This window comes from Pseudophryne corroboree (assembly GCF_028390025.1).
Source record: "Pseudophryne corroboree isolate aPseCor3 chromosome 3 unlocalized genomic scaffold, aPseCor3.hap2 SUPER_3_unloc_74, whole genome shotgun sequence".
Classification (NCBI taxonomy): Eukaryota; Metazoa; Chordata; class Amphibia; order Anura; family Myobatrachidae; genus Pseudophryne; species Pseudophryne corroboree.
Genome location: NW_026967568.1, coordinates 342,928 through 487,106, shown reverse-complemented (window position 1 = coordinate 487,106; position 144,179 = coordinate 342,928). Strand labels below are relative to the sequence as shown.

Sequence of the window (144,179 nt, the reverse complement as noted above, 5' to 3'; positions counted from 1 at the left end):
TTTTTTCATCTACCACATCACAGTCCTTTTGGCCTGCGAGGCCTAGAAAGAATAAGCCTTCGAAGAACCTTCTTCAGAGGTGGCCGTGCCAAAGGAAAGAAACCTGCTCCCGCAGGTTCCCAGACCCAGAAGCCCGCTTCTGATATCCCTAAGTCCTCCGCATGACGGTGGACAGCTAGGCCTGGAGGAAGGTCAGGTGGGGGCAAGACTCCGGCAGTTCAGCCACGTCTGGGTGTCGTCTGGCCTGGACCCCAGGGTCCTGGATATAGTGTCCAGGGGGTACAGACTGGAGTTTCAAGATCCCCCGCCTCACCTTTTCTTCAGGTTGGGCTTGCCAGCCCTGCTGGCAGACAGGACAGTTCTTCTGGAGGCCATCAGAAAATTGGTGGTGTCAGAGGTCATTGTTCCGGTCCCACTTCAGCAGTGGAACAATGTCAGGTCCGGGTTTTTTGTGAATCCGTTAACCCGGGACCAACCACAGGTGTAGGTGCTGGGCTATGAAGAAAGCAGGGAGGACGAAGAAAGTTCCGCTTCATATATTTATTCAAAATAACAATTCAATAAAGAGTTAACTGACAAGTTGTTAATCATCATATTATACTGAAGTATTGCAGGAATAATATGCAAGAGAAAACTCAAAAATAAATAAAAGAAATGTTCATGGAAACATATGCAAAACAAGCTGATGAATAAATGTTGGATTGTCCAAATATAAACAAGCTTTGATGCTGAACTGCAGAATGCGATTAACTGGATAATGCAGACATGAAGAGATAACTGTAAGGATTTGCAATGGAGTTTTGAGAGTTAACTGAGAGACTGTGAAGAATTATCCTTGTTATGACAACATAGCAAATATAAACAAGCTTTGATGCTGAACTGCAGAATGTGATTAACTGGATAATGCAGACATGAAGAGATAACTGTAAGGATTTGCAATGGAGTTTTGAGAGTTAACTGAGAGACTGTGAAGAATTATCCTTGTAATGGCAACATAGCAAAAAGTACTGAATTGGGTTACTTGCGGGTTCCAGAGATCACTGTGAAACTGTACTAGAAGACAAGGTGATGAATGGGTTAAATGCAGAGTTGAACAAACGAACAGCTGAGGGAAATGAGATCCTCCAGACTTTGTAGGATAGGCAGACAGACTAGGTAACCTCATGCAAGACTCTGGGAATTCAACTGTTTCCAGTAGGTGAGCAATTAACTGACAGCACAGCGGAGAGCCGGTGGATCTTTCAGCAGTGAAGGCTGCAGACGGACCTCTGGGAACGGAGGCGATATCTGGACCACGGGAATCACACAGGAATGCTCGGAGAGAGCTCAGAGCTAGAGCACAGCGTTGATACAACAAAGCACTGGCCCAGAGTAACATAATCCCAGCCTACTTAAAGGCAGCACAAGCACGGGATTGGTTTACACCTGCCCACAGGTGTTTTCACAAGTGCTCTGTATTAGCTATTTGGTCTCCAACATGGCCACCTCCTATACAGCAGACACACCGCAGTGCCTTAGGCCATTTGGTCCCTGCACTCACAGTTCCCAGACTCTGCATTACCTGTGCCATTGATCACGCCGCGTCCCCACACGGGCACACAGCACCGCGAGCAACCGTACTGGCAACGGATGAACCCCAGAACCCGCAAAGGTGAGAGACCGGTTCGTGACAGTACCCCCTCTTCTACGGGTGGTCTCCGAACACCTTCGAACCTTGTCAGGATTTTTGGAGAAGTATTTCTGTACCAGTCTTGGAGCATGAACATCTTCAGAGAAAACCCAGGATCTCTCCTCCGGACCGTAACCCTTCCAGTCGACCAGAAACTGTAAACGTCCATATCGGGAACGTGAGTCCACAATCTCTTTAACTTCAAATTCCTCATTCTGCAAAGAGTGAACTTTAGGAGATTTGGACTGGGTAGTACGGGACTTATTGAGAATCAAAGGCTTCAGTAAAGATGTATGAAAGGCGTTAGGAATTCTCAAAGACAGTGACAACTTGACTTTGAATGACACAGGGTTGAGTACCTTTACAATGGGAAATGGACCAATGAACTTGGGAGCAAATTTCTTAGAAGGAACTTTGAACTTGAGATTGCGCATAGAAATCCAAACTTGGTCTCCCACTTTGTAATTCGGTACAGCTTTACGTTTTCTATCTGCAAAAGATTTATAACGAGCGGAAGTTTTGACCAAGGACTTACGTACACAACTCCAGATGCTAGATAGACGTTGAAGCTCTTGATCTGCTGCTGGAACCTCTAGGGCTGGCAATGGATGAAACTCTGGTGGAGAACTTCTTGGACTCTTATGTTGGGCACATTTAGGACATGCTGCTATAAACTCTTGGACATCGGCTTTGAGACGTGGCCACCAATAAGACTGTTGAATAAATTTGAGAGTCTTTAGAACCCCGGGATGACCCATGAAGGAAGAGGAGTGAGCCCAGGTAAGCAGCCGTTTTCGGAGACTTGTGGCGACAAAGGTCTTGCCAGGCGGAGGAACTGGAGAGGTTCGAGTCATTAAAAAGGACGTAGGATTCACAATGGCTTGATTCGTGGTAGCATCATTTAATTCAGAAGAAGGAAAGGGCATCTGCCTTTTTGTTCTGAGACCCTGGACGATAGGTGAGTTTGAAATCAAATCGTGAGAAAAAAAGCGCCCATCGAGCTTGTCGTGGATTCAAACACGGAGCTGACTGCAGATACAGAAGATTCTTATGATCAGTATAGACTGTAATGCGATGTTGAGCTCCTTCTAGAAGGTATCTCCACTCCTCAAATGCCAACTTGATGGCAAGTAACTCTTGCTCACCGATTGCATAATTACGTTCTGCCGGGAGGAACTTACGGGAGAACTATCCGCAGGGATGGACCTTTTTATCTTCAAAGACTTGTGACAACACAGCTCCTACTGCTTCTGTAGATGCATGCACCTCTAGTAGAAAGGGACGATTCAAATCAGGCTGTCGAAGAATGGGGGCTGACACAAAGGCTTGCTTTAAATCAGAGAAGGCTTTGATTGCTTCAGAAGACCAGTTCGTAGGATTTGCTCCCTTGCGAGTTAGGGCTGTGATAGGAGCAGCTAATGTAGAATAATTCTTAATGAATCTCCTATAGAAATTAGCAAAGCCAAGAAATCGCTGAATCCCCTTGAGAGTTGTAGGAGTGGACCAATCCCGGAAAGCTCGCGTCTCTGGGATGGATAGCGGATGAATTTGTCCCCTAGGAGGGGTCTTGCCCGGAACCAGGACGACTGGGCAGTCCCATTCACGATGAGGAGGTAGAGAGTCTGCTGCTTGCTTACTGGAAACATCCGCAAGGGATTGATACACCGGAGGTAGATCGGAAAGGCTAATTGACCGAAGAGGTACAATTGTAGCTACACAGTCCTTGGTACAAGATTTACCCCATGAAAGGACTTCCATGGTTTGCCAATTAAGTTGAGGATTATGTTTCTGCAGCCAAGGTAAACCAAGTATCATATCTTGAGAGGCTTTGGGAATCACGTAGAAGGAGAGGTATTCGGAATGGAGCTCACCAATTTTCATCTTGAGACATACGGTTCGATGAGTAATTATACCATCTGGAATTCGACTTCCATCCACTGCTGTAACAGCAACTGCTGCTTCCAGGGGCATGGTTTGAACTTTAGACCGTATGGCAAAGGCTGAGGAGATGAAGTTCTTGGCTGCCCCGGAATCTAGGAGGGCTGAAACTTTCAATGTAGAACTTGGAACTTCTAATTGAATAGACAAGGTTGGCTCTTTCCCAGAACGTGATTCTAAAGTAACTCCTAGCTTAACCTCTCTTGAATAAGCTAGGAGGCGTGAGTTTCCCGGTCGGAGTTTGCAGAATTTAACTAAATGTTCGGAGGACCCACAGTACATGCAGAGGTTACCCTGTCGACGACGAAGTCGTTCCTCCTCTGTGAGGCGAGAGCGCCCAATCTGCATAGGTTCTTCAGTCATTACTAGAGACTGTGATGAAGAATCTTGTCGAGGTCTAGGATGATCACGTGGACTGGATCGCTCTGCCCTGGATTTCTCTAAACATCGCTCCCTGTAGCGTAGGTCAAGTTTGTTACAGAGAGAAATCAATTTATCCAGTTTAATTGGCAAATCCCGGATAGTTAAATCATCCTTGATTCTTTCTGAAAGTCCATTCCAAAACGCGGCGATCAGTGCCTCCTCATTCCAGTTTAACTCTGAAGACAACGTGCGAAACTGAATAATATATTGACTGACAGGACGTAAACCTTGACGTAGACGGAGAATCTCCAAGGATGCTGAGGTGGTCCTGCCTGGTTCGTCAAAGATTCTCCGGAAGGAAGATACGAACTCTTTGTAATTAGAGAGGATAGGATCACCTCTCTCCCATAATGGTGATGCCCACTCCAGAGCCTGACCGGAGAGGAGAGCAATAATATATGCGACCTTAGAACGAGCTGATGGGAAACTGGCGGACATCAGTTCGAACTGGATCTCGCATTGATTCAGGAATCCTCTGCAAAGTTTTGGAGTTCCGTCAAACTTACTCGGAGAGGGTAACTGCAAGCGGGACGTAGGCAGCGTCACAGGAGAAGCTGTAGTGGTAACTGGGACATCCGGGTTGGAATCTGAACTTGGGACGTTTTAATAGCCGTATGGAGAGTCTCTAAACGGTCTGCCATAGTTTGCATAAACTGCACTATTTGTGTCTGTATAGACTCCTGGTTTTCCAGACGGGAAAGGATATCTGACGTAGCACCTCCTCCTGCGAATTGGTCACTTGACGGATCCATGTGGCCAGTGCTTACTGTCAGGTCCGGGTTTTTTGTGAATCCGTTAACCCGGGACCAACCACAGGTGTAGGTGCTGGGCTATGAAGAAAGCAGGGAGGACGAAGAAAGTTCCGCTTCATATATTTATTCAAAATAACAATTCAATAAAGAGTTAACTGACAAGTTGTTAATCATCATATTATACTGAAGTATTGCAGGAATAATATGCAAGAGAAAACTCAAAAATAAATAAAAGAAATGTTCATGGAAACATATGCAAAACAAGCTGATGAATAAATGTTGGATTGTCCAAATATAAACAAGCTTTGATGCTGAACTGCAGAATGTGATTAACTGGATAATGCAGACATGAAGAGATAACTGTAAGGATTTGCAATGGAGTTTTGAGAGTTAACTGAGAGACTGTGAAGAATTATCCTTGTTATGACAACATAGCAAATATAAACAAGCTTTGATGCTGAACTGCAGAATGTGATTAACTGGATAATGCAGACATGAAGAGATAACTGTAAGGATTTGCAATGGAGTTTTGAGAGTTAACTGAGAGACTGTGAAGAATTATCCTTGTAATGGCAACATAGCAAAAAGTACTGAATTGGGTTACTTGCGGGTTCCGGAGATCACTGTGAAACTGTAGTAGAAGACAAGGTGATGAATGGGTTAAATGCAGAGTTGAACAAGCGAACAGCTGAGGGAAATGAGATCCTCCAGACTTTGTAGGATAGGCAGACAGACTAGGTAACCTCATGCAAGACTCTGGGAATTCAACTGTTTCCAGTAGGTGAGCAATTAACTGACAGCACAGCGGAGAGCCGGTGGATCTTTCAGCAGTGAAGGCTGCAGACGGACCTCTGGGAACGGAGGCGATATCTGGACCACGGGAATCACACAGGAATGCACGGAGAGAGCTCAGAGCTAGAGCACAGCGTTGATACAACAAAGCACTGGCCCAGAGTAACATAATCCCAGCCTACTTAAAGGCAGCACAAGCACGGGATTGGCTTACACCTGCCCACAGGTGTTTTCACAAGTGCTCTGTATTAGCTATTTGGTCTCCAACATGGCCACCTCCTATACAGCAGACACACCGCAGTGCCTTAGGCCATTTGGTCCCTGCACTCACAGTTCCCAGACTCTGCATTACCTGTGCCATTGATCACGCCGCGTCCCCACACGGGCACACAGCACCGCGAGCAACCGCACTGGCAACGGATGAACCCCAGAACCCGCAAAGGTGAGAGACCGGTTCGTGACAAACAAGGGTTATTATTTGAACCTTTTTGTGGTACCAAAACCGGATGGTTCAGTATGGCCTATTCTAAACTTTGAACCCTTATCCCAGGGAGTTCAAATTCAAAATAGAGTCTCTGAGAGCTGTCATTTCAGGACTGTCGGAGGGGTAGTTCCTGGTGTCCCTGGACATCAAGGATGCTTACCTCCACATTCCCATTTGGACGTCGCATCAAGCCTATCTCAGGTTTGCGCTGATGGATGATCATTATCGGTTCCAGGCGCTGCCGTTTGGCCTCTCCACAGCACCAAGGATCTGATGGCGGAGATGATGGTTCTCCTCCGCAAACAGGGGGTGAACATAATTCCATATCTGGACGATCTCCTGATCAAAGCGTTGTCCAGGGTGAGGTTGTTGCGTTCCATCGCGCTCACGACACAGCTGCTCAGGAGGCACGGTTGGATCCTCAACCTTCCAAAGTCTCATCTGGAGCTGACAAAGAGGCTGTCTTTCCTGGGAATGATCCTCGACACGGAAGTGCAGAGGGTATTTCTGCCGGTGGAGAAAGCGTTGGTGATTCAAGCAATGGTCCGGGAGGTCCTAAAGCCTACCCGGGTATCTGTTCATCAATGCATACGCCTTCTGGGGAAGATGGTTGCTGCCTACGAGGCTCTGCAGTACGGCAGGTTTCATGCTCGACCCTTTCAGCTGGACCTATTGGACCAGTGGTCGGGCTCTCACCTACACATGCACAAGAGGATGCGCCTGTCTCCGAAAGCCAGGATTTCACTCCTCTGGTGGCTGCAACTTCCGCACCTTCTGGAAGGGAGAAGGTTCGGAATTCAAGACTGGATCCTTTTAACCACAGATGCAAGTCTAAGAGGTTGGGGAGCAGTCACTCTGGGGGAAACCTGAGGTTGGGGAGCAGTCGCTCTGGGGGAAACCTTTCAGGGACGATGGTCGGATCAAGAGTCACTTCTCCCAATAAACATCCTGGAACTCAGGGCCGTTTACAACACCCTTCTGCAAGCAGCACACCTTTTACAGGATCGGGCTGTTCAGGTGCAGTCGGACAATGTGACCACAGTGGCCTACATAAACCGACAAGGCGGAATGAAGAGCAGGGCTGCCATGTCAGAGGTGTCAAATCCCCACATAGACATGATGGCCTCACGCCTCAAAAAGAAGCTTCGGAGGTACTGTTCCAGGTCAAGAGACCGACAGGCAGTGGTGGTGGACGCACTGGTAATACCGTGGGTGTTTAAGTCAGTGTATGTTTTCCCTCCACTTCCTCTGACACCAAAGGTTCTTCAGTTCGTGAGAAGAACAAAGGTTCAGGCTATCCTCATTGCTCTGGACTGGCCAAGGAGGGCTTGGTACGCGGATCTGCTGGATCTTCTGCTGGAAGATCCACGGCCTTTACTTCTTCGGGTGGATCTGCTTCCGCAGGGGCCGTTCGCTTATCCAGACTTACCGCGGCTACGTTTGACTGCATGGCAGTTGAACGCCAGATCTTAGCTCGGAAAGGTATCCCGAGTGAGGTCATTCCTACCCTGATACAGGCCAGGAAGGGGGTAACGTCTAAACATTACCATCGCATTTGGAAGAAATATATTTCTTGGTGTGAGGCCAAGAAGTTTCCGGTGGTGGAGTTTTAGCTTGGACGTTTTCTCCTTTTTCCTGCAAGCAGGGCTGGATATGGGACTGAGCCTGGGCTCCATCAAGGTCCAGATCTCTGCTTTGTCCATCTTCTTCCAAAAACAATTGGCTGCTCTTCCTGAGGTTCAGACCTTTTTTAAAGGGGTTCTGCACATCCATCATCTCTTTGTGGCCCCTACGGCTCCATGGGATCTTGATGTGGTGTTGCAGTTCCTGCAATCTGCTTGGTTTGAGCCTCTACAGGATGTGGACCTCAAGTTTCTCACATGGAAGGCGGTCACCTTGTTGGCCTTGGCTTCTGCACAACTTGTGTCGGAATTGGGGGCTTTATCTTGTAAAAGCCCCTATCTGATCTTCCATGAAGACAGGGCGGAACTTAGGACTCATCCACAGTTCCACCAAAGGTTCTGTCGGCTTTCCACATCAACCAACTTATTGTGGTGCCAGTGGCTACTGACTCAATTACTTCAAAGGCCTTGGATGTAGTGAGGACTTTGAAGATTTACGTGAAGAGGATGGCTCGTCATAGGAAAAGGGACTTTCTGTTTGTCTTCTATGATCCCAAAAAAATTTGATGTCCTGCTTCTAAGCAGTCGATTTCCTGCTGGATCAGGTTCACTATCCAGTATGCTTATTCCACGGCAGGATTGCCGTGTCCGAGATCTGTAAAGGCCCACTCTACTCATAAAGTGGGCTCTTCCTGGGCGGCTGCCCGGGGTGTCTCGGCGGTACAACTCTGCCGAGCAGCTACTTGGTCTGGGTCGAACACGTTTTGCCAAGTTTTACAAGTTCGATACTTTTGCCTCTGATGACCTCAAGTTTGGTCAAGCAGTGTTGCAGGAGCCTCCGCTCTCCCTCCCGTACTGGGAGCTTTGGTACATCCCCATGCTACTATTATGGACCCCAGCATCCTCTAGGACGTAAGAGAAAATAGGATTTTGGTTACCTACCGGTAAATCCTTTTCTCGTAGTCCGTAGAAGATGCTGGGCATTGGTTTTATGGTTCAGTGTTACCTGGTTCCTAGGTAAATTCTGCGTTGTTTATTATTTCAGCTGTTGCTGAAGTTGTTCCGTCATGTTGTCCGGATTATCCTGTTTGTGTGAGCTGGTATAAATCTCGCCGCTATCTGTGTAATGCCTTCTCTCGAAGTATGTTGTCTCCTTGGTCACAGTTTCTAGACTGAGTCTGGTAGGAGGGGCATAGAGGGAGGAGCCAGCCCACACTCTTAAACTCGTAAAGTGCCAATGGCTCCTGGTGGACCCGTCTATACCCCTTAGTACTAATATGGATCCCAGCACCAGCATCCTCTACGGACTACGAAAAAAGGATTTACCGGTAGGTAACCAAAATCCTATTTTTTAGGTAGAACATCTGTCTGATATTAAAACAGAAGATATAGAGGGAGAAGAAGAGACATATGTGACTGATATGAAGGAAGAAGATACAGAGGGAGAAGAAGAGACGTATGTGACTGATATAAAGGCAGAAGATATAGAGGGAGAAGAAGACACGTATGTGAGGGGTGATCAGCAGTGTAAGGAGGAGGAGATCCCTACAGATATCAGCACAGGTGAGTATTAAACACTTATTACAGAAGTCAAATATACTCATTGCTGTCATATATACCATTGTCATTATATACCATTATATTGTCATTATATACCACTGTCAAATATACCATTGCTGTCAGCCCTGTTCTCAGTTGGGTGTTTCTAACACAAGGCTATCCATGGCAACTATCACATGTAGAGAGTTATTACACACAACACTATAATGTTATTAAAAGTAACAAGCAGAAGTTTATTAGTGATTATATATAAATGTGTATATACGTATGTATATAATATAATTAGTATTGTTTTTTGTGGAGTGCCTAATTTATATGCATTTTGTTAGATGATGCAGGTATGAAATATTTCCTGCTATACAGTAGACCTGAGCTCACAAAATACAATTCGTATAAGATTCAGAAATAAAATGACATTTGAATCTAGAACTTCAAGTAAAACAGATTAAAAGCTTATCAAAGCTTGTTGTCACCCTTGCATGGGCGGGCTTGTTCTTATCCACTCCAATTCACTCTAAATCCAAATTGTGTGTCAACCAACGCGTTTCGTCAATAGTGACTTCTTCGGGGGTGTTTTCGGTTAAAGGTTTTATCCTCAAATATCAATTGTGTAGACTTGAAATAATTGTGTAACCTTCAGACGGTAGTTGTGGACTTGTTCATGATGATCACATTCCTAATTACTTGTGAATAATAATTCCTGGTCTGTGCAGTTATGACTTTAGGGAATGTAATGGTCAGATCAAATATTGCTCAATCTAAGGTCTCCCAGTAGCCTTACTACATACATAAATGTGTATTGCATTACTATTTTAACTAACAATAATAAGCAGTGGAGTTTTAGTTCATGTATTGCTCAGTGCATTTAAGCCTGCAGCCCCCGACAAGGGACCCCACTATACTGCAGGTCCTACTCGATTGCTCAAAATAATTACCATAAAAACATTACATGACACATCACATTAGTGTAAAACTTTAGGTTTGCTCTCCGCAGCGAATCATTTGCCGAAAGGCTCAGATTGGTTTTCAGATCATCAGCTGACTTGCCACCGCATCTCACGTGGCCCTCCAATTCACCAGATCTGGGACTGTGGGACTGTTTGGCTGGGTCCGGCATTGTACTGTTGGTGCAGTTCCTGATGCGTTTGTAACGATTGGTGGTTGCTAGATGCTCTAAATGCCTGTGGTCCCGATTTGTTATGATCTACTTTCGCCCACTGTTCCGCAGCTGAGATTCTTGGTGTCCATGCTTCTTCCACTGTAGATGGATACTACTCACTGTCTACAAGGGATCACCAACAAACAAATGCCGGTCTCGGCCAAAACCAATGGCTCCCTTATGCCAGTTGTATCACGTGCATGACCTATGGTGCCATCTGAAAAAGAAACAATATCTCAACAAATTTGCGTTGTATCAATACCTCAGACATTCACAATGATCATCCAGTTGTTTTAGTGTCACCATCTACACGCATGTGCACGTACCGTGTCGTTGTACTTATATATATTTTGGTAAAGCGGCACTCCTCAAGAAGACCTGAAGTTGATATTAAAGAATCACTAGCCGGTGCCCTCCAAACCAGGCTGCATCAGCTGGTGTAACGTAATGTAGAATCCATACAAGGAGGCACTCAGAATAAATAGACCAGGCAGGTTTAGTGTACCAACGTTTCTATTCGCGGCATTTTTGTTAGGGTGCAGAACACAAGATACATACAACCACTCACCTAATATACCCGGTGGAACCGTCTATGTCGCCATCCCTCGCGCGCTCCAGCACATCACAGTGACGTCATCTGACACACGCTACGTCTGGGGACACGGAGAGAACCTTGTCCACGTGACCAATAGTAACCAATGAGGACAAAAGTATCAAGTAACCTGCCAACAAAACAGTGTAACAACACCAATCAAATTCTATCCTCTTAGATATATATATCTTTCTCCGGCAGGGACCACAGGTTATCCACAGGATAACATTGGGATATGATGACGTGACAGCGGATTTGCAACAAACTGTCAAAGCGTTCAGCCTCCCAGCATGCAACGGGCCTGTCCATATATCCCCGCCTCCTGGCTTAGGCAAATCAGCTTTTTGTTTGGTGCAGCATGAGCCGGACCATGGTCAGAGGGCTGCTGTTTTTTAGCAGCCATAAGTTTTCTTATTTTATTTTTATATGAGTGATCTTTCTAAAAAGCATCTTATACGCACCTCAGAGTCGCTCCAACAACTCCCCGCCGGGTCGCGACAACGCTTATCCATGTGTACAGTGAGGCAGGCACAGGTTCTGGTGAACCTTCATGGGCTACTTTGCACAGACATTATCCAATGTAGCTGAACAGTTTATACCAGCTCCTATACCAGTGATAGGTTTCCTTATTAACCCTTACATGCAACATTCATTCTGAGGTTTATACACCTAGGGAGTTGTCAGCCTCTCAAAAAAGCAGCCTGAAAGGCTGGTGGTAAGTAAATCACATAGACATGATACAACATCTTCACAGTCTACACATGTTTTAGATGAGGATTCATTGGAGGATGAGGACTCATTGCACTTCAGAAGGTCTCAGCTCAGTGGACATACCTGAGCTAATTAGTGCTATATAAGCCATTCTATCCTTAGAAGAGGCAGCAGAGTCTGTGTTAAAAACTAAGGCAACTGTGTTTAAACATCCCAAAACAGCTGATGGAAATTTTGGGTTACGCCCAGTAGGAAGTTAGAATTCCAAGAAATGGAATTCCAATTATGCCCGTCCAGCTGGGGATTGTTTAAAAAAAGAAAGAAAAGGGAGGTGGCTCCCAAAGTAGATTTGCAGGTCTTAGATTGGTGCGAAAATCTACATTACTTTTGTTTTCAACATCAATAAATGATGTCACGGGGGGTGAGGCCTGACTGGAAAGGCAGCAGGAAGCAGGATAAAGGAGCTCCTGTTTATATAGGTCCTTTCTACCTTTTACAGCTGTCCTATGGGCTCTTTCGGGCCCTTTCTTGCCCCTCTGTGTGGTAGGTTGCGGAGTTGGGGGGCCATTCATTTGGCTTTTGCAGGTTGTGGCCTACACCCGGATCCGAAGCTGCAGACTGAAGTTGTGCAGTGATCCCACCACAGCCTGGACCTCAGCGAGGCAGCGCTGCTACTCATCGAGGGCTGTGCGCCCTGTCCACTCTTGTGCCTAGCCGTGCTGTTGGAGTCGTCTTGAGAGGCTGACTGGGGATCAGCGGTGACTGCAGCGGGAGACACTGAGCGGAGCTGCTCTCCTGGCATCTGATGTGGCGCATACTATGGGGATTGGTGGCCTCAGCAGGGACGCGTCAGGTATGTCAGCTCACCCGCCCGCAGCTTGCCTTCTCCTACTGTCTGGCCGTTGAAGCCCTGAGTCGTAGCAGCAGGGAATACACGGAACGCTTGCCTGTCATCACTCCAACAATGTCCCAGCATCTGCCCCTCTCCTCCTAACCCATGGTGCTACAGGGGAATCTGGTGGAGCTGAGAATTATAGAGGACATAGAATGTATAGAGCGTTGAGTAACAGGACCATCTACAGTGTCTTAAGACATCTTCAGCCATTACAGCTGGGCTGTGCGTCTGACAAGAAGAAGCATATGATGTTGTAGTGGTCTTAGAAGGACCACCTGAATTCGAGGTACCAAAGAGATGGAAAGGTGGTGCCGATTCGGTAACTTTTTAACCTTTTTTGGAGGCATGATAAGCCGGCAACAAAGAGACTTCTCAGAGATAGGAAAAAACAAATGATCTATAAATAAAAGGATCAGTAGTGCGCTGTCAGGATGCTACTTCAAGATGAATCCGTTCAAAGGTAAACCTGATGTAATGCAACTCAAATAACACAGTAATGACCGAGAAATTCCACTAGAGGTCAGCGTGATCACAGACGTGAAGTACTCAGCACAGAGACACACAAATGGCAAAATATATTCAGTGGATAAATCCACAAAATAATATACTGGGAGGTTGTAATCAGAGTGTAAAGAGCTGTACTCAGACGATACTTGATACTGGGCTCTGCATGTAGACTGAGAGGAAGTAGATTATAGTGGTACCATATAAATAGAAAGTAGTTTCAATTCAGGACACATTTATTTTAAACCTTATTTAAGGCAGAAGACAAAGCATGCGATGGCCGGGCACCAGGATACAAAATGGCAGCCACCTCACTTTCCAATATCACCACCGGGCTCCAGTGACTGAGGGCAGCCCGTTCTGTCCCCAGCAGTAGCGGAATCTGCGCACCCGTGTGAGCGGGAGAGCAAGTGATCCCGACTGAGCGAAAAGCGCCTCCAAGTCAGGTGTCAGGAGCGTACAGGAAAACTTGGGCACACTTGGCCCCAGAATACAGCCCGTGGCTTCAGTGGCGTCACTAGGCTGCGGCAGTGAACGGTGGCCGGAGGGAGCGGCTTTAGGGCAGTAGGAGTGGTGGACTTAATAGATTGGGTCTTGGTCCCAGCGGCGGCTGAGAGCTATCAGGTATGTTAGATAAGAAGCCACTTAGTGAGGAGATCTCCAGAAAGCACGTCTGGATGACCTCTCCCCTCTTCTTTATTATTTTATATACTAACGGGTGACAAGTGTGGTACATCCCTCCAAAGGCAGATCCAATCTCTTTCTCATCAGACTCTGCTGTCTTCCCTGCACTCTCACTCAGATCTTCACTGCTGCCAGTAGCACACGTATGAGAAGCAGAAGTATGGTGGCAGCTGTATAGATTGTGATATGTAATTCTCTGTATCATACTTACCGTGCACACATCATCCTTATTACTACTGAGAATATAGAGGTAATACACTGATTATGGGGGTGTAACAGTGTATTGTAACCTAGCAGATGATGATGATGATTGCAGTGTATTATATGGTGTATTGCATGTAAAGTACCTTGTTCCACACCTTCTCTGCTGTAGCAATATACCTTATATAAGGGTGAGTAACACATGTACAGACTTACCAGCGTATGAGCACACACATAAAGGAATGCTACCTTACCAATGCTTCCAGGAGTAACGTTAGCAGACATTTCACTGATCCATCAGCTCATATGACTGATGTTATTGTTCATCTAGAATCTCCAATTCATACGATATGTTCCCCATCCATTGTTTTACATTGGTGCTGACATAGGACTTGGTGAGTGACTACATCTCCACTTATACTTCATGGTTAGTTACCAGTACAAGAGAGAGAGATATCTAAGTCTTATTATAATGTTAAATTTGTTATTGTGAGTGTTCTCAGGAGGGTGGACACAATGATAGTCTGAGACACAATATTATAAAGCCTTCATTAAAAGTTATGTTTTATTATACACACACATTTACAATTAAGTGTCCCAGAGAGTCGTCTTCTCCTATTGTTTACAAGATTAATATTGTTACAGAAAATGTCACATTTCCATAATGTATTTTATTTCCAGCAGATGGACACACAAGCAGGAATATCTCAGAAGGACATCTAATGTTATCCCTGGATTGTGACATAAAAGATAATGACAGTAGACAGGATTCTCCAGGAGATAACCCCATTACCCCAATTATACATCCAGCTCTATCAGCTGATCCCTGTGATTCTGGGAAATGTTCTCCTGATCACTCTGATATTGGTGCATCTGTTACAGCTCTGACAGTAGATACAGTGTTTCCCTGTTCTGTAGATGCCAAATGTTTTACACAGAACACAAAGCATATTAATCCACAGACATGTAAGGCAGGTGAGAGGCCACTGATATGTTCTGAGTGTGGGAAATGTTTTAAATACAAATCAGATCTTGTTGTACATCAGAGGAGTCATACAGGTGAGAAGCCATTTCCATGTTCTGAGTGTGGGAAATGTTTTGCACGGAAATCAGATCTTGTTATACATAAGAGAAGTCACACAGATGTGAAGCCATTTTCTTGCTCTGAGTGTGGGAAATGTTTTGCATGGAAATCACATCTTGTTACACATCAGCAAATTCACACAGGTGAGAATCTGTTTTCTTGCTCTGAGTGTACGAAATGTTTTACACGGAAATCAGTTCTTATTACACATCAGCGAAGTCACACTGGTGAGAAGCCATTTCCATGTTCTGAGTGTGGGAAATGTTTTGCATACAAATCAAATCTTACTAAACATGAAAGAAGTCACACAGGTGAGAAGCCATTTCCATGTTCTGAGTGTGGGAAATGTTATACACAGAAATCAGATCTTGTTAAACATCAGAGAAGTCACACAGGTGAGAAGCCATTTCCATGTTCTGAGTGTGGGAAATGTTTTACACAGAAATCAGATCTTGTTAGACATCAGAGAAATCACACAGGTGAGAAGCAATTTTCTTGCTCTGAGTGTGGGAAATGTTGTGTAAGTAAATCACAACTTGTTACACATCAGAGAAGTCACACAGGTGTGAAGCCATTTTCTTGCTCTGAGTGCGGGAAATGTTTTACACAGAAATCACAACTTGTTACGCATCAGAGAAGTCACACAGGTGAGAAACCATTTCCATGTTTTGAGTGTGGGAAATGTTTTGCACGGAAATCAGTTCTTGTTAGACATCAGAGAAGTCACACAGGTGAGAAACCATTTCCATGTTTTGAGTGTGGGAAATATTTTGCACGGAAATCAGTTCTTTTTATACATCATAGAAGTCACACAGGTGAGAAACCATTTCCATGTTTTGAGTGTGGGAAATGTTTTGCACGGAAATCAGTTCTTGTTACACATCAGAGAAGTCACACAGGTGAGAGGCCATTTCCATACTCTGAGAAATAAGCTTTTGTTCCTCACAATAGACTTAATTCAGGTGAGAAACCATTTTAATCTTCTGGAGTATACTTATCATTGCCATGTAATGTTCCTCAAGATTCTGTCCTATCTCTTAGGCTTTTTGCAGTATACATGCAACAGGTCCTTCTGATAGAAGCTCACCAACAAAGGGCAGGGCTACAGCTCAGCTTTGCAAACCAACCAGACTTAAGCTTGGGGGTTCAGAGTAACAAAATGCTGATCATGTGCGGAATCTTGGGGATAAATTTACTAAGATGGGAGTTCTATTTTAGATGGGATGTTGCCAATAGCAACCAATCAGATTTCAGGTATTATCTTCTAGAAGGTGCTAGATAAATGAGAAGTAAAATCTGATTGGTTGCCATGGGCAACATCCCATCTTAAATAGAACTCCCATCTTAGTAAATTTACCTCTTGGTGTCCTGGATGGTGGAGTGACACTTGGGGGGTATTCAACTGTTTGAAAAGTCAGGTGTTTGTTTTTTCCTATCTACTAGACTGGAAAAAACACCCCCAACCGACTTTTCAAACAATTGACTTCCACGCTTACACATCAGGTATCAGCCACAATCAGATCCTCATCTGAAGAACATAGCCAGACTCCAGCACTTATTTCCCTCAGAAGATCTACCTACAGTCATACATGCACTTGTATCATCACGCATAGACTACTGCAATGTCCTCTACCTGGGTCTCCCAGCAATAGAATTGCACTGCTTGTAGCTTGTACAGAATGCAGCAGCCAGGCTGTTACCTAACCAGCCTGTTCCTGCCACATAACACCCATTCTCTGCTCCCTTCACCAGCTGCCTGTAAGATGGTGACTCTATTACATAATCTTACTGACTCTCCCAGTTCTACATGATCAGGGTCCATGTACCAGAAGCAGCGCCCTGTTTGGTTCCATCTGCAGATGAAGGACTGTAACTAGCAGTATCAATTCCCCAAGCAGCACTGAGGTGTCAGGGGAGACAGGGTAGGCGGCACCTTTGCAGTAGTGGGGGCTGCTGGAGCAGTGTGTATATAGGTAATATTGTCTCCAAGCAGCGCTGAGGTGTCAGGGGAGACAGGGCGGATGGCTGCAGTGCTGTACCAGGGGCTGCTGGAAGAAGTGTCTATGTGGGTAATCATGTCCCCAAGAAGCGGTAAGGTGTGAGAGCGGGTGGCAGTAGCGGGGGGGCGACGGGACAGGAGGGGGAGGCGGGGCGTGTGCCAGTTGTAGGGGGAGATAGGGCAGGTGGCAGTAGTGGGGGGAGATGGGGCGGGTGGCAGTACGGGGGATGGGGTGTGTGGCAGTAGTGGTGGGAAACGAGGCAGGTGGCAGTAGTGGGGGAGACGTGGCAGTGCTGGTAGGAGATGGCATTTGGCTGCAGTGCGGTCCAGGGGCTGCTGGAGACAGTGTCTATGTGGGTAATCATGTCCCAAAAACGCCCTAAGGTGTCAGGGAGACAGCGGGTGGCAGTAGAGGGGGAGACGGCAAGTGACAGTAGTGGGGGGATACAGGGAGGATGGCAGTAGTGGGGCGAGACGGGGTAGTGGCAGTAGTGTGGGAAGATGGGGCAGTGGAAGTAGTAGGAAGAGACAGGGAAGGTGGCAGTAGTGGGGGCAGGCGGCAGTGGGAGGAGACAGGGCGAGTGGCAGTAGTAGAGGGAGACAGGGCGGATGGCAGTAGTGGGGGGAGATAGGGCAGATGGCCGCAGTACAGTACCAGAGGCTGCTGGAGGCAGTAAAGAGGTGTATGGGTCCCGCTCAGAACCAGTTGATAATTAGACCTAATGATGATTATGCTTCCTTATGTCTAATTAATCCCTTGTATGTGTTACTGTTATTTGCTGTGTCAGCCTTTATGTGTGTTCTGTGTAATAATCCTGAAAGTAGTGCTGCTACCGATCTCATATCATTTGTAGTAACTTGGAAAAGATGAGATATGAGGTGCACTCTGGAAGCTTATAGGGGGTTAATCAGAGATGATTGCAGATGTGACATCACGCAGCCCCCACGAAATGGTCCTGGCCCGCCCGTGTTCACCCCTCAGGGATGTGATCGCAATGTGTGTGTCCGCACGGCCGCTGCGCATGTATATATTGCCACCACCAGCAAACTGCTGCGGGCCGCTATTGCGGTTGGGTCTGAATGACCCCCATAGGCTGTTGTGCAGAGTAAAGTATTTTTTAAGTTTAAAATATAGAGAAAAATCTGCGTATTAAAGATATGAAATGAAGTTGTTTAAAAACAAAAGATTTCCGTTGAGTCTTTTTATGTGTCTGTGTATTATCTTATTATCAGATAATTGTCACTATGGTGACAGAAACAATTTCCTGTAAATGTGTCATTGTATTGTTACTTTTGTGTCCACATAATATCAGTGTTGCTGTGTATAAATACCCCGTCTGGTGTGTAAAGGTGGGTACACACGCTGCCATTGTGACTGTGCGATTTCCCTTGAACTGGCCGGAGCCCAGAACCACCAATAGTGACTGTATGTACTTGTGATTGTGGCTATGTGTGATTGTGACAGCTCATGTGAATAGTGGGGTGTATATAGATATCTTATTGTTTTAAATAAATGATGTCTGTTCAAAGGTTCAGTTTTATTTTATTTTTACTTGTGTAGGTGAATTAGGGTTGTATTGTCGAAGTCAAAAATATTACACACCACATGCAAACACCAAACCGAGTGGCCTCTGCGTGTGCGTAGTCACCATGCGTACACATCCACGCACGCTACGTACACTGGTTCACGTATTGACACGTGGTATGAGTATATGCGGTAGCATACGCAATCGCACAGAAAAGCCACAAAGACATATTCAATATTCTATTTATATAGTGCATAATTTACACATAGTCTCCACACACATTTCCAGCAAGTTACATATACTCAAAGGATAGAATAACAGAGTCATTCAGGATGTGAGGGGATGGAGTAAGGTTAGTGCTTGGTATCCAGATGTGCAGTATCTTGAGATCTACATTCCGGTTGCTATATGCAGTTTATAGCATGTTTCTGTGCATAGATATGTGCACAATTGTAATATTCACAAATACTGTAAATACTGTACTCTTGATATTCGGCGGGAACCAGGGGTGAACACCTGCAAGCACACCTGGACCGGACCAAGCATCGCCCATTCATTTAAACCAGCCTATGACCCCTCATGTACTGTAAATGACCTGCCCTTTGACCTATGAAAGAAGCGCTTACACTTCCCATTGTACTGTATTTGGACACATTGTATAAAGAGAGTCCTCCTGACTAGGCTCAGTCTATTCTCTGAAGGTCATCTTGCTAAGACTGACTGAGGACCGGATCCGGGAGCGCTCGTGAACAAACGTATGTACTATTGGTTGTAGCTCTTCTCTGTAATATTGTTGTATCTTTTATCTGTATATTTTGAGTAAATACTGTTGATGCGTTCGACCACAACATTACATGTAACTACTGGTGTCGCATTCCATTGTTTGGGGATAAGGTGTAGTCAGCCACACGGGTCACTGCATTGTGCGCATAGCGTGTTGGCGTGTATATGCAACGTGCATACATATCTTAGAGGTTATTTGCTTACGTTATGTGGCTGCAGCGGCCCGAACCACAGTGTGATACAGTATTGCCTTTCCTTGTAAATTAATCAAACTTTACAGTATTTAAATAAACTTACCTGCCCCTTGCCTGGAAACGTCCATGTATGAAGGTATGGGAGATACCTGCTGCAGTTCCTTCTACTTACATTTGGGAGGTCCGGTTGTTTTGGGGGAATTAGCAGCAAATAGTAAATGATACATTGGCTCCATAACGTCTCGCTGACCCTCTGATTATTACAAAAATATGTTACACAAAATGACATTTGCATTACCAACCATTAATTAAACAAGAAAAACAACACAATAAAAAAAAATGATACACAAAAAATAGAAGAAAATCACCAATTCTGGTCTGGATTCATTGACTCTATCAGGAGAACAAGAGACTTCTTAAAAAGGACTATGCCAACAGCAACCAGTAGAGGAATCGGGCGTATCCCACAGAATATCAGTGCTGCCACCAGTGTTCGCAAAAACGCGCTATAGCGCGTTTTTTACCCGGTATTGATGTTCAGGGACTCACTTTTCCAACATGCGCGAGTCCTCTGGGACGCGCTCCGCTGCAGCCAATCCCTAGCCTGGCAGATTGATTGGCGTGACGGCACGGCGCCGGCGGCAGGCTTTAAAAACAGGAGGTGGAGCCTTGCCGCCAGTCAGGACATGATAGAGCAGCTCCGTGGCAGCGATCCTCTGTGACGGTGGGTAACAGTCGGCTGGGGAGGGGGTTTGGCTTCTGAGTGCTACCAGTGGTCCGTGGCCGGGGAGAGAGGGGTCGGGTGCTCCGCGATCTCATGGTAGAGATTAGCTTTAAGCGGTTACAAGTGGCGTGGGGAGAGGGGGGCTGTCTGTTCCCGCGGTGGGGGCTGGTTCAGGGACGGCATTACAATGAGTCTCACTGACTCATTAAATGCTGCGACCAGCGCTGCGCCTGTTCGCCCGCCCACCACCAGTGCCCCAGAGCCGTGTGTTAAAACGGCCACTGCACAGCCAGTCACTCGTGTCCTGTCTCCCGGCCAGTAAAAGATCCGCTCTCCTCCTCCCACTCAAATGCTGCCTGTGTCTTACTGTACTTATTTTACTAATCTAAAATCCCCCTCTATTGTGCTGACACGGACACCGGGCTGGAAGGGGAGGACAGGGGCCGCTCTCTCAGCCCTTGCCTACTTCTATTACACCCCTGCATACCTCCCAACTTTCAAGGATTGCCAAGAGGGACTTCGGCACCCAGCGCCGAAAAGGGGGCGTGTCTACATAAAATAGGCGTGTCTTTGCATAAAGGGGCGTGGCCTCGCGGCAATTCCACGATCACGAGCCACGACCCCCGTTCTGGTTACTATGGCCCATGGGGGCATGGCCAGCGCTCAGTGAGCTGCTGGCATGCCCCCAGTACCTCTGTCTCCATGAATAGACGCTGTGTGCACATGCGCACAGCGTCTATTCACTCTGCTCTGCTGTGAGTGCAAGAGCCTCCCAACTGTCCCTCCCCCGCCCCCACCGTGGGACACTGCTGCCCACAGATGGGACAGCGGGACCATCTCGCGAAAATCGGGACAGTTGGGAGGTATGCTCCTGTCCTGACCGTCCCCAGCGCCAAAAGTCCGTCGGAGGAATGTGCAGAGGCACTGGCAGCCATGTCCATGTACATTAACAGCCCCAGATTATATACACCACTGACTTCAAGCAATGCTACAGTAGTAGAAGCCCCTCTCTCAATCACTCCCTTTCCTCTGCCTCCATCTATCCCCTCCCTCCTTTCTCTCTGTCCGTCTCGTTCTCTCTCTGTCCGTCTCGTTCTCTCTCTGTCCGTCTCGTTCTCTCTCTGCTCGTCTCCTCGTTCCCTCTCTCTCTCTGTCCGTCTCCTCGTTCCCTCTCTCTCTCTCTCTCTGTCCGTCTCCTCGTTCCCTCTCTCTCTCTCTCTCTCTCTGTCCGTCTCCTTGTTCCCTCTCTCTCTCTCTCTCTGTCCGTCTCCTCGTTCTCTCTCTCTCTCTGTCCATCTCCTCGTTCCCTCTCTCTGTCCGTCTCCTCGTTCCCTCTCTCTCTCTCTGTCCGTCTACTCGTTCCCTCTCTCTCTCTCTCTCTGTCCGTCTCCTCGTTCCCTCTCTCTCTCTCTCTCTCTCTGTCCGTCTCCTCGTTCCCCCTCTCTCTCTCTCTGTCCGTCTCCTCGTTGTTAGGCGCCGAGGGTCCGCTCGTCAGTGCGGCCGGCGCCTAGCAACGGGGACGCCACTGTCGGATCGTGTTCCCCGTTGCTGGGTCTAAGTTTATATCATCACTGGTTTCTTGGCTGTGTAGCATGCAGCTGCACGGCATGTTGTAATTATCACTCATCTGTTTCCCTGGCCATGCAGCTTGTCAGCTGCATGGCATTTAATCCAATCAGCCTCCAAACAGCTGATTGGAAGACTCTCTGTTAAAAGCACTCCCAGGACTCCTCACAGACGCCGGTGATAGCTTCCTGTTTGCCTGATTCTGCTGCAGAGAGAGTTCCCAGTCCCGGTCTGTTCGTTTGTTCCTGTTCTCAGTGATCCTGTACTCGGAAGTTACCATCTGTTCCTGGAGTCTGATCGAGCACCTTTAACATCTGGTGGCGTTCGTGAGTCGCGGCGCAGCCGTGTGTTGCGGCTTGTCCGCTACTATTTATTATTGTGTTTATTTTGAGTTCTGGAGCTTTGCAGAGGATTCCGCTTCCACAAGATCCACTCTGGTGTCCAGCGGTGCCGGATAGGAGTGTCGGATCCGTGGATCTTTGGTTGTCCTTTTCCCTGGCGGCTAGTCCGCACATACCTTTTGATTTAGTTTAGTTAGCTTGTAACCCCTGGCTTGGTTGCTTAGTCAGAGGGCCCCTTGTTATCACCCTGTCTCGGACTTCCCCTTGTCTCCCATTAAGACCTGCGGGGGCATCGGGGTTGGGCAGACATAATCCGCCCTTCGAACGCGGCTGCCATGGGCTCAAGCAACCATAGTCTCGCAGGGGATTTCTGATAACACGGGCGAGACAACGGAGTTAGGGCGCCAGGGGTTACTAGGCTCTCCAGCTCCCACAACCTGTATTTCATTCCTGTACTCAGATCTCTGCCATAAGATCTTCTCCAGTCTGGAGTACAGGAATCGTAACATTATCACCGGCCAGACAAAAGAAAAAATTTTCAACAGGAGTTAATTTTTTCACTTATCCAGTTGGGAGAATTTTGTCGGCCTCATGAATCCCACCGGTGTTGGGCCAAATCCTGGCCAGTTTTTGGTTAGTCAGATTCAGGAACTTACCCAGATGGTTCAGGATCTGTCCCTCCGGGTAAGCTCACAGGAAGATCTGTTACGGACTTCCCCGAGGGTCATCCCTGAACCAAAAATGCATCTGCCTGACCGTTTTTCTGGGGATAGAAAACAGTTTTTTAATTTTAAAGAGTCTTGTAAACTGTATTTTCGTTTAAGACCAGTTTCCTCAGGTACGGAGGCTCAGCGGGTTGGAATTATAATTTCTCTGCTTCAGGGGGATCCTCAGACCTGGGCTTTTGGTTTAAAGACAGACGATCCGGCCTTATCGTCTGTAGACGCCTTTTTGAAATCTTTAGGGCTATTGTATGACGACCCTGATAGAGAGGCATCCGCAGAAAGTCAGTTGCGTGCTCTAAGACAGGGTAGGAATCCTGCAGAGAATTATTGTACAGAGTTTCGCCGTTGGTCGAACGACTGTGGCTGGAATGATCCTGCCCTGCGCAGTCAGTTTCGCCTCGGCTTATCTGAATCTATAAAAGACAGCCTCCTTCAGTATCCCGCTCCTGAGAACCTTGATAAACTCATGGAGCTCTCTATTAAAATAGATCGTAGGCTCAGAGAGCGGAGGACTGAGAAAGGGGCATCTGTAGTTTCTTTTCCCTGTGTTTCTTCCGTTCCGGTAGACATGGAGGAGCCTATGCAGATTGGTCTCTCCAAATTGTCTCCGGAAGAACCAGGAGGCAAAATTCTGGTCTGTGTTTGTACTGCGGAGGTAAGGGACATTTTGCCCGTAGTTGCCCAAACAAGTCGGGAAACTTCCTGACCAAGTGAATAGTGAGGGGGTTCACTTTGGTCTACAGCTCATCTCCTCAAATAATTCACTATTGGTTCCTGCTAAAGTTTCTTATGACAGCCTCTGTTCCTCGGTCTCTGCTTTTGTGGACAGTGGAGCTGCAGGAAACTTTATGGACTTAACATGGGCCAAGGCCTTAGGTATTCCTCAGTTAACCTTAAGTAGGTGTATCACCATGCATGGTTTAGATGGGAGTCCCTTATCCAATGGGGTTATTTCTCTATGTACACCTCCTGTTTTGCTCTCGGTGGGAGCTCTACATTCTGAAAAGATTGAGTTTTTTCTTACCCATTGTCCAGCAGTTCCTGTGGTTCTGGGTCACCCTTGGCTGGCCTTTCATAATCCCATCATAGATTGGCAGTCTGGGGAGATCCTACAATGGAGTACCATCTGTGATAAAGAATGTATTACACTTCCTATCCGAGTAGCTGCTGCCAGGTCCGCACATATTCCTGGAGAATACCAAGATTTTTTGGATGTGTTTTCCAAGGGCAATGCGGATATTTTGCCTCCCCATAGGCCTTATGATTGTACCATTGAGTTAATTCCTGGTGCCACGTTGCCTAAAGGAAGGTTATATGCATTGTCTGGTCCTGAAACTGTGGCCATGAATGAGTATGTGAAAGAAAGTCTTGAGAAAGGGTTTATCAGGCCATCTAAATCCCCTTTAAGTGCAGGTTTTTTCTTCGTAGAGAAGAAGGATGGTTCCCTCAGACCCTGCATTGACTTTCGAGCCCTGAATAAAATCTCAGTAAAGAATACTTACCCTCTGCCTCTGATCTCTGTCCTCTTTGATCAGCTACGTTCGGCTGTTATTTTTTCTAAGATTGACCTGAGAGGAGCATATAATCTCATTAGAATCAGATCAGGGGATGAGTGGAAAACGGCATTCAGTACTCAATCAGGTCACTATGAGTATCTGGTCATGCCATTCGGCCTATCTAACGCTCCGGCAGTCTTTCAGGATCTCATTAATGATGTGCTCCGTGAGTTTCTGGGAAGATTCGTTGTGGTCTATTTAGACGACATTTTGATTTATTCTGACTCTATAGAACAACATGTTACCCAGGTGCGTCAGGTACTTAAGAAATTACGTGAAAATCACTTGTATGCCAAACCGGAGAAGTGTGAATTTCACGTCACGGAGGTATCCTTTTTAGGGTACATTATTTCCCCTCGGGGATTCCGAATGGAACCTAAGAAGCTCCAAGCCATCCTGAGTTGGGCGCAACCCACCAACTTAAAAGCAATTCAGCGCTTTTTAGGGTTTGCAAACTACTATAGAAGGTTTATTCACTCTTTCTCTGACATAGTTGCTCCCATTGTGGCACTCACTAAGAAGGGAGCAGATCCTACCAATTGGTCATGTGAAGCTAAAGTATCTTTTCAGGCCTTGAAACAAGCCTTTGTCTCAGCCCCTGTCCTTAGACATCCCAACCCAGAATTGCCTTTCATCGTTGAGGTAGATGCCTCGGAGGTTGGTGTAGGGGCTATCCTTTCTCAGAAGGATCCAGATTCCCTTGAGTTACATCCTTGTGCCTTTATGTCCAGGAAATTCTCATCTGCTGAATCCAACTACGATGTTGGTAATCGGGAGTTGCTGGCTATTAAATGGGCTTTTGAGGAGTGGAGACATTGGCTTGAAGGAGCGACCCATACCATTTCTGTTTTGACGGATCACAAAAATCTTCAATACATTGAATCAGCTAAGCGACTGAATGCCCGACAGGCTCGTTGGGCTTTATTTTTCACTCGTTTCAAATTCATTATCACCTTCAGACCTGGTTCCAAGAATACCAAGGCAGATGCCCTCTCACGCAGTTTTCTTCCCGTTCAAGACAACAGTCCGGTTACTCTCATACTTCCGCCTTCAGTCATTCAGGCAGGTCTCACACAGGATGTTTTTTCTCAATTGAAGCTGCTTCAACATCAAGCTCCGGGAAATACTCCTGCTGGCCGTCTTTTTGTTCCTGAGTTTTTGAGAGCAACTGTTTTGGAGGAATTTCATGATAGCAAAGTTGCAGGGCATCTGGGAGTCGCTAAAACTTTTGAATTGGTATCCCGCTCAGTGTGGTGGCCTGGTCTTTCTAAAGACATTAAAGAGTTTGTTGTTTCGTGTCAGGTCTGTGCACAGCATAAAGTTCCCCGTTCTTTGCCTATTGGTCAACTTATGCCATTGAATGTTCCCCTTAGACCATGGTCGCATATCTCCATGGATTTTGTGGTGGATCTCCCTCTGTCAGCTGGATGCACAGTCATATGGGTGGTAGTGGACCGTTTTAGTAAGATGGCTCATTTTATTGGTCTTCCCCGATTGCCATCTGCCCAGGGATTGGCAGTCTTGTTCCTCCGTCATGTTTTCAGACTCCATGGGTTACCCACTGATATTGTTTCTGACAGGGGTCCACAATTCATTGCACAGTTTTGGAAGTCTTTTTGTGCTTCGTTAAAAATGAAATTATCATTAACCTCCGGTTATCATCCACAATCAAATGGACAGACTGAGCGAGTGAACCAATCCTTAAAACAATATTTGCGTTTGTACTCGGCCAAACTCCAAAATGACTGGTCTGAGTTTCTTCCATTGGCAGAGTTTGCTTATAATAATGCCTGTCATTCCTCCACCAATGTGTCTCCATTTTTTGCAGTTTTTGGTTTCCACCCCAGAGCTAATTCATTTTTCCAACATTCCTCTGTCTCCTCTCTGGCCCTGACCTCTCATCTTAAACTTATTTGGAAAAAAGTGCACATAGCTCTCAGAAAAGCAGCTTTCAGGGAAAAAGATTTTTCGGACAGGTTCCGGCGGCCGTGCACTTTTAGAGTAGGAGACAGGGTGTGGCTGTCGACTCGCAATATCAAACTTCGACAAACCTCAGCCAGATTGGGTCCTAGATTTATTGGACCATTTCTCATTATCAAAAAAGTCAATCCAGTTGCTTTCCGGTTACAGCTACCAAAAACGTTACGGATCGGAAATACCTTCCATTGCTCTTTGCTCAAACCATATGTTTCATCTAGCAGATTTCCTCGTAAAAAACCTCAGGGGAGATCACCAGTTAATGTACAGGGTCAGCAGGAGTTCGTGGTTGAGAAGGTTCTCGATTCCAAGTTGTCCCGGGGTCGGCTTTATTTTTTGGTGCATTGGAGAGGTTATGGTCCTGAGGAAAGGTCGTGGGTCCTAGATGAGGACCTTCATGCCCCAAGGCTCAAAAGGGCATTTTTTCAAGAATTTCCTCAGAAACCCGGATTTAGGGGTTCCTTGACCCCTCCTCAAGGGGGGGGGTACTGTTAGGCGCCAAGGGTCCGCTCGTCAGTGCGGCCGGCGCCTAGCAACGGGGACGCCACTGTCGGATCGTGTTCCCCGTTGCTGGGTCTAAGTTTATATCATCACTGGTTTCCTGGCTGTGTAGCATGCAGCTGCACGGCATGTTGTAATTATCACTCATCTGTTTCCCTGGCCATGCAGCTTGTCAGCTGCATGGCATTTAATCCAATCAGCCTCCAAACAGCTGATTGGAAGACTCTCTGTTAAAAGCACTCCCAGGACTCCTCACAGACGCCGGTGATAGCTTCCTGTTTGCCTGATTCTGCTGCAGAGAGAGTTCCCAGTCCCGGTCTGTTCGTTTGTTCCTGTTCTCAGTGATCCTGTACTCGGAAGTTACCATCTGTTCCTGGAGTCTGATCGAGCACCTTTAACATCTGGTGGCGTTCGTGAGTCGCGGCGCAGCCGTGTGTTGCGGCTTGTCCGCTACTATTTATTATTGTGTTTATTTTGAGTTCTGGAGCTTTGCGGAGGATTCCGCTTCCACAAGATCCACTCTGGTGTCCAGCGGTGCCGGATAGGAGTGTCGGATCCGTGGATCTTTGGTTGTCCTTTTCCCTGGCGGCTAGTCCGCACATACCTTTTGATTTAGTTTAGTTAGCTTGTAACCCCTGGCTTGGTTGCTTAGTCAGAGGGCCCCTTGTTATCACCCTGTCTCGGACTTCCCCTTGTCTCCCATTAAGACCTGCGGGGGCATCGGGGTTGGGCAGACATAATCCGCCCTTCGAACGCGGCTGCCATGGGCTCAAGCAACCATAGTCTCGCAGGGGATTTCTGATAACACGGGCGAGACAACGGAGTTAGGGCGCCAGGGGTTACTAGGCTCTCCAGCTCCCACAACCTGTATTTCATTCCTGTACTCAGATCTCTGCCATAAGATCTTCTCCAGTCTGGAGTACAGGAATCGTAACAACGGACAGTGACCGCCATACAAGCTCTTACACGTATGCTTATACGAAACAGAATGATGGAAACTCATATAGGTCACATAATCTTCTGGGGTCCACTCCGGGATTAGACATATAAGGGCGGATTTACTCAGACGGGAATATAAAACAGACAAAAAAGCTATAATGCAATAATTAGCTGCAAACAAAAGATTTTATTATGAAATCATACAGAGGAGTATCTGCACCATATAGATGTAACATACAACAAACCACCACAGATGGAACCCGGGTGACTCTAATGCACATGGTAATGTATATATATGTACATATATATATATAGGATCTTGTATCCCACAACACTCCTGATTAAGATGATCAGATGACATAAGAATGGGAAACTAGAAGTGGAAACACGTTCCTATGGCCGCCATATTGTCGTGCAGCAATATAGATACTGCAAACTGCAATTAAACATTTACACAAAGCACAAGATACAAAATAAACAACAGAACAAAGAACTAAGCATGTGGGATATATGTAAGAACTAGAGGAGCATTAATGAAATGAGTAACAGGTCAGTCATCAGCCTGCTTGTGAAGGGCTCTAGAATGGAGGCCTCTTGGACTGTGCGAGGCAGCAAGTTCCATGGCCAGGGCTACAAAGCTAAAAGTTTGACCCCCAAATGCATTATGGGAGTTTCCTGGTACTACTGGTAACAGTCCTTTCTCTGCAGAAATAAACAAGTGAGGCAGTAGGGAGGCAGAAGCTGCTTCTGATACCTTGGACCATGTAATGTTGGGCTGGGAAGGTCAGTAAGCCGATTATGAAATAGATTTCCCATCTTACAGGCAGACGGTGGAGGGAGTAGAGAATGGGTGTTATGTGGCAGGAAGGGGCTGGTTAGGTAACAGACTGGCTGCTGCATTCTGTACCATCTGCAAGTGGTGCAATTCATTTACTGGGTGACCCAGGTAGAGGACATTGCAGTAGTCTATGTGAGAGTATACAAATACATGTATGACTGTAGGCAGATCTTCTGAGGGAATCAAGTGCTGGAGTCTGGCTATGGTCCACAGATGGAAGAACAAGGATTTGAATGTGGCGGATACCTGATGTCTGTGTCGGCCACAATCCGGGACAACACAAAGATTCCGCAGTCAGCATTTTGTAACTCTGAACCCCAAAGCATAAGTCATGAGGCTTGGTAAAGCTGTAGTCTTGTCCTTTGTTGGTGAGCTTCTATTACGTATCACTAAGACTGAGTCACAGCCAACTGGCATCATCCACCCCTGGAGCTCTGCTAGACAACCATTTAGGATGGGATGTAGTTAATATCCCGGTGTTCAGGATCCCGACGCTGAAATCCCGACAGCCGGGAATGCCGACAGCACTCGCCACAGCTATTCTCACTTGTGGGTGTCTATGACACCCATAGAGTGGGAATAATACCTGTGGTCAGTGCAACGAACCACCGCACCTGCAGCATAGCGAGCGCAGGAAGCCCGCAAGGGAACTCTATGCACTCACCCTACTGCCGGTATTCTGGTGGCCGGGATGCCGCTGGTGGTATATTGACAGCCAGCATTCTGTCCAACGGGATATCATCACCATCCCATTTAGGATTGGTGTTGGGTGCTCAGTACATGGAGCAGAAGATAAGTCATCTGCATAGCAGTGGTAGGCCAGGTCATGACGTCTGATTATTTCACCCAGTGGTAGATTGCAAGAAGTATCGGAGATAGGACAGAACCTTGAGGAACAATGCATGGCAATGATGATTATACTCCAGAAGATTAAAATGGTTCCTCACTTGGATAATGTCTGTGTTCAACAAGAGCTGATTTATTTCCCACACTCAGGGAATGGGACGGCTTCCCAACTGTGTGAGTTCTCTGATGTCTAACAAGATGTGCTTTAATTAAAAAACCTTTCCCACACTCAGAACATGGAAATGGTTTCTCACCTGTGTGACTTCTCTGATGTGTAATAAGATTTGATTTACTTATAAAACATTTCCCACACTCAGAACAGGAAAATGGCTTCTCACCTGTGTGTGTTCTCTGATGTGAAACTAGATGTGCTTTTCTTAAAAAACATTTCCCACACTCAGAACATGGAAATGGCTTCTCACCTGTGTGACTTCTCTGATGTGTAATAAGATTTGATTTACTTATAAAACATTTCCCACACTCAGAACAGGAAAATGGCTTCTCACCTGTGTGACTTCTCTGATGTGAAACTAGATGTGCTTTACATAAAAAAGATTTCCCACACTCAGAACATGGAAATGGATTCTCACCTGTGTGACTTCTCTGATGTGCAATAAGATTTGATTTACTTAAAAAACATTTCCCACATTCAGAACAGGAAAATGGCTTCTCACCTGTGTGACTTCTCTGATGTGTAATAAGATCCGATTTTCTTAAAAAACATTTTCCACACTCAGAACAGGAAAATGGCTTCTCACCTGTGTGACTTCTCAGATGTGTAATAAGATTTGATTTTCTTAAAAAACATTTCCCACACTCAGAACAGGAAAATGGCTTCTCACCTGTGTGAGTTCTCTGATGTGAAACTAGATGTGCTTTACTTAAAAAACATTTCCCACACTCAGAACATGGAAATGGATTCTCACCTGTGTGAGTACCCTGATGTGTAATAAGATTCGATTTACTTAAAAAACATTTCCCACACTCAGAACAGGAAAATGGCTTCTCGCCTGTATGAGTTCTCTGATGTTTAATCATATTTGAGCTCTGTGTAAAACATTTACCACATTCAGAACAGGAAAATGGCTTCTCACCTGTGTGAGTTCTCTGATGTGTAACAAGATTTGATTTCAGTGTAAAACATTTCCCACACTCAGAACATGGAAATGGCTTCTCACCTGTCTTAGCAGGCTGATGGGTAATAAACTTTGTGTGCTGTGTAAAACATTTGGCATCTATAGAACAGGGAAACTCTATATCTACTGTCAGAGCTGTAACAGATGCAAAAATATCAGAGTGATCAGGAGAACATTTCCCAGGATCAGAGGGATCAGCTGATAGAGCTGGATGTGGGTTAATGGGGTTATCTCCTGGAGAATCCTGTCTACTATCATTATCTTTTATGTCACAATCCGGGGATAACATTAGATGTCCTTCTGAGATATTCCTGCTTGTGTGTCCATCTGCTGGAAATAAAATACATTATGGAAATAAAAATTGGCAAATAATTATAAAATGAGTAGACAAGACCCAGGATGTCATAGGGTACAATTTATAATACTCTAACTCGTACTATAGTGCTGGCTTTGCTTTTATGTTTAAAACAAAACAAACTAAAATGCTTGGACTGGAGCTTGATCAACGCTGAAAGTGCATGTGGGATTACTAGAGGTGACATGGACACTCATGTGGGATTACTAGAGGTGACACGGACACTCATGTGGGATTACTAGAGGTGACACGAACGCTCACGGACGCTCATGTGGGATTACTAGAGGTGACACGGACGCTCATGTGGGATTACTAGAGGTGACACGGACGCTCATGTGGGATTACTAGAGGTGACACGGACGCTCATGTGGGATTACTAGAGGTGACACGGACGCTCATGTGGGGTTACTAGAGGTGACATGGACGCTCATGTGGGATTAGTAGAGGACATAGACGCTCATGTGGGATTAGTAGAGGTGACATGGACGTTCATGTGGGATTACTAGAGGTGACATGGACGCTCATGTGGGATTACTAGAGGTGACATGGACGCTCATGTGGGATTAGTAGAGGTGACATGGACGCTCATATGGGATTAGTAGAGGTGACATGGACGCTCATGTGGGATTACTAGAGGTGACATGGACGCTCATGTGGGATTACTAGAGGAGACATGGACATTGCTATAATAAAACACCAAAGAGAAAGTGCTGTCCTGTTTGCGCACTTAGAAATAATATATAACCTTTATTTAGTACAGTAAAGTATACAAAGAGGAAAAGTAGCAGGTGCACAATCTCACACTAGCTCTACCTGTAGTAACCAGAGGCATTTAGCATATTCCTGGCCAGGGCTATGAGCTTACCCACCGCATCAAGGTAGCCTCTCATTGGGTAAGTCCCTAACACTAACTATGGGGGTTCAGGTCCGGGGGGCAGGACACCCCAGAGCCACCCAGCCAGATAACCCCAGGGCATCGCAGGAGTGATAAAATTATAGGGTTAAAGTGATAGGAGCAGCTGTTGCTGCATGTGTGAATAATGTGAGCAGTAAAAGAAAATTATGTGAAGGTGTTACATATATATAAAACAAACTAAGTGCCATGGAGTAATGAAATAATGTTAAATTGCGATGCCCCAGGGACACCCAGCTACGGCAGGCACAGGGAGCCCCGCACCCCAGAGAATCCCCCCCATTATGGACTGCCATATTAAACAAAATGTAGGAGTCTTACCACAGTGTGCTCATTCCAAATGTAAAGGCTGGAGTGTTTGACTATTTAAAATCAGAGGGGTGGGTGGGGCAGGGTGCTAAATTAGGATGAAGGCGTCTCCTACCTTCAAAAATGTATGAATACATCGGTAACAGAGGGAAAAGGGCCCTAATTTGCACACCTTAATTAGGTAGTGAGGTGCTACTCTGCTTGAGACTTAGTAAAGTGTACAAAGAGGAAAAGTAGCAGGTGCACAATCTCACACTAGCTCTACCTGTAGTAACCAGAGGCATTTAGCATATTCCTGGCCAGGGCTATGAGCTTACCCACCGCATCAAGGTAGCCTCTCATTGGGTAAGTCCCTAACACTAACTATGGGGGTTCAGGTCCGGGGGGCAGGACACCCCAGAGCCACCCAGCCAGATAACCCCAGGGCATCGCAGGAGTGATAAAATTATAGGGTTAAAGTGATAGGAGCAGCTGTTGCTGCATGTGTGAATAATGTGAGCAGTAAAAGAAAATTATGTGAAGGTGTTACATATATATAAAACAAACTAAGTGCCATGGAGTAATGAAATAATGTTAAATTGCGATGCCCCAGGGACACCCAGCTACGGCAGGCACAGGGAGCCCCGCACCCCAGAGAATCCCCCCCATTATGGACTGCCATATTAAACAAAATGTAGGAGTCTTACCACAGTGTGCTCATTCCAAATGTAAAGGCTGGAGTGTTTGACTATTTAAAATCAGAGGGGTGGGTGGGGCAGGGTGCTAAATTAGGATGAAGGCGTCTCCTACCTTCAAAAATGTATGAATACATCGGTAACAGAGGGAAAAGGGCCCTAATTTGCACACCTTAATTAGGTAGTGAGGTGCTACTCTGCTTGAGACTTAGTAAAGTGTACAAAGAGGAAAAGTAGCAGGTGCACAATCTCACACTAGCTCTACCTGTAGTAACCAGAGGCATTTAGCATATTCCTGGCCAGGGCTATGAGCTTACCCACCGCATCAAGGTAGCCTCTCATTGGGTAAGTCCCTAACACTAACTATGGGGGTTCAGGTCCGGGGGGCAGGACACCCCAGAGCCACCCAGCCAGATAACCCCAGGGCATCGCAGGAGTGATAAAATTATAGGGTTAAAGTGATAGGAGCAGCTGTTGCTGCATGTGTGAATAATGTGAGCAGTAAAAGAAAATTATGTGAAGGTGTTACATATATATAAAACAAACTAAGTGCCATGGAGTAATGAAATAATGTTAAATTGCGATGCCCCAGGGACACCCAGCTACGGCAGGCACAGGGAGCCCCGCACCCCAGAGAATCCCCCCCATTATGGACTGCCATATTAAACAAAATGTAGGAGTCTTACCACAGTGTGCTCATTCCAAATGTAAAGGCTGGAGTGTTTGACTATTTAAAATCAGAGGGGTGGGTGGGGCAGGGTGCTAAATTAGGATGAAGGCGTCTCCTACCTTCAAAAATGTATGAATACATCGGTAACAGAGGGAAAAGGGCCCTAATTTGCACACCTTAATTAGGTAGTGAGGTGCTACTCTGCTTGAGACTTAGTAAAGTGTACAAAGAGGAAAAGTAGCAGGTGCACAATCTCACACTAGCTCTACCTGTAGTAACCAGAGGCATTTAGCATATTCCTGGCCAGGGCTATGAGCTTACCCACCGCATCAAGGTAGCCTCTCATTGGGTAAGTCCCTAACACTAACTATGGGGGTTCAGGTCCGGGGGGCAGGACACCCCAGAGCCACCCAGCCAGATAACCCCAGGGCATCGCAGGAGTGATAAAATTATAGGGTTAAAGTGATAGGAGCAGCTGTTGCTGCATGTGTGAATAATGTGAGCAGTAAAAGAAAATTATGTGAAGGTGTTACATATATATAAAACAAACTAAGTGCCATGGAGTAATGAAATAATGTTAAATTGCGATGCCCCAGGGACACCCAGCTACGGCAGGCACAGGGAGCCCCGCACCCCAGAGAATCCCCCCCATTATGGACTGCCATATTAAACAAAATGTAGGAGTCTTACCACAGTGTGCTCATTCCAAATGTAAAGGCTGGAGTGTTTGACTATTTAAAATCAGAGGGGTGGGTGGGGCAGGGTGCTAAATTAGGATGAAGGCGTCTCCTACCTTCAAAAATGTATGAATACATCGGTAACAGAGGGAAAAGGGCCCTAATTTGCACACCTTAATTAGGTAGTGAGGTGCTACTCTGCTTGAGACTTAGTAAAGTGTACAAAGAGGAAAAGTAGCAGGTGCACAATCTCACACTAGCTCTACCTGTAGTAACCAGAGGCATTTAGCATATTCCTGGCCAGGGCTATGAGCTTACCCACCGCATCAAGGTAGCCTCTCATTGGGTAAGTCCCTAACACTAACTATGGGGGTTCAGGTCCGGGGGGCAGGACACCCCAGAGCCACCCAGCCAGATAACCCCAGGGCATCGCAGGAGTGATAAAATTATAGGGTTAAAGTGATAGGAGCAGCTGTTGCTGCATGTGTGAATAATGTGAGCAGTAAAAGAAAATTATGTGAAGGTGTTACATATATATAAAACAAACTAAGTGCCATGGAGTAATGAAATAATGTTAAATTGCGATGCCCCAGGGACACCCAGCTACGGCAGGCACAGGGAGCCCCGCACCCCAGAGAATCCCCCCCATTATGGACTGCCATATTAAACAAAATGTAGGAGTCTTACCACAGTGTGCTCATTCCAAATGTAAAGGCTGGAGTGTTTGACTATTTAAAATCAGAGGGGTGGGTGGGGCAGGGTGCTAAATTAGGATGAAGGCGTCTCCTACCTTCAAAAATGTATGAATACATCGGTAACAGAGGGAAAAGGGCCCTAATTTGCACACCTTAATTAGGTAGTGAGGTGCTACTCTGCTTGAGACTTAGTAAAGTGTACAAAGAGGAAAAGTAGCAGGTGCACAATCTCACACTAGCTCTACCTGTAGTAACCAGAGGCATTTAGCATATTCCTGGCCAGGGCTATGAGCTTACCCACCGCATCAAGGTAGCCTCTCATTGGGTAAGTCCCTAACACTAACTATGGGGGTTCAGGTCCGGGGGGCAGGACACCCCAGAGCCACCCAGCCAGATAACCCCAGGGCATCGCAGGAGTGATAAAATTATAGGGTTAAAGTGATAGGAGCAGCTGTTGCTGCATGTGTGAATAATGTGAGCAGTAAAAGAAAATTATGTGAAGGTGTTACATATATATAAAACAAACTAAGTGCCATGGAGTAATGAAATAATGTTAAATTGCGATGCCCCAGGGACACCCAGCTACGGCAGGCACAGGGAGCCCCGCACCCCAGAGAATCCCCCCCATTATGGACTGCCATATTAAACAAAATGTAGGAGTCTTACCACAGTGTGCTCATTCCAAATGTAAAGGCTGGAGTGTTTGACTATTTAAAATCAGAGGGGTGGGTGGGGCAGGGTGCTAAATTAGGATGAAGGCGTCTCCTACCTTCAAAAATGTATGAATACATCGGTAACAGAGGGAAAAGGGCCCTAATTTGCACACCTTAATTAGGTAGTGAGGTGCTACTCTGCTTGAGACTTAGTAAAGTGTACAAAGAGGAAAAGTAGCAGGTGCACAATCTCACACTAGCTCTACCTGTAGTAACCAGAGGCATTTAGCATATTCCTGGCCAGGGCTATGAGCTTACCCACCGCATCAAGGTAGCCTCTCATTGGGTAAGTCCCTAACACTAACTATGGGGGTTCAGGTCCGGGGGGAAGGACACCCCAGAGCCACCCAGCCAGATAACCCCAGGGCATCGCAGGAGTGATAAAATTATAGGGTTAAAGTGATAGGAGCAGCTGTTGCTGCATGTGTGAATAATGTGAGCAGTAAAAGAAAATTATGTGAAGGTGTTACATATATATAAAACAAACTAAGTGCCATGGAGTAATGAAATAATGTTAAATTACGATGCCCCAGGGACACCCAGCTACGGCAGGCACAGGGAGCCCCGCACCCCAGAGAATCCCCCCCATTATGGACTGCCATATTAAACAAAATGTAGGAGTCTTACCACAGTGTGCTCATTCCAAATGTAAAGGCTGGAGTGTTTGACTATTTAAAATCAGAGGGGTGGGTGGGGCAGGGTGCTAAATTAGGATGAAGGCGTCTCCTACCTTCAAAAATGTATGAATACATCGGTAACAGAGGGAAAAGGGCCCTAATTTGCACACCTTAATTAGGTAGTGAGGTGCTACTCTGCTTGAGACTTAGTAAAGTGTACAAAGAGGAAAAGTAGCAGGTGCACAATCTCACACTAGCTCTACCTGTAGTAACCAGAGGCATTTAGCATATTCCTGGCCAGGGCTATGAGCTTACCCACCGCATCAAGGTAGCCTCTCATTGGGTAAGTCCCTAACACTAACTATGGGGGTTCAGGTCCGGGGGGCAGGACACCCCAGAGCCACCCAGCCAGATAACCCCAGGGCATCGCAGGAGTGATAAAATTATAGGGTTAAAGTGATAGGAGCAGCTGTTGCTGCATGTGTGAATAATGTGAGCAGTAAAGTATGCAAGATAAATCAGTGATATATTAAACAGAAAGGTAAATGTATAAAGAGGTAAATAAAGTAATAAGAAACAAGTGCGTTTGTTGTTAATAATCAGCATGTATATTATATTGGGGGGTAATTGATTCAGTGCTGATAATCCAGTTCAGTAATAAATTACACCCAATAAATCTTATTCATACCAGGACGGGCTATATTACACGTTAAATTCTATTGTGGCAGAGTTTCCTCCAGCGGTAATCGCAATGTAACATCATATGTATAAACACTTTATGGGGTGGATTCAGTTGCTCACAAAAACTCCCTATCCAATTATCCGCAATAAGTTATTGGTGATAATTCTCCAAAGGTTTTACTGCAAATGTTTAATTTTCTCGTGCAAATGTCGCCGTACTGTGCAGTTGTGCGGTGTTAGGAGCTCATGTAAAAGGGCTTATTAGATTGTTTCCTACTGTATTGTTTTACTGACCTATAGTTTCCTACTGTATTGTCTTACTGACCTATAGTTTCCTACTGCATCATCTTACTGACCTATAGTTTCCTACTGCATCGTCTTACTGACCTATACTTTCCTACTGCATTGTCTTACTGACCTATAGTTTCTTACTGTATTGTCTTACTGACCTATAGTTTCCGACTGCATCGTCTTACTGACCTATAGTTTCTTACTGCATCGTCTTACTGACCTATAGTTTCTTACTGCATTGTCTTACTGACCTATAGTTTCTTACTGTATTGTCTTACTGACCTATAGTTTTCTACTGTATCGTCTTACTGACCTATATTTTCTTACTGTATTGTCTTACTGGCCTGTAGTTTCCTTCTGTATTGTCTTACTGACCTATAGTTTCTTACTGTATTGTCTTACTGACGTATAGTTTCTTACTGTATTGTCTTACTGACCTATATTTTCTTACTGTATTGTCTTACTGGCCTATAGTTTCCTTCTGTATTGTCTTACTGACCTATAGTTTCTTACTGTATTGTTTTACTGGCCTATAGTTTCCTTCTGTATTGTCTTACTGACCTATAGTTTCTTACTGTATTGTTTTACTGACCCCTATTGTTTCTTACTGTATTGTCTTACTGACCTATAGTTTCTTAAGTCTAAAATGCTGACGTGATGGAGAATGAGAATAATTATACCGTCACTTTTGCCAGAGACGTTTAGTATCACCTAATTTGTCTCCAGAAGACAGGGCCCCTATATATGGGATATTAGCTAGGTATTTTATTTGACCAAGCATCTGCTGCCCAGGGGCCTATAGCCAGGCCCTTCCCCTAGCCCAGGGGCTTATAGCCAGGCCCTTCCCCTAGCCCAGACGCCTATAGCCAGGCCCTTCCCCTAGCCCATGAGCCTATAGCCAGGCCCTTCCCCTAGCCCAGGGGCCTATAGCCAGGTCCTTCCAGTAGCTACTTTAGCTGATGCTGTAGACCTGAAAATACAAGGTGTTCAAAGAAACCACCAACAGGAATTCTCTCCCTCTTTACATGATCCCCACTCTGTACACAGGGATGGTCTGGATACCTTCTCCAGGACATCCGTACAGAATGCCCATAATCATTGGTTTCCTCATGAATTGTGAAGCAAATCTCTATCTATGAGGTCTCTATATTAGCAAGTGGTATGGATTGGTATGGGTTTGATATACGAATCCTGAATGGTATATGCAGGAAGAATGAGGAACATTTGTTTGGGAAATCAAATACAAACCGTATTTTGAAGCTATATGATAAATGTATTATAGGCAAATTGTAAACTCCCTGGTAGTAAGGAATGGACTTTAAAGGACACCAAACTTTGTGTGTGACAGGAAGGAGGAAATTGCTTCAAGTACTTATATCCTTTTAAATGTAACTTATTTATATTTTTGTAAGATATACTGATTGGATGAAAAGGACTCAGGGAAGGGGGAACTACCCGCTGAGATGCAGTGTGGTTTTACTGTATAAAAAGAGGAGGCTTGTGAGCTTCAGAGTTGTATTATACCAACTACTTTCTGCTGTAACATCTTGCTGTATGCTGTTGCCTCTAGCAATAGGGAAGAGTCTTTTTGAAGGCTATTTGAACAAATAAACATCTGCCTCAAGACAACCGCTTCATCTTGTGACCTGGAGAGCTAGGCCAAACCTAGCTCCATTTTGTGGCTGTCCTGGGAGCACCCAGTGTCTTCAAGCTCTGCCTCCAGCCAGCTACCGGGTAGAGGCCTAGTCAAGCAACTAGTGGGGATTCGTCAACACCACACAGGTGTGGTAAGAGTGTGTTGATGCATACAGAGCAGAACCGTGGTTCCAGACACCATGGCTACGAGGAGTCTGGTGGTGGAAGTGTATTATCTGCCCACTGGGCAGTGGGTGGAGTAAGTAACAGGCAGTTACTGATGGTAAGAGGGAATCCCCTATGTGGCCAGGTCCTGTGACACCTAAAACTCCATTCTGTGACTGGGGACGGGACACGAAGCGGTGAGGGCTGTCGTACGGGACCGTCCGGTCACAGAAAGTTTGACCATAACTCTCATTTTCTTCTTTGGGTTTCATAGGGCTCCACAGGGATTACCATGGGGATATCCCAAAGCAGTTATTTCAGGGAAGGGATGCTCCTGAGTGGATAAAAGAATCCGGCATCAAAATGAAGCATCTTGGGAAGTGAATCTATCAAAGGCATACAACCTAAGAAAGGATAGAAGACCATGTACCCACCTTGCACAGTTGTCCTGCAGACACGCCACGGTGTGCGGCCCACAAAGGACCCACACAGAGAATAGAATGAGCTCAAACTGTAGTCGGTACAGTAAGGTCAGCCTGACTGTACACTTCTGATATAGTCATACAAACCATCTGGCCAGAGTCAGTTTGTCTGCTGGTCACCCCCTCTTTTTGAAGCCACAAAGGACAAAGAGTGAGTCTGATTTCCAAAAGGGAACTGGAACGATCCACATAACTCTTTAGAGCAATGACCACATCAAAGGAGGGCTGCCCAGTCGAAAGTTTGGAGAGAGGAAGGCTACTACCACAATTACCTCATTAATATGTGACTGGGACATTACCTTAGGAAGGTAATTGGGCCTAGTACGTAGAACAACCCTGTCCCTATGAAAAATAAGAAAGGGGGAGCAAGAGGACAGCACTCCCAAATCTGATACCCTGTGGAAGCAATAGCTAGCAGGAATATGGCTTTTGTTTTCGTTAACCACTGTAGATCCACCGATTCCAGAGGTTCAAACGGAGGCTTCTGAAAAGCTTTGAGGACCACTGATAAATCCCATGGCACTACCAGAGTTACATATGGAGGTTGAACATGGAGAACACCTTGGAGAAAGGTACGAACATCTGGTAGTGGAGTAATTTATTATTGGAACCAGATGGAAAGCACCAAGATGTGCATTTTCAACGTTGCGAAGTCCAGCTTGGAGGAAGGTGAGAATCCTAGATACTCTAAAAAACTGTTGGTTATAGCACATTGCAGTGCACCTCTGAAGGTATGTATGCCACACCCGATAATAGATACGGGTAGATTCCAGCTTCCTCACTTTACGCATGGTCTGGACAACCGACTGAGAATCCTTTTGCTCTTAGGATGGATAACTCAAGAGCCACACCAACAAATTTAGATGAGCTAGATCTGGATGTAGACAGGGACCCTCAGACAAGTCTGGTAGCTGGCAGTGGCAAACGCAGGATTTGCATGGGGGGGTTTCCAGAACTGGGCGGAGCCAATCACGGGGGTGGGGACTGAGGTGACCCAGTATATGCTGGGTCCGTAAAACTAGTGTGTCTGTGTGTGTGTATATATATATATATATATATATATATATATCTACACACATATATATACATATATATATATATATATATAACTACACACACATATATATATATATATACATACACACACACGGGTGGTCTTCAGTATGCCGGCGGTCGGCCTCCCGGCGACCAGCATACCGGCGCCGGGAGCCTGACCGCCGGCATACCGACACTTATTCTCCCTCGTGGGGGTCCACGACCCCCCTGGAGGGAGAATAGAATAGTGTGGCGCGCGTAGCGTGTCGAGCGCAGCGAGCCCGCAAGGGGCTCATTTGCGCTCGCCACACTGTTGGTAAGCCGGCGGCTGGCCTCCAGGGCCGCCGGGAGATCGTAGTGAACCCATATACACATATACATAGCATATTAAACATGCATACATATATATATATATATATATATACACACACATACAGTACACATATATATACACATGTGTATATATATATATATATATATATATCATATGTGTGTGTGTGTGTTTATATGTATGTATGTATATATGTATGTATGTATGCATATACATGTGTATATATGTAGGCACATGGATATATATGTACTATAATTAAAATAAAGTAAACTTTTATTGCACTTGCAAGTGCCACCAGGAAGACAGCAGGCTGCAGAGGACGCTAGACAGTCATTAATAATACTTATGCAGCTAAAAAAAAAAAAAAAAAAATTTTTTTTTTTTAGTGGAGGGGGGTTTCTGGGTACTCGGAAACCCCCCTGGGTGCGCCACTGGCTGGGGAAGTGGGAAGGGAGCGTCTATGGATAGGTTCTGTAGATTGGAGAACCAGTGACATATAGGCCATATCGGGACTACCACTTTGATGGTACCTCCTTCTTGTTTGAACTTCGGAGAAAGTGAAACCAGAGGGAAAACATATGGCAGATGGAAGGTCCACTGCATGGCCAGGGCATCCATGAAGGCTGCCTCAGGAACTCTTGTCATGGATTCATATACTGGAACCTTGTTGTTGTGTCTGGAGGCCATGAGGTTCACATCCGGCTGGCCCCACTTGTGTAGCAGGAGCTGGAAAACCACTGGGTGTAGGAACCACTCTCCGTTGTGTACATCGTGACGGCTGATGAAGTCCAGTTACTAGTTTAAAACTCCTGGGCCGAAGACCGTAGAGATGGCTAGGAGGTGGCGTTCAGCCCACTGCAGAATACAAACTACTTCCTTCATTGTCCACCGACTGAAGGTGCCTCCATGATTGTTTAGGTTGACTACTGCTGTGGCATTGTTGGACTGGATCTGAAAAGGTTTGCCCTGAAGAACTTCCAGCGCCAGAATGAGTGCTCTGTAGACAACTCATAACTCAAGGTCGTTTATCGGTAAGCAGATTTCTGCCGGAGTCCAAAGGGGATGAAAGGTAATATGTCTAGTTACTGTGCCCCATCTGGAGACTGGCATCCGTGGTAAGCAGTACCCAATCCAGGATCCATAAGGGTCGCTCCTTGTTCAGATGTGCCGTCTGGAGCCATCAGACTAGAGACAGTCTGACCTTCTGAGAGAGGATTATCGTCTGGGACCTGAACTGATGTGGTTGTCCATTCATCCAGGTCAGGATCAGGTGTTGTAGAGGCCTGGAGTGGAACTGGGCGTACTTCACCATGTGGAAGCTGGAGACCATGGATCCAAATGCTTGCATGGCCGAATGTAAAGACACATGATGACTGCTGAGCAAGTGGTGTATCCACTGCTGTAACTTTTTCCGGGGCCAGGAAGAGCCTCTGGACTTGAGATTACAGAAGTGCTCACAGATATATCATACGCTGTGAAGGCGTGAGGGATGACTTCTTCCAGTTGATGAGCCATATTTGTTGTTGTAGGAAGGAAATAGTCAGCTGGAGATAGTCGTTTAGTACCTCCAGGTCATCCAGATAAGGAAGAATTCTGACTCCCTGACAACGTATATGTGCTGCCATAACCGCCATAATTTCCGTGAAGACCCTGGGCGCAGTGGAGAGTCAATAAAGGCAATGCCTGAAATTGGTAATTTTGGTGAATAATAGCAAACCGTAGGAATTTTTGGTGGGAAGGTTCTATAGGAACATGCAAGTAAACATCCTAAATGTCTAGTCACCATGAAATCCCCCCGCTCCATTGCTAGAACAATGGAGCGTAGTGTTTCCATAAGGATCTTGGGTACTCTAACATACTTGAGAAATCTGAGATTTACCATAGGTCGATGAGATCCATTGGGTTTCTGCATCAGGAATAGTGTTGAATAGAACCCGGTCCCATATTGAGAGCAAGGGACTGGTATCTTCACTCCTGATTGCAGGAGGGATTGAATAACCTTTTGTAGGTCCAAAACCTTGCTGGGGTCTGAAGGAAGGCCTGTACAAAAGAACTGTTGAGAGGGTTGTCTCATGAAGGAGCCAGCGTACCCGTGAGAGACCACTTCTTGCACTCAGGCGTCTGTTGTAGTTAGGCACCAGGCGTGCAAAATCTAAAGAAGTTGGCCTACCACCCTGTGACAGGAAGGAGGAAACTGATTCATGCAGTTATCTCCTTTTACAGTGTAATTTATTTATTATCCTGATTGGATGGAAAAGATATGGAGGGCTTACCCCTGGAGATAGTATTATTACTGTATAAAGAGTGCTGTGAGCCCTGTGTAGGTATTATACCATCTTCTTTCTGTGTAAACATCTGGCTGTATGATATCCCCTGGGAAAAGGGAGGGGCCTTTTCAGGACTTGATTTGAGCGAATAAACATCTTTATCCTCAAGACGACCGCTTCATCTTGTGACCAGCAGGGGTATGCCAAACGTAGTCCCGTTCTACTGTCCAGGGTAACCCTGGCATCTCCAAGCTCCGCCTTCAGCCAACTACCATGAAGAGCCCTGGTCAGGTGACCAGTGGGGATCAGTCATCACCACACAGGTGCGGTAAGACAGCGTGTCGACGCATACGGAGCAGAACCGAGCCAAGGGAACAAGGAGTCTGGTGGTGGCGGCATTGTACCCGCCCACCGTCCAGTGGGTTGAGTCAGTAACAGGCGATTGTAAGCGTGAATTCTCTAATTGGCCAGGTCCCGTGTGACCTAAACCCATTCCGTGACCATGGGACGCGCGGCCTTAGGAAGCGTCTGGTCACAGCGCTCTGTTCCTCTCCACTAACTATATTGTCTCATGTGATCACTGACTAAGAAGCTGCGATTCACATACGAAATGAATGTCAAATAGCCATTATTACAAGAGATTGTCTTCTTATATATCTTTCTCTACACGTGTGTTACACCGTTACCTGTGCACCTCTGCATCCACTACTATATATCACTACTAAATATATATAATCCTTAATAATAATAATAAACTTCTGCTTGTTATTTTGAATAACATTATAGTAAAGTGCGTAATAACTCTCCATGTGATTTTTGGCATGGATAACCTTCTGTTATAAACACCCAACTGAGAACAGGGCTGATGGCGGAGGAGGGTGTATGATAAGAGATTACTGTAGTGACTGAGCAATGAGAATATGTGACTTCTGTTATAAGTGTTTATTACTCACCTGTGCTGATATCTGTAGGGATCTCCTCCTCCTTACACTGCTGATCACCCCTCACATACGTCTCTTCTTCTCCCTCTATATCTTCCGCCTTTATATCAGTCACATACGTCTCTTCTTCTCCCTCTATATCTTCTGCCTTTATATCAGTCACATACGTCTCTTCTTCTCCCTCTATATCTTCTGCCTTTATATCAGTCACATACGTCTCTTCTTCTCCCTCTGTATCTTCTGCCTTTATATCAGTCACATACGTCTCTTCTTCTCCCTCTATATCTTCTGCCTTTATATCAGTCACATACATCTCTTCTTCTCCCTCTATATCTTCTGCCTTTATATCAGTCACATACGTCTCTACTTCTCCCTCTGTATCTTCTGCCTTTATATCAGTCACATATGTCTCTTCTTCTCCCTCTATATCTTCTGCCTTTATATCAGTCACATACGTCTCTTCTTCTCCCTCTATATCTTCTGCCTTTATATCAGTCACATACGTCTCTTCTTCTCCCTCTATATCTTCTGCCTTTATATCATTCACATACGTCTCTTCTTCTCCCTCTATATCTTCTGCCTTCATATCAGTCACATACGTCTCTTCTTCTCCTTCTATATCTTCTGCCTTTATATCAGTCACATACGTCTCTTCTTCTCCCTCTATATCTTCTGCCTTTCTATCAGTCACATACGTCTCTTCTTCTCCCTCTATATCTTCTGCCTTCATATCAGTCACATACGTCTCTTCTTCTCCCTCTATATCTTCTGCCTTTATATCAGTCACATACGTCTCTTCTTCTCCCTCTGTATCTTCTGCCTTTATATCAGTCACATACGTCTCTTCACCCTCTGTATCTTCTGTTTTAATATCAGACAGACGTTCTACCTAAAAAGAAAAAAAAAAATAAGATTTTACTCACCGGTAAATCTATTTCTCGTAGTCCGTAGTGGATGCTGGGAACTCCGTAAGGACCATGGGGAATAGACTGGCTCCGCAGGAGACTGGGCACTCTAAAGAAAGATTTAGGACTATCTGGTGTGCACTGGCTCCTCCCCCTATGACCCTCCTCCAAGCCTCAGTTAGGACACTGTGCCCGGACGAGCGTACACAATAAGGAAGGATTTTTGAATCCCGGGTAAGACTCATACCAGCCACACCAATCACACCATATAACACGTGATAGGAACCCCGGTTAACAGTATGATAACAAATGGAGCCTCTGAAAAGATGGCTCACAACAAAACCCGATTTTTGTAACAATAACTATGTACAAGTATTGCAGACAATCCGCACATGGGATGGGCGCCCAGCATCCACTACGGACTACGAGAAATAGATTTACCGGTGAGTAAAATCTTATTTTCTCTGACGTCCTAGTGGATGCTGATAACTCCGTAAGGACCATGGGGATTATACCAAAGCTCCCAAACGGGCAGGAGAGTGCGGATGACTCTGCAGCACCGAATGAGAGAACTCCAGGTCCTCCTCAGCCAGGGTATCAAATTTGTAGAATTTTGCAAACGTGTTTGCCCCTGACCAAGTAGCTGATCGACAAAGTTGTAAAGCCGAGACCCCTCGGGCAGCCGCCCAAGACAAGCCCACTTTCCATGTGGAATGGGCTTTTACAGATTTAGGCTGCGGTAAGCCTACCGCAGAATGCGCCAGCTGAATAGTGCTACAAATCCAGCGCGCAATAGACTGCTTAGAAGCAGGAGCACCCAGCTTGTTGGGTGCATACAGGATAAACAGCGAGTCAGTTTTTCTGACTCCAGCCGTCCTGGAAACATACATTTTCAGGGCCCTGACTACGTCCAGCAACTTGGAATCCTCCAAGTCCCTAGTAGCCGCTGGCACCACAATAGGTTGGTTCAAGTGAAAAGCTGAGACCACCTTTGGGAGAAACTGAGGACGAGTCCTCAATTCTGCCCTATCCATATGGAAAATCAGATAAGGGCTTTTACAAGACAAAGCCGCCAATTCTGAAACCCGCCTGGCTGACGCCAGGCCCAACAGCATGACCACTTTCCACGTGAGATATTTTAAATCCACAGTCTTAAGTGGTTCGAACCAATGTGATTTCAGGAATGCCAAAACCACATTGAGATCCCAAGGTGCCACTGGGGGCACAAAAGGAGGCGGAATATGCAGTACTCCTTTGACAAAAGTCTGAACTTCAGGCAGTGAAGCCAGTTCTTTCTGGAAGAAAATCGACAGAGCCGAAATCTGGACCTTTATGGACCCCAATTTGAGGCCCAACATCACCCCTGCTTGCAGGAAGTGCAGGAATCGACCCAGTTGAAATACCTCCGTCGGGGCCTTCATGGCCTCACACCAAGCAACATATTTCCGCCAAATGCGGTGATAATGTCTTGCGGTGACATCCTTCCTGGCTTTGATCAGGGTAGGGATGACTTCCTCCGGAATACCCTTTTCCTTCAGGATCCGGTGTTCAACCGCCATGCCGTCAAACGCAGCCGCGGTAAGTCTTGGAACAGACAGGGTCCCTGCTGCAGCAGGTCTTGTCTGAGCAGCAGAAGCCAAGGGTCCTCTGCAAGCATCTCTTGAAGTTCCAGGTACCAAGCTCTTCTTGGCCAATCCGGAACCACGAGTATGGTTTTCACTCCTCGCCTTCTTATTATTCTCAGTACCTTGGGTATGAGAGGTAGAGGAGGAAACACATAAACCAACTGGTACACCCATGGTGTCACTAGAGCGTCCACCGCTATCGCCTGAGGGTCTCTTGACCGGGCGCAATATCTTTTCAACTTCTTGTTGAGGCGGGACGCCATCATGTCTACCTGTGGTTTTTCCCACCGGTTGACCAGCATTTGGAAGACTTCTGGATGAAGTCCCCATTCTCCCGGGTGGAGGTCGTGCCTGCTGAGGAAGTCTGCTTCCCAGTTGTCCACTCCCGGAATGAACACTGCTGTCAGTGCTAACACATGATTCTCTGCCCATCTGAGAATCCTTGTGGCTTCTGCCATCGCCATCCTGCTTCTCGTGCCGCCCTGTCTGTTTACATGGGCGACCGCCGTGATGTTGTCTGACTGGATCAGTACCGGCTGGTTTTGAAGCAGGGGTCTTGCCTGGCTTAGGGCATTGTAAATGGCCCTTAGCTCCAGGATATTTATGTGAAGAGAAATCTCCTGATTTGACCACAGTCCTTGGAAATTTCTTCCCTTTGTGACTGCCCCCCAGCTCCGAAGGCTGGCATCCGTGGTCACCAGGACCCAGTCCTGTATTCCGAATCTGCGGCCCTCTAGTAGATGAGCCCTCTGCAGCCACCACAGCAGCGACACCCTGGTTCTGGACGATAGGGTTATCCGCCGTTGCATCTGTAGATGGGACCCCGACCATTTGTCCCACAGGTCCCACTGGAATGTCCTTGCGTGGAACCTTCCGAATGGAATTATGCTTCGTACGAAACTACCATTTTTCCCAGGACTCATGTGCATTGATGCACCGACACCTGTCCTGGTTTTAGGATGTCTCTGACTAGAGATGACAACTCCTCTGCTTTTTCCACTGGAAGAAACACTCTTTTCTGGTCTGTGTCCAGAATCATTCCCAGGAACAGAAGACGTGTCGTCGGGACCAGCTGTGACCTTGGAATATTGAGAATCCAGTCGTGCTATTGTAGCACTTCCTGAGAAAGTGCTACCCCCACTACCAACTGTTCTTTGGACCTCGCCTTTATCAGGAGATCGTCCAAGTACGGGATAATGAAAACTTCCTTCTTGCGAAGGAGTATCATCATTTCAGCCATTACCTTGGTAAAGACCTTCAGTGCCGTGGACAACTCCAACGGCAGCGTCTGGAACTGATAGTGACAGTCCTGTACCACATATCTGAGGTACTCCTGGTGAGGAGGGTAAATGGGGACATGCAGGTACGCATCCTTGATGTCCAGGGAGACCCTGTAATCCCCCTCGTCCAGGCTCGTAATAACCGCCCTGAGCGATTCCATCTTGAACTTGAATCTTCTGATATAAAAGTTGAAGTATTTTAATTTTAAGATGGGTCTCACCGAACCGTTCTGTTTCGGTACCACAACCATTGTGGAATAGTAACCCCTTCCTTGCTGAAGGAGGGGCACCTTGACAATCACTTGTTGTGATTATAGTGTTGTATAGCCACCAACACCGCCTCCCTGGCAGAGGGAGGTGCCGGTAAGGCAGATTTTAGGAAACGGCGGGGGGAAGAACGTCTCGAACTCCAGCCTGTACCCCTGAGATACTACTTGAAGGACCCAGGGATCCATGTGAGAGAGCCCACTGGGCGCCGAAATTTCTGAGACGGGCCCCCACCGTACCCGGGTCCGCCTGAGCAGCCCCAGCGCCATGCTGTGGACCTACCGGACGCAGGGAGGACTTCTGCTCTTGGGAACTAGCTGTGTGCTGCAGCTTTTTCCGTTACCTTTGCCTCTCGGCAGAAAGGATGAGCCTCTAGCCCTCTTGCTTTTCTGGGGCCGAAAGGACTGTACTTGATGATACGGTGCTTTCTTTTGTTGTGGGGTAGCCTGTGGCAAAAAAGTCGATTTCCCAGCAGTAGCTGTGGAAACGAGGTCTGAAAGACCATCCCCAAACAATTTTACCCCCTTATAGGGCAAACTTCCATGTGCCGATTCGAGTCGGCATCGCCTGACCATTGCCAAGTCCATAACCCCCGTCTGGCGGCAATGGACCTAGCGCTTATTTTTGATGCCAGCCGGCAAATATCCCTCTGTGCGTCACGCATGTATAAGACCACGTCTTTTATATGCTCTATTTTCAGCAAAATATTGTCCCTATCCAGTTATTTTCCGACAGGGAATCTGACCACGCAGCGGGAGCACTGTACACCCATGCCTAAGCAATGGCTGGTTGCAATATAATGCCCTAGTGTGTGACTATATCTTATAGGGTAACCTCCTGCTTTCTATCAGCAGGTTTCTTCAGGGTGGCCGTATCCAGAGACGGTAGTGCCACCTTTTCTGATAAGCGTGTAAGCGCTGTATCTACCCTATGGGGTGTTTCCCAACGTGACCTATCCTCTGGCGGGAAAGGGTACGCTGCCAATAACCGTTTAGAAATTATCAATTTCTTACCGGGGGAAGACCACGCTTCCTCACACACCTCATTTCATTTCTCAGATGCAGGAAAAACTACTGGTAGTTTTCTCTCACCAACATAATACCCTTTTATGTGGTACCTGGGGTATTATCATAAATGTGTAATACATTTTTCATTGCCTCAATCATGTAACGGGTGGACCTATTTGGAGGGTACACTAGTCTCATCATCGTCGACACTGGAGACGGTATCCGTGTCAACATCTGTGTCTGCCATCTGAGGTAGCGGACGTTTTTAGAGCCCCCCATGACATTTGAGACGCTGGAACTGGCACAAGCTGAGTAGCCGGCTGTTCTGTGTCGTTGACCTTTTGTGTAAGGAGTTGACACTTTCACGTAATCCTTCCATAAGTCCAACCACTCCGGTGTCGACCCCGCAGGGGGATGACATCACATTTACAGGCATTCGCTCCGCCTCCACATCATTATCCTCCTCATACATGTCGACACAGCCGTACCGACACACAGCACACACACAGGGAATGCTCTGACAGAGGACAGGACCCCACAAAGCCCTTTGGGGAGACAGAGGGAGAGTTTGCCAGAACACACCAGGGCGCTATATATCACAGGGATATCACCTATAAAGAGTGTTTTCCCTTATAGCTGCCTATATATATATTGTATACTGCGCCTAAATTGTGCCCCCCCTCTCTTTTTTTAACCTTTGCTGTAGTGTATTGACTGCAGGGGAGAGCCAGGGAGCTTCCCTCCAGCGGAGCTGTGAGGGAAAATGGCGCCAGTGTGCTGAGGGAGATAGCTCCGCCCCTTTTTTGCAGACTTTTCTCCCGCATTTTTATGGATTCTGGCAGGGGTTAAAAAGCACCTATATAGCCTCTGGGGCTATATATGGTGCCAGTTTGCCAGCCAAGGTGTCAGTATTGCTGCTCAGGGCGCCCCCCCCCCCCCCCCAGCGCCCTGCACCCATCAGTGACCAAAGTGTGTGGTGTGCATGAGGAGCAATGGCGCACAGCTGCAGTGCTGTGCGCTACCTTGGAGAAGACAGAAGTCTTCAGCCGCCGATTTTCTGGACCTCTTCTTGCTTTTGGCTCTGTAAGGGGGACGGCGGCGCGCTCCGGGAACGGACGACGAGATCGGTGCCTGAGTTCGAACCCTCTGGAGCTAATGGTGTCCAGTAGCCTAAGAAGCCCAAGCTACCACCACTTAGGTAGGTTCGCTTCTTCTCCCCTTAGTCCCTCGATGCAGTGAGCCTGTTGCCAGCAGGTCTCACTGAAAATAAAAAACCTAACATATACTTTCTTCCTAGAAACTCAGGAGAGCCCCTAGTGTGCATCCAGCTCGGCCGGGCACAAAAATCTAACTGAGGCTTGGAGGAGGGTCATAGGGGGAGGAGCCAGTGCACACCAGATAGTACTAAATATTTCTTGAGAGTGCCCAGTCTCCTGCGGAGCCCGTCTATTCCCCATGGTCCTTATGGAGTTCCCAGCATCCACTAGGACGTCAGAGAAACCCACTATAATGACATTTGCTTACAGTCACATTAAACTGAGGTGAAACAGTATAATATCAGTGTATAAGACACACAGCTCCTCTACAGATCATATAGTGACAGTCACTTTGGTATATTGGGCAGACCCTAAATCCCACCTACCTGATCCTCCTGTGGGATCCTGTGATTCTCCTCTGTACAATCCTGGGAATACAGAGGACGGGGACATCTCTCTGGGGTATCTCTGTTACTGGGCCCATCTGTAGGAGACACACAGTGACTGAGTACAGTGTATATATGTGATTATCAGATGATGTGTGTATATAGGGGGCCCCATACCTGCTCTCCCCTGTACAATACATGACAGTCTCCTCTTACCCAGTGATGTGAGGGGCCGGTGATTCTCCATCATCACGTCCTTTTACAGACCCCTGTGTTCGTCTATATACTCCTCCTCCTGCATGGAGACATAGACAGTGACATCCTGATACCTTATAGGAACCTGACACACACAGTGATACAGTCATCACCCAGACACATCCCCTGGTGTTACTGTATAATGTCCCATTCCCAGCAGTCACCTCTCCAGTCATCACCCAGACACGTCCCCTGGTGTTACTGTATAATGCCCCATTCCCAGCAGTCACTTCTCCAGTCATCACCCAGACACATCCCCTGGTGTTACCGTATAATGCCCCATTCCCAGCAGTCACCTCTCCAGTCATCACCCAGACACATCCCCTGGTGTTACTGTATAATGTCCCATTCCCAGCAGTCACCTCTCCAGTCATCACCCAGACATATCCCCTGGTGTTACTGTATAATGTCCCATTCCCGGCAGTCACCTCTCCAGTCATCACCCAGACACATCCCCTGGTGTTATTGTATAATGTCCCATTCCCAGCAGTCACCTCTCCAGTCATCACCCAGACACATCCCCTGGTGTTACTGTATAATGTCCCATTCCCAGAAGTTACCTCTCCAGTCATCACCCATACACATTCCCTGGTGTTACTGTATAATGTCCCATTCCCAGCAGTCACCTCTCCAGTCATCACCCAGACACATCCCCTGGTGTTACTGTATAATGTCCCATTCCCAGCAGTCACCTCTCCAGTCATCACCCAGACACGTCCCCTGGTGTTACTGTATAATGTCCCATTCCCAGCAGTCACCTCTCCAGTCATCACCCAGACACATCCCCTGGTGTTACTGTATAATGTCCCATTCCCAGCAGTCACCTCTCCAGTCATCACCCAGACACATCCCCTGGTGTTACTGTATAATGTCCCATTCCCAGCAATCACCTCTCCAGTCATCACCCAGACACGTCCCCTGGTGTTACTGTATAATGCCCCATTCCCTGCAGTCACCTCTCCAGTCATCACCCGGACACATCCCCTGGTGTTACTGTATAATGCCCCATTCCCAGCAGTCACCTCTCCAGTCATCACCCAGACACATCCCCTGGCGTTACTGTATAATGCCCCATTCCCAGCAGTCCCCTCTCCAGTCATCACCCAGACACATCCCCTGGTGTTACTGTATAATGCCCCATTCCCTGCAGTCACCTCTCCAGTCATCACCCAGACACATCCCCTGGTGTTACTGTATAATGTCCCATTCCCAACAGTCACCTCTCCAGTCATCACTCAGACACGTCCCCTGGTGTTATTTTATAATGTCCCATTCCCAGCAGTCACCTCTCCAGTCATCACCCAGACACATCCCCTGGTGTTACTGTATAATGCCCCATTCCCTGCAGTCACCTCTCCAGTCATCACTCAGACACGTCCCCTGGTGTTATTTTATAATGTCCCATTCCCAGCAGTCAGCTCTCCAGCCATCACCCAGACACGTCCCCTGGTGTTACTATATAATGCCCCATTCCCAGCAGTTACCTCTCCAGTCATCACCCAGACACGTCCCCTGGTGTTACTGTATAATGTCCTATTCCCAGCAGTCAGCTCTCCAGTCATCACCCAGACACGTCCCCTGGTGTTACTGTATAATGTCCCATTCCCAGCAGTCACCTCTCCAGTCATCACCCAGACACATCCCCTGGTGTTACTGTATAATGTGTCATTCCCAGCAGCCGCCTCTCCAGTCATCACCCAGTCACATCCCCTGGTGTTACTGTATAATGCCCCATTCCTAGCAGTTACCTCTCCAGTCATCACCCAGACACGTCCCATGGTGTTACTGTATAATGTCCCATTCCCAGCAGTCACCTCTGCAGTCATCACCCAGACACATCCCCTGGTGTTACTGTATAATGTCCCATTCCCAGCAGTCACCTCTCCAGTCATCACCCAGACACATCCCCTGGTGCTACTGTATAATGCCCCATTCCCAGCAGTCACCTCTCCAGTCATCACCCGGACACATCCCCTAGTGTTACTGTATTATGCCCCATTCCCAGCAGTCACCTCTCCAGTCATCACCCAGGCACATCCCCTGGTGTTACTGTATAATGCCCCATTCCCAGCAGTCACCTCTCCAGTCAGCAGCTGAATGATCTTGTTGGTGAGTTCCAAGCTCTTTTGGTCATTGTGTCTCTCATGTATCAGTGAGTGAGGTGGAGGCACCGTGATGGGGCTCTTGGTCCTGCTCAGTCCTCCTGACACACAGGGACGGCTGCTGGATGTCTTCTTCACTACTGTGTAATCCTGCAAAATGAGGGAAACATCAATATCATTGTAAGTACTCCCAGATCACCTTCCCAGTCATGTCCCTGTATTATTACCTTAGATAAAAGTGACGTCACTGTGATGCTCCCAGATCCCCTCACCTCCCCAATCATGTCTCTATATTATTACTTTAGATATATGTGATGTCACTGTGACGCTCCCAGATCACTTCACCTCCCCAGTCATGATCCTGTATTATTACTATAGATATAAGTGATGTCACTGTGATGCTACCAGTTCCTGTATTATTACTATATATAAGCGATGTCACTGTGTCGCTCCCAGACTCCCTCACCTCCTTAGTCATGTCTATGTATTATTATTATTATAGATATAAGTGATGTCACTGTGAAGCTCCCAGATCCCCTCACCTCCCCAGTCATATCCCTGTATTATTACTATAGATATAAGTGATGTCACTGTGAAGCTCCTAGATCCCCTCATCTACCCAGTCATGTTCCTGTATTATTACTATAGCTATTAGTGATGTCACTGTGACACTCCCAGATCCCCTCACCTCCCCAGTCATGTCCCTGTATTATTACTATAGATTTAAGTGATGTCACTGTGACACTCCCAGATCCCCCTCACCTCCCGAGTTATGTCCCTGTATTATTACTATAGATATAAGTGATGTCACTGTGATGCTTCCAGATCCCCTCACCTCCCCAGTCATGTCCCTGTATTATTACTATAGATATTAGTGATGTCACTATGATGCTCCCAGATCCCCTCACCTCCCTAGTCATGTCCCTGTAGTATTACTATAGATATAAGTGATGTCACTGTGATGCTCCCAGATCCCCTCACCTCCCCAGTCACGTCCCTGAATTACTACTAGAGATATAAGTGACGTCACTGTGACACTCCCAGATCCCTTTATCTCCCCAGTCATGTCCCTGTATTACTATAGATATAAGTGACGTCACTGTGACACTTCTAGATCCCCTCACCTCCCCAGTCATGTGCCTGTATTATTATGATAGATAGAAGTGATGTCACTGTGACACTCCCAGATCCCCTCACCCCCCCAGTCATGTCCCTGTATTATTACAATAGATATAAGTGACGTCACTGTGACACTTCCAGATCCCCTCACCTCCCCAGTCATGTAAATTTATTATTACTATAGATATATGTGATGTCACTGTGACACCAAAAAGGAAAAAGAAAAAAGAAAGACTCTGTGTTGGGGCACTCTTATGATTGTAGTCAGACAATAAAACATAACTTTTAATTAGATATTAAAATAAGATTAAGTAGCACACAACGAGGCTCGTTAAAGCTGCCCGTACAGCGAAACATGCATGTCGGCCTTTTAGTGGGCCACCACACTCCTTGAAAGTTCTAGCAATGTTGTATTTTGTGTAATATACATTTATGCTTTTACCCGCACCAGAACTGATCTCAATATAGCTATAGCATTTAGGATCCGCTTAGCAGGCTGTGTGCAGGAGTTTAGGAAATTGTGCAAAAACCACTCAAGATAGTAGCAAAGGGGATTACTCAAGGTTACTTACGTATTAGAGCAGCGGTGGCCAACCAGTGGCTCTTGAGCCGCATGAGGCTCTTTCTTTATTTAAATGTGGCTCCCAACACTCTAAATCATGTGACCACAACAGATACAGAAACTGCTACACTCCAGCCAGACATGCAGCAGCACTGCAGGGACTGAAAATCGAAGGAGCCAGATACTAGAGGTGAGACACCCACTGGCAAACAGAGAACACATTAGGGGCTGCAGCAATGGCACGACTTGGTGGGGGAACTTTAGTGACACATGAGGGTGGGCTAGAGTGACACAAGGTGGAGCTGGCTGGAGTGACACAGAAGGGTCCTGGCAGGAGTGAAACATGGAGGAGCTGACTGGAGTGATGAAGGAGGGTGCTGGAAGTAGTGACATATGGGAAAGCTGGCTGGAGTGACATAGGAGGGTGGTAGCAGGAATGACACATGGGAAAGCTGGCTGGAGTGACATAGGAGGGTGGTAGGACTCCAGCCAGTACGTCACTCCTGCCAGGGTGGTAGCAGGAATGACACATGGGGAGCTGGCTGGAGTGACACAGGAGGGTGGTAGCAGGAGTGACACATGGGAGAGCTAGCTGGAGTGACATGGGGGGTGCTGGTAGGAGTGACATAGGTATGTCACTCCTGCCAGGGTGGTAGCAGGAGAGACACGTGGGAAAGCTGGCTGGAGTGACATAGGAGGGTGGTAGCAGGAGTGACACATGGGAAAGCTGGCTGGAGTGACATAGGAGGGTGGTAGCAGGAGTGACACATGGGAGAGCTAGCTGGAGTGACATGGGGGGTGCTGGTAGAAGTGACATAGGTATGTCACTCCTGCCAGGGTGGTAGCAGGAGAGACACGTGGGAGAGCTGGCTGGAGTGACATAGGAAGGTGGTAGGAGTGACACATGGGAGAGCTAGCTGGAGTGACATGGGGGGTGCTGGTAGGAGTGACATAGGTATGTCACTCCTGCCAGGGTGGTAGCAGGAGAGACACATGGGAAAGCTGGCTGGAGTGACATAGGAGGGTGGTAGCACTCCAGCCAGTACGTCACTCCTGCCAGGGTGGTAGCAGGAATGACACATGGGGGAGCTGGCTGGAGTGACATAGGAAGGTGGTAGGAGTGACACATGGGAGAGCTAGCTGGAGTGACATGGGGGGTGCTGGTAGGAGTGACATAGGTATGTCACTCCTGCCAGGGTGGGAGCAGGAGAGACACGTGGGAAAGCTGGCTGGAGTGACATAGGAGGGTGGTAGCACTCCAGCCAGTACGTCACTCCTGCCAGGGTGGGAGCAGGAGTGACACATGGGAGAGCTGGCTGGAGTGACGTAGGAGGGTGTTAGCAGGAGTGACACATTGGGGAGCTGGCTGGAGTGACAGGAGGGTGTTGGCTGGAGTGACACATGGGGTAGCTGGCTGGAGTGACATAGGAGGGTGGTAGCAGGAGTGACACATGGGAGAGCTGGCTGGAGTGACATGGGTGGTGCTGGCAGGAGTGACATAGGAGGGTGCTAGCAGGAGTGTCACATGGGGAGCTGGCTGAAATGACACATGGGGGAACTTATGTTTATTATGTCAATCTGGCTTTTTTAATAATTTTATGTGAAAGTGGCTTTTTCAATGGATCTCACTTTAAATTTTTTTATTTTATGTCGTTCTGGCCTTTTCAATGTATTTTATACCAGGGGCGTGGTCTAGCAGGCACAAGTCCACATTCCATTTTTGCATGCGTGCCTTCGGCTCGATGTCGGCTCTTTGACGTACCTAACAAGGTTTTTTGGCTCTTTGTCACTGACTGGTTGGCCGCCCCTGTATTAGAGGAATCAATCACCTGACTGAATAGCACACTTTCTGTGGATAACTCGATTACCTAATCAGATGCTGAAGCATGATAGCACTGACAATGGCAATTTAGCACAATAAAGCACTTTATGCAGATACATTTAATCAGCACTATCCAGAATAAAAGTGCAGGGATCAGGAATCACACAGCAGTTATTGGATTAAAGCTACACTATATCCCAGGGATCATCACAGTCAGCAGCAGCGGAATCAACCATCATTACAATCCTTATAGAGAGGACCTATTACTTTACAATGGGGACAACTGACCTCTAAGGTTGATAGGAATATTGCTTTAATACCGCTATGTACCAGCATTCACGATCCCTTTAGTGGACATTGCCACACAGTGCACACACTATATACCTCCATAATACAAGCGATTAGAGGTACACACGTGTATGATCTGCAAAGATAATAGTGTGTTATATACATATAATGTAAGCGATTAGCTTTTCAATAGAGACATATGTGTATGATCCACAAAGATAATGGTGTGTTATATATTTATACAGCAAGAGATTAGTCACTAATGGTAGCCATACATCAGACCAACTTTTCTCCAACTCTCCAAACCTCCAACCGTCCAACTTGTCTGTCCAACTAAAACAGTGCCCCACACATCTCACCAACTTTTTACCAGTGCTCCACACATCTAACCAACTTTTCAACAGACCAGCAGACCAGCCAACTTCTCTCCAACTTGTGATGTCACAGAAGTAGGCGGACAGTGCCTGCCCACTTCTGCTTGTTTTGAATAGTATATTTAAAAATAGAAAATTGCAGGTCTATTTAGTTATTTCAATTTAAAAATAAAAAGGTTTTTACTACTTTTGTACAGATACCTACATGGCCCAGTTTGGTCCAACTGCCAAGGCAATCTAGTACTTGCAGAACCTCAAGTGCAAGCTTGCTCTTGTACCTAAAGTTTAGTATCTCTTGCATTGATTTATTTAAATGTACCCTTTGGACTACTTCTGGATAGCTGGACCAGGTATGAAATAATTGAAAGATAAAAGTAATCATTTGGGAAGATGAGTTCCAATACCGTTGCCAGCATTAACATGCCGTTGCAATGGCAACTCGGCCCCTCATGTGCAGTGGTGAGTTAACTGGATTGAGCCCAGTGACCTATAATGACTGTAATAGCCAGAGGTTAAAGTGAGCCGGAATGGGGCGGAACTGGGTTCCGTCAGTTCCATTTGGAGACGGAACCATTTCCACCTCCTTCGGCTCACCTAACCCACGATGTCTGCTGGCGGCCCAGGGAGCTGCTGGGCGTCCACTGAGATTTTATTACCAGCAGTCACCCGGCTCCCTCTTCACAGCAGCAGCTGGAGGCAGGAGCTCACTCCCGAGCTCTGGCTTCCGGCTTTTACAGTGTACGGCGTGCGCTATAGGAGAGACGTCATGACATCTCTCCCATAGTTTTGAGGAAAGGAAGGACGCCAGTGGTCGGACGCAGGAGCGGGGCTTCAGGTGAGTATATTGTTGTTTTTGTGTGTGTGTAAGCGGCAAAACTAAAGGGGGCAAATCTACAGGTACAAAACTAAAGGGGGTATAACTAAAGGCAGGGGCAAATGTATGAATTTTAGGGAGGGGATTCCAGATATGAGGATAGATTAATAGATAGATAGATAGATAGATAGATAGATAGATAGATAGATAGATAGATAGATAGATAGATAGATAGATAGATAGATAGATGATACTGTATGCACGTATACGGAAACCATCAACTTATAGGCCCTACACACTTGGCGATATTTTGAAAGATATGAACGATCTCGTTCATAAATGAACGAGAACTCGTTCATATCTTTCAGTGTGGAGACTTAAGCGATGAACGATGCGCGTCCCCGCGCTCGTTCATCGCTGGTCTCCCGTCGGCTGTGCATGCAGGCCAATATGGACGATCTCGTCCATATTAGCCTGCACTTCAATGCAGCCGGGTGACGGGGGGAGTGAAGAAACTTCACTCCCCCCGTCACTGCCCCCCCGCCGCCGGGTCGCTCGTCGGCCGTATCCGCCGTCGGGCAGCTCGGCGGCGGGTCGGCCAGTGAGTAGGGCCCTTAGAGAGAAGTTAGCTGGAGGTCTTTGGGAAGAGGCCACATTATATCTCTGGCCAGATGCCCTGGGATGCGCAGAGGCTCTGGCGGGCTCCCCGCAGCTATGCGGGGGCAGATGGGAGAAGGGGGGGGTAGTATAGGTAGAGACCAGACAGCCAATGCGGGACATGTGAGGCAGGGATGGAGCGCGCTTGCCTCATGGTACTTTTCTACACCTGGGTGCTATATATATATATATATATATATATATACACACACACACATTGGGGGGGGGGGGTACGGAGCCGGTCACTGCCCTGTATATTTATATATAGCTGCCCCTTGCGCCCTCACTCACCTCTCCATCCTCACATCACTGCCGGCTGACATGCACTGGCCGGGCTCTGGGCGTCCTGTGCGCTAGCTCCGTTACCTGTTGCTCCGGTTGGGGATGGGGGGGGGGGATATATGCAGCATTAGCCCCGGTCTGCATAAGCTGCCGCAAATTCATTGTGGACAGGGACCGCCTGGCGCCGGCGGTGATAAACTGGCGCACCACTGCCGCCGCTGCCGGGGATACAAGGGCAGCCAAGCAGCAGTCATAGATTGCCGCAGCTGCCCCTGAACCTCCTCCCGGCTCCTGCACCAACGCTGTTGCCAGTACGGATCTTACGGTGACAGGGGCAGCAGGGATGGACTGCCGCCGCTGTCCCTGGTTCTCCTCCTGCCGCCGCCGCTGCTGGGATGACAGGGGCTGCCCGGCAACAGTGATGGACTGCCGCGGCTGCCCCTGGACCTCATCCCGCTCCCACTCCACAGTACCCGCTGCTGCCGGGAATCCTGGGCTGACAGGGCAGCCCAGCCGGCAGTGATCGGGAAGAAGTAGGCGGACACTGCTGGTCAGTGTCCACCTACTTATCGTTCAGTTGGGGGGAAAGTTTCCCCTACACCTGAACGATTAGTTGGGAAAATCAAACAGGTTTGATTTTCCCAACTAGTTGGAACGACCGTTTCTGGCCGTTTTTCAGCGTGTGGGAGCAAACGGCTGATTATCGTTTGCTCCCACACACTGCCCAACTATCGTTCCAACCAGCCAACTAGTTGGCTGGTTGGAACGATATTGTTCTGATGTATGGCTAGCTTAAGAACGACTCTAATACCTGATACATCAGTGAAGTATCACATTACAAATCTTCATTCTGTCTCATGAATCTGTATTGCAACAATTGTTGCTCTCACGTAACGCCAGTCTAAGGACATTTTGCAACATCCCTTTCCTCACCTCTCAACATAGGTGTGCGCAGGGGGGGTGCCTGGTGCGCACAGGCACCCCCTAATGTCCGTCAGCCCCTATTATACTCCTGCTCTCCCCCTCACATCATGTCACTGTATGTCACCATCCCAGAGATCTGACCAGTCTCCTCCCCACACTCTCTGATGTATCTCATACATCAGCAGCCATCAGCCCCTATTATACTCCTGCTCTCCCCCTCACATCATGTCACTGTGTGTTACCAGCCCAGAGATCTGACCAGTCTTCTCCCCACTCTCTCTGGTGTATCTCATATATCAGGAGCCATCAGCCCCTATTATACTCCTGCTCTCCCCCTCACATCATGTCACTGTGTATTGCCAGCCCAGAGATCTGACCAGTCTCCTCCCCACACTCTCTGGTGTATATCATACATCAGGAGCCATCTGCCCCTATTATACTCCTGCTCTCCCCTCACATCATGTCACTGTGTGTTACCAGCCCAGAGATCTGACCAGTCTCCTCCCCACTCTCTCTGGTGTATCTCATACATCAGGAGCCATCAGCCCTTATTATACTCCTGCTCTCCCCCTCACATCATGTCACTGTGTGTTACCAGCCCAGAGATCTGACCAGTCTCCTCCCCACACTCTCTGGTGTATCTCATACATCAGGAGCCATCAGCCCCTATTATACTCCTGCTCTCCCCCTCACATCATGTCACTGTATGTTACCAGCCCAGAGATCTGACCAGTCTCCTCCCCACACTCTCTGGTGTATCTCATACATCAGGAGCCATCAGCACCTATTATACTCCTGCTCCACCCTCACATCATGTCACTGTGTGTTACCAGCCCAGAGATCTGACCAGTCTCCTCCCCACACTCTCTGGTGTATCTCATACATCAGGAGCCATCAGCCCCTATTATACTCCTGCTCTCCCCCTCACATCATGTCACTGTATGTTACCAGCCCAGAGATCTGACCAGTCTCCTCCCCACACTCTCTGGTGTATCTCATACATCAGGAGCCATCAGCCCCTATTATACTCCTGCTCCCCCCCTCACATCATGTCACTGTGTGTTACCAGCCCAGAGATCTGACCAGTCTCCTCCCCACACTCTCTGGTGTATCTTATACATCAGGAGACATCAGCCCCTATTATACTTCTGCTCTCCCCTTCACATCATGTCACTGTGTGTTACCAGCCCTGAGATCTGACCAGTCTCCTCCCCACACTCTCTGGTGTATCTCATACATCATGAGCCATCAGCCCCTATTATACTCCTGCTCTCCCCCTCACATCATGTCACTGTGTGTTACCAGCCCTGAGATCTGACCTGTCTCCTCCCCACACTCTCTGGTGTATCTCATACATCAGGAGACATCAGCCCCTATTATACTCCTGCTCTCCCCTTCACATTATGTCACTGTGTGTTTCCAGCCCAGAGATCTGACCAGTCTCCTCCCCCACACTCTCTGGTGTATCTCATACATCAGGAGCCATCAGCCCCTATTATACTCCTGCTCCTCCCTCACATCATGTCACTGTGTGTTACCAGCCCAGAGTTCTGACCAGTCTCCTCCCCACTCTCTCTGGTGTATCTCATATATCAGCAGCCATCAGCCCCTATTATACTCCTGCTCTCCCTCTCACATTATGTCACTGTGTGTTACCAGCCCAGAGATCTGACCAGTCTTCTCCCCACTCTCTCTGGTGTATCTCATATATGAGGAGCCATCAGCCCCTATTATACTCCTGCTCTCCCCCTCACATCATGTCACTGTGTGTTACCATCCCAGAGATCTGACCAGTCTCCTCCCCACACTCTCTGGTGTATATCATACATCAGGAGCCATCAGCCCCTATTATACTTCTGCTCTCCCCTCACATCATGTCACTGTGTGTTACCAGCCCAGAGATCTGACCAGTCTCCTCCTCACACTCTCTGGTGTATCTCATACATCAGGAGCCATCAGCCCCTATTATACTCCTGCTCTCCCCCTCACATCATGTCACTGTGTGTTACCAGCCCAGAGACCTGACCAGTCTCCTCCCCACACACTCTGGTGTATCTCATACATCAGGAGCCATCAGCCCCTATTATACTCCTGCTCTCCCCCTCACATCATGTCACTGTGTGTTACCAGCCCAGAGTTCCGACCAGTCTCCTCCCCACTCTCTCTGGTGTATCTCATACATCAGCAGCCATCAGCCCCTATTATACTCCTGCTCTCCTCCTCAAATTATGTCACTGTGTGTTACCAGCCCAGAGTTCTGACCAGTCTCCTCCCCACACTCTCTGGTGTATCTCATTCATCAGGAGACATCAGCCCCTATTATACTCCTGCTCTCCCCCTCACATCATGTCACTGTGTGTTACCAGCCCAGAGATCTGACCAGTCTTCTCCCCACTCTCTCTGGTGTATCTCATACATCAGGAGCCATCAGCACCTATTATACTCCTGCTCCTCCCTCACATCATGTCACTGTGTGTTACCAGCCCAGAGATCTGACCAGTCTCCTCCCCACACACTCTGGTGTATCTCATACATCAGGAGCCATCAGCCCCTATTATACTCCTGCCTCCCCTCACATCATGTCACTCTGTTTTACCAGCCCAGAGATCTGACCAGTCTCCTCCCCACACTCTCTGGTGTATCTCATCCATCAGCAGCCATCAGCCCCTATTATACTCCTGCTCGTCCCTCACATCATGTCACTGTGTGTTACCAGCCCAGAGATCTGGCCAGTCTCCTCCCCACACTCTCTGGTGTATCTCATCCATCAGGAGCCATCAGCCCCTATTATACTCCTGCTCTCCCCCTCACATCATGTCACTGTGTGTTACCAGCCCAGAGATCTGACCAGTCTCCTCCCCACACTCTCTGGTGTATCTCATACATCAGCAGCCATCAGCCCCTATTATACTTCTGCTCTCCCCTCACATCATGTCACTCTGTTTTACCAGCCCAGAGATCTGACCAGTCTCCTCCCCACACTCTCTGGTGTATCTCATCCATCAGCAGCCATCAGCCCCTATTATACTCCTGCTCGTCCCTCACATCATGTCACTGTGTGTTACCAGCCCAGAGATCTGGCCAGTCTCCTCCCCACACTCTCTGGTGTATCTCATCCATCAGGAGCCATCAGCCCCTATTATACTCCTGCTCTCCCCTCACATCATTTCACTGTGTGCTACCAGCCCAGAGATCTGACCAATCTCCTCTCCACACTCTCTGGTGTATCTCATACATCAGGAGCCATCAGCCCTTATTATACTCCTGCTCTCCACTCACATCATGTCACTGTGTGTTACCAGCCCAGAGATCTGACCAGTCTCCTCCCCACTCTCTCTGGTGTATCTCATACATCAGCAGCCATCAGCCCCTATTATACTCCTGCTCTCCCCCTCACATCATGTCACTGTGTGTTACCAGCCCAGAGATCTGACCAGTCTTCTCTCCAGTCTCTCTGGTGTATCTCATATATCAGGAGCCATCAGCCCCTATTATACTCCTGCTCTCCCCCTCACATCATGTCACTGTGTGTTACCATCCCAGAGATCTGACCAGTCTCCTCCCCACACTCTCTGGTGTATATCATACATCAGGAGCCATCAGCCCCTATTATACTTCTGCTCTCCCCTCACATCATGTCACTCTGTTTTACCAGCCCAGAGATCTGACCAGTCTCCTCCCCACACTCTCTGGTGTATCTCATCCATCAGCAGCCATCAGCCCCTATTATACTCCTGCTCGTCCCTCACATCATGTCACTGTGTGTTACCAGCCCAGAGATCTGGCCAGTCTCCTCCCCACACTCTCTGGTGTATCTCATCCATCAGGAGCCATCAGCCCCTATTATACTCCTGCTCTCCCCTCACATCATTTCACTGTGTGCTACCAGCCCAGAGATCTGACCAATCTCCTCTCCACACTCTCTGGTGTATCTCATACATCAGGAGCCATCAGCCCTTATTATACTCCTGCTCTCCCCTCACATCATGTCACTGTGTGTTACCAGCCCAGAGATCTGACCAGTCTCCTCCCCACACACTCTGGTGTATCTCATACATCAGCAGCCATCAGCCCCTATTATACTCCTGCTCTCCCCCTCACATCATGTCACTGTGTGTTACCAGCCCAGAGATCTGACCAGTCTTCTCTCCAGTCTCTCTGGTGTATCTCATATATCAGGAGCCATCAGCCCCTATTATACTCCTGCTCTCCCCCTCACATCATGTCACTGTGTGTTACCATCCCAGAGATCTGACCAGTCTCCTCCCCACACTCTCTGGTGTATATCATACATCAGGAGCCATCAGCCCCTATTATACTTCTGCTCTCCCCTCACATCATGTCACTCTGTTTTACCAGCCCAGAGATCTGACCAGTCTCCTCCCCACACTCTCTGGTGTATCTCATACATCAGGAGCCATCAGCCCCTATTATACTCCTGCTCTCCCCCTCACATCATGTCACTGTATGTCACCATCCTAGAGATCTGACCAGTCTCCTCCCCACACTCTCTGGTGTATCTCATACATCAGGAGCCATCAGCCCCTATTATACTCCTGCTCTCCCCCTCACATCATGTCACTGTGTGTTACCAGCCCAGAGACCTGACCAGTCTCCTCCTCACACACTCTGGTGTATCTCATCCATCAGAAGCCATCAGCCCCTATTATACTCCTGCTCTCCCCTCACATCATGTCACTGTGTGTTACCAGCCCAGAGATCTGACCAGTCTCCTCCCCACACTCTCTGGTGTATCTCATACATCAGGAGCCATCAGCTCCTATTATACTCCTGCTCTCCCCTCACATCATGTCACTGTGTGTTACCAGCCCAGAGATCTGACCAGTCTCCTCCCCACACTCTCTGGTGTATCTCATACATCAGGAGCCATCAGCACCTATTATACCCCTGCTCCTCCCTCACATCATGTCACTGTGTGTTACCAGCCCAGAGATCTGGCCAGTCTTCTCCCCACTCTCTCTGGTGTATCTCATATATCAGGAGCCATCGGCCCCTATTATACTCCTGCTCTCCCCCTCACATCATGTCACTGTGTGTTACCATCCCAGAGATCTGACCAGTCTCCTCCCCACACTCTCTGGTGTATATCATACATCAGGAGCCATCAGCCCCTATTATTCTGCTCTCCCCTCACATCATGTCACTGTGTTTTACCAGCCCAGAGATCTGACCAGTCTCCTCCCCACACTCTCTGGTGTATCTCGTACATCAGGAGCCATCAGCCCCTATTATACTCCTGCTCTCCCGCTCACATCATGTCACTGTGTGTTACCAGCCCAGAGACCTGACCAGTCTTCTCCCCACTCTCTCTGGTGTATCTCATACATCAGGAGCCATCAGCCCCTATTATACTCCTGCTCTCCCCTCACATCATTTCACTGTGTGTTACCAGCCCAGAGATCTGACCAATCTCCTCTCCACACTCTCTGGTGTATCTCATACATCAAGAGCCATCAGCCCCTATTATACTCCTGCTCTCCCCTCACATCATGTCACTGTGTGTTACCAGCCCAGAGATCTGACCAGTCTCCTCCCCACTCTCTCTGGTGTATCTCATACATCAGCAGCCATCAGCCCCTATTATACTCCTGCTCTCCCCCTCACATCATGTCACTGTGTGTTACCATCCCAGAGATCTGACCAGTCTCCTCCCCACACTCTCTGGTGTATCTCATATATCAGGAGCCATCAGCCCCTATTATACTCCTGCTCTCCCCCTCACATCATGTCACTGTGTGTTACCATCCCAGAGATCTGACCAGTCTCCTCCCCACACTCTCTGGTGTATATCATACATCAGGAGCCATTAGCCCCTATTATACTTCTGCTCTCCCCTCACATCATGTACTGTGTTTTACCAGCCCAGAGATCTGACCAGTCTCCTCCCCACACTCTCTGGTGTATCTCATACATCAGGAGCCATCAGCCCCTATTATACTCCTGCTCTCCCCCTCACATCATGTCACTGTGTGTTACCAGCCCAGAGTTCTGACCAGTCTCCTCCCCACTCTCTCTGGTGTATCTCATACATCAGCAGCCATCAGCCCCTATTATACTCCTGCTCTCCCCCTCACATCATGTCACCGTGTGTTACCAGCCCAGAGATCTGACCAGTCTCCTCCCCACACTCTCTGGTGTATCTCATACATCAGGAGCCATCAGCCCCTATTATACTCCTGCTCTCCCCCTCACATCATGTCACTGTATGTCACCATCCCAGAGATCTGACCAGTCTCCTCCCCACACTCTCTGGTGTATCTCATACATCAGCAGCCATCAGCCCCTATTATACTCCTGCTCTCCCCCTCACATCATGTCACTGTGTGTTACCAGCCCAGAGATCTGACCAGTCTTCTCCCCACTCTCTCTGGTGTATCTCATATATCAGGAGCCATCAGCCCCTATTATACTCCTGCTCTCCCCCTCACATCATGTCACTGTGTGTTACCATCCTAGAGATCTGACCAGTCTCCTCCCCACACTCTCTGGTGTATCTCATATATCAGGAGCCATCAGCCCCTATTATACTCCTGCTCTCCCCTCACATCATGTCACTGTGTGTTACCAGCCCAGAGATCTGACCAGTCTCCTCCCCACACTCTCTCGTGTATCTCATACATCAGGAGACATCAGCCCCTATTATACTCCTGCTCTCCCCCTCACATCATGTCACTGTGTGTTACCAGCCCAGAGATCTGACCAGTCTCCTCCCCACACTCTCTGGTGTATCTCATACATCAGCAGCCATCAGCCCCTATTATACTTCTGCTCTCCCCTCACATCATGTCACTCTGTTTTACCAGCCCAGAGATCTGACCAGTCTCCTCCCCACACTCTCTGGTGTATCTCATCCATCAGCAGCCATCAGCCCCTATTATACTCCTGCTCGTCCCTCACATCATGTCACTGTGTGTTACCAGCCCAGAGATCTGGCCAGTCTCCTCCCCACTCTCTCTGGTGTATCTCATACATCAGCAGCCATCAGCCCCTATTATACTCCTGCTCTCCCCCTCACATCATGTCACTGTGTGTTACCAGCCCAGAGATCTGACCAGTCTTCTCTCCAGTCTCTCTGGTGTATCTCATATATCAGGAGCCATCAGCCCCTATTATACTCCTGCTCTCCCCCTCACATCATGTCACTGTGTGTTACCATCCCAGAGATCTGACCAGTCTCCTCCCCACACTCTCTGGTGTATATCATACATCAGGAGCCATCAGCCCCTATTATACTTCTGCTCTCCCCTCACATCATGTCACTCTGTTTTACCAGCCCAGAGATCTGACCAGTCTCCTCCCCACACTCTCTGGTGTATCTCATCCATCAGCAGCCATCAGCCCCTATTATACTCCTGCTCGTCCCTCACATCATGTCACTGTGTGTTACCAGCCCAGAGATCTGGCCAGTCTCCTCCCCACACTCTCTGGTGTATCTCATCCATCAGGAGCCATCAGCCCCTATTATACTCCTGCTCTCCCCTCACATCATTTCACTGTGTGCTACCAGCCCAGAGATCTGACCAATCTCCTCTCCACACTCTCTGGTGTATCTCATACATCAGGAGCCATCAGCCCTTATTATACTCCTGCTCTCCCCTCACATCATGTCACTGTGTGTTACCAGCCCAGAGATCTGACCAGTCTCCTCCCCACTCTCTCTGGTGTATCTCATACATCAGCAGCCATCAGCCCCTATTATACTCCTGCTCTCCCCCTCACATCATGTCACTGTGTGTTACCAGCCCAGAGATCTGACCAGTCTTCTCTCCAGTCTCTCTGGTGTATCTCATATATCAGGAGCCATCAGCCCCTATTATACTTCTGCTCTCCCCCTCACATCATGTCACTGTGTGTTACCATCCCAGAGATCTGACCAGTCTCCTCCCCACACTCTCTGGTGTATATCATACATCAGGAGCCATCAGCCCCTATTATACTTCTGCTCTCCCCTCACATCATGTCACTCTGTTTTACCAGCCCAGAGATCTGACCAGTCTCCTCCCCACACTCTCTGGTGTATCTCATACATCAGGAGCCATCAGCCCCTATTATACTCCTGCTCTCCCCCTCACATCATGTCACTGTGTGTTACCAGCCCAGAGACCTGACCAGTCTCCTCCTCACACACTCTGGTGTATCTCATACATCAGGAGCCATCAGCCCCTATTATACTCCTGCTCTCCCCCTCACATCATGTCACTGTGTGTTACCAGCCCAGAGTTCTGACCAGTCTCCTCCCCACTCTATCTGGTGTATCTCATACATCAGGAGCCATCAGCCCCTATTATACTCCTGCTCTCCCCCTCACATCATGTCACTGTGTGTTACCAGCCCAGAGACCTGACCAGTCTCCTCCCCACACACTCTGGTGTATCTCATACATCAGGAGCCATCAGCCCCTATTATACTCCTGCTCTCCCCCTCACATCATGTCACTGTGTGTTACCAGCCCAGAGTTCTGACCAGTCTCCTCCCCACTCTCTCTGGTGTATCTCATACATCAGCAGCCATCAGCCCCTATTATACTCCTGCTCTCCCCCTCACATCATGTCACCGTGTGTTACCAGCCCAGAGATCTGACCAGTCTCCTCCCCACACTCTCTGGTGTATCTCATACATCAGGAGCCATCAGCCCCTATTATACTCCTGCTCTCCCCCTCACATCATGTCACTGTATGTCACCATCCCAGAGATCTGACCAGTCTCCTCCCCACACTCTCTGGTGTATCTCATACATCAGCAGCCATCAGCCCCTATTATACTCCTGCTCTCCCCCTCACATCATGTCACTGTGTGTTACCAGCCCAGAGATCTGACCAGTCTTCTCCCCACACTCTCTGGTGTATCTCATATATCAGGAGCCATCAGCCCCTATTATACTCCTGCTCTCCCCTCACATCATTTCACTGTGTGTTACCAGCCCAGAGATCTGACCAGTCTCCTCCCCACACTCTCTGGTGTATCTCATACATCAGGAGCCATCAGCTCCTATTATACTCCTGCTCTCCCCTCACATCATGTCACTGTGTGTTACCAGCCCAGAGATCTGACCAGTCTCCTCCCCACACTCTCTGGTGTATCTCATACATCAGGAGCCATCAGCACCTATTATACTCCTGCTCCTCCCTCACATCATGTCACTGTGTGTTACCAGCCCAGAGATCTGGCCAGTCTTCTCCCCACTCTCTCTGGTGTATCTCATATATCAGGAGCCATCGGCCCCTATTATACTCCTGCTCTCCCCCTCACATCATGTCACTGTGTGTTACCATCCCAGAGATCTGACCAGTCTCCTCCCCACACTCTCTGGTGTATATCATACATCAGGAGCCATCAGCCCCTATTATTCTGCTCTCCCCTCACATCATGTCACTGTGTTTTACCAGCCCAGAGATCTGACCAGTCTCCTCCCCACACTCTCTGGTGTATCTCGTACATCAGGAGACATCAGCCCCTATTATACTTCTGCTCTCCCCCTCACATCATGTCACTGTGTGTTACCAGCCCAGAGATCTGACCAGTCTCCTCCCCACACTCTCTGGTGTATCTCATACATCAGGAGCCATCAGCCCTTATTATACTCCTGCTCTCCCCCTCACATCATGTCACTGTGTGTTACCAGCCCAGAGATCTGACCAGTCTCCTCCCCACACTCTCTGGTGTATCTCATACATCAGGAGACATCAGCCCCTATTATACTCCTGCTCTCCCCCTCACATCATGTCACTGTGTGTTACCAGCCCAGAGATCTGACCAGTCTCCTCCCCACACTCTCTGGTGTATCTCATACATCAGCAGCCATCAGCCCCTATTATACTTCTGCTCTCCCCTCACATCATGTCACTCTGTTTTACCAGCCCAGAGATCTGACCAGTCTCCTCCCCACACTCTCTGGTGTATCTCATCCATCAGCAGCCATCAGCCCCTATTATACTCCTGCTCGTCCCTCACATCATGTCACTGTGTGTTACCAGCCCAGAGATCTGGCCAGTCTCCTCCCCACTCTCTCTGGTGTATCTCATACATCAGCAGCCATCAGCCCCTATTATACTCCTGCTCTCCCCCTCACATCATGTCACTGTGTGTTACCAGCCCAGAGATCTGACCAGTCTTCTCTCCAGTCTCTCTGGTGTATCTCATATATCAGGAGCCATCAGCCCCTATTATACTTCTGCTCTCCCCCTCACATCATGTCACTGTGTGTTACCATCCCAGAGATCTGACCAGTCTCCTCCCCACACTCTCTGGTGTATATCATACATCAGGAGCCATCAGCCCCTATTATACTTCTGCTCTCCCCTCACATCATTTCACTGTGTGCTACCAGCCCAGAGATCTGACCAATCTCCTCTCCACACTCTCTGGTGTATCTCATACATCAGGAGCCATCAGCCCTTATTATACTCCTGCTCTCCCCTCACATCATGTCACTGTGTGTTACCAGCCCAGAGATCTGACCAGTCTCCTCCCCACTCTCTTTGGTGTATCTCATACATCAGCAGCCATCAGCCCCTATTATACTCCTGCTCTCCCCCTCACATCATGTCACTGTGTGTTACCAGCCCAGAGATCTGACCAGTCTTCTCTCCAGTCTCTCTGGTGTATCTCATATATCAGGAGCCATCAGCCCCTATTATACTTCTGCTCTCCCCCTCACATCATGTCACTGTGTGTTACCATCCCAGAGATCTGACCAGTCTCCTCCCCACACTCTCTGGTGTATATCATACATCAGGAGCCATCAGCCCCTAATATACTTCTGCTCTCCCCTCACATCATGTCACTCTGTTTTACCAGCCCAGAGATCTGACCAGTCTCCTCCCCACACTCTCTGGTGTATCTCATACATCAGCAGCCATCAGCCCCTATTATACTCCTGCTCTCCCCCTCACATCATGTCACCGTGTGTTACCAGCCCAGAGATCTGACCAGTCTCCTCCCCACACTCTCTGGTGTATCTCATACATCAGGAGCCATCAGCCCTTATTATACTCCTGCTCTCCCCCTCACATCATGTCACTGTGTGTTACCAGCCCAGAGATCTGACCAGTCTCCTCCCCACACTCTCTGGTGTATCTCATACATCAGGAGACATCAGCCCCTATTATACTCCTGCTCTCCCCCTCACATCATGTCACTGTGTGTTACCAGCCCAGAGATCTGACCAGTCTCCTCCCCACACTCTCTGGTGTATCTCATACATCAGCAGCCATCAGCCCCTATTATACTTCTGCTCTCCCCTCACATCATGTCACTCTGTTTTACCAGCCCAGAGATCTGACCAGTCTCCTCCCCACACTCTCTGGTGTATCTCATCCATCAGCAGCCATCAGCCCCTATTATACTCCTGCTCGTCCCTCACATCATGTCACTGTGTGTTACCAGCCCAGAGATCTGGCCAGTCTCCTCCCCACTCTCTCTGGTGTATCTCATACATCAGCAGCCATCAGCCCCTATTATACTCCTGCTCTCCCCCTCACATCATGTCACTGTGTGTTACCAGCCCAGAGATCTGACCAGTCTTCTCTCCAGTCTCTCTGGTGTATCTCATATATCAGGAGCCATCAGCCCCTATTATACTTCTGCTCTCCCCCTCACATCATGTCACTGTGTGTTACCATCCCAGAGATCTGACCAGTCTCCTCCCCACACTCTCTGGTGTATATCATACATCAGGAGCCATCAGCCCCTATTATACTTCTGCTCTCCCCTCACATCATTTCACTGTGTGCTACCAGCCCAGAGATCTGACCAATCTCCTCTCCACACTCTCTGGTGTATCTCATACATCAGGAGCCATCAGCCCTTATTATACTCCTGCTCTCCCCTCACATCATGTCACTGTGTGTTACCAGCCCAGAGATCTGACCAGTCTCCTCCCCACTCTCTTTGGTGTATCTCATACATCAGCAGCCATCAGCCCCTATTATACTCCTGCTCTCCCCCTCACATCATGTCACTGTGTGTTACCAGCCCAGAGATCTGACCAGTCTTCTCTCCAGTCTCTCTGGTGTATCTCATATATCAGGAGCCATCAGCCCCTATTATACTTCTGCTCTCCCCCTCACATCATGTCACTGTGTGTTACCATCCCAGAGATCTGACCAGTCTCCTCCCCACACTCTCTGGTGTATATCATACATCAGGAGCCATCAGCCCCTAATATACTTCTGCTCTCCCCTCACATCATGTCACTCTGTTTTACCAGCCCAGAGATCTGACCAGTCTCCTCCCCACACTCTCTGGTGTATCTCATACATCAGGAGCCATCAGCCCCTATTATACTCCTGCTCTCCCCCTCACATCATGTCACTGTGTGTTACCAGCCCAGAGACCTGACCAGTCTCCTCCTCACACACTCTGGTGTATCTCATACATCAGGAGCCATCAGCCCCTATTATACTCCTGCTCTCCCCCTCACATCATGTCACTGTGTGTTACCAGCCCAGAGTTCTGACCAGTCTCCTCCCCACTCTCTCTGGTGTATCTCATACATCAGGAGCCATCAGCCCCTATTATACTCCTGCTCTCCCCCTCACATCATGTCACTGTGTGTTACCAGCCCAGAGACCTGACCAGTCTCCTCCCCACACACTCTGGTGTATCTCATACATCAGGAGCCATCAGCCCCTATTATACTCCTGCTCTCCCCCTCACATCATGTCACTGTGTGTTACCAGCCCAGAGTTCTGACCAGTCTCCTCCCCACTCTCTCTGGTGTATCTCATACATCAGCAGCCATCAGCCCCTATTATACTCCTGCTCTCCCCCTCACATCATGTCACCGTGTGTTACCAGCCCAGAGATCTGACCAGTCTCCTCCCCACACTCTCTGGTGTATCTCATACATCAGGAGCCATCAGCCCCTATTATACTCCTGCTCTCCCCCTCACATCATGTCACTGTATGTCACCATCCCAGAGATCTGACCAGTCTCCTCCCCACACTCTCTGGTGTATCTCATACATCAGCAGCCATCAGCCCCTATTATACTCCTGCTCTCCCCCTCACATCATGTCACTGTGTGTTACCAGCCCAGAGATCTGACCAGTCTTCTCCCCACACTCTCTGGTGTATCTCATATATCAGGAGCCATCAGCCCCTATTATACTCCTGCTCTCCCCTCACATCATTTCACTGTGTGTTACCAGCCCAGAGATCTGACCAGTCTCCTCCCCACACTCTCTGGTGTATCTCATACATCAGGAGCCATCAGCTCCTATTATACTCCTGCTCTCCCCTCACATCATGTCACTGTGTGTTACCAGCCCAGAGATCTGACCAGTCTCCTCCCCACACTCTCTGGTGTATCTCATACATCAGGAGCCATCAGCACCTATTATACTCCTGCTCCTCCCTCACATCATGTCACTGTGTGTTACCAGCCCAGAGATCTGGCCAGTCTCCTCCCCACTCTCTCTGGTGTATCTCATATATCAGGAGCCATCGGCCCCTATTATACTCCTGCTCTCCCCCTCACATCATGTCACTGTGTGTTACCATCCCAGAGATCTGACCAGTCTCCTCCCCACACTCTCTGGTGTATATCATACATCAGGAGCCATCAGCCCCTATTATTCTGCTCTCCCCTCACATCATGTCACTGTGTTTTACCAGCCCAGAGATCTGACCAGTCTCCTCCCCACACTCTCTGGTGTATCTCGTACATCAGGAGCCATCAGCCCCTATTATACTCCTGCTCTCCCCTCACATCATTTCACTGTGTGTTACCAGCCCAGAGATCTGACCAATCTCCTCTCCACACTCTCTGGTGTATCTCATACATCAAGAGCCATCAGCCCCTATTATACTCCTGCTCTCCCCTCACATCATGTCACTGTGTGTTACCAGCCCAGAGATCTGACCAGTCTCCTCCCCACTCTCTCTGGTGTATCTCATACATCAGCAGCCATCAGCCCCTATTATACTCCTGCTCTCCCCCTCACATCATGTCACTGTGTGTTACCATCCCAGAGATCTGACCAGTCTCCTCCCCACACTCTCTGGTGTATCTCATATATCAGGAGCCATCAGCCCCTATTATACTTCTGCTCTCCCCCTCACATCATGTCACTGTGTGTTACCATCCCAGAGATCTGACCAGTCTCCTCCCCACACTCTCTGGTGTATATCATACATCAGGAGCCATCAGCCCCTATTATACTTCTGCTCTCCCCTCACATCATGTACTGTGTTTTACCAGCCCAGAGATCTGACCAGTCTCCTCCCCACACTCTCTGGTGTATCTCATACATCAGGAGCCATCAGCCCCTATTATACTCCTGCTCTCCCCCTCACATCATGTCACTGTGTGTTACCAGCCCAGAGTTCTGACCAGTCTCCTCCCCACTCTCTCTGGTGTATCTCATACATCAGCAGCCATCAGCCCCTATTATACTCCTGCTCTCCCCCTCACATCATGTCACCGTGTGTTACCAGCCCAGAGATCTGACCAGTCTCCTCCCCACACTCTCTGGTGTATCTCATACATCAGGAGCCATCAGCCCCTATTATACTCCTGCTCTCCCCCTCACATCATGTCACTGTATGTCACCATCCCAGAGATCTGACCAGTCTCCTCCCCACACTCTCTGATGTATCTCATACATCAGCAGCCATCATCCCCTATTATACTCCTGCTCTCCCCCTCACATCATGTCACTGTGTGTTACCAGCCCAGAGATCTGACCAGTCTTCTCCCCACTCTCTCTGGTGTATCTCATATATCAGGAGCCATCAGCCCCTATTATACTCCTGCTCTCCCCCTCACATCATGTCACTGTGTGTTACCATCCTAGAGATCTGACCAGTCTCCTCCCCACACTCTCTGGTTTATCTCATATATCAGGAGCCATCAGCCCCTATTATACTCCTGCTCTCCCCTCACATCATGTCACTGTGTGTTACCAGCCCAGAGATCTGACCAGTCTCCTCCCCACACTCTCTGGTGTATCTCATACATCAGGAGCCATCAGCACCTATTATACTCCTGCTCCTCCCTCACATCATGTCACTGTGTGTTACCAGCCCAGAGATCTGACCAGTCTCCTCCCCACACTCTCTGGTGTATCTCATACATCAGGAGCCATCAGCCCCTATTATACTCCTGCTCTCCCCTCACATCATGTCACTGTGTGTTACCAGCCCAGAGATCTGACCAGTCTCCTCCCCACACTCTCTGGTGTATCTCATACATCAGGAGCCATCAGCCCCTATTATACTCCTGCTCTCCCCCTCACATCATGTCACTGTATGTCACCATCCCAGAGATCTGACCAGTCTCCTCCCCACACTCTCTGATGTATCTCATACATCAGCAGCCATCAGCCCCTATTATACTCCTGCTCTCCCCCTCACATCATGTCACTGTGTGTTACCAGCCCAGAGATCTGACCAGTCTTCTCCCCACTCTCTCTGGTGTATCTCATATATCAGGAGCCATCAGCCCCTATTATACTCCTGCTCTCCCCCTCACATCATGTCACTGTGTATTGCCAGCCCAGAGATCTGACCAGTCTCCTCCCCACACTCTCTGGTGTATATCATACATCAGGAGCCATCTGCCCCTATTATACTCCTGCTCTCCCCCTCACATCATGTCACTGTGTGTTACCAGCCCAGAGATCTGACCAGTCTCCTCCCCACTCTCTCTGGTGTATCTCATATATCAGGAGCCATCAGCCCTTATTATACTCCTGCTCTCCCCCTCACATCATGTCACTGTGTGTTACCAGCCCAGAGATCTGACCAGTCTCCTCCCCACACTCTCTGGTGTATCTCATATATCAGGAGCCATCAGCCCCTATTATACTCCTGCTCTCCCCTCACATCATGTCACTGTGTGTTACCAGCCCAGAGATCTGACCAGTCTCCTCCCCACACTCTCTGGTGTATCTCATACATCAGGAGCCATCAGCACCTATTATACTCCTGCTCCTCCCTCACATCATGTCACTTTGTGTTACCAGCCCAGAGATCTGACCAGTCTCCTCCCCACACTCTCTGGTGTATCTCATACATCAGGAGCCATCAGCCCCTATTATACTCCTGCTCCCCCCCTCACATCATGTCACTGTGTGTTACCAGCCCAGAGATCTGACCAGTCTCCTCCCCACACTCTCTGGTGTATCTCATACATCAGGAGACATCAGCCCCTATTATACTTCTGCTCTCCCCTTCACATCATGTCACTGTGTGTTACCAGCCCTGAGATCTGACCAGTCTCCTCCCCACACTCTCTGGTGTATCTCATACATCATGAGCCATCAGCCCCTATTATACTCCTGCTCTCCCCCTCACATCATGTCACTGTGTGTTACCAGCCCTGAGATCTGACCAGTCTCCTCCCCACACTCTCTGGTGTATCTCATACATCAGGAGACATCAGCCCCTATTATACTCCTGCTCTCCCCTTCACATTATGTCACTGTGTGTTACCAGCCCAGAGATCTGACCAGTCTCCTCCCCCACACTCTCTGGTGTATCTCATACATCAGGAGCCATCAGCCCCTATTATACTCCTGCTCCTCCCTCACATCATGTCACTGTGTGTTACCAGCCCAGAGTTCTGACCAGTCTCCTCCCCACTCTCTCTGGTGTATCTCATATATCAGCAGCCATCAGCCCCTATTATACTCCTGCTCTCCCTCTCACATTATGTCACTGTGTGTTACCAGCCCAGAGATCTGACCAGTCTTCTCCCCACTCTCTCTGGTGTATCTCATATATGAGGAGCCATCAGCCCCTATTATACTCCTGCTCTCCCCCTCACATCATGTCACTGTGTGTTACCATCCCAGAGATCTGACCAGTCTCCTCCCCACACTCTCTGGTGTATATCATACATCAGGAGCCATCAGCCCCTATTATACTTCTGCTCTCCCCTCACATCATGTCACTGTGTGTCACCAGCCCAGAGATCTGACCAGTCTCCTCCTCACACTCTCTGGTGTATCTCATACATCAGGAGCCATCAGCCCCTATTATACTCCTGCTCTCCCCCTCACATCATGTCACTGTGTGTTACCAGCTCAGAGACCTGACCAGTCTCCTCCCCACACACTCTGGTGTATCTCATACATCAGGAGCCATCAGCCCCTATTATACTCCTGCTCTCCCCCTCACATCATGTCACTGTGTGTTACCAGCCCAGAGTTCCGACCAGTCTCCTCCCCACTCTCTCTGGTGTATCTCATACATCAGCAGCCATCAGCCCCTATTATACTCCTGCTCTCCCCCTCACATCATGTCACCGTGTGTTACCAGCCCAGAGATCTGACCAGTCTCCTCCCCACACTCTCTGGTGTATCTCATACATCAGCAGCCATCAGCCCCTATTATACTCCTGCTCTCCCCCTCACATCATGTCACTGTATGTCACCATCCCAGAGATCTGACCAGTCTCCTTCCCACACTCTCTGGTGTATCTCATACATCAGCAGCCATCAGCCCCTATTATACTCCTGCTCTCCCCATCACATCATGTCACTGTGTGTTACTAGCCCAGAGATCTGACCAGTCTTCTCCCCACTATCTCTGGTGTATCTCATATATCAGGAGCCATCAGCCCCTATTATACTCCTGCTCTCCCCTCACATCATGTCACTGTGTATTACCAGCCCAGAGATCTGACCAATCTCCTCCCCACACTCTCTGGTGTATCTCATACATCAGGAGCCATCAGCACCTATTATACTCCTGCTCCTCCCTCACATCATGTCACTGTGTGTTACCAGCCCAGAGATCTGACCAGTCTCCTCCCCACACTCTCTGGTGTATCTCATACATCAGGAGCCATCAGCCTCTATTATACTCCTGCTCTCCCCCTCACATCATGTCACTGTGTGTTACCAGCCCAGAGATTTGACCAGTCTCCTCCCCACACTCTCTGGTGTATCTCATACATCAGGAGCCATCAGCACCTATTATACTCCTGCTCCTCCCTCACATCATGTCACTGTGTGTTACCAGCCCAGAGTTCTGACCAGTCTCCTCCCCACTCTCTCTGGTGTATCTCATACATCAGCAGCCATCAGCCCCTATTATACTCCTGCTCTCCCCCTCACATCATGTCACTGTGTGTTACCAGCCCAGAGATCTGACCAGTCTTCTCCCCACACTCTCTGGTGTATCTCATATATCAGGAGCCATCAGCCCCTATTATACTCCTCCTCTCCCCCTCACATCATGTCACTGTGTGTTACCAGCCCAGAGATCTGACCAATCTCCTCCCCACACTCTCTGGTGTATCTCATACATCAGTAGCCATCAGCCCCTATTATACTCCTGCTCTCCCCTCACATCATGTCACTGTGTGTTACCAGCCCAGAGATCTGACCAGTCTCCTCCCCACACTCTCTGGTGTATCTCATACAACAGGAGACATCATCCCCTATTATACTCCTGCTCTCCCCCTCACATCATGTCACTGTGTGTTACCAGCCCAGAGACCTGACCAGTCTCCTCCCCACACACTCTGGTGTATCTCATACATCAGGAGCCATCAGCCCCTATTATACTCCTGCTCTCCCCCTCCAAGCTGAGGCCGTACCAATGACCTATGCAGTGGCATTATTACTTCTTTCTTTCTGCTGCTGATTCCTCTCCCAATGCAGCCAAGCATCTGACTAGCCTTCCTCATTGCTTTGTTACATTGCTTACCTGCCTTTAAGTCATCTGAAATAGTGAATCCTAGATCCCTTTCCTCCTCAGTAGTTTTCAGTATAGCGCCATTAATACTATATTTAGCCTTTGGATTTTTGAGACCCAAGTGCATGATTTTGCATTTGTCACCTCTAGTAATCCCACATGAGCGTCCATGTCACCTCTAGTAATCCCACATGAGCGTTCAGTGTTGATCAAGCTCCAGTCTAAGCATCCTAGCTTTTTTGTTTTTTAATAAACATAAAAGCAATGATTTCAGGTAAAAAATGTCAGTTATAGAATTATATATTGTGTCCTGTAACACCCTGGGTCTTGTCTACTCATTTTATATATTAATGTATTTTATTTCCAGCAGATGGACACACAAGCAGGAACATCTCAGAAGGACATCTAATGTTATCCCTGGATTCTGAAATAACCGATAACGACAGTAGACAGGATTCTCCAGGAGCTAACCCCATTACCCCAATTATACATCCAGCTCTATCAGCTGATCCCTCTGATCCTGGGAAATGTTCTCCTGATCACTCTGATATTGGTGCATCTGTTACAGCTCTGACAGTAGATACAGTGTTTCCCTGTTCTGTAGATGCCAAATGTTTTACACAGAACACAAAGTGTATTACCAATCAGCCAGCTAAGGCAGGTAAGAAGCCATTTCCATGTTCTGAGTGTGGGAAATGTTTTACATATAAATCAAATCTTGTTACACATAAGAGAACTCACACAGGTGAGAAGCCATATTCCTGTTCTGAGTGTAGGAGATGTTTTGCAAAAAAATCACATCTTGTTATACATCAGAGAAGTCACACAGGTGAGAAGCCATATTCCTGTTCTGAGTGTGGGAAATGTTTTGCAACAAAATCACATCTTGTTTTACATCAGAGAAGTCACACAGGTGAGACGCCGTGTTCCTGTTCTGAGTGTGGGAAATGTTTTGCACAGAAATCAAATCTTGTTACACATCAGAGAAGTCACACAGGTGAGAAGCCGTATTCCTGTTCTGCGTGTAAGAAATGTTTTGCACAGAAATCAAATCTTGTTGTACATCAGAGAAGTCACACAGGTGAGAAGCCATATTCCTGTTCTGCGTGTAAGAAATGTTTTGCACAGAAATCAAATCTTGTTATACATCAGAGAAGTCACACAGGTGAGAAGCCGTTTTCCTGTTCTGCGTGTAAGAAATGTTTTGCACGGAAATCAGATCTTGTTACACATCAGAGAAGTCACACAGGTGAGAGGCCGTATTCCTGTTCTGAGTGTGGGAAATGTTTTACACAGAAATCAAATCTTGTTACACATCAGAGAAGTCACACAGGTGAGAAGCCGTTTTCCTGTTCTGAGTGTGGGAAATGTTTTGCATGGAAATCACAACTTGTTACACATCAGCGATTTCACAGATGAGAAGCCATTTTCATGCTGTGAGAGAAATAAATCCGCTCTTGTTGAACATATTAGACATTACCAAAGTACAGAACCATTTCAATCTTCTGGAGTATAATTATCACTGTCGTGCAATGTTCCTCAAGGGTGAATCCGATCTCTTATGCTTTATAAAATATACATGCTAGCACTGGGTGATATAATCAGACGTCATGGCCTGGTCTACCACTGCTATGCAGATGACCTGCTTTTTGCACCATGTACTGAGAACCGAATACCAATCCTAAATGGTTGTCTAGCTGAGCGCCATGGGTGGATGATGCCAGTTGGCTGTGACTCAGTCTTTGTGAAACATAATAGAAGCTCCCGAACAAAGGACAAGACTACAGCTTTACCAACCATCTGGATTTATGCTTTGGTGTTCAGAATTGCAAAATACTGAACGTGTGCTGAATCTTTGTGTTGTCCTGGTATGTGGCTGACACAGACATCAGGTATCTGCCACATACAAATCCTCATTCTTCCATCTGTGGACCATAGCCAGAATCAAGCACTTGATTCCCTCAGAAGTTCATAGACTACTGCAATGCCATCTACCTGGGTCACCCAGCAAAAGAATTACAGAGCTTGCAGCTAGTACAGAATGCAGCAGCCAAGCTGTTACCTAACCAGCTCATTCCTGCCACATAACACCCATTCTCTATTCCCTTCACCGGCTGCCTGTAAGATGACAAATCTATTTCATAATTGGCTAACTGACCTTCCCAGCCCAATATTACATGGTCCAAGGTACTAGAAGCAGCTTCTGCCTCCTTACTGCCCTGCTTGCTGGCTTCTACAGATGGACTGTTACCAGCAGTACCAAGATTCTCCTGTCATTCATTTAAGGGTTGAACTTTTAGCTTTGCAGCCCTGACCATGGAACGTACTGCCTTGCACAGTCCAAGAGGCCTCCACTCTAGAGACCTTCACAAGCAGACTGATGACTGTTACTCACGCTTTTCATTAATGTACCTCTATTTACTTCCTAAATAATACATCCCAAATGCTTAGGTCTTTTTTCTGCTGTTTATTTTGTATCTTGTGCTTTATGTAAATGTGAGTGTCTAATACCAGTTTCCACAATCTGTATTGCTGCATGACAATATGGCGGCCATTGGAACGTGTTTTCACTTCTTCTAGTTTGCCTAACTTGTTGCAGACACTCATCTTGATAAGGAGTGCTGAGTGTTTTCTGATACAAGATCCTGTCCATATATACCCTGTACATTATCATGTGCATTAGAGTCACCCGGGTTCCATCTGCGGTGGTTTGTTGTATGTTACATCTATATGGTGCGGATACTCCCCTGTATTTCATAATAAAAGCTTTTGTTTGCATGTAATTATTGCATTAAATCTTTTGTTTTTTATTCTGTTTTATATTCCCGTCTGAGTAATTACGCCATAATGTCTAATCTCGGAGTGGACCCCAGAAGATGTAAAGAAACCATGTAAGTGTTCCATCATTCTGTTTCGTGTAAGCATACAGGTAAGTGATGGCACGGTGGTCACTGACCGTCACCTTCAGGTGGTATAATGGAAGTGGGACTATCTGGGCTTATTCTAGTCTACTGCAGAAATAAAAAAAATCAGCCTTTATCCTGCTTAAAAAAATTACAAAGCCCATAAATCAAGCTTGGTCGGACAAGACAAGTCACATTAATGGTGGCACATCATATAGGCTGAGGACCCATGTTTCTGGGATATATGGCATAACTCCCTCTTCACCCACAAAAACCTTCCCTTCACCATTCACAATGTCCACCATTGCCCCTTCAGAAGGGACACAACTTTCCTTTGCTTTTCCACCTCCTCCTTCACAGAGCCCAGGACCACCTCCATGACCATTTCATGTTTATCTGGAAGCCAGGCATCTGGGAGGTTCATGGCCTGAGATGACCACAGAACCACCAGGTAGTGGGCAAGAAGAATCCACAGCCTCCTGAGGAACTGGAGAGTCCAAGGATCCACCCCACATGAGGCAGAGAAGGGTCAACCACAGGGACTGGCTCACCTATTTCCTTCCTAAAAGCTGCTCTTTACCCAGTTTGGTACCTGTGGGATCCCACTCCAATTTCCTTTGAGAGTCCTTACCCTCACTAATCCCTTCTGAACCTACTAGTTCCTTCACCTTCCAACCACTCCTCATTTTTAAGCTTTTCACCACCTGCTGTGTGAGTACCATCCAACCACTCCTCCATTCCTTGACTCATTGGTGTAGCAACCCCCTTCCCCCACCCCACCACACTGCTACACTGCAGTTAAGCTGTGAGACTTGCTGCTAGCAGTACTCACTACTCAGCACACACACCCACATCATGATTACACAGCTGTGCCAGAGACACTGTCTCACTGACAAATAAATAATAAATAAATAAAATAAAGGAATAAGGGACAATAAACAAATAAAAACAAATATATATAAATAAATGGATAGGATAAGGATAAATTTAGTACAAATACAGGGACTCAACAATAAAATGCAGTAATGGACAAAGGAAGACAATCAGTTATACAACACAGTGGGAAAAGCTAATAGGGAAAGTTAATACTTATCTGCTCCATTGATCTGTGCACAGAAGTTGTTCTCCCCGGCTGCAGGCTCCCTTCCCCACCAGCTGCTGGCTCCCTCCGACCGCTGCTTCCTCCTGACTATTGTCTCTCCCCGGCCGCTGGCTTCCCCCTTGCTGCCGGCTTCTGGCTCCCCCGGCTCACGGCTCTAGCACCTTGTCGCTCCATCCTCGTGTGCGTCCTTGTGTGTGCGCGCCCAATGTCACTTCCGGTTCCAGTCGCTTGATGCTCTATCAGTAATAGGTTTCTCCAACATACTTGAAATGTATTTGTAGTTGATTATGTGCTCCTATTGCTGATTATACTAATGTATAACCTGTGACTGCTGAATTTACTAAAATTCTGTCAGTTTTTTTCTGACTATTCCGATCTTCAATGCTTGTGCAAAGCAAGGTAGGGTCGGATTTTATGTCACTTTAACAAAATTTTAAGTGATTACAGTCACAAATTGTGTAGTACACTGTGCAAGTGTCTGATTATTTATCATGTCTAAGAGCGGCAAGGGTGAGGAAAATACACTCACAGCAGCACCAATACTCATCATGTTTGTCAAAGCTGGGCTAACCTCTCAGGATCTGGTTCAGAAACATAGTTTTAGCTCTCATCAAAGTCTTGACAAATCCAAGGAGGACACAGGTGCAAGTTGAACCCCCATGGGCTACCTTTTTATAGACAATATCCAGTGTAGCTAGGCGGATAATTCCAACTTCTGTACCAGGGATAGGTTACACTATTAACCCTTACATGCAGCATTCCACCTGGGGTTTATCACATCCAGCAGGGGAAGCAGCAGCCTCACAACAAAAACAGGCTGAAAGGACAGTGGTAAGTAAATCACATAGACATGAAACAATATCTTTACAGTCTACACATGCTTCAGATGAGGATTCGTTGGAGAATGAAGACTCATTACACTCTGGTTCTGCATACGAAGCTGAGGCGGAAGGTCTCAGCTCAGTGGACGTATCTGAGTTAATTAATGCGATGAAAGCCATTCTATCCTTAGAATAATCAGCAGAGCCTGTGTTAAAATCCAAGTCACCTGTGTTTAAATGTCCCAAAACAGTCAGGACTGAGTTTCCTGGGTCAGGACAGCTGAAGGAAATTTATAGAAGAGGCTTTGGTTACACCCAGTAAGAAATTTAGAATTCCAAGGAAATGGAATTCCAGTTATCCTCTTCTGGCTGAGGACTGTTTAAACAGGGAGGTGGCCCCCAAAGTAGATACGCATGTAATTCTATTAGTGGGAATATCCACATTACCTCTGCCTTCAACATCATTAAATGGTGTCATGGATAGGAGAGTTGATGGTTTTTGGTAAAAAAAAATATTTTGCCCCGTCTGGGGCAATCATAAGATCAATCAAAGCTTCAGCCTGGCTGGCAAAAGCAGTGGCTGCCTGGGCTGATGCATTGGAAATGGATCTTTCAATTGCATATAGAGAGCAAAAATCTCATGTAGCACATATCAAACAGGTTGCAATGAATATGGGTACTATTGCCTCTCAGGCATCAGCTTCAGCAGTAGCCGCTCGCAGAGTGGTTTGGCTACGTACATGGAAAGCTGATTCAGAATCCAAAAAGGTTTTGGAGTGTTTACCTTTTACTGGAGATATTCTTTTTGGTAAAGAATTAACCAGTATCTTGGAGTCAGAAGCAGACTCCAAAAAAGTGAAGTTTCCTTCCACATACAAATTCAAGCCTAAAGTTCCGGCTTTTCAGCCCTTTCTGTCTCAAGGGAAAACAAAAAGAAAAGGAGATGGTAAACAGTCCCAATACAACAAGTCTGGTGTTAAAGCCGAATTATAATAATAATAATTGAGAGTTCTCCGTTGTGATGATATTCAGCATAGAGAATTTATTATCAAAGAGGGAACCACACCCAATATTCTGCACAGAGGAGCCTGGACCAATACAGAATTCATCAATGAGCCTGTGTCTTTAGAACACTGACTTTACATTATTTATACCATAACATTATACAATTGTTCAGAACTTATTTACAAACAAGGCGTACATATAGATTAAATCATGGAGATACATTGGTTGATGAACAATAAGGGGAAATGCCAAATATGGTCAGATTAGCTAATTAAAGAGAGTGGTTTTATCCATAAGATGGCAGACTTACCCATGAATCTTGAATCTCCTATACATAACAATTAGGTTCTCTAATAGGCTTCGTTGTCATAAAGGTCATTCTTGTTCATAATAACGTGTTGTCTAAAGTGAAGGTCCATCAGATATTCCATGATATGTCCTTGTTCTGCCACAAAGTCTCATACAATATCATTGAGCACTCGTTATCTACACACAGGCCTTGCTACTAGCCACATAAACACCTAATCAAATGATGCTCAAGGGTTGTGGGAGAATATTACTCTGTGCATATTAACTCTATACTAAAAGAAAACACTGTTTAAGGGAACATTATAATATCAAGAATCATAGCACAATTAATGAGACAATACAGGGTATTTGATATAACTTCAACATTCTACCATTTTGTTTAATCTCTAAACAACTATCATATAATAAATCAAATACTCACCATGTGTAAATGATTTGTCTGGTGATGAGTGGAGTAGTGTGAGATGTGAGATAGAATAAGGAAAACCCGTTCTCTGGATGCAATCGCTGGCACTAGTCCACTGAGTATCGATGCGAAAAGTCTCAACCCTCCCAAAAACATGTATAGATAAGAGAAATGGAAGAGGTAGCGACAGAACATGTTGTTTCTTTACCCTGGCTATAGGTTGAGGTTCTTCTTGCTGTGTGTGTGTATGAATCAGACGCATGTACGCACCTATTAAGTGTATATTTCTGTTAGTGTAACAGTGACGTGCGGTGGGGTGAGGCAGTGCCTCACCTTGCTAACCTTTCCGCACATCTCTGATCAAAACTCACCAAATTTCCAGGGGTTTATACTGCTGCACCTGTGTATAATGCCCAGATGTATATACTGCTGCACCTGTGTACAATGCCCAGATGTATGTACTGCTGCACCTGTGTACAATGCCCAGATGTATGTACTGCTGCACCTGTGTACAATGCCCAGATGTATGTACTGCTGCACCTGTGTACAATGCCCAGATGTATATACTGCTGCACCTGTGTACAATGCCCAGATGTATATACTGCTGCACCTGTGTACAATGCCCAGATGTATGTACTGCTGCACCTGTGTACAATGCCCAGATGTATATACTGCTGCACCTGTGTACAATGCCCAGATGTATGTACTGCTGCACCTGTGTACAATGCCCAGATGTATGTACTGCTGCACCTGTGTACAATGCCCAGATGTATGTACTGCTGCACCTGTGTACAATGCCCAGATGTATGTACTGCTGCACCTGTGTACAATGCCCAGATGTATGTACTGCTGCACCTGTGTACAATGCTTAGATGTATGTACTGCTGCACCTGTGTACAATGCCCAGATGTACGTTTTGGCTCATATATTGCATGTAAATCTAGCTCTGGTACTAGCCAGTGCCTCCTGAGCTATATAGCTCACTGCACGCCCCTGTAGTGTGATCATGTGTGGGCTACCGCAGTGTAGGTAACCGGGGTAATCACCATAAGATTCGTTTTTGGCTTTCTTTGGGGTGTTAATATTTTGCCACACTGATGACCAAGGGACGGCAGACATTTGATGCTTACATAGATTATGAGAATTATAAGAATTATCTTCATGACATAATGTAACACTTGATATAGCCACTTAGAAATACTAGCTCCCATCCATCCAAAAAGATCCCAATCAGCCGATTGGTTCACGTGTTCCTGTAGATCTTGTATTAATTTAGGCTTCTGTTCAATGGGATTGTAATTATCTGAGATATTAAAACAACACATTCCTATAAATTGTTCCCATCCGCTACCTTCTCTGAGCAGTAACTAATGGATGGCTACTGGATATTGAATCATGGGTGTGGTTCGTTTTATCGACAGTGCCTAGGTCGACAATGTTTAGGTCGACCACTATTGGTCGACAGTCACTAGGTCGACATGGATGGAAGGTCGACAGGGTTTCTAGGTCGACATGTGCTAGGTCGACAGGTCTAAAGGTCGACATGAGTTTTTTTTTTGGGTGTCGTTTTCTTCGTAAAGTGACCGGGATCCCAAATTAGTGCACCGCGTCCCCTCGCATGGCTCGCTTCGCTCGCCATGCTTCGGGCATGGTGCCTTCGCTCCGCTACTGCTTCGCTCAGCACACTTTACCGTTCCAATCGTAGTCGACATGGATCGTTAAGTATGAAAAAATAAAAAAAATGAAAAAATAAATAAAACTCATGTCGACCTTTAGACCTGTCGACCTTTAGACCTGTCGACCTAGAAACTCTGTCGACCTTCCATCCATGTCGACCTAGTGACTGTCGACCAATAGTGGTCGACCTAAACATTGTCGACCTAGGCACTGTCGATCTTCAGACCGGATCCCTTGAATCATACCTTCTCTAATGTCTCTCAGTTCTTCATTAATGAGTCCTATAGAGGTGCTTGTAGCCTTTATATTTTTAGCTAGTCCATAAAAGTAAAACTTCCTAGGTCTATCACAAGTCTATATAGTAAGCCAAAAGGCATATCAATAAGGGAATTTTTTTATAGTAAATTAATTGTAAATCATAGTATTTTAGCTCTATAACCACGAGATATAAATAGATACTTTTGGTAAGCGTGTCTCAATTGATAAGTGATATATTTCTTCTTCTGCTCAAGTACATATTCATCAGTATCTTATCAAAACATCATTTTGTACATATTCCTAGTGTTATTATATCTTCATATGCCATGGCCAGTGTGGGGAACATACTATATGTTTATGTTATTTTCCTTAAGCCATTATGGCTCATGGTGTAGGGAAAGGTAAGAAAGAGAAGATTGTCTCTTTGTTGGCGCACTAAGAGAGAGAGAAAATTATTAATTTGTATAAAATATAACTTTTAATGTTAATCATCCCCAATCGTAGTATATCAACTATCTCAGGTAATACCACCTATACAATTCTAGGTCCAACACATTACTGTGGGATAGATCACAATATTGAGCAAGTTATTCGGATCCCACAATATGTCCTAAATCCCTTACAGTATGTCTGTAATCATTGTTATATAACCTCTAGTCGTATTAATGTACTGTAAGTCCAAACCCCTTGAGTAATGATCCCACAATCCCACACTTCCTATATGAATTGACACAAGTAGTACCACCTATGCAGTTCTATGTTCAATAGAATATTGTGGGATGTGTCACAATGTTACATTTACTGTTATATCTCTTCCCTTAGGATTGGATTATAATATATCATTAGTCCCTTGTGGTATACCTGTGGTCAGTGTTTTATATATACCAAGGGGTGACAGTCACATTCATGTATGGTGTTTTACAGTATTGAGTGATTAATCCAGCCAAGGAGTTATCTATAGTCTCCTAATATTGGGGTATATTACCATTTCTCATTATGGGGTTCTCAACCTAATTGGTTGTCTGAACTGTTTAAATAAACAGCTCATAAGTCATTCTTAACATATCATTTCATGTGTGGATGACTCAAATCGTGAGATAGTGTAAATATAAATGAAGTGGACTTCCGGTTCCGGGACGCATGGAGTAGGAAGCTCACCGCAGGAGCTCCGTCCCCGCCGCCCGCTTTTAAACACCTTTTCAAGGCTATTATAGCCTCTACACCGCCCGTGACACCCCCGCCGGCATTCGCGATCACAATGGACCGCTTTGTGACAGCCGTGACAGCAGCCCCACAGGATCCCGCAGCCGTGCCGAACAGGCAGGAGAAGCGCTGCGCGACAAGTGTCATGGCGCCGGACCTGAGGTGATTTCCCCAGCTTCCAAAAAAGCTGCAGCAGAGGGCGCAGACAACACAGGCTCCCAGGTATACCGTGACCCCACAGCCCCTGTCACATACGGAGACGGTAAGTACGGTAATGTTTATCATATTGTACGACCTGTTGTTTACTTTTTTCTTTTCTAATGCTTCTCCCCCCCTTATATTGTCTCTATCCTCCCCCCTCTCACCTACCCCCCTCCCAGGATGTGACTGTCATTATCTGGATAAAGCTGATAGTGGTTGGTGCATATGTTTAATCTTTGACACGACAACATGCCTGACTTGGTAGTGGGAACTTGGAATGTAGGGGGATTTAACTCCCCAGCGAAGAGACGGAAAATAATCCTTTATCTCAACAAACAACAGATAGATCTGGCTTTCCTGCAGGAAACGCACCTCACACAGGAGGAGACGGTGAAATTGAACACCTTAAACTGGCAGGTACTGGGTTTTAGCTCATATAATTCTAAAGCTAGGGGTGTTGTCGTATTGGTAAAAAGTCATATTCTCACGGAGGTGGTTTCCACTTTAACTGACCCAGATGGTCGTTATGTTATATTATCTGCAAAGATTAATGATAAAATGTACACCATATGCAACGTTTACGCTCCTAATGTTTATAACAAGATGTTTTTTCAGTCTCTACTAGCTAAATTGACCCCCTTTTTAACAGAACCTTTGCTCTTAGGTGGTGATTTTAACATTATCTCTTCCTCCTATCTAGATAGGTCTCATCTTCCCGCGAGACATCTCACACTGCCCAAACTTGGAGTTCCCTTTTTAGCAGAAAGATTGCTAGCAGTAGATATCTGGAGGGCTCTGCACCCCACGGAAAATAAGATTTTACTTACCGATAAATCTATTTCTCGTAGTCCGTAGTGGATGCTGGGACTCCGTAAGGACCATGGGGAATAGCGGCTCCGCAGGAGACAGGGCACAATAATAAAAGCTTAAGGATCAGGTGGTGTGCACTGGCTCCTCCCCCTATGACCCTCCTCCAAGCCTCAGTTAGGATACTGTGCCCGGACAAGCGTACATAATAAGGAAGGATATTGAATCCCGGGTAAGACTCATACCAGCCACACCAATCACACCGTACAACTCGTGATCTGAACCCAGTTAACAGTATGATAACTACAAAGGAGCCTCTGAAAAGATGGCTCACAACAATAATAACCCGAATTTTTGTAACAATAACTATATACAAGTATTGCAGACAATCCGTACTAGGGATGGGCGCCCAGCATCCACTACGGACTACGAGAAATAGATTTATCGGTAAGTAAAATCTTATTTTCTCTGACGTCCTAGTGGATGCTGGGACTCCGTAAGGACCATGGGGATTATACCAAAGCTCCCAAACGGGCGGGAGAGTGCGGATGACTCTGCAGCACCGAATGAGAGAACTCCAGGTCCTCCTCAGCCAGGGTATCAAATTTGTAAAATTTAGCAAACGTGTTTGCCCCTGACCAAGTAGCTGCTCGGCAAAGTTGTAAAGCCGAGACCCCTCGGGCAGCCGCCCAAGATGAGCCCACCTTCCTTGTGGAATGGGCTTTTACTGATTTTGGCTGTGGCAATCCTGCCACAGAATGTGCAAGCTGAATTGTACTACAAATCCAACGAGCAATCGTCTGCTTAGAAGCAGGAGCACCCAGCTTGTTGGGTGCATACAGGATAAACAGCGAGTCAGATTTTCTGACTCCAGCCGTCCTGGAAACATATATTTTCAAGGCCCTGACAACGTCAAGCAACTTAGAGTCCTCTAAGTCCCTGGTAGCCGCAGGTACCACAATAGGTTGGTTCATGTGAAATGCAGAAACCACCTTAGGTAGAAATTGAGGACGAGTCCTCAATTCCGCCCTGTCAGAATGAAAAATTAAGTAAGGGCTGTTATATGATAAAGCCGCCAATTCTGACACACGCCTGGCTGAAGCCAAGGCTAACAGCATCGACACCTTCCATGTGAGATATTTTAAGTCCACAGTGGAAAGTGGTTCAAACCAATGTGACTTTAGAAACCTCAACACAACATTGAGATCCCAAGGTGCCACTGGAGGCACAAAAGGAGGCTGTATGTGCAGCACCCCTTTTACAAACGTCTGGACTTCAGGTACTGAAGCCAGTTCTTTCTGGAAGAAAATCGACAGGGCCGAAATTTGAACCTTAATGGACCCTAATTTTAGGCCCATAGACAGTCCTGTTTGCAGGAAATGAAGGAAACGACCCAATTGAAATTCCTCTGTAGGGGCCTTCTTGGCCTCACACCACGCAACATATTTACGCCAAATGCGGTGATAATGTTTTGCGGTTACGTCTTTCCTGGCTTTGACCAGAGTAGGGATGACTTCATCTGGAATGCCTTTTTCCCTCAGGATCCGGCGTTCAACCGCCATGCCGTCAAACGCAGCCGCGGTAAGTCTTGGAACAGACAAGGCCCCTGCAGTAGCAGGTCCTTTCTTAGAGGTAGAGGCCACGGTTCGTCCGTGAGCATCTCTTGAAGTTCCGGGTACCAAGTCCTTCTTGGCCAATCCGGAACCACGAGTATAGTTCTTACTCCTCTCCTTCTTATGATTCTCAGTACTTTTGGTATGAGAGGCAGAGGAGGGAACACATACACTGACTGGTACACCCACGGCGTTACCAGAGCATCCACTGCTATTGCCTGAGGGTCCCTTGACCTGGCGCAATATCTGTCCAGTTTTTTGTTTAGACGTGACGCCATCATGTCCACCTTCGGTTTTTCCCAACGGTTTACAATCAGGTGGAAGACTTCTGGGTGAAGTCCCCTTTCTCCCGGGTGAAGGTCGTGTCTGCTGAGGAAGTCTGCTTCCCAGTTGTCCACTCCCGGAATGAACACTGCTGACAGTGCTATCACATGATTTTCCGCCCAGCGGAGAATCCTTGCAGCTTCTGCCATTGCCCTCCTGCTTCTCGTGCCGCCCTGTCTGTTTACGTGGGCGACTGACGTGATGTTGTCCGATTGGATCAACACCGCCTGACCCTGAAGCAGAGGTTTTGCTTGACTTAGGGCATTGTAAATGGCCCTTAGTTCCAGAATCTTTATATGAAGAGATGTTTCCATGCTTGACCACAAGCCCTGGAAATTCCTTCCCTGTGTGACTGCTCCCCAGCCTCTCAGGCTGGCATCCGTGGTTACCAGGATCCAATCCTGAATGCCAAATCTGCGGCCCTCTAGTAGATGAGCACTCTGCAGCCACCACAGAAGAGACACCCTTGTCCTTGGCGACAGGGTTATCCGCTGATGCATCTGAAGATGCGAACCGGACCATTTGTCCAGTAGATCCCACTGAAATGTTCTTGCATGGAATCTTCCGAATGGAATCGCTTCGTAAGAAGCCACCATTTTTCCCAGGACCCTCGTGCACTGATGTACTGAGACCTGGCCTGGTTTTAGGAGGTTCCTGACTAGCTCTGATAACTCCCTGGCCTTCTCCTCTGGGAGAAACACCTTCTTCTGGACTGTGTCCAGAATCATTCCTAGGAACAGTAGACGTGTCGTTGGAATCAGCTGCGATTTTGGAATATTTAGAATCCACCCGTGCTGACGTAACACTACCTGAGATAGTGCCACTCCGACTTCTAACTGTTCCCTGGTCCTTGCCCTTATCAGGAGATCATCCAAGTAAGGGATAATTAAGATGCCTTTTCTTCATAGAAGAATCATCATTTCGGCCATTACCTTGGTAAAGACCCGAGGTGCCGTGGACAATCCAAACGGCAGCGTCTGAAACTGCTAATGACAGTTTTGTACTACAAACCTGAGGTACCCTTGGTGAGAAGGGTAGATTGGGACGTGGAGATAAGCATCTTTGATGTCCAGAGACACCATATAGTCCCCTTCTTCCAGGTTCGCTATCACTGCTCTGAGTGACTCCATCTTGAATTTGAACCTTTTTATGTAAGTGTTCAAGGATTTCAGATTTAAAATTGGTCTCACCGAGCCGTCCGGCTTCGGTTCCACGAACAGCGTGGAATAATACCCCTTTCCCTGTTGTAAGAGGGGTACCTTGATTATCACCTGCTGAGAATACAGCTTGTGAATGGCTTCCAAAACTGCCTCCCTGTCGGAGGGAGACTTTGGTAAAGCAGACTTCAGGAACCGATGAGGGGGAAATGCCTCGAATTCCAGTTTGTACCCCTGCGATACTACCTGTAGAATCCAGGGATCCACTTGCGAGTGAGCCCACTGCGCGTTGAAATTCTTGAGACGGGCCCCCACCATGTCTGAGTCTGCTTGTAAAGCCCCAGCGTCATGCTGAAGACTTGGCAGAAGCAGGGGAGGGCTTCTGCTCCTGGGAAGCGGCTGCATGGTGCCGTCTTTTTCCTCTTCCCCTGCCCCTGGGCAGAAAGGAGTGGCCTTTTGCTCGCTTGTACTTATGGGAATGAAAGGACTGAGTTTGAAAAGACTGTGTCTTTTTCTGCTGATGTGAAGTGACCTGGGGTAAAATGGTGGATTTCCCAGCCATTGCCGTGGCCACCAGGTCCGATAGACCAGCCCCAAATAACTCCTCCCCTTTATACGGCAATACTTCCATGTGCCGTTTGGAATCCGCATCCCCTGACCACTGTCGCGTCCATAATGCTCTTCTGGCAGAGATGGACATTGCACTTACTCTTGATGCCAGGGTGCAAATATCCCTCTGTGCATCACGCATATATAGCAATGCATCCTTCAAATGTTCTATAGTTAACAAAATATTGTCCCTATCCAGGGTATCAATATTCTCAGTCAGGGAATCCGCCCATGCGACTCCAGCACTGCACATCCAGGCTGAGGCGATTGCTGGTCGCAGTATAACACCAGTATGTGTGTATATACTTTTTAGGATATTTTCCAGCCTCCTATCAGCTGGTTCTTTGAGGGTGGCCGTATCAGGGGACGGTAACGCTACTTGTTTAGATAAACGTGTGAGCGCCTTATCTACCCTAGGGGGTGTTTCCCACCGCGCCCTAACCTCTGGCGGGAAGGGATATAGTGCTAATAATTTATTAGAAATTAGCTGTTTTTTATCGGGGGAAACCCACGCTTTATCACACACCTCATTAATTTCATCTGACTCAGGAAAAACTATTGGCAGTTTTTTCACACCCCACATAATACCCTTCTTTGTGATACTTGTAGTGTCAGAAAGGTTCAATGCCTCTTTCATTGCCGTGATAATGTAACGTGTGGCCCTACTGGACATTACGTTTGTCTCGTCACCGTCGACACTAGACTCAGTATCTGTGTCTGGGTCTGTGTCGACCCACTGAGGTAACGGGCGTTTTAGGGGCCCTGACGGTGTCTGAGACGCCTGAACAGGCACTAATTGATTTGCCGGCTGTCTCATGTCGTCAACAGTCTTTTGCAAATTGCTGACATTATCACTTAATTGTTTAAAAACAATCATCCAGTCAGGTGTCGACTCCCTAGGGGGTGACATCACTAACACAGGCAACTGCTCCGCCTCCACCTCATTTTCCTCCTCATACATGTCGACACACGCGTACCGACACACAGCACACACACCGGGAATGCTCTGATAGAGGACAGGACCCCACTTAGCCCTTTGGAGAGACAGAGGGAGAGTCTGCCAGCACACACCCAGCGCTATATATATATATACAGGGATAACCTTATATAAGTGTTATTCCCTTATAGCTGCTGTTTTATATAGTTATTTGCTGCCAAAATGCCCCCCCTTCTCTTTTTTACCCTGATTCTGAAGCAGGACTGCAGGGGAGAGTCAGGGAGCCGTCCTTCCAGCGGAGCTGTGAGGGAAAATGGCGCTTGTGTGCTGAGGAGATAGGCTCCGCCCCTTCACGACGTCCTTATCTCCCGCTTTTTCTGTGTAAAATGGCAGGGGTTAAAATACATCCATATAGCCCAGGAGCTATATGTCATGTATTCTTTTCGCCACCTAAGGTATAATATTGTTTTATTGCGTCTCACGGCGCTCCCCCCCCTAGCGCCCTGCACCCTCAGTGACCGGAGTGTGAAGTGTGCTGAGAGCAATGGCGCACAGCTGCGGTGCTGTGCGCTACCTTAGTCTGAAGACAGGATGTCTTCTGCCGCCAATTTCACCGGACCTCTTCGTCTCTTCTGGCTCTGTAAGGGGGCCGGCGGCGCGGCTCCGGGACCCATCCAGGCTGTACCTGTGATCGTCCCTCTGGAGCTAATGTCCAGTAGCCTAAGAAGCCCAATCCACTCTGCACGCAGGTGAGTTCGCTTCTTCTCCCCTTAGTCCCACGATGCAGTGAGCCTGTTGCCAGCAGGACTCACTGAAAATAAAAAAACCTAAACTAAACTTTTATTCTAAGCAGCTCAGGAGAGCCACCTAGATTGTACCCTTCTCGGCCGGGCACAAAAATCTAACTGAGGCTTGGAGGAGGGTCATAGGGGGAGGAGCCAGTGCACACCACCTGATCCTTAAGCTTTTATTATTGTGCCCTGTCTCCTGCGGAGCCGCTATTCCCCATGGTCCTTACGGAGTCCCAGCATCCACTAGGACGTCAGAGAAAAAGAATACACATGCCTCTCCGCTGCACATCACACACTATCCAGGATAGATTACATTTTATTATCCCATTCTTTACTTCCTCATGTGTCTGACTCCCAAATTGAGACCATAGCCCTGGTAACTGCGACCCTTCACTTTCCAAATGTCTCCTCCCCATCTCCTAAATTATGGCGGTTCCCGTCATATCTCGCAAACTCTCTAAAATTCCAACAGAAATTGGAATCCTCCTGGGAATCTTTTCTGACTAATAATGTATCCCATCTAGAAGAAGATCCTATATTGTTCTGGATGACTGCGAAATTAGTTCTCCGGGGTGATATCATATCATACGTCTCAGCTAATAATAAAAAATATGCCACTCAATATTTAGAGTTTCAGAGGCCCCTGTCAACAGCCTACCAGCAATACAAATCCTCCCCTACCCCACAAAACCGCCTCATTTATCTTAACGCTAAAACTCATTTTGACGAATTCATGTCATCTATGGGCAGTAGATTCTCCTTTTCGGTAAATTATAAATTCTTTAAATTTTGCAATAGAACTGGAAAATTATTGACGACTTTACTAAATGGTTCTCGTCCTCCTATGGTCACGCACCCACTTCGCACGTCCACTGGTGCGCTAACCACTACTAACCAAGAAATCTCTGACATTATGAGATCCTTTTATGAAGGCCTATACTCCCCAACTCCACCTCCTTTGCCCGAATCTCCCCCTACAGTCTCCCCATGGCCCTCTAACTTTTGGGACACTCTTCCTGTTCCACGATTACTCCCCAATATGGTTCAATCATTGCTAGATCCCATCACACTTGAAGAAGTCAGAAATGTCATTGGACAATTCGGCAGGGACAAGGCACCGGGTCCTGATGGCTTCAGTGCTGATTTTTATAAGATTCTTCTACCACGTTTTGGTGAGTCTTTGGTGTCGGTCCTGAATGCGGTTTTAACCACTGACACTCTTCCCAGACATTTTAATACAGCCATTCTCAAGGTTCTTCCTAAACCCGGGAAGGACCTCTCTCAGCCGGGATCATACCGCCCAATCTCTTTACTGAATCTCGATTACAAGTTACTTACCAAAATATTAGCGGATCGGATTAAACATTTACTCCCTCATATTATACATAAGGACCAAACAGGATTTATCTGGCGAAGACACTCTGAGGTCAACGTACGACGGGTCCTGTCAGCTATCTATGCTTTCTCCTCCTCTCTTTCTCTCGCCACTCACCCCGTTATCCTATCTCTTGATGCAGAAAAAGCGTTCGATCTGGTTGACTGGGATCACCTTTTCTCTTCTCTTTCACTTTTTGGCTTTCCTGCCCCTTTTGTAAATCTCCTGAAACTCCTTTACACTACTCCTCGGATGCAGGTCTGGTGTAATGGAGTTCTATCCCCAGCTTTTGAGATACATAGAGGAACCAGACAGGGATGCCCCCTGTCACCCTTACTCTTCACCATAGCGCTGGAGCCTCTGGCGATAGCCTTACGACAGTCCCCAAGATTTAAAGGAATCAAAATAGGGGACGTGGATCTCCGCCTGGCTCTTTTTGCCGATGACATTGTCTCAGACCCAGTGACCTCCATCCCAGAGATCCTGGACCTGATTCAGACATTTGGAAATAGGGCAGGATATAGGATTAATGTAGCTAAATCAGACATTTTACTCTTAGGCCCCACTACAAATGTCCTATCAGATCTCCTTTCATCGCTTTCTTTCAAAATTGCCCCCACAAAAATCACATACCTAGGGATCCAAATCCCGGCGAATCTGTCTAGATTGTATGAGGAGAATTACTCCCCTAGCCTGGCACGAGTAACAACACTTTTGGATAGTTGGAAATGACTTCCCTTGTCACTGTTGGGGAGGATAGCAGTGTTACAAAACATCATCTTCCCCAAACTGTTTTACCTTATGCAAATGCTCCCAATCCGACTTAATAATCGAGACATCCAATACCTACGGAAAATGATGTCAAAATTCTTGTGGAAAGGAAAAAAATCATTCATAGCTTTAGACAAGCTGATGGCTCCTAAGTTGGAGGGTGGGTTCGGGGTCCCTGATTACGCGTCTTATTCAATGGCTTCGCTGTTTCGTTTCGCTGCTGACTGGCTGTTTGATAGGGAACTCTTCACTGACTCCGCACTGGATGAGGCCTTGTTCGCTCCTTATTCCCCGGGAGCTCTGCTACTTTGAAACATAGAATTTGTCGGCAGATAAGAACCACTTGGCCCATCTAGTCTGCCCCTTATTTTTATTTTTTTTATATTATTTTTTATCACTAACCTTATTTGATCCTTATTTCTTTGTAAGGGTATCCTTATGTCTATCCCATGCATGTTTAAATTGCTCTACTGTCTTAGCCTCTACCACCTCTGATGGGAGGCTATTCCACTTGTCCACTACCCTTTCTGTGAAATAATTTTTCCGCAAATTTCCCCTGAACCTCCCCCCGTCCAGTCTCAGTGCATGTCCTCGTGTCCTATTGCTTCTCTTCATTTGGAGAATGTTTCCCTCCTGGACTTTGTTAAAACCCTTCATATATTTGAAAGTTTCTATCATGTCCCCCCTTTCCCTTCTCTGCTCCAAACTATACATATTGAGATTTCTTAGTCTTTCTGGGTATGTTTTGTGATGTAGGCCATGCACCATTTTAGTTGCCCTCCTTTGTACAGTTTCTAATGTATTAATATCCTTTTGAAGATATGGCCTCCAGAACTGAATACAGTATTCTAGATGAGGCCGAACCAATGACCTATACAGTGGCATTATTACTTCTTTCTTTCTGCTGCTGATTCCTCTCCCAATGCAGCCAAGCATCTGACTAGCCTTCCTCATTGCCTTGTTACATTGCTTACCTGCTTTTAAGTCATCTGAAATAGTGACTCCTAGATCCCTTTCCTCCTCAGTAGTTTCCAGTATAGTGCCATTAATACTGTATTTAGATTTAGGATTTTTGAGACCCAAGTGCATGATTTTGCATTTTTTGGCATTAAACTGTAACTGCCAGACTCTTGACCATTCCTCTAGTCTACCTAGATCCTCAATCATTTGTTTTACCCCACCTGGTGTGTCTACCTTACCTTACTTTGTAAACCTTCTTTGATCCCCTCATCGATTCGCAATAATCCCCTTTTCCATGATATCTATTATAACTGGCGCTCCCTACACAAAAAATTCAGGAGTAATCCAGAAATCTCACCATGCATCCCACTATGGGGCAACCCTGCATTTCCCCGATCTCTTATTAATCCTAATTACCGACTCTGGAAAGAGAAGGGTCTCTCTAACTCCTCCAGGGTCTTTGATCCGGGAGGCTCAATGCGGTCTTTTTCCTTCCTCCAAGAGAAGTTCAACCTACCTCACACCCACTTTTACATGTACCTACAAGTCAGACACTATTTAAACCCCACAAATCCCAAACATAACAACCCCCAAGACAACTCTTCTCTTTCCACCCCACTGTCACTTTCACTTGCTGCACACAGAGTTGGACCCACACGCATCAGACAGATATATAACATCCTGACTTCTAGATCAACAGAACACAGATGGAATAGATTATTAGACCAATGGCGAAAAGATATACCCAGTCTAACTTCCCATCAGCAACTCAGTGAGCCCTATATCTCCTCTCTGAAAGCCTTAGCCTCCCCGTATTTACAGGAGGTACATATTCGCACCCTACAGAGGGCATATATTTCCCCCACACAACATGCCCGATTTAATCCCACGGAATCTGGGGAATGTCCCAAATGTCATGTCAGTGTAGCCTCGTTTTATCACATGTTTTGGGAGTGTGGTCTGATCCGCCGCTTCTGGCATAAAGTAATGGCCTTTATTAACCAGCTATTACACATCCATGTGGAAGCGACGCCGCTATCTTGCCTGTGTGCAAATTTCTCAGAATGGGACTTAGGACCAGGGAGATGGAAAATACAACCATTTCTAACCATCCTAGTAACGGTATAAAAAAAAATTATCCTGTCTCACTGGCTCTTGTCCACATCCCCGACTCTGACGGAGGTGCACAGTAAACTTTTGCAGATCTTATACTATGACAGAAAATCGGCCCAAATTAATATTGAATCAGGAATTAAAACCTTTTATAAAAAATGGGGTGTATATATTGATTCACGGGATCAGACCACACAGACTCAAATATTTAAGGTTTTTGAACACACAAAATGGTTCTTGCATAGGAAATTATTGGAAGACACCTTGCCGTGACACTCCACACTAATATCTACTAGTACCTTTGGGACACGAACACCATGTTTCCTATAATTGTGCTACTACATCAATTGCGATTCTTCTCACTATATATTTATAGATAGGACATCCTTATATTCCCCAATCATTCACCCTCATGTGTTACCCTCCTCTTCCCCTTCCCCTTCCCTCCCCTTTTGAGCACTCACTTTTTACTTCTCTTTCTTTTCTCTTTCCTCTGTTTAGTGTTATTTATATGTCAGGATACCGAATTCCAAAAGAATCGAACCTCATTATTATGTTTATTGTTATTTACGAAAAGGTAATCTGGTTCTAGAGGTGTATACACCTTTCTTTATGATTCTGATGATAAAGCGTTGATGGAGACCCCTACGGTTTTGACCCCACAGTTTTGATGTACAAGACAGATTCGCATAAACACTATATCCCTTGGTTAATGTTAGTGCAATAATCTTGTGACAAAATACGGATTATGGTTTGGAGTCCACAAGTCTAGATTCTACGGATTTGAACTGTCCCCCTCTTAACAGACTATAATGTATTTGTCAACTTTAGCCTTAACTTCATAATCTCCATTGTCTGCTACTTCGTTGTTTCATATTGAATTTATATTATGTGAAAATCCTAATAAACAGATTTAAAAAAAATATATATATAAATGAAGTAGTAGAAGCACATATCATGTAAAAGCCTGTTATTGAAAGGTGGATTGAAAAGAACCTCACTGTAGCAGATTTCTTTATACATTGGTGCTTATCCAATTGCTACATACTCTGACATTGATTGTAGCTGATACGGCTTAAATCCTTCCCTTCACAGAGGGAGATCAGGCTGCGGTGTAACACATTTGTTACAGTGTTGCTATGCAGTTCTCCTGCTGGCAGTACTGTAATGATGGGGTATATGTAATTGCGGTCGAATTGCCGCAAATGTCGAAAAACGGGGCATTTTAAATTCGACATTGCAATACAGTACTTTTCCACAAAGAAACGGACGTTTCAGATTCGACTTTTTGAAATTTGACAGTTGTCAAATTCGACATGTCTGCAGTGGTAAAAATGCGGCTTTTCGACAAAAGTATATTCAATTGAAGAAAGTCGATTCGACAACAGTGCTTTTCTACAGTAATTTTGTCAATTTTATTCCGCCTCACTTTGCTGGTGGAATCTAATAAAAAATGTAAAAACATGTTTTTTTTGTGTTTTTTTTTTATTGCTAATAGCATATCTATTTATATTAGAATGGATTATGTACCTGGTTTGTCTATTAGGAGCCACAAGTATTATTTATATATTTTTTTAACTGACTAAAATAGAGAGAGCATGGTTTTCAGTGGGAAGGGGTGGGAATGGGTTAAAACCAAGAAAAAAAATGTGTGGGGTCCCCCCTCCTAAGCATAACCAGCCTCGGGCTCTTTGAGTCGGTCCTGGTTGTAAAAATACGGGGGGGAAATTGACAGGGGATCCCCCGTATTTTTAGAACCAGCACCGGGCTCTGCGTCCGGTCCTGGTGCAAAAAATACAGGGGACAAAAGATGTATGGGCCCCCCGTATTTTTAACACTAGCACCGGGCTCCACTAGCTGGAGAGATAATGCCACAGCCAGGGGACACTTTTATATAGGTCCCTGCGGCCGTGGCATTAAATCCCCAACTAGTCACCACTGGCTGGGGTACCCTGGAGGGTAAATCAAAGGTTCCCCCCTCCACCCGAGGGCCGGGGGTGAAGCCCGAGGCTGTTCCCCCCATCCATGGGCTGTGGATGGGAGGCTGATAGCCAACTGACACAAAGAAAGAATATTGTTTTTTGTAGTAGAACTACAAGTCCTGGCAAGCCTCCCCCGCAAGCTGGTACTTGGAGAACCACAAGTACCAGCATGCGGGGGGGGGGAATGGGCCCGCTGGTACCGGTAGTTCTACTACAAAAAAAATACCCAAACAAAAACAGTACACGCATACCGTTAAAGTAAAACTTTATTACATACATGCTGACACACACATACTTACCTATGTTCACACGAGGCTCGGTCCACTTCTCCAAGTAGAATCCATGGTGTACCTGAAAATAAAATTATATTCACCAAAATCCAGTGTAGCATCTGTCCTCTTCTTTTTTGTAATCCACGTACTTGGCAAAAAAACAAACCACATTTACCTGGACCACGCTCTGAAAGGGGTCCCATGTTTACACATGGGACCCCTTTCCCCGAATTCTGAGACCCGCTCCATTATCCTCAATGGTGGGAACTTTGCGGTCAGCAGTGAGGTTACTCGCGCCTTCGATACAGTGCCTCACAGGAGACTGATCAAATTAAGGGAACTTGGTCTAGGATATACTATTTGTACATGGATAGGTAATTGGCTTTACAACGAGTAATGGTGAACGGGATGTTCTCCAGCTGGGCACCAGTAGTCAGCGGAATACCACAAGGGTCCATATTTGGCGCGATACTGTTCAATATATTTATCAACGATCTAGGAATAGGCCTGGAAAGCACAGTGTCAATCTTTATGGATGATACTAAGCTGTGTAACGTAATTCATTCAGATAGTGATGTGGAGTATCTACAGAATTATTTATTTATACTTGAAGCCTGGGCGTCTAAATGGGGAATGAGGTTCAATATAGAAAAATGCAAAATGATGCATTTTGGAAAAAAAACACACAAACATCGTACACTCTAAATGGGAAAATTATAGGGGTAACTGTGGTGGAAAAAGATTTGGGGGTGCTCATGGATAATAGGCTTATCAGTACACAATGTCAAAATGCTGCAAAAAAGGCAAGTAAAGTGCTCACATGCATAAAATGGGGCATTGAGACAAGGGACGAGGATGTAATCCTGCCACTGTACAAATCATTGGTACGTCTGTACCTGGCATATTGTGTTCAGTTCTGGGCACCATATTATAAAACAGATATAGGAGAACTAGAAAGAGTTCAAAGGCGGGCTACTAAATTGATTAACGGGCTAGAGACACTGGAGTACGAGGAAAGGCTTGCTAAATACTAGAGATGAGCGGGTTCGGTTTCTTTGAATCCGAACCCGCACGAACTTCACTTTTTTTTCCACGGGTCCGAGTGACTCGGATCTTCCCGCCTTGCTCGGTTAACCCGAGCGCGCCCGAACGTCATCATGACGCTGTCGGATTCTCGCGAGACTCGGATTCTATATAAGGAGCCGCGCGTCGCCGCCATTTTCACACGTGCATTGAGATTGATAGGGAGAGGACGTGGCTGGCGTCCTCTCCATTAGAATAGATAGATAGAGAGAGATTGTGCAGACTGCAGAGTCGCAGACAGAGTTAGTTTACCACAGTCAGTGACCAGTGCAGTTGTTTGTTTTACTAGTTAACTTTTATTTAATATAATATATCCGTTCTCTGCTATATCCGTTCTCTGCCTGAAAAAAAAAACGATACACAGCACAGTCACACAGTGTGACTCAGTCTGTGTGCACTCAGCTCAGCCCAGTGTGCTGCACAGTCATCAATGTATAAATTAAAAGCTTATAATTAATTGTGGGGGAGACTGGGGAGCACTGCAGGTTGTTAGCAGGAGCCAGGAGTACATAATATTATATTAATTAACAGTGCACACTTTTGCTGCAGGAGTGGTGACCAGTGCCTGACCACCAGTATAGTATTGTTGTATACTACTATCTCTTTAAATATCAACCAGTCTATATTAGCAGCAGACACAGTACAGTGCGGTAGTTCACGGCTGTGGCTACCTCTGTGTCGGCACTCTGCAGGCAGTCCGTCCAACCAGAATTGTATTATTATATACCACCTAACCGTGGGTTTTTTTTCATTCTTTATACCGTCATAGTGTCATACTAATTGTTACGAGTATACTACTATCTCTTTATCAACCAGTGTACAGTGCGGTAGTTCACGGCTGTGGCTACCTCTGTGTCGGCACACGGCAGGGAGTCCGTCCGACCAGAATTGTATTATTATATACCACCTAACCGTGGGTTTTTTTTCATTCTTTATACCGTCATAGTGTCATACTAATTGTTACGAGTATACTACTATCTCTTTATCAACCAGTGTACAGTGCGGTAGTTCACGGCTGTGGCTACCTCTGTGTCGGCACTCGGCAGGCAGTCCGTCCGACCAGAATTGTATTATTATATACCACCTAACCGTGGTTTTTTTTTCATTCTTTATACCGTCATAGTGTCATACTAATTGTTACGAGTATACTACTATCTCTTTATCAACCAGTGTACAGTGCGGTAGTTCACGGCTGTGGCTACCTCTGTGTCGGCACTCGGCAGGCAGTCCGTCCGACCAGAATTGTATTATTATATACCACCTAACCGTGGTTTTTTTTTCATTCTTTATACCGTCATAGTGTCATACTAATTGTTACGAGTATACTACTATCTCTTTATCAACCAGTGTACAGTGCGGTAGTTCACGGCTGTGGCTACCTCTGTGTCGGCACACGGCAGGCAGTCCGTCCGACCAGAATTGTATTATTATATACCACCTAACCGTGGGTTTTTTTTCATTCTTTATACCGTCATAGTGTCATACTAATTGTTACGAGTATACTACTATCTCTTTATCAACCAGTGTACAGTGCGGTAGTTCACGGCTGTGGCTACCTCTGTGTCGGCACACGGCAGGCAGTCCGTCCGACCAGAATTGTATTATTATATACCACCTAACCGTGGTTTTTTTTTCATTCTTTATACCGTCATAGTGTCATACTAATTGTTACGAGTATACTACTATCTCTTTATCAACCAGTGTACAGTGCGGTAGTTCACGGCTGTGGCTACCTCTGTGTCGGCACACGGCAGGCAGTCCGTCCGACCAGAATTGTATTATTATATACCACCTAACCGTGGTTTTTTTTTCATTCTTTATACCGTCATAGTGTCATACTAATTGTTACGAGTATACTACTATCTCTTTATCAACCAGTGTACAGTGCGGTAGTTCACGGCTGTGGCTACCTCTGTGTCGGCACACGGCAGGCAGTCCGTCCGACCAGAATTGTATTATTATATACCACCTAACCGTGGGTTTTTTTTCATTCTTTATACCGTCATAGTGTCATACTAATTGTTACGAGTATACTACTATCTCTTTATCAACCAGTGTACAGTGCGGTAGTTCACGGCTGTGGCTACCTCTGTGTCGGCACTCGGCAGGCAGTCCGTCCGACCAGAATTGTATTATTATATACCACCTAACCGTGGTTTTTTTTTCATTCTTTATACCGTCATAGTGTCATACTAATTGTTACGAGTATACTACTATCTCTTTATCAACCAGTGTACAGTGCGGTAGTTCACGGCTGTGGCTACCTCTGTGTCGGCACACGGCAGGCAGTCCGTCCGACCAGAATTGTATTATTATATACCACCTAACCATGGTTTTTTTTTCATTCTTTATACCGTCATAGTGTCATACTAATTGTTACGAGTATACTACTATCTCTTTATCAACCAGTGTACAGTGCGGTAGTTCACGGCTGTGGCTACCTCTGTGTCGGCACACGGCAGGCAGTCCGTCCGACCAGAATTGTATTATTATATACCACCTAACCGTGGGTTTTTTTTCATTCTTTATACCGTCATAGTGTCATACTAATTGTTACGAGTATACTACTATCTCTTTATCAACCAGTGTACAGTGCGGTAGTTCACGGCTGTGGCTACCTCTGTGTCGGCACTCGGCAGGCAGTCCGTCCGACCAGAATTGTATTATTATATACCACCTAACCGTGGGTTTTTTTTCATTCTTTATACCGTCATAGTGTCATACTAATTGTTACGAGTATACTACTATCTCTTTATCAACCAGTGTACAGTGCGGTAGTTCACGGCTGTGGCTACCTCTGTGTCGGCACTCGGCAGGCAGTCCGTCCGACCAGAATTGTATTATTATATACCACCTAACCGTGGGTTTTTTTTCATTCTTTATACCGTCATAGTGTCATACTAATTGTTACGAGTATACTACTATCTCTTTATCAACCAGTGTACAGTGCGTTTTTTTTATACCGTTGTTTTTTTATACCGTGGTTTTTTTATACCGTGGTTTTTTTATACCGTGGTTTTTTTATACCACCTAACCGTGGCAGTCCGTCCATAATTGTATATATAGTATACTAGTATCCAATCCATCCATCTCCATTGTTTACCTGAGGTGCCTTTTAGTTCTGCCTATAAAATATGGAGAACAAAAAAGTTGAGGTTCCAAAATTAGGGAAAGATCAAGATCCACTTCCACCTCGTGCTGAAGCTGCTGCCACTAGTCATGGCCGAGACGATGAAATGCCAGCAACGTCGTCTGCCAAGGCCGATGCCCAATGTCATAGTACAGAGCATGTCAAATCCAAAACACCAAATATCAGAAAAAAAAGGACTCCAAAACATAAAATAAAATCGTCGGAGGAGAAGCGTAAACTTGCCAATATGCCATTTACCACACGGAGTGGCAAGGAACGGCTGAGGCCCTGGCCTATGTTCATGGCTACTGGTTGAGCTTCACATGAGGATGGAAGCACTCAGCCTCTCGCTAGAAAAATGAAACGACTCAAGCTGGCAAAAGCACAGCAAAGAACTGTGCGTTCTTCGAAATCCCAAATCCACAAGGAGAGTCCAATTGTGTCGGTTGCGATGCCTGACCTTCCCAACACTGGACGTGAAGAGCATGCGCCTTCCACCATTTGCACGCCCCCTGCAAGTGCTGGAAGGAGCAGCCGCAGTCCAGTTCCTGATAGTGAGATTGAAGATGTCAGTGTTGAAGTCCACCAGGATGAGGAGGATATGGGTGTTGCTGGCGCTGGGGAGGAAATTGACCAGGAGGATTCTGATGGTGAGGTGGTTTGTTTAAGTCAGGCACCCGGGGAGACACCTGTTGTCCGTGGGAGGAATATGGCCGTTGACATGCCAGGTGAAAATACCAAAAAAATCAGCTCATCGGTGTGGAGGTATTTCACCAGAAATGCGGACAACAGGTGTCAAGCCGTGTGTTCCCTTTGTCAAGCTGTAATAAGTAGGGGTAAGGACGTTAACCACCTCGGAACATCCTCCCTTATACGTCACCTGCAGCGCATTCATAATAAGTCAGTGACAAGTTCAAAAACTTTGGGTGACAGCGGAAGCACTCCACTGACCAGTAAATCCCTTCCTCTTGTAACCAAGCTCACGCAAACCACCCCACCAACTCCCTCAGTGTCAATTTCCTCCTTCCCCAGGAATGCCAATAGTCCTGCAGGCCATGTCACTGGCAATTCTGACGATTCCTCTCCTGCCTGGGATTCCTCCGATGCATCCTTGCGTGTAACGCCTACTGCTGCTGGCGCTGCTGTTGTTGCTGCTGGGAGTCGATGGTCATCCCAGAGGGGAAGTCGTAAGACCACTTTTACTACTTCCACCAAGCAATTGACTGTCCAACAGTCATTTGCGAGGAAGATTAAATATCACAGCAGTCATCCTACTGCAAAGCGGATAACTGAGGCCTTGACATCCTGGCTGGTGAGAAACGTGGTTCCGGTATCCATCATTACTGCAGAGCCAACTAGAGACTTGTTGGAGGTACTGTGTCCCCGGTACCAAATACCATCTAGGTTCCATTTCTCTAGGGTTGCGATACCGAAAATGTACACAGACCTCAGAAAAAGAGTCACCAGTGTCCTAAAAAATGCAGCTGTACCCAATGTCCACTTAACCACGGACATGTGGACAAGTGGAGCAGGGCAGGGTCAGGACTATATGACTGTGACAGCCCACTGGGTAGATGTATGGACTCCCGCCGCAAGAACAGCAGCGGCGGCACCAGTAGCAGCATCTCGCAAACGCCAACTCGTTCCTAGGCAGGCTACGCTTTGTATCACCGGTTTCCAGAATACGCACACAGCTGAAAACCTCTTACGGCAACTGAGGAAGATCATCGCGGAATGGCTTACCCCAATTGGACTCTCCTGTGGATTTGTGGCATCGGACAACGCCAGCAATATTGTGCGTGCATTACATCTGGGCAAATTCCAGCATGTCCCATGTTTTGCACATACCTTGAATTTGGTGGTGCAGAATTTTAAAAAAAACGACAGGGGCGTGCAAGAGATGCTGGCGGTGGCCAGAAAAATTGCGGGACACTTTCGGCGTACAGGCAGCACGTACAGAAGACTGGAGCACCACCAAAAACGCCTGAACCTGCCCTGCCATCATCTGAAGCAGGAGGTGGTAACGAGGTGGAATTCAACCCTCTATATGCTTCAGAGGTTGGAGGAGCAGCAAAAGGCCATTCAAGCCTATACAACTGACCACGATATAGGAGGTGGAATGCACCTGTCTCAAGCGCAGTGGAGAATGATTTCAACGTTGTGCAAAGTTCTGATGCCCTTTGAACTTGCCACACGTGAAGTCAGTTCAGACACTGCCAGCCTGAGTCAGGTCATTCCCCTCATCAGGCTTTTGCAGAAGAAGCTGGAGACATTGAAGGAGGAGCTAAGACAGAGCGATTCCGCTAGGCATGTGGGACTTGTGGATGGAGCCCTTAATTCGCTTAACAAGGATTCACGGGTGGTCAATCTGTTGAAATCAGAGCACTACATTTTGGCCACCGTGCTCGATCCTAGATTTAAAACCTACCTTGGATCTCTCTTTCCGGCGCACACAAGTCTGCTGGGTTTCAAAGACCTGCTGGTGAGAAAATTGTCAAGTCAAGCGGAACGCGACCTGTCAACATCTCCTCCTTCACATTCTCCCGCAACTGGGGGTGCGAGGAAAAGGCTCAGAATTCCGAGCCCACCCGCTGGCGGTGATGCAGGGCAGTCTGGAGCGACTGCTGATGCTGACATCTGGTCCGGACTGAAGGACCTGACAACCATTACGGACATGTCGTCTACTGTCACTGCATATGATTCTATCACCATTGATAGAATGGTGGAGGATTATATGAGTGACCGCATCCAAGTAGGCACGTCACACAGTCCGTACTTATACTGGCAGGAAAAAGAGGCAATTTGGAGGCCCTTGCACAAACTGGCTTTATTCTACCTAAGTTGCCCTCCCACAAGTGTGTACTCCGAAAGAGTGTTTAGTGCCGCCGCTCACCTTGTCAGCAATCGGCGTACGAGGTTACATCCAGAAAATGTGGAGAAGATGATGTTCATTAAAATGAATTATAATCAATTCCTCCGCGGAGACATTGACCAGCAGCAATTGCCTCCACAAAGTACACAGGGAGCTGACATGGTGGATTCCAGTGGGGACGAATTGATAATCTGTGAGGAGGGGGATGTACACGGTGATATATCGGAGGATGATGATGAGGTGGACATCTTGCCTCTGTAGAGCCAGTTTGTGCAAGGAGAGATTAATTGCTTCTTTTTGGGTGGGGGTCCAAACCAACCCGTCATTTCAGTCACAGTCGTGTGGCAGACCCTGTCACTGAAATGATGGGTTGGTTAAAGTGTGCATGTCCTGTTTTGTTTATAGTTACAACATAAGGGTGGGTGGGAAGGGCCCAAGGACAATTCCATCTTGCACCTCTTTTTTCTTTTATTTTTCTTTGCGTCATGTGCTGTTTGGGGAGGGTTTTTTGGAAGGGACATCCTGCGTGACACTGCAGTGCCACTCCTAGATGGGCCCGGTGTTTGTGTCGGCCACTAGGGTCGCTTATCTTTCTCACACAGTCAGCTACCTCATTGCGCCTCTTTTTTTCTTTGCGTCATGTGCTGTTTGGGGAGGGTTTTTTGGAAGGGACATCCTGCGTGACACTGCAGTGCCACTCCTAGATGGGCCCGGTGTTTGTGTCGGCCACTAGGGTCGCTAATCTTACTCACACAGCTACCTCATTGCGCCTCTTTTTTTCTTTGCGTCATGTGCTGTTTGGGGAGGGTTTTTTGGAAGGGACATCCTGCGTGACACTGCAGTGCCACTCCTAGATGGGCCCGGTGTTTGTGTCGGCCACTAGGGTCGCTAATCTTACTCACACAGCTACCTCATTGCGCCTCTTTTTTTCTTTGCGTCATGTGCTGTTTGGGGAGGGTTTTTTGGAAGGGACATCCTGCGTGACACTGCAGTGCCACTCCTAGATGGGCCCGGTGTTTGTGTCGGCCACTAGGGTCGCTAATCTTACTCACACAGCTACCTCATTGCGCCTCTTTTTTTCTTTGCGTCATGTGCTGTTTGGGGAGGGTTTTTTGGAAGGGACATCCTGCGTGACACTGCAGTGCCACTCCTAGATGGGCCCGGTGTTTGTGTCGGCCACTAGGGTCGCTTATCTTTCTCACACAGTCAGCTACCTCATTGCGCCTCTTTTTTTCTTTGCGTCATGTGCTGTTTGGGGAGGGTTTTTTGGAAGGGACATCCTGCGTGACACTGCAGTGCCACTCCTAGATGGGCCCGGTGTTTGTGTCGGCCACTAGGGTCGCTTATCTTTCTCACACAGTCAGCTACCTCATTGCGCCTCTTTTTTTCTTTGCGTCATGTGCTGTTTGGGGAGGGTTTTTTGGAAGGGACATCCTGCGTGACACTGCAGTGCCACTCCTAGATGGGCCCGGTGTTTGTGTCGGCCACTAGGGTCGCTAATCTTACTCACACAGCTACCTCATTGCGCCTCTTTTTTTCTTTGCGTCATGTGCTGTTTGGGGAGGGTTTTTTGGAAGGGACATCCTGCGTGACACTGCAGTGCCACTCCTAGATGGGCCCGGTGTTTGTGTCGGCCACTAGGGTCGCTTATCTTTCTCACACAGTCAGCTACCTCATTGCGCCTCTTTTTTTCTTTGCGTCATGTGCTGTTTGGGGAGGGTTTTTTGGAAGGGACATCCTGCGTGACACTGCAGTGCCACTCCTAGATGGGCCCGGTGTTTGTGTCGGCCACTAGGGTCGCTAATCTTACTCACACAGCTACCTCATTGCGCCTCTTTTTTTCTTTGCGTCATGTGCTGTTTGGGGAGGGTTTTTTGGAAGGGACATCCTGCGTGACACTGCAGTGCCACTCCTAGATGGGCCCGGTGTTTGTGTCGGCCACTAGGGTCGCTAATCTTACTCACACAGCTACCTCATTGCGCCTCTTTTTTTCTTTGCGTCATGTGCTGTTTGGGGAGGGTTTTTTGGAAGGGACATCCTGCGTGACACTGCAGTGCCACTCCTAGATGGGCCCGGTGTTTGTGTCGGCCACTAGGGTCGCTAATCTTACTCACACAGCTACCTCATTGCGCCTCTTTTTTTCTTTGCGTCATGTGCTGTTTGGGGAGGGTTTTTTGGAAGGGACATCCTGCGTGACACTGCAGTGCCACTCCTAGATGGGCCCGGTGTTTGTGTCGGCCACTAGGGTCGCTTATCTTTCTCACACAGTCAGCTACCTCATTGCGCCTCTTTTTTTCTTTGCGTCATGTGCTGTTTGGGGAGGGTTTTTTGGAAGGGACATCCTGCGTGACACTGCAGTGCCACTCCTAGATGGGCCCGGTGTTTGTGTCGGCCACTAGGGTCGCTTATCTTACTCACACAGCGACCTCGGTGCAAATTTTAGGACTAAAAATAATATTGTGAGGTGTGATGTGTTCAGAATAGGCTGAAAATGAGTGGAAATTATGTTTTTTGAGGTTAATATACTTTGGGATTAAAATTACCCCCAAATTCTATGATTTAAGCTGTTTTTTAGGGTTTTTTGAAAAAAACACCCGAATCCAAAACACACCCGAATCCGACAAAAAAAATTCGGTGAGGTTTTGCCAAAACGCGGTCGAACCCAAAACACGGCCGCGGAACCGAACCCAAAACCAAAACACAAAACCCGAAAAATTTCCGGCGCTCATCTCTACTAAATACATATGTATACACTAGAAAAGCGGCGACTAAGAGGTGACATTATTATTATCTTCAAATATGTAAAGGGTCAGCACAAGGAGCTAGCAGCGGATTTATTTATTAAAATAACCCTGTATGGGACACGTGGGCTCTCGCTGAGGCTAGAGGAGAGAAAATTCCATATACAATGTAGGAAAGGGTTATTCACGGTAAGAGCATTAAAAATGTGAATCTCCCTGCCGGAGAAGATAGTAATGGCAGACTCTGTAAATGTATTTAAAAACTGATTAGACAAATTTCTAACTGGAAAGAGTATCCAGGGTTATAGCATTTACCACAGTGACATTAATCTGGGAGTGGTAAGAATCATTGTTGTCAATTGGTACTAAGCCATTACATCAGCAGGTACATTATAATATGATCAGCTGATCACAGAATACAGGTTGAACCCGATGGGCATTTTGCCTCTTTTCAGCCTCACTAATTATGTAACTAGGTAACTATTACCTTATATAGGAGTTTAACCGTATTCAGACGCATAGCAAAAGAAACAACAGTAATAATTATTAGACTCGTATGCATCCGGCACTTATCCAACTATTCATACTCAAAAGGTAGATAGAGACTTTGTACTGTGTTACCCGGCTCAATAGAGTGGGATACAGGGAGACTCACCCCGCTTCCAGGACCGATAAATACGTTAGTGGATCCAGACGCTAATAGTGTAAACACTCGCCCCATGAACCTGCAGTGATCAGAGACGCACCAGTCACAGTCGCCTATGCTGCGACTGGGTCCTTTTAGATACACAGCGTCTCAGACAGAAGCGGGAAAACGGTTCATGGTGGGAGACTTGGAAGAAACTGGTCATGAATCAGGGGGAGGGGCGACCAGGGGCGCCTCTGACTCCCCACTACTGATACCAATCCCAGGGATTGTGGCCTCATACTACCTCTGGAGCCTATGATCCCTAAGGCCTTGCGCTGGTGCACCATAGGTGGCAGCCGCATCAGTGACTGGTAGTCTCCTCCAAAACAGTGCGGCTGTGTCAGTGTTCCCCCGCTAAGAAGAACCCATGCCTTACCTTCTCCCCGTGCTCCAGCCACAGCCTGGTAACTTCTGCTGGACTTGCTAGTATATTCGACACAGACGCTCCCCAACAGTGCCGTAACTAGACATTTTAGTGCTGTGTGCAAGAAACGGCATCGGCGCCCCACCCCTTAATGCAAACCAGCGGTGTGCGTCATAGGCGTGCACAAAAAATATAGGGGCTGGGCTTCACGGGAAAGGGGTGTGGCCACAAAATACCACCAATTCATACACTGGTCTCCATTATTCAAATGACGCTGCACAGTAGTGCCCCTTTTTCACATTACGGCAGACAGATTCCCCTTTTTACACAATACGGCAGACAGCGTCCCCTTTTTTTTACACATTACGGCAGACAGCGTCCCCTTTTTAGCACATTACGGCAGACAGCGTCCCCTTTTTTACACATTACGGCAGCCAGCGTCCTCTTTTTTTAAACATTACGGCAGACAGCGCCCCCCTCTTTTACACATTGCGGCAGACAGTGTCCCCTTTTTCACATTACAGCAGACAGCGCCCCCTTTTTTACACAGTACGGCAGACAGCGTCCTCCTTTTTACACATTGTGGCAGCCAGTCCCCCTTTTTACACATTACGGCAGACAGCGTCCACCTTTTTAATACATTACGGCAGACAGCGCCCCCTTTTTACACATTACGGCAGACAGCGCCCCTTTTTACACATTACGGCAGACAGCATCCCCCATTTTACACATTACGGCAGACAGCATCCCCCATTTTACACATTACGGCAGACAGCATCCCCCATTTTACACATTGCGGCAGACAGCATCCCCCATTTTACACATTGCGGCAGCCAGTCCCCCTTTTTACACATTACGGCAGACAGCGTCCCCTTTTTACACATTACGGCAGACAGCGTCCCCTTTTTACACATTACGGCAGACAGCATCCTCCTTTTTACACATTGCGGCAGCCAGTCCCCCTTTATACACATTACGGCAGACAGCGTCCCCCTTTTTTTTACACATAAGGGCAGACAGTGTCCCCCTTTTTACACATTACGGCAGACAGCATCCCCTTTTTATACATTACGGCAGACAGCGTCCCGTTTTACACATTACAGCAGACAGCGCCCCCTTTTTTACACAGTACGGCAGACAGCATCCTCCTTTTTACACATTGCGGCAGCCAGTCCCCCTTTTTACACATTACAGCAGACAGCGCCCCCTTTTTTACACAGTACGGCAGACAGCGTCCTCCTTTTTACACATTGCGGCAGCCAGTCCCCCTTTTTACACATTACGGCAGAAAGGATAGAGAAAGAGAGAGAGAGATACTTACCATTTCCCCGCTGGCAGTCAGGCTCCTCGTGCTGGCAGCTTCCTCGGTGCAGGCAGGGGAGAAGGAGGAGGAGGGAGGGGGACTGGAGCCGCAGCAGCGCTATGTAATTGGTAGTAGCGCCGCTGCAGCAGTCCCCTCTCCTTCTGTAATTGCTGCCCAACGCCGCTTTGAATGCTGGGATGGAGGAACCGCATCCCAGCATTCACAGCAGCGCCGGGCAGCCAATACGGAAGGAGAGGGGGCTGCTGCAGCGGCACAACTACCAATTACATAGCGATGCTGCGGCTCCAGTCTCCCTCCCTCCTCCTCCTTCTCCACTGCCCGGCGCTGATCTCTCCTCTCCAGTGCGGCGTACGGCACACAGCAGAGGCGGCATGTAATGGGTCAATTTGACTCATTACATGCCGCTGAGCCCTCAGGGCAACTGCGCTGTGTGCCAGGCACACCTGGCACACACGTAATTACACTCCTGCTCCCCAAATCAGCGCTGTACATGTGGGTAAGCGTTGTCACGACCCGGCAGGGAATTGTTGGAGCGACTCTTTCTAAGGTGCGTATAAGACACTTTTTAGAAAGATCACTCAAGAAAAATGGTCTATAAAATTAAAATAAGAAAGCTTATGGCTGATAAAATCCAGCAGCCCTCCTGACATGGTCTGGCTCCTGCCACACACCAAACAAAAAACTGATTTGCGTGAGCCAGGAGGTGGGGCTATAGGGACAGGCCCACTGCATGCTGGGAGGCCAAAAGCTTTGACCATTTGGTGCAAATCCGCTGTCATGTCATCATATCCCAATGTTATCCTGTGGATATCCTGTGGACCCTGCAGGAGAAAAAACTGTTGCAGCAGCTGGGATAGAGTTACATAAAATGAGGAGCTGGTGCAGCTGGTTAATAAGCTGGAGGAAATCACAGGAACTATACAGCAGCTGCAGCAAATAGAGAGTCAAAAGTTATCATAATGCTGATTCCATGGACCTGTGTGTGGCTGGCCGGGATGCTGATGCAAAGGAGATCAAAGGTGGTGGTTAAGGAAACCTGCAGAGTTCCAGCTTAGATGTGGAAAGCTGTGGAGAGGTGGCTCTCTAGGAGAAGGTAGATCCGATGGCGGGTGACAAAGTGCCAGATGTGGCAGCTTCTAGGTACACATTGTGGATCTGGTGGTGGCTGTGGTCTCTCAGGGTCTGGTCTAGGATTGGCCATCAACCATTGATGATCTGGAATCATTGATTGTCTATACCTGATGATAACTAGTTTTACCATCAAAGGAAGAGAGCCAGGTAGTTACCCACCATTGATAGTAGCTGTGAAGATACTAGGTTCCAAATCACTCAGGCACAGTGGTAGATGAAAAACCAACAGTGGTTATTGAACAGAATGGGTTATAAACAGCTCAGCACACCTCTGTAATCCAATTCCACATGACAATTCCCACCACAAACTGCTGACAGAACATTTATTTTTAGTCAAGGAGCATAGAATCTCTCTTTCAGCTCTCTGGTTAGCTCTACTTCTACCCCCAGAAGCTTCATATTACCTATGAGTGTGTGTGACTTCTTTGTCTAAGGATCTTACAGCATTGGAATACAATACATATTCTAATCAAGGTGATTACATCAGCCAGAGAGCAAACATGGCCCTCATTCCGAGTTGTTCGCTCGCAAGCTGCTTTTAGCAGCTTTGCACATGCTAAGCCGCCGCCTACTGGGAGTGAATCTTAGCTTCTTAGATTTGCAAACGACGGATTCGCAATATTGCGATTAGCACACTTCTTAGCAGTTTCTGAGTAGCTCGAGACTTACTCTGCCATTGCGATCAGTTCAGTCAGTATCGTTCCTGTTTGACGTCACAAATACGCCCAGCGTTCGCCCAGGCACTCCCCCATTTCTCCAGCCACTCCCGCATTTTTCCAAAATACGTCAGCGTTTTTTCACACACACCCATAAAACGCTCAGTTTCCGCCCAGTAACACCCACTTCCTGTCAATCACATTACGATCACCAGAACGAAGAAAAACCCTTGCAATGCCGTGAGTAAAATACCTAACTGCATAGCAAATTTACTTGGCGCAGTCGCACTGCGGACATTGTGCATGTGCAGTAAGCGGTAAATCGCAAAATAACGAAAATGGGCAACGAGCGAACAACTCGGAATGACCACCCATGTCTGGTCAACTCACTGTTGGACAATAGGGAGTAAACAAAAAGGGACAATGGTACCTTATATCACTTATCCTTGAGTGTCCACTGTGGTGGTAGTAAACAATAGAAAACCAGGTCTAACATGAATACATTATCTAAAGGGTAACAGATAACGTAACACAATTGCATATATTAATATTAAGGTTGATTTAAACACAATATTGGGTGAGCAGTAATGGACATGTTATGGAGAATGAGGAAACAGATGAATGTATAGGGATATGGGGATAAAAAGTACATATCTGACATGAGAAATGAGGCAGAGCTATATTGTCACAGACCTCTCATTTCCTCACAGTAGCCATGGGCCAGATGTTATTTCCCATCATTTACAGACTTCTGCCGCTGCACCGAGATGATAGGCTGTCAGCCAGTAGCCCTGCACCGCTCCGGCTCTTACATATAGTGTGCTGTTCCTGCTGGGAATGGGATGCCCCCAGTGCCAGATTAAGGACCACATGGGCCTGGAGCTGAAATTTATGAAGGGCCTATTGTGTACTGTTGCAGGGGGTGTGATCAGCAACAGCGGGGTTGTAACTAGGGGTTGTGTCACGCAGGGCCCACCACACATTGGCCCTCATTCCGAGTTGTTCGCTCGCTAGCTGTTTTTAGCAGCCGAGCAAACGCTAAGCCGCCGCCCTCTGGGGGTGTATTTTAGCTTAGCAGAAGTGCGAACAAAAGGATCGCAGAACGGCACAAAAATATTTTTATGCAGTTTCAGAGCAGCTCCAGACCTACTCAGCGCTTGCGATGACTTCAGACCGTTCAGTTCCTGTTTCGACGTCACAAACACGCCCTGCGTTCGGCCAGCCACGCCTGCATTTTTCCCGGCACACCTGCGTTTTTCCGAGCACTCCCTGAAAACGGTCAGTTGACACCCAGAAACGCCCACTTCAATCACTCTGCGGCCAGCAGTGCGACTGAAAAGCTTTGCTAGATCTTGTGTAAAAAAGCATTGGCTGTTGTGAAAGTACGTCGCGCATGCGCTGAACTGACGCTTTTTTGCCTAATCGCTGCGCTGTGAACGAAAACAGCTAGCGAACAACTCGGAAAGACCACTGAAAACAGCTAGCGAACAACTCGGAAAGACCACTGAAAACAGCTAGCGAACAACTCGGAAAGACCACTGAAAACAGCTAGCAAACAACTCGGAAAGACCACTGAAAACAGCTAGCGAACAACTCGGAATGGCCACCATAGTCCCTTGCCTGAGTCAAAGCTGCCAATAATTACAGCAGCCGCTCTCAAGCCAACACGTAACTGCAGGTACTTTTTGTCTTGAGAGTGACTGCTGTAATTGTTGGAGGTCTTGAAATTGGTCCGTAAGGGGACCGAAGCATGACACTTCAGGTGACTTTATAACTGACAGCCTTTACTACAGCATGTGATGCAGATTATACTGTTTCTGGTGGTATTACATTTCCATTCTTTCTTCTATCTCTCTCTCTCTCTCTCTCTCTCTCTCTCTCTCTCTATATATATATACCGTACATCATTTTAGTGGTGTGCAGATGCGCTAAAGTGCATCTGAGTTGGAAGCTGCTAGGTTGGAGGTAACAGTGGTGGTGTGTGGTGAAGGGTAGAAGGACCACAGGGTAAAGAGGATGTAGCATATAAATTAGTTATAAATATGCTTAACACAGTACAGTGTAGTCAGTAAAACCCAGGAGTGGGTAACAAATCACATCGTAAATAACTAATAAATTAAGTATATTAGTAAATGACTTACTGTTAGCCTAGGTGTCTGTGTTGGTGATTAATCAGTGGTGGCGTGCAGCTGGAAAAACACAGCTCAGTAAGGTTGTGATCCATTTATATTTTATTAGTAATAAATCAATACAGTTCAATCAATGTATTCAAAGTGGCCCAGGGGAGAGTATTAAAACAATCTAAAATACCTACTGTATTAAGGTTGGTGATGTAGGTGCTGACCAGTGTCTAATAGAAGTGTGTACAACACATACAACATGAAATATTAGACAGTACTCAGGGTGGGTGGGTGAGGGAAGTATATGAAGACAGGTGTGGGTGTGGGGAGCACCAGTGGTCAGTAGAAGTTCTTTAGGGGAACACTTGTATAGCAGTGACCTGGGAACAGTACCGGCTCTTGCCACGGGCTATTTGCCCGGGGAGCCGCTACCTCTAGGGCGCCGCTGCCGTGGCAAGAGTCGCTACTGCTCCACCCTCCCTCTCTCCCCGCTCCACCGGCTGCAGCGGGCGCGGTGTGCGCCCGCTGCAGCTGGCTTCGCTAACTGACGCTAGAGGTAAAAATTGACCCCTAGTGTAAGCGCGGCGCTGCTATCGGAGAGATGTCATGACGTCTCTCCCATAGAGAGGAGCCGGCGCCCGGAGGCAGCGGCAGCAGCTGTCCAGAAGCAGGAGCGAGGCTGGTAAGTATGGTGTATTTTTTTTTTTAGGGTTTCAAAGCGGCTACAGGGGGCACAACTACACGAGGCACAGCTACTGGGGGCAGATCTACTGGGGGCACTGGTACAGGGGGCAAATCAACTGGGGGCACTACTACAGGGGGCACAACTACAGGGGGCAAATTAACAGGTGGCACAGCTGCTGGGGACACAACTACAGGGGGATAACTGAGGGTTCGCCCCTTCCCTATGAAGAAGCCACACCCCTTCCCTATGAAGAAGCCACGCCTCTGTTTTGGGGTGTGCGCCCACGGCCTGCACCAACCTCTGTCTGTGCAGCAGCTATTTATCCCGGCTTTACTTAGCAATCAGCACCAGCCAGATAACTCAGTCACGATCTCCCGGGCTGTCTTCCAGAAGCTAAGCTTGACTGCTGCCAAGGGCAGATTGGGATGGAAAACCAGCTGAGGAAACCTCTGTAAGCAGCCCCAGTGGAGGTGGGGTTTGCTGAGGGGGGCAGGATCCAGGGCTGGTTCTAGACCTTATGGCACCCAGGGTGTACGATTCCTTTGGTGCCCCACTTTTCCCCATTTATAACAGGGACAGTGCTCGCTGATGACATGTGCAAATAATGTAGGGGAGGGGCTTCATTGGGGAAGGGGCATGGCCACATAATAGTACCAATTCACATTATACCACACCGTAGACTCCATCCGTCACATTACACCACACAGTAGTACCCCTTATACACGCCAGGTAGAGCCCCTTATACACAATACGCCAGGTAGAGCCCCTTTTATACATGTTGCGCTAGGTAGAGCATGTTATACAAACTGCACCAGGTAGCCCCTTATACACATTGCACCAGGTAGCACATTATACCCAGTGCACCAGGTATCCCATTATACACATTGTGCCAGGTAGCCCCTTATACACATTGCGCCACGTAGCCCCTTATACACATTGCGCCGGGTAGCCCATTATACACAGTGCACCAAGTAGCCCATTATACACAGTGCACCAAATAGCCCATTATACACATTACGCCAGATAGCCCCTTATACACATTGCACCAGGTAGCCCATTATACATGTTGTGCCAGATAGCACACTACACACATTGCACCAGGTAGCCCATTATACACAGTGCGCCAAGTAGCCCATTATAAAGATTGCAGCAGATAGCCCCTTATACACATTGTGCCAGGTAGCGCCTTATACAAATTGCACCAGCAAGCCGTCACTCACCATTTGGCACCTGTGGTCCTCCAGCTCTATGTTCTTGTCATACTTCCGCGGTGGGGTGCAGGCAGCGTGAAGTGGCCAGGATGGTAGGCGGGCGGCCGGAGCAGGAAGTGGCGAGGGGCATTTTGGTGCAGGCAGCAGATGGGTGCTGATGGCGCTGGCGGAATGACTGTGGCCTCAGGCTGCAGGTAGCCCACCCTGATAGCCCGCACCTAAAACCACCACTGGCAGGATGCCCTGAGCTGGACGAACAGTGACCCTCCACGCCCCCACCCCCGCAGTCAACAGTCCAACACTGCTAACAAAGTCCCTCCCAGTGCACGTAGGGCGTCATTCCAAAATGATCGTAGCTCTGCTAAATTTAGCACAGCTACGATCATTCACACCGACATGCGGGGGGACGGCCAGCACAGAGCTAGTACGCCCCGCATGACAGTGCCGGTCCCCCCCCCGCAGAAGTGCAAAGGCATCGCACAACGGCAATGTCTTTGCACTTCAAGAGTAACTCCCGACCAGCGCAGCTTTAGCATGGCCGGGAGCTACTCATCGCTCCCCGGCCCGCAGCTGCTGTGACGTCACGCAGCCGCTGCGACCCGCCCCCCATTCGGTCCTGCCACGCCTGCGTTGGCTGGACCTCGCCCATGAAACCGCTGGCAAATGCAGCCATTCCACCCCCCACCCAGTGACCGCCTCTGCCTGTCAATCAGGCAGAGGCAATCATAGCGGACCGACGCCCTTCGGCCGCCTGGCATATGCCAGCGTACTGCGGTGTTCTGACTTCATCGCACCACTGCGATAAACTGCAGCGATCAGGTCAGAATGACCACCATAGTGCAGCAGAACGCACAAGGATCGAGCAGATCGCCCACCTGAGCATAGCCTCTAATGTGACCAACCCAGAGTCTGTGCACGCAACTATTCCCAGCAACATGCCCATGTTACCACACACACAAAGCCTGCCCCCCACTCCCTACACACACAGCCTGTCCCCCCCCCCACCTCCACCCCTACACAGCCTGCCCCTCCAGTCACCATACACACACACTCACCTTGTTCCCTACACACACCTGTCTGTTCTTTCAACACACATACCCTGTTTACCACAGCCCTCCCACTCTCCCCGTTTCCCCCAATCACTCATCACTGCGCCTTGTGGACACAGCAGGAGCAGACAGGCCGACCAGGAAAAGGTGGGGGCGTGGCCTAATCAGGGACCCGTGACCACGCCCCCTTTGGGAGAAAAAACCCTACCATTAAGTAAGCACCACTAGCTGGCTCGTCAGAGGGGGTAACGGTATTGAAACAGCGGCTAAGTCACTGTCACCTCACCATGCGTCCCTGGAGGCAAGTACTCTGCTGGCTGCTGCTGTGGTGCACGGGAGAGGGGAGGCGCCTGTGGCATGTCTCACAAAGTGTGAGGTCACGGCGCAGGGGAGGAAAAAACAAATGTGTCAGCGCAGAGAGGGCTTCTGAGGCTTCTCTGGTGCTGCTGACTTGATGTGATAGGAAAAATGTTTTCCTGTTTCCAGCAGCAGGGCATGCTGTGGGCCTATTTTCATGGGGAGGCCTGGAGCTGCAGCTCCATCCGCCCCATTGTTAATCCGGCCCTGGATGCCCCATCCACCTCACTGACGATCATAACTCTTATCATATAGAACTAAAGAATACTTCGATATAGTGGGCAATATAAACTGCCAGACAACATTTGTGGTTTATGTAATCTCCTGCATTTGCGGTTGCCAATATGTCGGTAGAACAATACGCTCTCTAGGTTTTTAGAACATAGAAGATTAATTCTTAAAAAGTCAACTAAACACAGTGTACCTAGACATGTTTGCTCACTCCATGGAGGTGATTGTAGGGTTCTGTCCATACAGGGAGTTGAACATATAAAACAGACATTCCGAGGTGGGGATAGATATAACCTCCTCTGTAAGAGGGAAGCATACTGGATTTGTATGATAGATACTTTGTTCCCTCTAGGTCTCAACGAAAACATTGAGCTGAATAATATATGAATCAATATCTGTATGTTATTCTATTTTATCCTATAGCTTCCTTTTTTTTTTTCTTTCCTCCCCCTTTTTTTCCCTGGCTGTTTTCTTATCCTTCTGTTAAGAAACTTAGGGGCAGATTTATTAAGCTCGGTGAAGTGACAAAGTGGAAGGTGATAAAGAACCAGCCAATCAGATCCTAGCTGTCATGTCACAGGCTGGCTTTTATTATTGGCATAACTGTTTTTATTGTGTTGAACTCTAATAACTATTAGAAATATTGTTATTTATATACCATCAGCGCTCTTTTATGTCTCTATTGAAACTTAAACAATCTATATCGTCTAAGGCATCCAGTTGCCGCATAGGAGCTGCTATCTAATAATCAATATATTTGGTGCTCATTTAATACATGTAACATTGCATTAGTGCCTGATTTAGTTAGGTGATTATGGGCCAGATGTACTAAGCCTTGAAAAGTGATAACTATCACGGTGATAAAGTACCAGCCAATCGGCTCCTGTCATTTTTCAAACACAGACAGTGACATGGTAGTTAGGAGCTGATTGGCTGGTAGTTTATCACTGTGAAATTTATCACTTTTCAGGCTTAGTACATTTCCCCCTATATCTTGCATTTTGTCACCTCACTGATGTGACAGGCTCAGCTGTCAGTGATGCAGCCCCACTGCGCCCACTCTCTCCATACTCATACATACATGTCTTTCTGGGAGTGTCTCGTCCTGGTTGTCAGTGATGCAGCCCCACTGCGCCCACTCTCTCCGTACTCATACATACATGTCTTTCTGGGAGTGTCTCGTCCTGGTCAGTGATGCAGCCCCACTGCTCCCACTCTCTCCGTACTCATACATACATGTCTTTCTGGGAGTGTCTCGTCCTGGTCAGTGATGCAGCCCCACTGCGCCCACTCTCTCTGTACTCATACATACATGTCTTTCTGGGAGTGTCTCGTCCTGGCTGTCAGTGATGCAGCCCCACTGCTCCCACTCTCTCTGTACTCATACATACATGCCTTTCTGGGAGTGTCTCGTCCTGGGTGTCAGTCATGCAGCCCCACTGCGCCCACTCTCTCCGTACTCATACATACATGCCTTTCTGGGAGTGTCTCGTCCTGGTTGTCAGTGATGCAGCCCCACTGCTCCCACTCTCTCCGTACTCATACATACATGTCTTTCTGGGAGTGTCTCATCCTGGCTGTCAGTGATGCAGCCCCACTGCGCCCACTCTCTCTGTACTCATACATACATGTCTTTCTGGGAGTGTCTCGTCCTGGGTGTCAGTGATGCAGCCCCACTGCTCCCACTCTCTCCGTACTCATACATACATGTCTTTCTGGGAGTGTCTCATCCTGGCTGTCAGTGATGCAGCCCCACTGCTCCCAGTCTCTCCGTACTCATACATACATGTCTTTCTGGGAGTGTCTCGTCCTGGGTGTCAGTGATGCAGCCCCACTGCTCCCACTCTCTCTGTACTCATACATACATGTCTTTCTGGGAGTGTCTCGTCCTGGCTGTCAGTCATGCAGCCCCACTGCACCCACTCTCTCTGTACTCATACATACATGCCTTTCTGGGAGTGTCTCGTCCTGGCTGTCAGTGATGCAGCCCCACTGCGCCCACTCTCTCTGTACTCATACATACATGCCTTTCTGGGAGTGTCTCGTCCTGGCTGTCAGTGATGCAGCCCCACTGCGCCCACTCTCTCCGTACTCATACATACATGTCTTTCTGGGAGTGTCTCGTCCTGGTCAGTGATGCAGCCCCACTGCTCCCACTCTCTCCGTACTCATACATACATGCCTTTCTGGGAGTGTCTCGTCCTGGTCAGTGATGCAGCCCCACTGCTCCCACTCTCTCCGTACTCATACATACATGCCTTTCTGGGAGTGTCTCGTCCTGGTTGTCAGTGATGCAGCCCCACTGCTCCCACTCTTTCCGGACTCATACATACATGCCTTTCTGGGAGTGTCTCGTCCTGGCTGTCAGTGATGCAGCCCCACTGCGCCCACTCTCTCCGTACTCATACATACATGCCTTTCTGGGAGTGTCTCGTCCTGGGTGTCAGTCATGCAGCCCCACTGCGCCCACTCTCTCCGTACTCATACATACATGCCTTTCTGGGAGTGTCTCGTCCTGGTCAGTGATGCAGCCCCACTGCTCCCACTCTCTCTGTACTCATACATACATGCCTTTCTGGGAGTGTCTCGTCCTGGCTGTCAGTGATGCAGCCCCACTGCTCCCACTCTCTCCGTACTCATACATACATGTCTTTCTGGGAGTGTCTCGTCCTGGGTGTCAGTCATGCAGCCCCACTGCGCCCACTCTCTCCGTACTCATACATACATGCCTTTCTGGGAGTGTCTCGTCCTGGTCAGTGATGCAGCCCCACTGCGCCCACTCTCTCTGTACTCATACATACATGTCTTTCTGGGAGTGTCTCGTCCTGGGTGTCAGTCATGCAGCCCCACTGCGCCCACTCTCTCCGTACTCATACATACATGCCTTTCTGGGAGTGTCTCGTCCTGGTCAGTGATGCAGCCCCACTGCGCCCACTCTCTCTGTACTCATACATACATGCCTTTCTGGGAGTGTCTCGTCCTGGCTGTCAGTGATGCAGCCCCACTGCGCCCACTCTCTCCGTACTCATACATACATGCCTGTCTGGGAGTGTCTCGTCCTGGTCAGTGATGCAGCCCCACTGCTCCCACTCTCTCCGTACTCATACATACATGCCTGTCTGGGAGTGTCTCGTCCTGGTCAGTGATGCAGCCCCACTGCTCCCAGTCTCTCCGTACTCATACATACATACCTTTCTGGGAGTGTCTCGTCCTGGCTGTCAGTGATGCAGCCCCACTGCGCCCACTCTCTCCGTACTCATACATACATGCCTTTCTGGGAGTGTCTCGTCCTGGTCAGTGATGCAGCCCCACTGCGCCCACTCTCTCTGTACTCATACATACATGCCTTTCTGGGAGTGTCTCGTCCTGGGTGTCAGTGATGCAGCCCCACTGCTCCCAGTCTCTCTGTACTCATACATACATGCCTTTCTGGGAGTGTCTCGTCCTGGTCAGTGATGCAGTCCCACTGCGCCCACTCTCTCCGTACTCATACATACATGCCTTTCTGGGAGTGTCTCGTCCTGGCTGTCAGTGATGCAGCCCCACTGCGCCCACTCTCTCTGTACTCATACATACATGTCTTTCTGGGAGTGTCTCGTCCTGGGTGTCAGTGATGCAGCCCCACTGCTCTCACTCTCTCCGTACTCATACATACATGCCTTTCTGGGAGTGTCTCGTCCTGGGTGTCAGTGATGCAGACCCACTGCGCCCACTCTCTCCGTACTCATACACACATGCCTTTCTGGGAGTGTCTCGTCCTGGGTGTCAGTCATGCAGCCCCACTGCTCCCACTCTCTCTGTACTCATACATACATGTCTTTCTGGGAGTGTCTCGTCCTGGCTGTCAGTCATGCAGCCCCACTGCGCCCACTCTCTCCGTACTCATACATACATGCCTTTCTGGGAGTGTCTCGTCCTGGGTGTCAGTCATGCAGCCCCACTGCGCCCACTCTCTCCGTACTCATACATACATGCCTTTCTGGGAGTGTCTCGTCCTGGGTGTCAGTGATGCAGCCCCACTGCGCCCACTCTCTCCGTACTCATACATACATACATGCCTTTCTGGGAGTGTCTCATCCTGGCTGTCAGTCATGCAGCCCCACTGCGCCCACTCTCTCCGTACTCATACATACATACATGCCTTTCTGGGAGTGTCTCGTCCTGGGTGTCAGTCATGCAGCCCCACTGCGCCCACTCTCTCCGTACTCATACATACATGCCTTTCTGGGAGTGTCTCATCCTGGCTGTCAGTGATGCAGCCCCACTGCTCCCACTCTCTCCGTACTCATACATACATGTCTTTCTGGGAGTGTCTCGTCCTGGTTGTCAGTGATGCAGCCCCACTGCTCCCACTCTTTCCGTACTCATACATACATGCCTTTCTGGGAGTGTCTCGTCCTGGTCAGTGATGCAGCCCCACTGCGCCCACTCTCTCCGTACTCATACATACATGCCTTTCTGGGAGTGTCTCATCCTGGTTGTCAGTGAGACAGTGTCTCTGGCACAGCTGTGTAATCATGATGTGAGTGTGTGTGCTGAGTAGTGAGTACTGCTAGCAGCAAGTCTCACAGCTTGACTGCAGTGTAGAAGTGTGGTGGGGGTGGGGGAAGGGGGATGCTACACCAATGAGTCAAGGAATGGAAGAGTGGTTGGATGGTACTCACACAGCAGGTGGTGAAAAGCTTAAAAAGGAGGAGTGGTTGGAAGGGGAAGGAACTGGTAGGTTCAGAAGGGATTAGTGAGGGTAAGGACTCTCAAGGGAAATTGGAGTGGGATCCCACAGGTACCAAACTGGGTAAAGAGCAGCTTTTAGGAAGGAAATTGGTGAGCCAGACCCTGTGGTTGACCCTTCTCTGCCTCATGTGGGGTGGATCCTTGGACTCTCCAGTTCCTCAGGAGGCTGTGGATTCTTCTTGCCCACTACCTGGTGGTTCTGTGGCTATCTCAGGCCACAAACCTTCCAGATGCCTGGCCTCCAGATGAACATGAAATGGTCATGGAGGTGGTCCTGGGCTCTGTGAAGGAGGAGGTGGAACAAGCAAAGGAAAGTTGTGTCCCTTCTGAAGGGGCAATGGTGGACATTGTGAATGGTGAAGGGAAGGTTTTGTGGGAAAAGAGGGAGTTATGCCATATATCCCAGAAACATGGGTCCTCAGCCTATATGATGTGCCACCATTAATGTGGCTTCTGTCTTGTCCAACCAAGCTTGATTTATGGGCTTTGTCATTTTTTTAAGCAGGATAAAGGCTGATTTTTTTTATTTCTGCAGTAGACTAGAATAAGCCCAGACAGTCCCACTTCCATTATACCACCGGAATGTGACGGTCAGTGACCACCGTGCCATCACTTACCTGTATTCTTACATGAAACAGAATGATGGAAAACTTACACGGTTTCTTTACATCTTCTGGGGTCCACTCCGAGATTAGACATTATGGCGTAATTACTCAGATGGGAATATAAAACAGAATAAAAAATAAAAGCTTTAATACAATAATTAGATGCAAACAAAAGCTTTTATTATGAAATACAGAGGAGTATCCGCACCATATAGATGTAACATACAACAAACCACCGCAGATGGAACCCGGGTGACTCTAATGCACATGATAATGTACAGGGTATATATGGACAGGATCTTGTATCAGAAAACACTCAGCACTCCTGATCAAGATGAGTGTCTGCAACAAGTTAGGCAAACTAGAAGAAGTGAAAACACGTTCCAATGGTCGCCATATTGTCGTGCAGCAATACAGATTGTGCAAACTGGTATTAGACATTCACATTTATACAAAGCACACGATACAAAATAAACAGCAGAAAAAAGACCTAAGCATTTGGGATGTATTATTTAGGAAGTAAAATAGGATTTTGGTACCTACCAGTAAATCCTTTTCTCTTAGTCCGTAGAGGATGCTGGGGATTCCAAAAGGACCATGGGGTATAGACGGATCCGCAGGAGCTTGGGCACACTGTAAAGACTTAAAGTGGGTGTGAACTGGATCCTCCCTCTATGACCCTCCTCCAGACCTCAGTTAGAAAACTGTGCCCAGGAGAGATGGACAATTTCGAGTAAAGAATTTATTATTATAAACACAGTGAGTGTCATACCAGCTCAGACCTCAAACACACCGTAGAACGTGGCATTCAGTAGAATACCAGTCAACGGCATGAACAAAACCCTGAGAGAATATGTAACACAACCCATGTGTCCACAGAAACAAAAATAGGACCCTGCATGCTATGTCATGAACAACGGTAGCAACCACCAGACAGAGAAGACACACCACCAGGGTGTAACCAAAAAGCAATAACTGCAGACACCGTACGCACTGGGACGGGCGCCCAGCATCCTCTACGGACCAAGAGAAAAGGATTTACCAGTAGGTACCAAAATCCTATTTTCTCATACGTCCTAGAGGATGCTGGGGATTTCAAAAGGACCATGGGGTTTATACCAAAGCTCCAAAACGGGCAGGAGAGTGCGGACGACTCTGCAGCACCGAATGAGCAAACATAAGGTCCTCAACAATCCGGGTATCAAACTTGTAAAGCATGGCAAAAACTTTTGACCCCGACCAAGAATCCGCTCGGTAAAGTTGAACCGCCGAGACTCCTCGGGCATTCGCCCAAGAAAATTCCATCTTCCCAAAAGAAGGAACCTCCACCGACTTCGGTGACGGCAAAGTAGCCGTAGAACAAACATGCCAGACCGCATCACAGATTCAGCATGTAACAAACTGCATAACGCAGTCTCCCAAAGTAAGCTGGGAACATACCACATAAACAGGGCCTCTGTTACTCCAAACTAAGCCAAATAGATGACTTGAATACTCAAAACCCTGGCTAGAGCAAGGGGGTTTGAACCAGCTAATGCCTAAGAAACCCCCGGCATCAACAAAAGCCTGATTTCTGCGAAACCCCTCTTGGTAGAACTATCAATTCCTCTCTATCCACCTGAAAGATCAAACAAGGCTCTTGTGGGACAAGACCACCACTTCCGACACCCGCCTTGCGGACGTCGAAGTAAAAAACCTGACAACTTTCCAAACGAGAAAAATTTCTGCAAAAAAACGTAATAGTCTTGCCTTCACATCGGCTTGTAACGTATGGATAAGCACGACCTAGCTGAAAGTCCTCCATAGGAGCCTTCCTGGATACACACCGAGACACATAATTACTCCAACAACGGTTGTAACGCTGTGCCGTGAGTTCTTTCCAAGCCGGAAGAATTGAAGAAACGACTTCACTGGGAACACCCATTCAGCTTAGGATACGACCTTCAACCGCCCCGCCATTAGACGCAGCCGCGGTAAGTCCTGATACACACCCTGATCCTGTTGTAACATTACGTCACGTAAAGGAAGAGGGCAGTAATTTTCTATGAGTAAACCATGAAAACTGGATAGCCAACCCTCTCTGGTTAGACCGGAGTTCAGAGGATCATCGATCATCTTACGCTTACCACTGCCAGAAATGTGAAAGCGAAGAGGCCACCTCGACCGACTAAAAACACCCACGGTGTCACAGGGATGTCCGCTGCTATATCCCGAGTGTCTCTTAACCTGGAACCCTCTCCTCGAGGTCTCACGTTGAGGCGAAACGCCAACATGTCCAATTGCGACACTCCACAAAGACTTGGCACGTCTGGGAAAGCTTCTCAATAATGACAGTATTTTTCCCGGCTGAATATCATGTCCGCAAAGGAAATCTATGTCTCCGTCGTTTACCTCCGGAATGAAGACTGCTAACATAGCGTTTACCAGACTTCCCCCTCAACTGCAAACAGTGCATCTTCTGCCATTTTCATTTTTTTTTTGTTCCGTCCTAGCGGATTACTTACGCCATTTCTGACAAGGCTTCTGGCAGAATTAACACGGCAGAGCATGAAGAATACGTTCGTCTAAAATAGCTCTTAATTCCAAAACTTACAGCAGACAAGTTTCCCAACCTGACCTCATCCTCTGGAAATACGTCCCTTGCAAAGGACTGCTCCCCAGCTTCGGAGATTTATATGCACGGACACCAAGATCTAAACCTGGATCCCTAACCTTTATTCCTCTAGAAGGAAAAAATCGAGCAGACACCACAGGAGCGATGTCCTGGCCGTTTTGATTATATTCCGGTGGATGCGCAGGTGAGACCCGGACCACATTTCCAACTGGTCCCATGAAAATCACTCTGGTATTAGACCTGCTCTCCGAAAAAAAAACTCTCTTGCAGCATCTTCTTAATGGAACCTATTGATGAGGTGTCACCTCAAAGTCGATCCAACTCTGGAACCTCAGACCTCTTTCCACAGGAAAACACCAAACCATAACCGGTCAGTATCTACTCTGAAAACCACTTCTGACATCTGCGTCGTTGGGAACAACAGGCCCATTTCTGCGCCGAAGAACCGTCAGAGATAAACAAGGATATGCACCTTTTTACAGGGACAACCAGACAATGTCCTGAACGTGACGCACCTCTGTAAGGCGTTGCGTGTTACCTCCCCTTCCATAGGGGAGTGGCAAAATCTATTAGAAAATACAGTAAGGGGAAACAACCGTAACTCAGAATGTTCCCCTTTGGCTTCTATAAATAACTCACATGTCGTAGTCTATTCCTAGACTAACTGAAAATTAGTGGACAAGTGGTCACCGAAGTGGGGACCAGCCAGATAGACTCAGCGACAAGTGGTGTATGTAGTGGAAACAGAAACTACGTCCACTTCTGCGAACCTAACAAGGCTGCAGAACACTTACCTTTTCACCTTTCACTGTCTACACAGAAAAGGAAAAAGAAAAAGAACGGTCTCGAACCGGTTATAGACTGCATCCCACAAAAGAATGCGTCATCCACCGTTGTGAAGGAGGTTAACTCACGAATTTAGCCTTATCAGCGGATACCGCTGAGATTAACTGAAGAGAGGCCACACCAAACAGCTGTATACCTCCCACCAGCATCTCCTGGAGACGACCTCCGCATTTTTCCGGTCACACCACCTACTGTCACGTGGCAGCCTGCAGTAATGTTATAAGGAAAAATAAACATAGGCAAGCCCTACCCACTCTGGGCAGGATAATTCTATCGGATGCTTACCCGACTACCACACTCCCTCAAGTGCATACATTGCAAATAAGGTCAAAGTATAGAAATAAAATTTCACTTAGCTGCCTGTGTATGATCCTTTGCGACCGGGCTCTGCGTCGACCAGGAGTTGACTGTCATAGATTTCTCTCCGCGTTGTGAAGAGATTACTTGAGAGCATCGAAACCAACTCGTCCCGGCCAATCAAGAGCTTAATCCACAGAGCGACCAGCCCATGAGAAGAATACCATTATTTCAGCGTTCATGTAATACACAATATAACACATATCGTAATCATGCATATATAAAGTCATATCTACACATAAATACATATAGACATAACCTATACGCAAGTGGATTGTCCAGACCCGTCAGGTCCCTAGTGACAGTAATGTGTATGACCATGTACTGACATGCCCCCCATGTGGATCTACCAGGAACTTTACGGCCGACAGAAACTGAGGAAATGTCGACAGCCCGGAATAGTAAGCGGCAGAATAATCACAATCTTGGAAACCCCAAGGGGTCTGAGGGAAGCATACCTCTACAATTATAATAACACTCCCCCTACTTATATATAAACAAAATATAGAAATACCAATACAGGCACCAGGCAATAACAGCTTGTTAATTCTTTTAGCCAGGCATTACCGTTGATGCCGACAGGGCATCGACCGACCGCCGTGTCTCCCCTAGTGTGTTTACTTGTTTTTTTAAGCACACAAAAGTAACCTGTCAATACTTAGTTGTTTGAATCAAGTACCGGCAAGCGTCGGCGAAACCGACAGTTATCCCCACAGGCGCCTTTGACAAAGCCCTCACACCTGTCGACACACGTCGACTAACCAATAGTGGGTAAATAAAACAGGGAAACAGTGTATTTATGTATTACAACAAGGATTCTGCGTCCATTTATCAATCCTAATGCTGTATGACACCCATACAGCATTAAAACACTCTGTGTCCCCCTTCCTTCTTAGTATACAGCAAGTCCCGGTGGGGAACTTTGGAAAATGGCGCTGACCCCTCTGTGAGGTCTAAGCTCCGCCCCTTCCCGGCGCACTTAAGCCCGCTCGACAAAAAAATAATAAATATATATATATATATATATATATATATATAAAACCCTATATTGAGCCGGGGGACCCTATACACAGGGAGATTACACCTCTGGGAGGGCAACACAGTCCAAACATTGCGTTCCCCACTGTTTGTTCTTGGCGGGGACAGCAGGGAAAAATGGCGCTGACTCAGTGTGTGAGGCTAAGCTCCGCCCCTCTCGGCGCGCTATAGCCCCCCTGGATCTGAAAACCAAATAGGCCGAGTACTAAATATAGGGTATATATATATATATATATATACACTCAGCACCATGCTGCTCAGGGCGCCCCCCTGCGCGCCGTGCACCCCAGACAACGTTCGGGAAGCGGGAGTTCCGGCGCATCGCGCACCTGCCGCTCTCAGGTGGGTCCCCGTGTGCGGCGCCCGGGAGCTCTAACTATCTATGCTGCCCCGGGCGCCACCACATCCCGGCGCCCTGTACCCCATGGCGGCTGACGGGGTCTGTATATGGAGCCCCCGGCAGCGAGAGTAAGAACTGTTAAAACTGACTCGCTGCCCAGGGCGCTCCCCCCCGCGCGCCCTGCACCCGTATAAGCGGTGGCGGGGAAATAATTAAAGTATACTGGCGGGGGATGAACCACGGTGCCTCGGCACCTAAATGCTTTTTTTTTTTGCCAGTTGTTCACATTAAGCAGACCAGTAACATGCCCCCAGGGCGCTCCCCCCCCCAGCGCCCTGCACCCTGTGAGTGCCGTTGGTGTGTGGGAGCATGAAGAGCAGCACTACCACTGTACTTCCATTACTGAAGTCTTCTGCCGTCTGAAGTCTTCTTTTCTTCCAATACTCACCCGACTTCTTTCTTCTGGCTTCTGTGAGGGGATTGACGCCGTGGCTCCGGGAACAAGAAGCTAGGCGCACCAAGTGATCGAACCCTCTGGAGCTAATGGTATCCAGTAGCCGAGAAGCAGAGCCTTGAAACTCACAGAAGTAGGTCCTGCTTCTCTCCCCTCAGTCCCACGCTGCAGGCAGCCTGTAGCCAGCAGGTCTCCCTGAAAATAAAAAACCTAACAAAGTCTTTCAGAGAAACTCAGGAGAGCTCCCCTAGTGTGTGACCCATCACTCCTGGGCACAAAGTCTAACTGAGGTCTGGAGGAGGGGCATAGAGGGAGGAGCCAGTTCACACCCAGTTTAAGTCTTTACAGTGTGCCCAAGCTCCTGCGAATGCGTCTATACCCCATGGTCCTTTTGGAGTTCCCAGCATCCTCTAGGACGTATGAGAAATAGAGGTACATTAATGAAAAGTGTGAGTAACAGTCATCAGTCTGCTTGTGAAGGTCTCTAGAGTGCAGGCCTCTTGGACTGTGCAAGGCAGTGAGTTCCATGGTCAGGGCTACAAAGCTAAACATTCAACCCATAAATAAATGACAGGAGATTCTTGGTACTGCTGGTAACAGTCCATCTGTAGAAGCAAGCAGGGCAGTAAGGAGGCAGAAGCTGCTTCTAGTACCTTGGACCATGTAATGTTGAGCTGGGAAAGTCAGTTAGCCAATTATGAAATAGATTTGTCATCTTACAGGCAGCCAGTGAAGGGAGTAGAGAATGGGTGTTATGAGGCAGGAACGGGCTGGTTAGGTAACAGCTTTGCTGCTGCATTCTGTACTAGCTGCAAGCTCTGTAATTCTTTTGCTGGGAGACCCAGGTAGATGGCATTGCAGTAGTCTATGAACTTCTGAGGGAATCAAGTGCTTGATTCTGGCTATGGTCCACAGATGGAAGAATGAGGATTTGTATGTGCGGATACCTGATGTCTGTGTCAGCCACATACCAAGACAACACAAAGATTCAGCACATGTTCAGTATTTTCAATTCTGTACACCAAAGCATAAATCCAGATGGTTGGTAAAGTCTTGTCCTTTGTTGGTGAGCTTCTATTATGTTTCACAAAGACTGAATCACAGCCAACTGGCATCATCCACCCATGGCGCTCAGCTAGACAACCATTTAGGATTGGTATTAGGTTCTCAGTACATGGAGCAAAAAGCAGGTCATCTGCATAGCAGTGGTAGACCAGGCCAAGACGTCTGATTATATCACCCAGTGGTAGCATTTATATTGCATAAAGCATAGGAGATAAGGTTGACCCTTGAGGAACATTGCATGACAGTGATAATTATACTCCAGAAGATGTAAATGGTTCCGTATTTGGGTAATGTCTAATATGTTCAACAAGAGCGGATTTATTTCTCTCACAGCATGAAAATGGCTTTTCACCTGTGTGACTCCTCTGATGTGTAACAAGATTTGATTTACATGCAAAACATTTCCCACACACAGAACAGGAATACGGCTTCTCACCTGTATGACTTCTCTGATGTAGAACAAGATGTGATTTCCGTGCAAAACATTTCCCACACTCAGAACAGAAGTATGGCTTCTCACCTGTGTGACTTCTCTGATGTCTAACAAGAGCTGATTTATGTGTAAAACATTTCCCACACTCATAACATGGAAATGGCCTCTCACCTGTGTGACTTCTCTGATGTGCAACAAGCTCTGATTTCCGTGGAAAACATTTCCTACACTCAGAACAGGAAAATGGCTTCTCACCTGTGTGACTTCTCTCATGTTTAACAAGATCTGATTTCCCTGCAAAACATTTCCCACACTCAGAACATGGAAATGGCTTCTCACCTGTGTGAGTATGCTGATGAATAACAAAATGTGATTTGAATGCAAAACATTTCCCACACTCAGAACAGGAAAACGGCTTCTCACCTGTGTGACTTCTCTGATGTGTAACAAGATCTGATTTCCGTGCAAAACATTTCCTACACTCAGAACAGGAATACGGCTTCTCATCTGTGTGAGTATGCTGATGAATATCAAAATGTGATTTGAATGCAAAACATTTCCCACACTCAGAACAGGAATACGGCTTCTCACCTGTGTGACTTCTCTGATGTCTAACAAGAACTGATTTAAATGCGAAACATTTCCCACACTCAGAACAGGAAAACGGTTTCTCACCTGTGTGACTTCTCTGATGTGTAACAAGATCTGATTTCCGTGCAAAACATTTCCTACACTCAGAACAGGAAAACGGCTTCTCACCTGTGTGACTTCTCTGATGTGCAACAAGAGCTGATTTCCGTGGAAAACATTTCCTACACTCAGAACAGGAAAATGGCTTCTCACCTGTGTGACTACTCTGATGTGTAACAAGAGCTGATTTCTGTGTAAAACATTTCCCACACTCAGAACAGGAAAACGGCTTCTCACCTGTGTGACTTCTCTGATGTGTAACAAGAACTGATTTAAATGCAAAACATTTCCCACACTCAGAACATATCAGTGGCCTCTCACCTGCCTTAGCTGGATGATGGGTAATAAGCTTTGTGTTCTGTGTAAAACATTTGGCATCTACAGAACAGGGAAACTCTGTATCTACTGTCAGAGCTGTAACAGATGCACCAATATCAGAGTGATCAGGAGAACATTTCCCAGGATCAGGGGGATCAGCTGATAGAGCTGGATGTATAATTGGGGTAATGGGGTTATCTCCTGGAGAATCCTGTCTACTGTCATTATCTTTTATGTCACAATCCGGGGATAACATTAGATGTCCTTCTGAGATGTTCCTGCTTGTGTGTCCATCTGCTGGAAATAAAATACATTATGGAAATATAAAATGAGTAGACAAGACCCAGGGTGTTACAGGATAAAATATATAATTCTATAACTGACATGTTTTACCTGTAATCATTGCTTTTATGTGTATTAAAAAAAAAAGAAGATAAGATGCTTAGACTGGAGCTTGATCAACACTGAACGCTCATGTGGGATTCCTAGAGGTGACATGGACGCTCATGTGGGATTACTAGAGGTGACATGGACGCTCATGTGGGATTACTAGAGGCGACATGGACGCTCATGTGGGATTCCTAGAGGTGACATGGACGCTCATGTGGGATTACTAGAGGTGACACGGACGCTCATGTGGGATTACTGGAGGTGACACTGATGCTCATGTGGGATTACTAGAGGTGACAAGGACGCTCGTGTCGGATTACTGGAGGAGACATGGCCGCTCATGTGGGATTAGTAGAGGTGAGACAGATGCTCACGTGGGATTACTGGAGGAGACATGGAAGCTCGTGTGGGATTACTAGAGGTGACATGGACGCTCGTGTGGGATTACTGGAGGAGACATGGACGCTCATGTGGGATTACTGGAAGAGACATGGACGCTCATGTGGGATTACTAGAGGTGACATGGACGCTCATGTGGGATTACTAGAGGTGACATGGACGCTCGTGTGGGATTACTGGAGGAGACATGGACTCTCGTGTGGGATTACTGGAGGAGACATGGACACTCGTGTGGGATTACTAGAGGAGACATGGAAGCTCGTGTGGGATTACTAGAGGTGACATGGTTGTAATAATAAAACACCAAAGAAGAGAAAATGCTGTCCTGCTTGCGCACTAATAAATAATAGGATTTTAATACCTACCAGTAAATCCTTTTCTCTGAGTCCGTAGAGGATGCTGGGGTCATCAATAGAACCATGGGGTATAGACAGGATCCGTAGGAGAAATGGGCACTTTAAGACTTTAATAAGGGCGTGAACTGGCTCCTCCCTCTATGCCCCTCCTCCAGACCTCAGTTATAGGAACTGTGCCGAGGGAGACGGACATTAGGTTGGTTTATATGAAAAGAAGAAACCACCTTCGGCAGAAACTGTTGACGAGTTCTCAACTCTGCTCTATCTTCATGGAAGATCAAATAAGGGCTCTTGTGAGACTAGGCCGCCAATTCGGACACCCGCCGTGCAGATGCCAAGGCCAATAAAATGACCACTTTCCAAGTGAGGAATTTCAAATCCACCTTTTGAAAAAGGTTCAAACCAGTGAGATTGAAGGAACTGTAACATCACGTTAAGGTCCCAAGGTGCCACAGAAGGCACAAAAGGAGGTTGGATGTGTAACACCCCTTTTGCAAACGTTTGCACCTCAGGAAGTGAGGCCAATTGTTTCTGAAAGAAAACTGACAATGCAGAAATCTGTACTTAAATGGATCCTAATTTAAGGCCCGCATCCACTCCAGCTTGTAAAAAGTGGAGAAAACGTCCAAGTTAAAAAATATCCGCAGGAGCCTTCTTGGACTCGCACCAGGAAATATATTTCCTCCAAATGTGGTGATCGTGTTTTGCCGTAACATCCTTTCTAGCCTGAATAAGAGTGGGAATGACTTCACTGGGAATTCCCTTCTGGGCTAGAATCTGGCGTTCAACCGCCATGCCGTCAAACGTAGCCGCAGTAAATCTTGTAGGTAGGCATCCTTTATGTCTAAGGAGACCATAAAGTCCCCTTCCTCCAGACTGGAGATCACTGCTCTAAGAGACTCCATCTTGAATTTGAATTTCTGCAGAAAGAAATTTAGGTCTTTAAGGTTGAGGATCGGTCTGACCGAGCCGTCCGGCTTCGGAACCACGAATAAGCTGGAATAAAAGCCTTGTCCCTGTTGCGCAGGGGAACCGTGATAATGACCTGGTTCTGACACAATTTTTGTATTGTGTCGCACACTACCTCTCTGCCGGTCAGAGAAGCTGGCAAGGCTGATTTTAAAAATCGGCGAGGGGGAACGTCTTAAAATTCTAGTTTGTACCCTTCTGACACAATTTTTAAAATCCAAGGTACCAGGCCAGAGCAAACCCAGACCTGGCTGAAGAGCTTGAGACGTGCCCCAACCGGCGAGGACTCCCGCAGGGAAACCCCAGCGTCATGCGGTGGACTTGGCAGAAGCCGGGGAGGACTTCTGTTCTTGGGAGGCAGAGAAGCCTGGGTTTCTTTTACCTCTTTGCCTGCCTCTAGCAGCAAGGAAGGCAGAGCATCTTCCTCTTCGGTATCTATTGGGCCGAAAGGACTGCATTTGATGATGCGTTTTCTTATGTTTTGGGGGAACATAAGGGCCCTCATTCCGAGTTGTTCGCTCGGTATTTTTCATCGCATCGCAGTGAAATTCCGCTTAGTGCGCATGCGCAATTTTCGCACTGCGACTGCGCCAAGTATCTTTGCTATGAAGATAGTATTTTTACTCACGGCTTTTTCATCGCTCCGGCGATCGTAATGTGATTGACAGGAAATGGGTGTTACTGGGCGGAAACACTGCGTTTTATGGGCGTGTGGCTGAAAACGCTACCGTTTCCGGAAAAAACGCAGGAGTGGCTGGAGAAACGGGGGAGTGTCTGAGCAAACGCTGGGTGTGTTTGTGACGTCAAACCAGGAACGACAAGCACTGAACTGATCGCACAGGCAGAGTAAGGTTGAAGTTACTCAGAAACTGCAAAGTAGTTTGTAATCGCAATATTGCGAATACTTCGGTCGCAATTTTAAGATGCTAAGATACACTCCCAGTAGGCGTAGGCTTAGCGTGTGTAACTCTGCTAAATTCGCATTGCGACCGATCAACTCGGAATGAGGGCCAAGGTAAAAATTACGATTTTCCAGCAGTAGCTGTAGAGACTGAGTCTGTAACCGGTAGGTATTATAAATAATATTTTACTCACCGGTAAATCTATTTCTCGTAGTCCGTAGTGGATGCTGGGACTCCGTAAGGACCATGGGGATTAGCGGCTCCACAGGAGACTGGGCACAAACTAAAGAAAGCTTTAGGACTAACTGGTGTGCACTGGCTCCTCCCACTATGACCCTCCTCCAGACCCCAGTTAGGATACTGTGCCCGGAAGAGCTGACACAATTTAGGAAGGATTTTGAATCCCGGGTAAGACTCATACTAGCCACACCAATCACACCATACAACTCGTGATACTATACCCAGTTAACAGTATGAAAACAACGAAGCCTCTCAACAGATGGCTTCTCAACAATAACCCGTTAGTTTAACAATAACTATATACAAGTATTGCAGACAATCCGCACTTGGGATGGGCGCCCAGTATCCACTACGGACTACGAGAAATAGATTTACCAGTGAGTAAAATCTTATTTTCTCTGACGTCCTAAGTGGATGCTGGGACTCCGTAAGGACCATGGGGATTATACCAAAGCTCCCAAACGGGCGGGAGAGTGCGGATGACTCTGCAGCACCGAATGAGAGAACTCTAGGTCCTCCTCAGCCAGGGTGTCAAACTTGTAGAATCATGCAAACGTATTTGACCCCAACCAAGTAGCTGCTCGGCAAAGTTGCAAAGCCGAGACCCCTCGGGCAGCCGCCCAAGAAGAGCCCACCTTCCTCGTGGAATGGGCTTTCACAGATTTAGGATGCGGCAGTCCAGCCGCAGAATGCGCAAGCTGAATTGTGTTACATATCCAGCGAGCAATAGTCTGCTTCGAAGCAGGAGCACCCAGCTTGTTGGGTGCATACAGGATAAATAGCGAGTCAGTTTTCCTGACTCCAGCCGTCCTGGAAACATATATTTTCAAGACCCTGACTACGTCCAGTAACTTGGAGTCCTCCAAGTCCCTAGTAGCCGCAGGCACCACAATAGGTTGGTTCATGTGAAACGCAGATACCACCTTAGGGAGAAACTGGGGACGAGTCCTCAATTCTTCCCTATCCATATGGAAAATCAGATAAGGGCTTTTACACGACAAAGCCGCCAATTCTGACACACGCCTGGCCGAGGCAAGGCCAACAGCATGACCACTTTCCACGTGACTCGAACCAATGTGACTTCAGAAAACTCAACACCACGTTGAGATCCCAAGGTGCCACAGGGGGCACAAAAGGGGGCTGAATATGCAGCACTCCCTTAACAAAAGTCTGAACTTCAGGCAGTGAAGCCAGTTCTTTCTGGAAGAAAATCGACAGAGCCGAAATTTGGACCTTAATGGAACCCAATTTTAGGCCCATAGTCACCCCTGACTGTAAGAAGTGCAGCAATCGACCCAGGTGAAATTCCTCCGTTGGGGCCTTCCTGGCCTCACACCAAGCCACATATTTTCGCCATATGCGGTGATAATGTTTTACTGTAACATCCTTCCTAGCTTTAATCAGCGTAGGAATGACTTCCTTCGGAATGCCCTTTTTCCTTTAGGATCCGGTGTTCAAACGCCATGCCGTCAAACGCAGCCGCGGTAAGTCTTGGAACAGACAGGGCCCCTGCTGCAGCAGGTCCTGTCTGAGCGGCAGAGGCCAAGGGTCCTCTGATATCATCTCTTGCAGTTCTGGGTACCAAGCTCTTCTTGGCCAATCCGGAACCACGAGTATAGTTCTTACTCCTCTCCTTCGTATTATTCTCAGTACCTTGGGTATGAGGGGGAGAGGAAGGAACACATAAACCGACTGGTACACCCACGGTGTCACTAGAGCGTCCACAGCTATCGCCTGAGGGTCCCTTGACCTGGCGCAATATCTTTTTAGCTTTTTGTTGAGGCGGGACGCCATCATGTCCACCTGTGGCCGTTTCCAACGGTTCACAATCAGCTGGAAGACTTCTGGATGAAGCCCCCACTCTCCCGGGTGGAGGTCGTGCCTGCTGAGGAAGTCTGCTTCCCAGTTGTCCACTCCCGGAATGAACACTGCTGACAGTGCTATCACGTGATTCTCCGCCCATCGAAGAATCCTTGTGGCTTCTGCCATTGCCACCCTGCTTCTTGTGCCGCCCTGGCGGTTTACATGGGCCACCGCTGTGATGTTGTCTGACTGAATCAGAACCGGTTGATTTTGAAGCAGGGGTTCTGCTTGACTCAGGGCGTTGTAAACGGCACTTAGTTCCAGAATATTTATGTGTAGGGAAGTTTCCTGACTCAACCATTGTCCTTGGAAGTTTCTTCCCTGGGTGACTGCCCCCCAACCTCGGAGGCTTGCATCCGTGGTCACCAGGACCAAGTCCTGTATGCCGAATCTGCGGCCTTCGAGCAGAGGAGCACTCTGCAGCCACCACAGCAGAGACACCCTGGCCCTCGGGAACAGGGTGATTAACCCATGCATCTGGAGATGCGATCCGGACCACTTGTCCAACAGATCCCACTGGAAGATCCTTGCATGGAATCTGCCGAAGGGAATTGCTTCGTAAGAAGCTACCATCTTTCCCAGGACTCGCGTGCAGTGATGCACCGACACCTGCTTTGGTTTCAGGAGGTCCCTGACCAGAGATGATAATTCCTGGGCCTTCTCCACCAGGAGAAATATCTTCTTCTGTTCTGTGTCCAGAATCATGCCCAAGAACAGCAGACGCATCGCAGGAATCAGCTGCGACTTTGGGATATTCAGAATCCAGCCGTGCTGATGTAGCACTTCCTGAGATAGGTCTACGCTGACTAGCAACTGCTCTTTGGACCTCGCCTTTATAAGGAGATCGTCCAAGTACGGAATAATCATGACTCCCTTCTTTCGGAGGAGCATCATCATTTCGGCCATTACCTTGGTAAATACCCTCGGTGCCTTGGACATACCAAACGGCAGCGTCTGGAATTGGTAATGACATTCCTGTACCACAAATCTGAGGTACTCCTGGTGAGGATGGTAAATGGGGACATGCAGGTAAGCATCCTTGATGTCCAATGACACCATAAAATCCCCCTCTTCCAGGCTTGCAATAACCGCTCTGAGCGATTCCATCTTGAACTTGAACTTTTTTATATAAATGTTCAAGGATTTTAAATTTAGAAAGGGTCTCACCGAACCCTCTGGTTTCGGTACCACAAACATTGTGTCCCTGTTGAAGGAGGGGTACCTTGATTATCACCTGCTGAAGATACAGCTTGTGAATTGCCGCCAGTACTACCTCCCTTTCTCCGAGGGCAGCAGATAAGGCTGATTTGAGGTAACGGTGAGGGGGAGTCGCCTCGAACTCCAGCTTGTATCCCTGTGATACTACTTGCAGAACCCAGGGATCCACCTGTGAGCGAGCCCACTGGTCGCTGAAGTTCCGGAGACGCGCCCCCACCGCACCTGGCTCCGCCTGTGGAGCCCCAGCGTCATGGGGTGGACTTAGAGGAAGCGGGGAAAGATTTTTGATCCTGGGAACTGGCTGTCTGGTGCATCTTTTTCCCTCTTCCCTTGCCTCTGTGCAGAAAGGAAGTGCCTTTGACCCGCTTGCTTTTCTGTGGCCAAAAAGACTGTTTCTGATAATACGGTGCTTTCTTAGGCTGTGAGGGAACTGAGGTAAAACTTTTTACTTCCCAGCTGTTGCTGTGGATATGAGGTCCGAGAGACCATCCCCAAACAATTCCTCACCCTTATAAGGCAGAATCTCCATGTGCCTTTTAGAATCAGCATCACCTGTCCACTGCCGGGTCCCTAATACCCTCCTGGCAGAAATGGACATTGCATTAAATCTGGATGCCAGCCGGCAAATATCCCTCTGTGCATCCCTCATATATAAGACGACGTCTTTAATATGCTCTATGGTTAGCAAAATAATATCCCTGTCGAGGGTAACAATATTATCTTACAGGGTATCAGACCACCCATACTGAGGCAATTGCAGGTCTCAGTATAGTACCTGAGTGTGTATATACAGACTTCAGGATAGCCTCCTGCTTTCTATCAGCAGGCTCCTTCAAGGTGGCCGTATCCTGAGACGGCAGTGCCACCTTTTTTGACAAACGTGTGAGCGCCTTATCCACCCTAGGGGATATCTCCCAACGTGACCTATCCTCTGGCGGGAAAGGGTACGCCATCAGTAACTTTTTAGAAATTACCAGTTTCTTATCGGGGGAACCCACGCTTCTTCACACACTCCATTCAACTCATCTGATGGGGGAACAAAACACTGGCTGCTTTTTCTCCCCAAACATAAAACCCCTTTTTAGTGGTACTTGGGTTAATGTCAGAAATGTGTAACACATTTTTCATTGCCGAAATCATGCAACGGATGCCCCTAGTGGATTGTGTATATGTCTCAACCTCGTCGACACTGGAGTCAGACTCCGTGTCGACATCTGTGTCTGCCATCTGAGGTAGCGGGCGTTTTTGAGCCCCTGATGGCCTTTGAGACGCCTGGGCAGGCGCCGGCTGAGAAGCCGGCTGTCCCACGGCTGTTACGTCATCCAGCCTTTTATGTAAGGAGTTGACACTGTCGGTTAATACCTTCCACATATCCACCCACTCTGGTGTCGGCCCTGCAGGGGGTGACATCACATTTATCGGCACCTGCTCCGCCTCCACATAAGTCTCCTCATCAAACAAGTCGACACAGCCGTACCGACACACCGCACACACACAGGGAATGCTCTGACTGAGGACAGGACCCCACAAAGTCCTTTGGGGAGACAAAGAGAGAGTATGCCAGCACACACCACAGCGCTATTTAATCAGGGAGTTACACTAACAGAACGTGATTTATCCCTATAGCTGCTTTTTATATACAGTTTGCGCCCCCCCTCTCTTTTTAACCCTTTGAGCCTGGAAACTGCAGGGGAGAGCCTGGAGAGCTGTCTTCCAGCTGCACTGTAAAGAGAAAATGGCGCCAGTGTGCTGAGGGAGATAGCCCCGCCCCTTTTTCGTCTGACTTCTCCCGCTCTTATAAGTGTATTATGGCAGGGGATTTTTACACATATATAGCTTATTAGGCTATATTATGTGTTGTTTGCCAAAGTCAAGGTACTCTAATTGCAGCCCAGGGCCCCCCCCCCCCCCCCAGCGCCCTGCACCCATCAGTGACCGGAGTATGTGGTGTGCATAGGGAGCAATGGCGCACAGCTACAGTGCTGTGCGCTACCTTAATGAAGACTGGAGTCTTTAGCCGCCGATTTCCAGGACGTTCTTCTTGCTTCTGGCTCTGTAAGGAGGACGGCGGCGCGGCTCCGGGACCGGACGACCGAGGCTGGGCCTGTGTTCGATCCCTCTGGAGCTAATGGTGTCCAGTAGCCTAGAAGCCCAAGCTAGCTGCAAGCAGGTAGGTTCGCTTCTCTCCCCTAAGTCCCTCGTAGCAGTGAGTCTGTTGTCAGCAGATCTCACTGAAAATAAAAAACCTAATAAATACTTTCTTTACTAGAAGCTCAGGAGAGCCCCTAGTGTGCAACCAGCTCGAGCCGGGCACAGATTCTAACTTAGGTCTGGAGGAGGGGCATAAAGGGAGGAGCCAGTGCACACCAGATAGTACCTAATCTTTCTTTTAGAGTGCCCAGTCTCCTGCGGAGTCCGCTATTCCCCATGGTCCTTACGGAGTTCCCAGCATCCACTAGGACGTTAGAGAAAATAAGAATTTACTTACCGATAAATCTATTTCTCGTAGTCCGTAGTGGATGCTGGGACTCCGTAAGGACCAAGGGATTAGCGGCTCCGCAGGAGACAGGGCACAAAAAGTAAAAGCTTTAAGACTAGCTGGTGTGCACTGGCTCCTCCCCCTATGACCCTCCTCCAAGCCTCAGTTAGGATACTGTGCCCGGACGAGCGTACACAATAAGGAAGGATTTTGAATCCCGGGTAAGACTCATACCAGCCACACCAATCACACTGTACAACCTGTGATCTGAACCCAGTTAACAGCATGATAACAGAGGAGCCTCTGCAAAGATGGCTCTCAACAATACAAAACCCGATTTTTGTAACAATAACTATGTACAAGTATTGCAGACAATCCGCACTTGGGATGGGCGCCCAGCATCCACTACGGACTACGAGAAATAGAATTATCGGTAAGTAAATTCTTATTTTCTCTGACGTCCTAAGTGGATGCTGGGACTCCGTAAGGACCATGGGGATTATACCAAAGCTCCCAAACGGGCGGGAGAGTGCGGATGACTCTGCAGCACCGAATGAGAGAACTCCAGGTCCTCCTCAGCCAGGGTATCAAATTTGTAGAATTTTGCAAACGTGTTTGCCCCTGACCAAGTAGCTGCTCGGCAAAGTTGTAAAGCCGAGACCCCTCGGGCAGCCGCCCAAGATGAGCCCCCCTTCCTTGTGGAGTGGGCATTTACAGATTTTGGCTGTGGCAGGCCTGCCACAGAATGTGCAAGCTGAATTGTACTGCAAATCCAACGAGCAATCGTCTGCTTAGAAGCATACAGTATAAACAGCGAGTCAGACTTTCTGACTCCAGCCGTCCTTGAATATATATTTTTAGGGCC

At 47.4% G+C, this 144,179-nt stretch overlaps 1 protein-coding gene across 1 annotated transcript; it reads right to left on the bottom strand.

Moving 5' to 3' along the window:
* Positions 1 to 29,445: 29,445 nt before the first annotated feature.
* On the bottom strand, positions 29,446 to 134,304 carry LOC134984696 (oocyte zinc finger protein XlCOF7.1-like; the record flags this gene model as incomplete). The annotated part of the gene is made up of 2 exons (XM_063950214.1): positions 29,446 to 30,763; positions 133,914 to 134,304. Coding segments are annotated over 2 exons (1,485 nt in total), but the record flags the coding sequence as incomplete, so codon positions are not given.
* Between the last annotated feature and the right edge of the window lie 9,875 nt (positions 134,305 to 144,179).